General features: G+C 40.6%; 8 protein-coding genes and 1 long non-coding RNA gene across 12 annotated transcripts in view; 3 read left to right on the forward strand and 6 right to left on the reverse strand.

The window, feature by feature from the left end:
* Window positions 1-16,660, reverse strand: part of pde10a (phosphodiesterase 10A) — a 35,977-nt gene extending 19,317 nt beyond the window's left edge. For all 3 annotated transcript variants that reach the window (XM_022743951.1, XM_022743952.1, XM_022743950.1), the window contains exons 1-2: window positions 16,469-16,660; window positions 5,662-5,793 (exon numbers count right to left, since the gene is read on the reverse strand). In XM_022743951.1, coding sequence (XP_022599672.1) covers window positions 5,662-5,793; window positions 16,469-16,532 — 196 coding nt within the window. In that variant the 5' untranslated portion in view covers window positions 16,533-16,660. The remainder of the gene's footprint in view (window positions 1-5,661; window positions 5,794-16,468) is intronic.
* Window positions 16,661-42,481: 25,821 nt separating this feature from the next.
* On the reverse strand, window positions 42,482-45,068 carry t (T brachyury transcription factor). The gene is made up of 8 exons (XM_022743906.1): window positions 44,863-45,068; window positions 44,494-44,758; window positions 44,209-44,343; window positions 43,929-43,990; window positions 43,777-43,838; window positions 43,486-43,662; window positions 42,986-43,118; window positions 42,482-42,752 (listed from the first exon to the last, which is right to left on the reverse strand). The coding sequence occupies exons 1-8, from the start codon at window positions 45,066-45,068 to the stop codon at window positions 42,482-42,484; spliced, it is 1,311 nt and encodes a 436-aa protein (XP_022599627.1).
* A 2,359-nt stretch (window positions 45,069-47,427) lies between these two features.
* LOC111220742 lies at window positions 47,428-52,470 on the reverse strand. Its single transcript, XR_002665064.1, has 4 exons — window positions 52,379-52,470; window positions 52,165-52,267; window positions 49,427-49,523; window positions 47,428-47,460 (listed from the first exon to the last, which is right to left on the reverse strand). It is a non-coding gene; the product is annotated as an uncharacterized LOC111220742 (long non-coding RNA).
* Window positions 52,471-58,009: 5,539 nt separating this feature from the next.
* Window positions 58,010-60,162, reverse strand: prr18 (proline rich 18). The gene is made up of 2 exons (XM_022743815.1): window positions 58,722-60,162; window positions 58,010-58,323 (listed from the first exon to the last, which is right to left on the reverse strand). Exon 1 carries the CDS (start codon window positions 59,549-59,551, stop codon window positions 58,784-58,786), a length of 768 nt encoding a protein of 255 aa, XP_022599536.1. The 5' UTR covers window positions 59,552-60,162; the 3' UTR covers window positions 58,010-58,323; window positions 58,722-58,783.
* Window positions 60,163-61,903: 1,741 nt separating this feature from the next.
* On the reverse strand, window positions 61,904-74,557 carry sft2d1 (SFT2 domain containing 1). The gene is made up of 8 exons (XM_022743862.1): window positions 74,289-74,557; window positions 73,474-73,560; window positions 72,110-72,192; window positions 67,813-67,894; window positions 67,327-67,362; window positions 67,184-67,242; window positions 64,735-64,764; window positions 61,904-62,504 (listed from the first exon to the last, which is right to left on the reverse strand). Exons 1-8 carry the CDS (start codon window positions 74,352-74,354, stop codon window positions 62,465-62,467), a joined length of 483 nt encoding a protein of 160 aa, XP_022599583.1. The 5' UTR covers window positions 74,355-74,557; the 3' UTR covers window positions 61,904-62,464.
* Window positions 74,558-76,507: 1,950 nt separating this feature from the next.
* Window positions 76,508-82,768, forward strand: LOC111220549 (lutropin-choriogonadotropic hormone receptor-like). Its single transcript, XM_022743644.1, has 11 exons — window positions 76,508-76,797; window positions 78,051-78,122; window positions 78,494-78,568; window positions 78,664-78,738; window positions 78,950-79,024; window positions 79,133-79,210; window positions 79,323-79,391; window positions 79,488-79,562; window positions 79,794-79,979; window positions 80,262-80,330; window positions 80,574-82,768. Exons 1-11 carry the CDS (start codon window positions 76,625-76,627, stop codon window positions 81,793-81,795), a joined length of 2,169 nt encoding a protein of 722 aa, XP_022599365.1. The 5' UTR covers window positions 76,508-76,624; the 3' UTR covers window positions 81,796-82,768.
* A 256-nt stretch (window positions 82,769-83,024) lies between these two features.
* On the forward strand, window positions 83,025-98,268 carry LOC111220728 (tyrosine-protein kinase Mer-like). The gene is made up of 19 exons (XM_022743931.1): window positions 83,025-83,237; window positions 84,375-84,690; window positions 84,782-84,882; window positions 84,968-85,138; window positions 89,380-89,466; window positions 89,582-89,697; window positions 89,781-89,970; window positions 90,664-90,809; window positions 92,464-92,599; window positions 93,420-93,570; window positions 94,637-94,725; window positions 94,836-94,931; window positions 95,050-95,130; window positions 95,219-95,311; window positions 95,433-95,551; window positions 95,655-95,764; window positions 95,872-96,031; window positions 96,704-96,840; window positions 97,470-98,268. Exons 1-19 carry the CDS (start codon window positions 83,150-83,152, stop codon window positions 97,921-97,923), a joined length of 2,841 nt encoding a protein of 946 aa, XP_022599652.1. The 5' UTR covers window positions 83,025-83,149; the 3' UTR covers window positions 97,924-98,268.
* Window positions 98,269-98,678: 410 nt separating this feature from the next.
* Window positions 98,679-107,826, forward strand: tmem87b (transmembrane protein 87B). Of its 2 annotated transcripts, none has more exons than XM_022743904.1 (19): window positions 98,679-98,875; window positions 99,860-99,920; window positions 100,005-100,096; window positions 100,186-100,320; window positions 100,409-100,462; window positions 100,599-100,767; window positions 101,058-101,119; window positions 101,558-101,741; window positions 101,839-101,938; window positions 102,041-102,134; window positions 102,534-102,605; window positions 103,805-103,913; window positions 104,084-104,142; window positions 104,236-104,339; window positions 104,449-104,522; window positions 104,658-104,728; window positions 104,922-104,974; window positions 105,076-105,106; window positions 105,808-107,826. In XM_022743904.1, the coding sequence occupies exons 1-19, from the start codon at window positions 98,726-98,728 to the stop codon at window positions 105,847-105,849; spliced, it is 1,716 nt and encodes a 571-aa protein (XP_022599625.1). In that variant the 5' UTR covers window positions 98,679-98,725; the 3' UTR covers window positions 105,850-107,826. The 2 variants fall into 2 exon arrangements, with proteins under 2 accessions (XP_022599625.1, XP_022599626.1); XM_022743905.1 differs by lacking the exon at window positions 102,534-102,605 and adding an exon at window positions 102,828-102,899.
* A 2,303-nt stretch (window positions 107,827-110,129) lies between these two features.
* Window positions 110,130-121,506, reverse strand: fbln7 (fibulin 7). Its single transcript, XM_022743785.1, has 8 exons — window positions 121,232-121,506; window positions 119,787-119,949; window positions 118,023-118,199; window positions 115,508-115,633; window positions 115,232-115,369; window positions 114,494-114,631; window positions 113,925-114,063; window positions 110,130-112,119 (listed from the first exon to the last, which is right to left on the reverse strand). The coding sequence occupies exons 1-8, from the start codon at window positions 121,307-121,309 to the stop codon at window positions 111,747-111,749; spliced, it is 1,332 nt and encodes a 443-aa protein (XP_022599506.1). The 5' UTR covers window positions 121,310-121,506; the 3' UTR covers window positions 110,130-111,746.
* Between the last annotated feature and the right edge of the window lie 390 nt (window positions 121,507-121,896).

Here is a 121,896-nt window from a genome sequence, read left to right on the forward strand (position 1 = left end):
TGAGGAAATTTGTGTAAAAACTGTATCTTTTGCATAGTCACACTGCAGTTTCTACATCATAGTGGCGGGATATGGTTGCAAGAAAGAAATCTGTTGCTGTGATTATAATAATCACAATTATAATTGTGCCATTAATATAATTATAATTGTGCCATAATCCTATATATAAGTAAGGCAATAAGCCTTACTCTCTGATATTACACTCTGATGATTTTTGGAAACCAAAGAAGAGACACGTCTGACTTAACCCTGCACCTTTATCCAGGCACATACACACAGCACACAAAGCCTGCAGTTCACATACAAGCACAAAGGTCTCTGGTGAACTGTTTGATGAGATACATTGATAAATGATTTGAAGGAGCACCCAGAAGATATCAGCGGCCCCTGAGCTGAGGCCTTTCACTGAGGAAAAATCCCTCAGTCAGCTGGGTGTAATGTGCACGATACTTGATGGGCGCTTTATTGATCTGCCGCCACAGATACACAGTCTCCCACAGGACGGTCAGCTAGCAGTGACTCAGCGGTCAATATGTGTCGACCTAGTGGTCGTCCTGCATCGACCTGCTCCGTGGAGGACGTGCAGCTGCCAAAAACAGCAGTCTTCTTCTTCTCTTCACCTACATGCTCGTCCTCCACTGGCTTTTTTACTGTCAATGATCTGTGCGCAGGTCTCTCTTTAAATTGAGATTGAGATCTCAATGAAATTCCTGTTTTTTTAAAAAAAAAACATCAACTAACTATCATCAACAACTTTGAGAAAGATATTGACTTTGACTTTGATTTTTACTTTAAGAACACAAACTTTTTGTTTGGCATATACAGTCATATTAATTGCATTTCAGACTACACCAGCAACTCTGCTCTGTTTCATTTGAACCTGCACCCACTGCGCACTGCACAGGAGGCCTCCTCCTCCCCTCTGATGGAAAGCCCTGCAGGTGAGACAGCTCTCTTATCACAGTGGTTGGTTATGAGTTTCTGCTACACAAGCACATCTTTGTTTTCTTGTGACTACCGTCCAAACATATCTGACAAACAGTATCAGCTGCTTAACAGCTCAGCCCGACTCCTGCCTTACTCAAGGCCAGAAAGAGACTGGAGACTCGCTCAGACGACTTCCACAAAGTTCTTCATCTCTTATCAGACATGTAATCCCACTTGTGAGGGATATTCAACTTTGTGAGTGATGTTCTCATTATGAATACTGACAAAATTTTTGCGATTTTTTTGAGTATTCCACAGAAAAAAATGGTCATTGATCAATCACAAGTAATTAATCAACCAAAAATTCCAAATATCTTCTGTTTGCAGCCTCTCAAATGTGAGAGTAATCTAAAGCTGTGGGCTCTGGGAGCATACACTGGTTATTTTTTGCTATTTCCTCACATTTATTGATTAACTGATTAATCAGAAGAGATTATAATGTATCTGAACCGCTCATGCTTGTTAAAAAATGTAGGACATATATGATGAGAATACAAATGAAGCACAAAATGTAAAAATGCGACATTCACAAAAATAGAAAAAACAGCACTGTATGTTATTAAAAACTTTAGCATGCTGCTGACTTTATCCCGTCTTCATCCACAGCTTTATTTGACTGAGAGACACAGTTGTTACATATATATATATATATATACAGTATATATATATAATGTGTGTGTGTGTGTGTGTGCAATGCATAAGGTCCTGATAAGTAACAAGGGGCATCTGTATGGGAGCAGCAGAGGGTTTGGGATTTATTAATTACCCCATGACAGCATGTGGTGTGAAGTAAACAGTGCCAGTGGGACAGTGGCCGAGAGAGGTGTGGTGGTCAAATGACATCAGCGGGGATTCTGGGAAATCGTGTTCTGCTCGCTGCTATAAGACTGATCTGCTATATAGCTCATGACACACAGAGATCTGAAGCCTCATCTTGATACATGTAGTAAATACAACTAGTAAAGTAATAAAAAACAAACAAACAAACAAACAAAAAAACAACATTAAAAAGTATTTTTTAGTTACGATGAAAGGCACATTTTTAATATTACCACACAGTGATAAGTGCAAATGTGGCAGCTTTTTTCTGGAATTAGAGGCTGTAACACAACCTTTGCAAAAACACACACACACACACACACACACACACACTTGCGTGTATGTGTACAGAGAAACTGATTTATGTAATCCAATGTTGTCCATCACATGATAAGTGAGAACGGGACTGGCTGCAGGGACAGCTTCCAGGAAGCTGTGGTTATCTCAGTGACGATCACATGATGACAGGTCCTGCTGCTGCTGTTGCTGCTGCACTCATAAAGAATATAAGATCAATCTGATCCTCTAAAAAAAGTGTCACTGCAAAAATGGATATAGAAAAATACATCTATAGAATAAACTGGCTACATTGATTAATAGAAATACACACAGCGACAGAAATAAATGTACAAGTCAAATTCCAGCCATCATCCCATCACGGTGACCATTCAGCCGGTGTGATGAACCAGAAATTAGACAGTGCTTGTCATTTGAGTGGATAGAACCACTGAGAGGGAGACGCAGAGAGGCTTCAGAGTGGTGCCCAAGTGTCTGCTCACAGTGGTCTAACAGAGGAAGTGGACTCAGAGTGATACTACTGATGTGATATGAAGATCAACCCAGAGAGAGACACGAGGCATAATGGGAGAGCTGTCAGGCTGATTACTGATGTTTTCGCTCTGCGTCTGGTCGCCTCTCGCACAGCTCAAGAGCCCAACTGCTCCGAGCAAGTGGCTGAATATTGTTCAATACCTGCACTTTGTAATGTATTCTAACAACTTGGTTAACTCAGTAAGCCCGGTCTGAGTCTCCGGTGGCCCAGACAGAAAAAATATACAAAGTCGTTTCCACAATATTCTACATGATGGTCAAAACGGCATGGTGAAAATACAGCTTCTAAAATACGGACAGAGGAAAGAAATGAAAATATTTTTTTTTTTAGAAAGAGCAGTTTTTATAAACTAATAATAAATATAATCTTGTTTGTTTAGAAAGAAAATCCAGGGGTAAACACCCACAACGCTGTCAGACTCAGTGGACAGTTTAACATATATTTTTTATTCCACACATTCTTCTTCCTGCTGCCTACATTACCCACAATGCAACTTGACTGCTGACAGTTGTATTGAATACTCAGGTGTTATATGCTAGAAGCAGGCTCAAGCCACTAGCCAACCACAGAGACAAAGAGCGGGGGGCACTCCCAGATTTTTTGTAACTTTGTATTCTTCAGCCCCAACTGAGGCGGACTCAAGTGACATCACTTCAACTAATTTATCATATTTTGTGCCACAAAACACTTCATATAACTTTTTTTTTTCACATATGCAGTAGGACTCTCCAAGACCTATAACCACACTTCAATGTGTAAAATCAGTGGGGTTCCCCTTTGAGTTGGCACTACACACTGCATTAAAACAAACTGACGTAAGCTACATCGTAACCAGCAATGTGTGTGAAGAGACACATTTACTGCAGCATTTTCAACAATGTGCATGGCGAGATCAATTTCCAAATAAAAGTTGACACCGTTGTCAGGCAACAAGGATGACAAGAGAGAAACAAAAAAAAAAACCAACAAATCTAACACAATTAAATTCCGAGAAATAGGAACGCCCTGGTGGTCCACACGTCTCTCTGCCCCTATCATCTCTCCATCAGTGATTCACTGACAGGAATTTTTGGAGGGAAAAAGTCTAGACACTTGTAGCAGAGCAGCCTACTGCATACCTACCTGCACATGACCTACATTAATCAGTAGGTGCTGGTACTCAAAACACTGTTTGTAGCTGTTCATTTCAACACAGTAAAAGTTACAGTATGCCCCTGATATTCTCTCTATCACCACATGAAAAACATATTATTAACTGCTTAAAACAGCAATTTGTTTCTGTTTCAGTTCAGTAACTTTCTGTTGCTAACACAAACCGCGCTGTATCATTCCTTTAGTCCCTCCACTGTTTCCTCACCCAACAAACTGATGCGGGTGACCATTTTCCCAGCAGCTTGACATATAGCAGGGGATTAGTAATATTGTTTGTATTACTGCTGACCATTTATGTCAGAGCGCTCTATACAGTTTTTTCTATCTTCCAGGCTGTCGGTAGTTAGCATGCTTCTCTGCACACCATGAGAATCGACTGAAATGTGAAACTTGCCTGAGACATGTAATCCACCATAATGAATGTCATGTCCATGTTATGATACGCCTGTGCAGTAATGCAGCGCAGACGTTTCAGTGATGACTTTGTTCACTCTGATTGGCTGCATGACTCAAGCGCGTTTTCTGCAAGTTGATTTTCCTACTATACTGAAATAAATAGAAAGTGAGCTAAACAGATTTTAAACACTAAAATGTGCTTTGAAAAATTTGTAGTAAACAAAATGGTTCTTAATGTTACTGAGTTTTTGGAAGTGATGGGAACAACATGACCTTTGCACTGGGGGAATTTAGTTTCATGACTCATATGATGACTGAAAACTAATCAAAACACATCAGCCTAAAATCTTCGTGCTCCACAATTAGGTTTTTTGAATCAGCGTTCTGCTTCGCACAGGGCTCATCTGCTCTGACCTGAACTACATGGGTGAAATTAGTTATTCCCACTTGGCCCCAGCAAGAATCATTTGGGCCTCTATTTCTACCTGTCAGAGTCAACACACACACACATGCACACACACTCTGCACTGCGTACAGGAAACTGTTTCAAGTGCAGGATCAGACCTAAGAGACCAACGTCTCTGCATGGCAGCAATAAACACGACAGTCTGTAAACCTCATGTAGAAAGCAGCTCCCAAATGTGACAAATCCATCCTCCGCCAGCTTCCCCCCTTCACTTCAACACACCCACACCCTGAGCCAGCACAACCCCTCACCACCACCGCCCCCACCACCATCCCCGCCCCTCCCCTGGGCCCCCTTCAGCCGGCTGCATGTCTCTGGAGGTCGCTTCTGACGTCAGCAGCTCGACTGGGCAGAGTGCCAGCTCTGTGGGCCCTTGATGGATGCGGTTGGTCTGAGAAACAGTCCGCTGTGTGTGGAGCGCACGGCACAGACTCAACTCGGCCCGCTCAAACACATCTAATGACCCGTAAACACCCGACAAGCCCGTTCCCTCTCCCTTTCGTCTGTCTATCACACACACACATACACACACACACACACACGCACACACACACACACACACACACACACACACACACACACACACTGACGATTAAAGGAAACACGTGAAGATGAGTGATTTGTACTGCAAATGGCTGGGATAATAAATGGAACCCGCAGAGTTACACTCTGCCTGGGCTCTGGTTATCCTTTGGTCTTTAAGAGAAAAGGTTTTAGTTTTTCAGAGCAATAAAAGCAAACGACTGACGTGGCTGCAGATATTCATGGCAGCCTGTATTTGTGGTTGACTCCTCGGGAACTCGTATGGGATTATGTGAGCTAAAAAGTACAAACATTTAACCAAAGTAAAATATTACAGAAATTACAACTGTGCGTCAATATACTGAAATCCGCTGATCCAATCATTATGTCACAGTGATCCGGAGAGCCACAGCATGTGTGTGTGTGTGTGTTTCCATGTTTGTCCCTGTGTGTGTGTGTGTGTGTGTGTGTGTGGGAGTGGGTATACCTGCAGGCCTGCTGCTGGTCTTCCTCTTCAGCCATCTGTCCAACGTCTCTGCACTCACACTCTCCAACACAAAGTCGTCCAGCATCTGCGGGTGCAGCGAGAGGTAGGCCTTCACTTTCTCATCTGTCAAGCCTGAAGAGCACAGGAACAAAAATGTCTTTTAGTTCATGCACAGCATAACTTTATCCATGACTAAGCAAAGCGTAAGAATAAAAAAAAAAAAAAAAATAGAAATTAAAAATGACGCTGGGAGATGTTGCACAAAATCATGGAAATAGTAGAAAAGTGTGGAGGAGAGAAACCTAAGATATAAGAGGATGGAAATAACGTCTCAGTCTGGCCCACAGTGTTCCCGACAGCCACCCAAACAAATCCACAGGCTAGAAGCAACGGAAGGTCATCTCTCTTTTGCTTGACTGTGAGGTGAGTGCGGCAGCAGCGCCTATTTTCCGGCTAAAGCTCTCAGATAGCTGGGCTAGCTCACTTATGTTTACTGTAAAGCTGTGTCTCCAGGGATAGGAGCCCCCAACAGAGGCAGCAGGATAAAGGAGGACTCGATTGTGCTTAATAGGCAATTAGGTTCTTGAGAGCTCGCTAAGTGCTGCTGTTTACTGTCTTTGTTGTCAGGGAAAAAAGCCATTTGCCAGACCATCGTTGAGGGAAAGTTGTTTTTAATATACCCGCTGGCGTCTGAGAGGCCGTCATGATGCACTAGGAAACCATCATGTTTAGGTCACTCGCGCAAAATGGAGTGTGTGTCTAAAACAAAGACTAAATCCAGCCGTGAGACGTCATCTCACCATGGGACCGTGAACTCAACACTCACATATGACACAACCAAAAGTGATGATTCCTAAATAAGGAAAAGCAAATCCTATGGCAGTGCTGAATTTACATTTTATGATATGCTCCACAGGACTGATATCTGTTATCAGACAACAGTAGAAAAGAGGGCCGCTGTATTCAGACAGCCCCGATCATTTTACTGCTTTCTCACGAAACGTCTGGTTATCAGCAGCATCTGTGTAGACTCCCTTCAACTATGAATCACAGGAGGACATGCAGCTGGAAGGCATGTGTTCTGCTGTCAGACACACACACGGCATGAAAATATTACTAAGTGGGGCGTCTGTCTGAAATCCTCTATATCAGGGTAGAGAATGGCTGCAGACACTTGTGGACAAAAACACAAGTACATGAAGGGTGGCACAGACTGGACTGTTGTGCCAGATGACAAAATAAAACCAGCTGCAAAAGATACAAATATCCACTTCAGCTGCAGGTAACCTGATGGACGTCAATGAAACGTGTTTAAAACCTGCATTTTAGGAAGAACTTTTACTTATTTGAATTTAATTTGAGAATCAAAGTGCTCCTGACTTCGGTAAACAGTCAGCAGCTACCTACGACCTTTGATTTATTCCCCCAGAACAAATAATTTGATCTTCAGTTGCGATGGATCATCTGCTTAGTGTGCGCATATATGTGTGTGTGTGTGTGTGTGTGTGTGTGTGGCTCGAGCAGGCTTGTGGTTGCAGGCAAATAAGGCAAACAGAGGTGGGGGTAAGTTTGGGGGGTGGAGGACGCTGCGGTCTGACGCTGTCCAGACACGAGACACAGCTCTTCAGGAGCGGAACGCCTCACGAGACTCCTGGCCAGCTCTGACGCACATCGGCAGAATACGGCTTAATAAATGAGAGAAAGTTAAGGGGGGTTGAGGGGAGCTGCAGGGGACAGAAAGACACGCAGAGAGGAGTAAAATGGGAGCACTGCAAAAGACCCTTACGACTTTGTCCTATCTGACACACAAAGAAGGCACTGTGATTAGTGACACCACAAAAAAAAAGAAAACACAAGGAGGCTGTGTGAATTTATGAATACAAGTTTTGTGTCGATGGGCTCTAAAAATTATTTAGCAATCATATGTGTGCACATGAACAAAAATAGTCAAATGTCCTATTTCCATGGGGCAAAAACAAACAGCAGTGATAAGAATTTTGCAGGGGGCATATAATGGTTCATAAAACGGTGTCCTGGGTACATCCTTGTGCTTAAAATTGTGAGCCCACACCAGCAAATACTGTGGAAAAGGGGAGTTTGTGAGGCCTCATTGGCAAAGAAAGAGATCTCTGAACCCTAACTCAACGCTTAACCTAAATGAAAGTACAACTAAATTCAATGTTTTTATTCATATCATAAAGAGTGGGGAGCATAATATAATATATATCAACTAATCCGCATCAAGCTTGTAATTTCTTATAGGAAAAGGCCATTCTCTGTATTTTTCTTATTGTCAACAAGTCACATGAAAAGACCAAATGTGTTAGTCTCTCAGTACTTTCCGATTTCCCCAACCCATCTCTGGCTGTCAGCTCCGAGCTCATTTGTTCCTACTGAAAACATAAATGAAAAAACAGGTTATGAATATGTGCTATTATTATTTTTTTTTTAAAACAAAAAAAGGCTAAATAATTTCCTAAAACAGCAGGGTACTATAGTTTTATATCAAACATTACTAAAACAGATGTAAATAGTGCATTTGTTGGGGACTATTTTCAGCTGTGGATTAATACACATTTGGTGCTTTGGTGATCATTTCAGTAACTAAGAGTACTAAGTGTTTCTGGGATTGATTCAAAATAAACTGCAGTGCCCATGTTCATCATAATGAAGGAACATGTCAGCCAGTGCGGCTCTGCGATGTGTATTTATTAGTTTTTGGTCGACAATGGAGCTCTACTGCACAGAGCAATAACCTGTATCAGGCTTTGGTTAAACACACACTACTTCTTACTGGGATTACTTCATTGTTTCTTTTGGTCTTTTCGTGGTATGTGTGACTATCACCAGACTTATCCAATCGAAGCTATGTTATCTTGATGCATTAATGAAACGCTTACAGGGAAGACATATGACAATGTAATACAATAATATGATGTATTAACGGAAGGCAGTGCACATGACAGGAAAGACTTCAAGGGTCGACTTCCTCTAAATGGGAGAGCAAAGATGTTTGAAAATGTCAAATCAAAGTTACATAATTTTGACGTTTTGTTGAAATAATTTAAAAAATTTCTTTCAGTGAATGACTAATGAATCTGCTCTAAGCACCACAGTTAGTTCAGGTGAACTCCAGAGGTGGCATCTTGACCCATTAAATGCATTTATCTGTATTAGTTTAGAAAAAAAAAATGTAAATGTCGTCAATCTCTATTAAAGTGCTCTGGAAAAAGAAGCCAGAGGAATGACTGGTTTGATCTGACAGCCACTATATTACGGCATGATGGTGATTGATGGCACTTTTTTTCTGAACATTCCTGCAACTTTCTGCCGACCTTACAGGCTTTCCCTCTGATTTCCTCTGAAGTCTTTAGAGCCGCAGCTCAACCTAATGCGACCGCAGTGACACTCAGAGCTGTGGGATATGCGTCAGTGTCCCAAGCCTGCGACTACGGCGGCTAATCAAAGGTGCAGCCAGATCTGTCCCACATGCTGTGGTCCAGAATGGTTAACCCCACTGGGAACCACATGTGCTCACTCAATCAGGAGAGAGAGCGAGAAACTGCTGTGGTACAAGCAACGGCTTGGTTGCTAGTTTGACCAGGGCTTTTTGCTTTTATTTTGTAAAACCCCAGTGATATTTTCCTTCCCACTGGGGCCAACACTGCTGAAGACAATGGCGTCATCAAGATAAGATAAAATATTTTTCAGTTGTTTCTAACAGATACAATGATAAAGAAACACAAACCAAAATCTAACAGGTTGTTTTTTTTAGATTCTTTATATCAAAAAAGAAAAAACTCTTGCTTCAGTCCATGAACTTTCTGCCAGCGCAGGTCTTCAGTGTTACGACATTAAATTGACTGTATATTGTAGACTGTGCAATGACTGTGGCAGGGCATTACTGCCATTTACTCAGTGGTAAAAGAACTATTCATATCTTGTACTAAGCAAAAGCACTAGAGCCTTACTGTAAAAATACTCTGTTAAGATCATAATGAAGTGACAGTACAAAAAAACATCTACTTAAAGTATCAAAAATAAAAGTTCTCGCACTGCAGAAAAATGTCCCCCGTGACTGATATGTTATTATACATGACACTGTTAAGACTGTGAGCACCGATGCATCCATGCATGATTTCACTGTTGTTGATGGAGATGGAGCTGGTTTAGTAAAGTGATTCCCAACCTCCGGGTCAGGCCCCCTTCATAGGTTTGTAAGATAAATCTGGAGGGTAGTGAGAGGATTAATGGGGTAGGAATGAAGAAAAAATTATCTCTCATCTTTGCTCCTTTTTTTGTGAAATATTGCACCTTTGAACTCTTTTTTTTTTACATGGAGCCATCTGGGATTTTAAAGGGGAAAGCAGCTCTGTTGACGTCTGAGTCATGACTAGACACTGCTTTTTTTGGTCAAAAACTGAAATTGTTGGAAACTACTGGTTTAGCCTTTAACAACGTTTTGTATTTGATACATGTATAAAGTTTTTTTTAATATAAAATGCAGATGCAGTGGAGTAGAAATATACCTTAAAATAGAAATACTCAAGTAAAGTAAAAGTACCTTCAAATTGTACTTACATACAGTGCTTGAGTAAATGTACTTATTTACTTCCGACCTCTGTGCTGAAATGACTTTGAGTCAAATGAAGTCGCTTGTTCAGACCAATGTATAGGCGGGAAGTAGTTTGTTGTGCAGCATGTTTATGAGTGGCTGAAGCCCAGTTGGCAGAGATTTTGGTGCCTGACTCAGACTTGGGCTTCCTGTGTAAAAACTGAAGCCTGAGTTCATGCAGTGAGGTATTGTTGCATAACACTTATCTTGACTATAGCACACCACACCCTGGGACTGGGAAGGGAAGGCCAAACCAGTCTCAGTCTGGGTCTCTCAATATGAACACGCTCCCGTTTGACGGGGGAATGCGCCTACAGACAGTACGGGCCACCAGCTTGTGCTGCTAATATGGAAATTCAGGCATCAAAACCACCTGAAAAAGTGTCAAAATAGTAAACTCTCAGGAGTTACAATTCAAGTTTATGAGCATTTTTTATTAAGGAAATCAATTAGGCATGCTCTGATTTTATATGGAAAAGTAAATGGCTTGTAGAGATGCTGTAAACTGTTAAGTAATTCACTCCATCGTATAATAAAATGTGCTATGAATAAATATTTTTTTATGCTTTGTATTAGTACAATGACTTTAAAGTGTTGAAACAAGCATCACAGTTGAAACTTGACACCGAGTCAGTTGTGGTGATAGATCACATATGAGTCACGAGTCATAATAAGACACTTTTCAGGTCAACATTTATCAATGGCACACAGGAGGAAAAGCCCTAGAGTATTTCTGACTCCACATCTCTTTATGAGAAGAAAAGAAACCACCACGAAGCAAGGCCTTGTTTCTCTCTCTGTATCCACAAGTCTGTTCTTATTTTACCATTAACGTTGTGTTTGATTTACGCTTGCACAACACCGCACTTCATGTCATCCCTTCGGTCTTCATCTGATAGCCGAGGCACAGAGACGGTGATTGCAGTAGACATCTTCAACCACTGATCGGCTTCCTCTTTTACTTCTTTTTAAGTCAAAGGGTATATTAGATCTATTTTAAAATCTGAATCTCTCAACATGAGCGTCAGTGATGAGAGTAACTCCACCCACATATCACAACCTTCTTACCTAAAGCAGTGCAATCAGTACCTCACTGTCATTTAGGGGAAATTACCATTTTTATCATTAATTGTTAAATGTCAAATTCTGTTTTTGATTAACTGAATAATCATTTTGTCTGTAAAATGGCAGAAAAATGTGGAAAAAAAAACATATCATTTCCGGAAAACCGATGTGATGTCACATGGTTTGATTTTCAACCTCCAGTGTTTGAAGTTCTCATCTTGTAGCAGCGATGTACAGGTGTACACCGGGACACCGTGACATCATAGTTGGGCATGGTTACAGGTGGGACAGAGTCCACATCAGTGATGCTGGGTGAGGTCAGCCTCGTGTTAAATTTATCTTTAATATTATATCTAATAAAAGTAATCTTCTAAAGTTTTAGCGCAGAAAAATGTTTGGTATGGAAAATGTGAGCAGTTCATGAGCTAGCCACAAAGTTGAACACATTTCCGAAACTATTTGCCCTGAATTCAGGTTAACTCAGGTAAAACTCTTTGCCAAGACATTCCATAAATACTAGTTGTTGTTTTGAGGTGTGAAGGCACACATGGTTAAATTTAAGGTTGGAAATGGTTTGGCAGGTGAAGCTTGTTTGGTGCAACAGACATTACACCACCTGGGTGTACAGGCTGTTTAACAAGGCTGCTCAGCTGAGAGAACGTTGATGAGGCATTGACTCAGTTGGCAGGAAGGTGGTTACTGTAGCCGAGGGTGAGGTGTGACTTCATTTGACCAGTAGTGTACTTTTTTTTTTTTTTTACTTTTTTTTTTTTTTTTCTTTTTTTTTTTTTTTTCTATTTTTTTTTTTTTTCCTGAAATACTGCAGGAATTGGATAAAAGCGGAAGCTCTATGAAATAATATGAGGATTGGTTGAATTGTTTTATTCTTGCTATGTAGGTTTGCAAATTCCTGGAGGGACTGCAAAAGGAAAGTATTTCTTTTATCAGAAACAATAAGCTCACACGCACAGATAAAGAGATTGAAGAGCTGTTACTAAGACAACAACCAGCCCCACCCATCTCCATCATTCATTTCTATTTCCAATGAAACAGTTAGCTATCATGTGTAACAGTGCCGTAACAGAGGTGAACGTGTCTCCGGCGCTCCTGCCAGACGATGTCGAGCGGCACTGTCAACAGCAGAGGCCGACCCCGGCAGTGCCGATGTTTAGTGAGCAAGATGTTCCTCCTCTGCAACACATAGATGAAAAATGCACATGAGAGAAAAAGGGAAAAGACCACTTCTCTAGAAGCGCACTCCTTCTGGCAGAGAGTCAAGGGCAAGCTGCCAAGGTACTACTTTTCACTCTCCTGACATGAGGCTGAGGCAGGAAAGGGGGGTGTGAGGGGAGGGGAGGGGAGGGAGGGGGTTGCTGCAGGGTGCGTGCGTCAGCAGGTCCGCCTGGGACTCCCTTGCCAGGAGGTGGGAAGAGCATGTGGTTCTTATCTTATCTATGGGAGGGCTGGAGCACAGCGTCCAAGACTGACATTCAGTGAGCGGCAAAGATGGGGAAAAAGAGCGAACACTGAAGATGAAAACGCTTTGACTCCTCTCCCACTGCTCACCTCATTTATTCTTTGAGCCTGTGCCCGTGAAACTGGCTGTTTGTGTGTGTGTGTGTGTGTATGTGCGTGTGTGTGTGTATGCAGGTGAACACTACACACACATATAGGTTCATACCCTCCCCCCTCCAAATTCCACAGGAGCCATGGGTGAGGTGACCGGTGTGGCTAAATCAATACACCAGTCAGTGAAAAAGTGACAAATTAAGAAAACGCTGTTTCACCCTGGACTTTAACTGCAGTCCCATCACTTCCAGAGACACGCCCCCACATGGCAAAAACAAACACCGCTGCACAAACATGCAAGCTCACACCTCTCTCACACACACATACACGCAGTGCAAGAGAGAGGGAGCGATTTCCATGGAAATGTAATTTGCATTATTTCCACCTCCATGGTCCAGGTCATAGACGTAAAGGGTAAGGGCTATAAATGGCAAACTGAGATGTAGATAAGGCATGTCCCTTGATCCACAGCCGAATAGTGTGGTCACAGGCGAGCAGCAACGCTCTAACTGCAGTTACAGACACACTGCAGGTCAACCTTCAGCTCAAAACTTTCTTGTGCTTTCCCCTCACTGAGCGACAGCCAGAGGTGGAGGATCACGCAGCCTACAACACTGCTTACAGTAAAGCTGTAGTCGCTGCCTCAGAGTCAGCATCTTAACTGAACCGGTGATTTGATGTAGCGCTGCATCTGCCCCCCCCCCTCCCCCTCCTTTGACCCCCCCTCTTTCTTCCCCAGAGCCACATCAGTTATCAGGGGTCATGTTCCCCGCTCCACATCTGGACTGATGCTGAACTCTGCAGCCGCTCTGCAGAGGGCCCAGTTGGGACCCGGTAATGAGAACCACAGATTCCTTGCGTCTTCTCCAGTGCCGTGTTCTTTTATGAGCCCTGACACGAGGACAAGTTGTAAAGAAATCTACATGCATGTGGCCTTTTCCCATCCCCTCAGATACCAACCCACGACAAGCCGACGAGGGGTCAACGGACGCCTTGAGGAGAATGTCATCTGTTTCCCCACTCAGATCGTGCACTGTGCCCTGGCGCTGATCCAGTCCTGCACAGATCTTCATATAAAAAAATTTTAAGAAAGGGTTCAAACCGCAAACAAGCTAATTTTCTTTGGCTTGAATTTCCTGAGAGTTTAAATAAATACTGAAGACAAATCACAAAGAGAAACTATTTGGCATGTGCTCAGCCCAGTCTGGAATTATTTAGCCATTCAAATTTCAATCAGGCTTTAATTTTCATATGGCAGTCATATCAGGTGCTTTATGTATTTACATATTCTGTGACAGTGCTGAGAGAAATCCTCGCTGTGAGAAAGAAGGCATGCGGTGGGACAGGAAATGTCCAGCGTGAGCACTTCCTGCCTGACAATGCAGCCTTCTTCACTGAGTTAAGCAATTCGTCGACAACCAATTGGGTTTGAAAATGCCTGAGAGATCACATTAAGGGTGACCCAGACTGACCTCCGATACTGACCAGAACTATCCAGCAACAATGCACACAAACACGCACATGCATATTTATTTTCCCGCAACGTGGGGCTACAAACAGCGAAAATATCCCAGGACTAAGTCACTACTGAGAATTATATGAGCAACCAGGGAGTGAATGGGCCAACATGCTGTCTTGACAAACTGGAGTCTGTCTCTCTAGGGAGCAAATGGACTGTCCAGCAACCAGTCCAATTTCAGAAAGGACAAACAATGATAGGAGGATAAACATACCATCAGTTGCTAGAAAACAAAACCGCACTTTTTTTACCACAATAAAAGCCCTCCTTTACCCTCTGTTGGATACATTTAAAGTGATCTATCATATGTGTAATATTTACAGAAAGCAGTCTCAGTAAACAGAGCTGTAAAAACATACAGAGCATATAATGACGTGTATTCTAGTTGAGAAATGAATGTGTTCATGTGCTTTTATCACTGTCACAAAGCCTTGGATGAAGTATAATCAAATTATTTCCTGATCCCACACGAATCAGAGGGAAACATGCGATGAGAAGGCAAACAGTGTGTCAAGTTAATCCTATATTTAACCCAGATTAATTGACAGCTGTACAGCATTTGAAAAAAAAAAAACCCGACTGAGCAGCATAAATGTGAGCTATGATACTCACACAAACACGAAACTACACTTTGTGAATGCCTTGTTTATAATTACACTCTCAAAAAATAGTATAAAACAGATGAGTTTTCAGCTCATCCTACAGTGGATGTTACTTTAAGGCATTCGACTCTGACAGCCACCCACATCCATTGCTGTTTTGTAAATTCAAAAAGTTTGGAGGCTTTGTGAAATCTGAAATTCTTGTCCTTTTTTGGTCAGCGTGAGGGCAGGATACCTACATACTGTACCTCAATAATACATTCCATGACTGCAGTTTACTGCTATGTGCGTACTTTGGCATCACTCAGCATCCCAGGCCCCAAACTACTAACTTGTTATTACACGGTTGCCACTAAAGGTCACTTGAGGTGCCACTGAAACAACTGGAACCACTGATGGAATTATTCATGCGGCACACAGACAGAGTGAATTATGGAAACGCAGAATTGATAAAGTTTGGAGTTCCCACAGCAACATTACAAAGATACAACAGCAGATAAAATGGCAAAATATGGACTGTAAATTCACCACAGAGTTGCACTGACATGCAAAGGAAAAAAAAGTATTTTATAGGCAAATACAGGGGATATTTACTTTAGTGACTGAAAATTACAAATGCATTTCTTTTTTTTGTATACATATGAATCTTAATTTTGTTTGTATCAATTTCTTAAAATATTGAATTTTATTTTAATATGAATAATGTTAAATTGTGAGGAAATCTGCCTCTGATGTTTATTATCAAAAAGTACAAGATAAGCAAAAGAGTTGAAATAAGAGCCAAATTGAATAGGGCATTACTAGGACACTAAATATGTATCACAGCTATGGAATAAGATATACTTTTATTATATATTATATTAATAATAACATTAGTTATATGAGTTTATAGGAGAGTATAACAATATACTAATTTAGATGGGAATATTAACCTAACCTGTTCTTCAGTAATATTTCTAAGATATATTCCTCTTAAGGAATAAACTGTATTTACACTTTCTATCCTCACTCCGGCTCCTGCTGTTCAGACTTCGCTTCGCTCTCTGATGACATGTCTTGTTGCAGCACTGCTGACAGACCGGACCAGCTCAGATCCGAGACGGGTATCCACGAACCCGATCTATATTGTGTTAAAAACTGAAAAAGATTAGAGAGACGCACTCTACATTTTACGCATTGCATGTCCTGCCTGGTCCCCCACCAATGAAGTCCCCACCCATCTAGATCAGCTATCAATCGGTCATTCATAAAGTTGAGTAGACAAACGGGCAAATAACGTCCGCCTGCAGGACCAGCAGAAATAATGCATCCAAAATATGCCCATGTTTTTGCGATTTACTCCCCTGTTTCTGAAAGTCAACGCGGTCTATATTTTTGCATAAATTTCAGCTATGATTTTTCTTTTAAACTCTGTAAGTGTTATTCAAAAATACCTACTTGCACCCAGGAAACAGTCCGTTAACCTTCTGAAACAGCTTGTTGAAGACGGACCATCTTCCATGTCGGATTGTGAGCGCAAGAGGAGAGAGGAGCCACGGAGAAAAGTGCGCCTCTGCAGCTGCAACTTGGTGCGTCTGGGCAAAAAGCAAAACTATTCCAGGACGCGCTGAGGTGATGGTGTCCTCAATGCTTGAGGCTGTGCACGGTTTTAGGAAGGGCAAGAAGAGCAGTGTGCTGCCCCCACCCCCCCACCACCAGCGCTATAACCCAGCACCGCTGGCCGAGGTGTAGCTACAGTCGGTCCGCCTCCTCGGCGTGGTGGCTCCGCTGTGGATGTGCAGCAGCAGACTGGAGGAGCAGAGACGACGACGCATAGACACAGAGAAATGGGAGTAAACACACACACATACACACACGGGGAGAGAGGGTGAGACAGGAGCGCGCCAATGTCAAGTCAGACGCAACAATAAAGCAAGACTTCCTCTATAATTTTCAAAATAAAAGACCACCCAAATGGCGAAAGCAGTGTAAAATGTCTTGTAAGAATTACTGGAAAGAATATAATAATAAAAAAAAAATGTTATCAAGAAGTTAAGTAAATTAGACAACATTTTTCAAGAATTTTCTTCAGTGAATCATTCGCACAGCTCTGAGGCCCGTGGCTGACTGGCTTAAGCCATGCGTATTTGTAATGTGAGGTATTAAGCTACTACAAACATCACAGAGACACCACAAACAGTGAGAGTGCGCTTAAAATGTGCGTCATCGTCAAAGAAAACGAACTGATTATCAAAATGAATCAATAAAATTACATTCATCCAGTAATTCTTTTTTCTACAAAGCAAGACATTTATTTTAATTTGAAGGGTACTTCATCGTTGTGTCCGGTGTTTTTGCGCGTTTGACGCGTCTGGGCAGCGTACTCTTGACGCTGCTCAAGTGCTGTTCCTGTTCCTGAATTTGGCTGCGTAAAAGGGGCCGAGCCATATGCCCAGCGCTCTCCAGAGACACGCTGCCGTTTCCTGATCCACGACTCAGTGGTCAAGGAGGAGACGGCGACAACCTCCAGATTTACAGCACGGCTGGCCAAAACAATGAAGCGTGCACTTTGGCGTATACTGACTGGTAATGAACAGCACAGTGTTTTAAAGAAGCCGGTTTTAATCATCTTGCTCTTGAGCCCTTTAGCAAGGCACTGGATTCCTCCCTGCCTTTGAGGTGCCAGAGCAGACCCTGGCCACACTCTGAGCAGACAGAGAGAGTTAAAAACAGGGATCAATATGTAGAGTTAGGTTTGGTTTCACAAAGCTACATTTTTATGAATGACTTGAGCCCAACAAGCACCTTCATTCAGATCAGCCTTTCATTAAAGCCTGGCAAACAGAGGACACCTACTTGTGTCAAGCACGCAATCTATCAGGTAAAAATAAATGCCAAATATTTGAAGATGCACTTTCATTATGGTGCAGCATAAAGAAAAGATAATTTAATGAAACAGAAACAATGTGTGTATGTGTGAGAGAGAGCCAGCAAGCAGTCTCAACACTGATCACACCAAGGTCTATCAGTGTCTAATCTCACTTGAGATTTTACATTAGGTTAATTTGTGTGAAGTAAAATAAGATGTGTCTTTCTGCCTTTTTTCTGAATCACTGTTGATATTTCAGCTGCTGATTTCAAATATCTGCAGAGACATGCATTTACAAAAGGAATGTATTCAATTGATTTATTTCACCAAGCCAACTCAGTTGTACATTTACATAAATTATAATTGTAAATATCGCCTTGAATGGGCATGATAAAATAAATCAATGTAGTACATTCCTTCAGCAAAGGCCTAACTCTGCAAATCACAGCAAAGACTGCACAGCTGCAGTGCAGCTGAAATATTTAGACTAGACCTGCTCACAAGAATCATGGAGGACAGTTATAATCCTATAATGATAAAAATAATATCAAGTCCCATAGTGATAATAATAAAAATTATTGAATTAACCTCAAATTCAGGTCAACCAGAAGAACACTTTGCATTCTGCACTGACAATCTGGAGTAAAAAACAATGGAAGCTGAACACACAGATACACAATTATAAGAGTGATGAACAATCATTTGGCTTCTACAAATTAGAAAATGGCACAGTTAACACTGACAACCACAGAATCATCCCAGTTTCAGATTAGATGGTTCAAGTGTTCAAATGTCAAAGGATTTCCTGTATCAGTTTGAGTTCTCTCTGACGTCTTCAGGGCCACACTGCACAATTTCTGCGTTAAAACCAGCCAAGGAATGCATCACCACTCATGTTTATATTTCCACTAAGAATATCCATGTAGAAAAGAGGCACATCATTCATTTACAGGACACTGGTAGAGTAAAACAATCCTGACATGGAACTAATTTTGTGCCATAAACCGACAAACTACACATAATATACAGCAAACATAAAGATCTTAGTTCGGATTACTTGTACAAAATGTAAACAATTATCAACATGCATGTGAACTGTCACTGTCTAAATAACTGATCTGCTTTTTCTTTCCGTGTGAACAGTCTATGTGAAGATCCCACATCAAGTCCCAAATGAAGTGAGCTTCCCGGCGCCACAACCTTTGTAGATGTGTGCTGGTGTTATCAGCGCTCACAGGGCACCTACACAGCTCTGAGTCGGCAACATGATACAGCATAAAGTGTGCCAGACTCCCTCATGGCCACAGCATTACATACTGATCATATCGGGGGGAAGGAGAGAGAAAGAGAGAGAGAGAGGGAGAGAGAGGTGTGGGAGCTGTGGCAGGTTACGTCAGCATTTGTGCTATCAATCACTGGCATTCCTACACTCTCGAGCAGCTGGTCCATTCAGAGGTCACGTATAACATAATGGATTCTGTCTGACACACTCTGTCGCGTTTCCTCCCATTTTAGCCCCATGAGAATAACCCTTCAGTGTAGAGACTACTTGCATTTTAAGGTAACACATCAAACAGTTATTTTCAAATGCACGATGTTGATTCTTTTAAGTGTAAGAGTATTACCATAAAATATGCATCTGTTCATTTGAAACACTAATAATATTTTCTGATGCCTGGGAATTTGCTGAAGCAAGAGACAAATAAATCCAGCCATTTAGGTGAAAGTAATCTTTAGATACCATTTTCATCTGAAAAATAAAACCAACTATTTCCATGGTTTTAATATTCTGAACACTGATGAGATTTTATTCTGAATTATGAAACTGATGAGGATGTATAAAAGAATTTGTAAAAGTAACAACCGCAAATGAAAAAATAAACAATGAAAACATGAAAAAAACACATGAGAAGAAGCTCTGAGTTGATGAAGTTCAGAGAGCTCTGTCAGCTGCTCACCTCTGTGCTTCCTCCCTGCACTTCAAGTAGCTTATGCACGGAAATTTAAACAGAAAACAAACGGTTTAAAATGTTTCCTGTAAAGTTCGTGACTGGAAGTTTATGAGCTTATGTGAGACGGTTATGGATGAGGAACTTATAGAGCAATGCGGTAGATCACAAGGGATGCCACAACTGTCTGTGACCCACCAGTGAACCCTTCAGATCCATGGCTCTCCAAAGTGGCAGAGCAGTTGCAGAATTATTACATAACAGGAAGAAACTGACCAGCTTGACCTGTCAAATTAAACCGATGTCTGTGTTTAAAATTAGTCCACATGGTTCAAGACGAGGCTCAGCTCTAATATATTACTCCAACAGTGATACAAACTATTTAAAAAAAAAATTAAAGACAAGCATGAATTCTACTAGAACATGATGGTTATTTTATCTACACAGTAATCATTTGCAGTACAGTACAACAGTAATTATTTTTTGCCCTTTAGCACAATTAAAAATGATGTGTATTCTATTTTAATGTGGAGTCACAGGAGTCATACTTTAGAATAATGGCTGGAAAAAAGACACAAATGCAACAGAATGATACCAGCAAATCTTGAGCTGTCAGATGTTTCCTGTACTATTTTAAGTTCACAAAGCGAGCTGCATTTTGTGAGGGACACGTTGTTGTGTGGCATCTCTGGTGAGTACAAGTGCAAGAATAGTTTACCAAATCGCTACTAGGACACTGACATTTTAAGATTGTGTTGAATGAGTTTTTAATTTGAATCTGTAGTAAATATACAATATAGCAGTATGGCTTCTCCATTGATGTTAACACACTGCTGCTCCTGACATTAAACTTATGATAAAGATGCAGTCCTGGGCAGTGGTGGAAATAGTATTAATGTAATTTATAAAAGTAAAAGTAATAATACAATACTGTAAAATCTCTGCACAGTTGTAGTATTGGAATGTATTAACTGTTTTATTGATGCATTAATGTGACATCTGACAAATCCAAATTGCTTGTTTTCTTCAACCAATCCCCAAAATTATTTAAATCAAGAAAAGGTTAATCTGATTTACTGTTGAGCACTTCATTTCTAAGAATGCATTAGATTTTTCAAGATCATCTGATGTTTATGTGTAAAACCTTAAATTGCAAAGCAAGAAGTAACTATAGCTGTCAAATAACTGGAGTTAAATGTGCAAATCTCCCTCAAGTAGAAGTATTATGTGGAATTATATTCAAGTAAAGTAGTTAAATTTGTACCTCAGTGCAGTACTTGAGTAAATGTACTGAAACCTACATCCTGGTTTTTGTGCTGGACTGAGGATAATGTAAAAAATACATGGTTAGATCACAGGCAGACAGACAGGTCAACAGATGGATTTTGTGATTTATCTGCGTCACAGTATCTTTTTATTTGTTTGGATACAGTTGGAATAAATGAACTAAGCACCACAGGACCCCCCCACAACAAAACCTCAAAATGTCCGCCAGGGCTCTCTCTGGCTTGATCTGTATCAATTTGGACAGGCAGTGTGCACTCTTTTCTCTGTCAACATTATCCTGCCACCAAATCCCATATCCATCTGTGAATGGATCGCACGTGTGTTACAGGGAAATTTATGGAAATCAAAAAAAGTGATGATGAAAGACGCTGAAATCTCATCTGTCTTAATATGATATGTGTGTGTGTGTGTTTGTGTGTGTGTGTGTGTGTGTGTGTGTGTGTGTATGTCACATGCAGTTGGTTTCTATGGCTGTTGGTGAAAGAGTAGCTTTACTATTGTCCGCCGGGGGATCAACAGCTGACTGAAGAGTGAAGTGGTCTGCAGCCATGCTTAACTGTTCTCCCCTCTCGGCTGTTTTTAGCAAACATCCTCCTGATGACTACGGCCTCTGTCTCCCAACGTAAGAGCTGCACATCTTCAGACGTGTGTGCGCTTGTTCACACACAGCTTTACCCCCTACCCCCACATTACAGACCTCATCCACTTAAGCACATTTCTCATTCAAGGCACTGTACAAGCTTCTTGCACGCTGCGTGCACACACACACACACACACACACACACACACACACACACACACACACACACACACACACACACACACATACACACACTTACGCCCCAGATGTAAGTGAAACATTTACAGATCACATGCAAGCACACGCAAACATGAACACATGAACACACAGGAGCATACTTACATCTATGTAGGCACACACACACACACACACACACATCACATGCGGAAGACACACACCACAGAGACTTCCAGTCCCCTCCCCCCAACTGAATAGTCTGTTCTGACAATCCACAGGACAGCCGGAGCATTGACGTCAGAGGCAGGCCCATGAAAATACAGGGTCCCTGGGGGGCTGAGGGAGTTATGCACATCTTCACAGCTTGGCTTGCAACTAGTTCAACAACCAGTGAGCATATTACTGCCTCTGTTTACTCTTATTTGTTGGAAAATGCAACAATAAAAAAAAAAAAAAATGGAGCTTCACATTCACACAAAGCCTGGCATGCACAAATTTGCATGCGACTGCAATGCGGATCATCTCAAACGTGACGTCAATGGACGTCATTGCACTGTGATCCATTAGGACAAATGTGAGATAGGTGCATAATTTAGGTTAATGGAAATACAAATCACAGCACATCATTACCTGCCCTCTGTCGTCTTAATAATTGCCATTTTGAATAACTGTTGTCAGATTGTGGTATATTAGACATACCCAGAGGAAAGGTTTGTTGCTCGCTCAGACATCCTCACGCTCCCAGGAGAAAAGATGACATCTTTGTTTATCGCTCAATGTTCTGTACCTCTTTTTGTTTTTTGTTTTTTCTTCTTCTTCTTCTTCTTCTTCTTCTTCTTCTTCTTCTTCTTCTTCTTCTTCTAAGACATCATGAGGACATCAGAGCCATTAATCACATCCGCTGCTCACCTTTTCTGACATTGTCTATGGCAAATTATGTAACGTAGTTTGTTACAGACAGACAAACGTTCTGCTTGTCTATCTGTAACCAAAGAGAGTTTGTGTTGCTGTGGTGTTAATGACGAGCATATGTTATATTCGTGTGCGTGACGTGTTGGTGAGGAACAGAAAAAGTACAGCTTGAGTCTCACCTCACTCATTCACACTTGTCAGATCTACATGCTCACTATTTTTATGCTGCCAGGGATCTGAAGTACTTCAGTTGTTAGCTTGTAGCTTGCTAGCTAAATCTTCCCTTTGTCGCTGTTGACTCACATAAAATGGTGACCACGACGACAAGGGTCAATACGAGGAAGACTGAATGGAGTAGTGGAAAGGCTTTTCTCAGCATTACATGTGTGCTGAGGTTATTCCTCACTCTGCCTGTCTGGGTGCATATGAATTGGTGTGATGTCACCTCAGTGCATCAAAGTCTTGGCTTGGCATGATCTTTATCGCATGTGGGCTGTGGAAGGTGCATCAGTCAGGTTACCTGGACAGCCACTGTCCTGGTCTGTGGCTCTAATCCAGGATAAGAACATATGAGTCCCTTAAAAAGTGATCTGATCTGGGTAGAGTGGCTAAGTGTAATATCCAAGAAGTTTAGCATTTGTGATGCCTTTGACTGCAGTGAAGAGAGGAAAGTGAGCAAAGGAAGGAGAGGTTGGTCTCACTTGACTTAACCTCTGAAGCATATATGGCCCTCTTAAATCCGGAGCACTTGTTGGGACGAGGCGAAATTCATTTTCTATATAGATGGGGCGATTCTTTTGATTGCTCAACAAAAGCTTTGATGCTTTCCTCCTTGTTGCAGTCAAGTTGAATCTGGAGCAAAGTTCTCAGGAATATATTGCTGATGCGCCGTCTGTCTTCAGTGCTGCAGCTGAAATAATCCATTCTGTAGAGGCTGCTTTGTCCAGTTGCAGATGAACTGCCCTATAAGGACCATGAGGTTTAGCTGCATCTCTGACGTGCCAAGTCCTCTAGGCAGAAGTCCCATCTGAGCATCTTTTCCATGTAGTCCTAAGGCCACAGTCTGCGGCCTGCACAGATGCCATATGTAGTGACTCGGCTGTATCTTGGAGGACTTCCTTCCATGTGATAGACGTGGTGACAGGAAATTAAGAGTCCAGTGCAATGGAACCATTAAAGACAGGATGATTTTTTTTTTTTTTGTCAGCATTGTCGCATCAGTGAAAGCACTGTGTAGATTACACAGTAGGGATTACATGTTGCGTCCCCAAGGGCAAGAGTCCACTAATAAAACTTGGCTCTTCAGCTGCCTATACTGCAAGAGACGCAGCACTGGCTTGTCAACAGGAAACAGGCAGATCTGGTGAAAGTTGCCTTTTATGGACTCACTGACAGTAACAGCATGCTCAAGTAACCTGAGGAGTACGAGGGTCCTAACTTTCATTTGGGGTGGAGTTGATTAAATGAAACGCAGTCCTGTTCTGTCCATTACGGTGCATCATGTGATATAGGCTTGTGCTGTCTGCTCTGCTTCCTCTGCAGTTATCTTAGACACTTAACAATCTTGCTCCCCTTTGCAGACTGCTTCGTAGCAGGCCTCTGCACGTCCAGCATCTACAGTGTGACAAGCCTCTTGCTATGAGCTGTGTTGCTCTAACAGCACAGCATGCATGGGAGCGTGAAAACTGCAAGGGTCTCCGAAATGGCAGAGCTGGATGCCCTCCATCTCCACTACCCTCCATCTGTCAGTGGAGCTTTAAGGACAAGGTAGCTTATGATGAAATTTCACGACTAGTCATTGGTCAACATGAAGGCTGATTAGTCTGACGAAATGGTTAATGCAACCCAATTTGGTGCAGGTAATATACAGTAAATACCAGAGTCTAAGTGTCTTGGCAGTCTCATCAATACACAGTTTAATCCCTAGTAAATGAATCTGGTCAATGTTGGTGAATGATTATGTCATTTTCACTGCTCTAGCGACTCTTACTGGTTGGTCTTTGCACCCATACAGATGTGTGGCTCTGGCCATTATTTATCAACTAAAATATCAATGTAATCACCAAATTAAGTGATAACATGTTAGCATTGCTGTAGCGAAGTCTGACAGGGCAAGAGAGAAGCGGTTAGACAATCTAACAGGTTTTAGACAAGCCAGATCATCTAAACCACATATTTGGAGGTAAAACTAAGAATGAGCACAATTTAAAAGTGGTAATAATCCCTCATTACGCAGGAACCTTTGTTTCTCTTGCATATAAGTTCAGCTAAACTGGGGGTCGGTTTAAAGTCCATACTTGACTACTAATGATTGTTGTTCAATGAGACCCAGATCACAGCAATTGGGTTAGGGTTAGGGTTAGTAGGTTGCAAGTAGTACAATATTATTATTTCCAAAGAATAATAATAAAAAAAAGCAATAATCCAGAATTTTTCTTTAAGCTTTACCAGTGAAGTTTCTTGTGGTCTGATGAAAAGAAGCTGTTCCATGTGAACTGCTACACCCTCCAAGACCAACAGAGAGACTTAATGGGACTGATAGTAACAAAGACAGCAGGGCGAAGACCTCCTCGTTGAGAACTCTCCACATTGAGAGAAATGGCAAAAAAGAGGAAAGTAAATAGTAAAGAACTTGGCAATAGTTTAAAAACAAAAAGGGGACAGTTTTACAGTGTTCCACTCCATGACTGGTTGTTCAAAAATAAATAAAATTACTATCATATGGTGTAATATCTCTACCAATTCTGAAATCTCAAGCCATCTAATTTAGAACATTTTACATGTCATAATATTGATCTGTCTTAGTTACTTGAATAGAAGTTTACATGTCGTCATTCCTGCCATACATAAAATAGGATAACACGATTTAGGTCTAATTGTGATGTCATTATACATACATCTTGTATAGGTGAGAGACTATTAAGTAGCATCAATGCACATTGACTCCAAACCATAAAATCTATTCAGAAAGAGAATATTTCAATCCCAGTTGGATCTTTGTCAGGTCAAAAATTTTGAGTTAAAATTAGATTAAAAAAAATCTTTACCTGACTTAGATCCGACAGGGATGGAAACATTGTCTTTTTGAATAGATTTTGTGGCTTGGAGCCAGTTTACAGGCGTTATTTCTTTTCACTAATTGTAGTGTTAAACTATTTAATTGCCTTTTGAAAAGTAAACTGGTTAGAAAGAAATGTTCACATCACCATCATAATTTGTTGCATTTCTCATAATAATTCAAATATTCATGATAAAATTATACATACTATGTTACTACTGTAACCTGGTTATTACTGTACTGTGAGGCACCAGAAGTTTGACATCTCTGATACAGATGAATGTTTCATTTTATTAGCAGATGCTATTCTGAATAATTAATAATCTAATCCCTGCAGAGAATGTTTCATCATATCATTTCCCATTTATCTACATGGAGGTCAGAGGTCAGAGTAAACTGTAGCACCCCTGGAAGCTGATGGGTAGTCTTGTGCATCACTACAAGCTGAAGCAGGTCACTCTAGACAGTAAAAAAAAAAAAAAGGAAAAAAAAGCATCCAGACATTATAGACGTAGGTTTGTAAGGCAGCACTCAGAGCAGCAGAGCGTACTCTGACTGCAAAATGAAGCATTTGTAAATTTAGAGCACTGCCAGAATTCCTCTGCCTAAATTCAGAGCATCAGACACACTGTTAGCAGACAATGTGGAGCAGACGCCGCAAATGTACAACTGTGCTACAACTGTGGCAAATGGCGTCACGCTAAAAGGCTTGAAAAGTATGAAAGTAAAGTTCTTCTGACCTAATCTTGCTATGGCTTTTAACTCACATTATGGAGAGACTGTCCAAAAATGTGCTAGTTTTTCCTGTTTCTCTTCCCTAATTACATTTTACACCTTGAGTATAGTTTCAGTTGGATTATACGTTTGTAATGAATTATTTTTCTTTTTTTTTTAGATTATTAGTTCATTCGTCTGCAGAAACACTTTAAATGAGACATTTAACCAATAGGGATAAATTTAATCAGTTTTTTTTTTCTGGCCAAATGTGAAAAGGCAGCGTCAAAAAGTACAAAATTTTCACAGTTGCTACAAAATATACACAATCTCTCTCCAAATGTTTGTTTATTTAAAGCGTTTTTACTACATGATCGTGCTTAACAAAACTGCACTGCGGTTGATGGAGAAAATGTAATGACCCCTGATCCCTGATGAACATATTTTATTGCACATTTCAACAGTTTTAATGCAGCAGTTGACTGAAACAGTGCACGCCGTCTTCTGCTTGTCTGCCTCATGCTGACAAATTTAATGTGGCCGAATAACACCTCTAATGCTCTCAGTGGCTCACTGTGATTCAGAACCTCGAACTGTACAATTGAATTGAAAAGGAAAGAGGATTAACGTGGATAATATGGCGAGAAATAAATGAAAGAAATGTTGATAAGGTTCCTATCAGTGCATGAGAGACAAAACAGAGAAGGCACGTTCAGAGAGCTCACATTGGACAGGTGGTGCAGATATGTGATGTGTAGCTGTGTGGAGCGCTGCAGTGGAGGGAACTGCAGAAAGCACATGAATCGAAAAAAAAAACAAAAAAAAAAAACATTTAAATAGGTGAAAAAAAAAAACGTGATGAAAGAAGTGTGCAGGGGTAGGGAGGGGGGTGGTGGGTGTATCTGCGTCAGAGCTGGAGCCAATGAAGTCAGAGATGGGGCAGGCTCGAGCAGGAGATGCTGTTACTGCCACTCACAGCACCCGCCTGGGCCTCATGTCCTCTACGTCACAGAGCTGGCACAAATTATGCCTGCCTGAACGTTTGTCACACACATGCACACTCACACACACACACACACACACACACACACACACACACACACACACACACACACACGGTAAAATGTAATTTATGTGCATTACACACATATACCGCAGCATTCAATGACATTTAAATTAGCCCACCAGCAGACGTGTATTTTTATTCCCTTCAAAGTAAAACCCCAGTCAAAGATTTTACTCTGAATTCAAATTTCTGAAAATAAATTAAAAAGTAAATACATGAAATACAGTCCTGAAAATGAAGGAAGACTTTTACATTCTCTCATTAAGCAAAGGTCCATACATCATCCTTTGCGCCTTATGCAACATCAAGGTAATGCTAATGTATTTAAATGATTGCAGCATATATCCTGATGGCCAAATGTCTTTCTTCTGTCAGTATCAAAGGATGCATTACTAATAAAGCAGCTGGTCCGGAATTATATAATATGTTCTATTTATTCTATATTATTACAACATTAAATAGTGTAGGATTGGCTCTGAAGTGTACTTAAATATAATTGATTCATTAGAGATTTCCCCCCCCAAAAAATGCATATTTATTTGAGTATTCTGTGATAAAATCCTTAGAAAATAAAAAAAATAAAAAAAATAAGGGCATCGCCGATCAAAGAAACAGCCTTATTTCTTTCATTAATGCAGAAATCAATTCACAAAAACATATATTTTTAAATTTTTTGTCCCGGATTCACACGGTCCAGTGTTTACACACACGCACACACACATGCATCTCTCACACATGCAAATCCTGGTTATTTAGATTAGCGGGCAGTGTTTCTGTTGGCACCACTTCTGACCTAGATTATCACATCCGTAATTCTAGAGGATGATTATGATGATGAGCATGTGGTCAGAGGTCTGTTGAGGGGTGGGGGGTGGGGTGGGGTGGGGGGTTGGGGGGCGGGGGGAAACAAACAAACAGTGCTCATTGGCTTTGCTGACGTCACTCAGCCATGTAAAATGCTTCACTGTGCAATCTCGTAAAAACTGCAGGCAAAACGGGAGGTCAAATGTGTGCCTTCAGATGTGCTCATGAAGACATCGTGTGTTGAGCACACACATTTATAAAAACACACACACACACACACAGCTGCAATATTATATATGTAAAAATGTGAATTCTGTTGTTTCAGCTATGATCCATATTTTCTCTTTCATCAGGGAAATTTTGCTTTGCACCACAGGTCTGCCAGAGTGATGACTTTTCTCATATGATTCATATTCTGTTATTTCTTTATTTCTTCTTTTTTTTTGTGCTTGCACTGTTTCAAAAAATGAGAGCAGCAACTGCAGCTCAGCTGGCAGCGGTCACATCCTATAGGTGATGACGCAAGCAGGAGACATGAGCCATGACCTCATCAGCTCCCCATCAAACCATCACTCTGCTCTCTACCTCTCACATAAACACACACACACACACACACACACACAGCTACACACTACATCTCACACAAACACACAACAACACACACACACACACACACACACACACACCACAAAGATGAGCTACTACTGGCTTTTCAAAAGGCAAACACCCTCCTTCGGTGCTCTACACTTTGCTTGTTAAACACACATGTGCTGGTCATGCTAACACCATCCTGGTCAAACTGAGGCCCTTTAACTGCCAAACACTCATCAGTGCTTACAGTCGAGTGATGTCACACAGCCTGTCAGAGTGTATTTCTGGTGACGGTGTACAGTGTGTATACAGGGAGGCGCTGCCGACCGACTGTTTGACTCTGCTCCTTGTGCAAGCATTACACGTGGACACACCAACAGGAAATTATCTTCAACACAACAAGACTGTTTATTTTTACATTTAATGCTTGTTCCTTTTGTACCCACCATATTTGATATTTTTCATTGAACATTGTATTTTTTTCTATTTCAGTGCTATTTCAACAATATGTGTAAAACACAGTGTGACAACGGAGTTGCATTGTCATCCAAAAGATGCAAACATTGTGTTTCATGTGCGCAATGAAATGTTCTTAGGGTTAATTTCTATGACTTAATTTTGTGCCTCATGATAGAAATGTTTTTACAAAAAAAAAAGAGAGAGAGAAAGACAGACGGTGAGCTCCATATTGAGCTCAAAGAATTTGGGGAGTGGTGGGGAGAGGGGGGGTCGGTAGCTGGCGGCCTGCAGCCCTCATCAGACGCCAAACAAATTCGGTATGAATCATAGGTGAGAAATATGGGTGCTGACGTACAGGCCTGTCAATCTCTCTGCACAGCAGACATCAGAGCAGGCCAAGACGACCAAGCAGCCAGATGTCAGGTCTGCCTGTTTACTGATAATACATGGACACAATCCATACATGAACACACAGACACACTCTAGCCTCGTCGCTTACTCACACTTCAGTTTGAAACTATAACAAAATATTCATGTTCGATATTTTGCTGTAACATTTTTTACTGGTTTATTGTATTTTTTATTATAATTGTTCTATTCAAAATTGTAGTGATAAGACTTAAGGTTGTTCAGCACTGTCGTCAAACTGAAACTGTGAAACTGAAAACCAATAACATCTGTGTAATGTAACAACAAAGATTTCACAAAGGATTGGAATTATTTTTCTGCCATCTGCTAATTCACAGAAAAAAAACAGATAATGAAATCTCTATTGACATTAGAGGATCATATAAATCTATAATTTTGTGAAACGTTTCAGCTGGTATCACCAACTCTGCAAATAATGATGATCATTTAAAAAAAAAAAAAAAGAGAAAGAAATATCTTAATTCAGTGTCACTGGTTTTCTGCACAATGGTGAATTTCCCTGATGCCGCTCCCTGCATTTCATCTTTATACTTTAGCCCCACCTAGTGTCTGTCTGTCTGTCCATCCATCCGTCTGTCTGTCTGTCTGTCTGTCTGGAAGGTTTATTATTGTCAGATTAAAGAGGGGTCAAAGGTTAAAATTTTGTATTGATATAAAAAATGTGGCAAATATGATGAAGTCACGACATTTTGGATTTTTATTATCTTCTACAAATCTTTGTGTGCACTATTGTGACCTGCAATACACATTAAGACCACTAAGTGGTATTCTTGTATAAGTTGAGCTTGTTCCAGAACGTCTGTAGCAGCTCAGGCCTCAACGACTGAAGCTGTGAGCTGCTGTACAACATTGTCTTGGGGCAGAAAGTGGATGAGAGCACGTGTGAGGATATGTGAGTGTTTGAATTCGTGTGAGGTTGTATGCGGTTTACAATCTGAAGGCTCTGTGGCGTCATGAGGATGGCAAATGGCCCCTGCGAGCCTCCGTCTCTCAGCATCGCGGGCAAAAAGCCAAGCTAAAGAGACACACATGGTGCACCGCTGGAAAGCCATGCCAGCGTATGACGCTGAGCTGCTCCTCAGTTTAATCTATGAGGACAAACCAGTCCACAAGATGTGGAACTATTCTCTCAGCAGTCTGAATCCACTATGAAAGAGAAACTCTAACTGGCCTTGACTGCACTGATCTCCTGTCTCATAGGAACAGGGCCTTTTTGTTCCTGAGTGGAGGCCATTTTGTAATGTTCTTCTTGACGTATTGTTAATGAGGTGGGAGCGCCATCATTGTTACAGTGGAGAGGATATATGGCAACCATTTGCTGTAAAGGCTCTGATGCAGGAAAACAAAGTTCACAAAGTCAAATTGTCATCCTGCCTCCACCATATGAACTTCATTTAAAAAATTGGACTCTACTTTTTGTCTCTTTTGGTGAAAGTTGTATAAACCTATTATATACATACAGTAGCGTACATGATAGTACTATGCTACGGGAATCTATATTTTTATATTAACAATGGATCAAATGACTCTACGATGTGAAAGAGGTCCTTCGTATGGAGCTTCATCAGCCAACTCTGCGGTTCCCCACAGCTCTGTGAAGCATTCTAGTGTCTTTCAGCTCACTGTTTTGATTTCACAAGTCACAACTTTACTCATCAGAGTTGTTTTATTCGCAGCAGAAAGTTGTTTGTGGCAAAAAAAAAGCTATGATAAATCACTGTACACAGCAGGCAGGCCCATTTAGAGACTATCTGTTGCATGTGGTGACAAAAAGTCAAAAAATTGAATCTAAAAAAAATGAAAAAACCATTCAAATCAGCAGTGCATTCAGACATAAAGCTTCATGGCTACCTTTGCACTGGTGTCTTACTGTAATGGGACAGAGCTGGTCATTTGCACAGCTGAAGGCTGTTGACTAGCTGTAGTGGTGGTTGGTGGGTGGCTGGCTGCTTAGGAGGGCCCAGGAGTGGCCCTGTAATCGACAGGTCCAGGCTGCACACCAAGAGGCAAGACAAAAACCGCTTTGTGGTCCTGATATGAATCTCAATGCCCCTGTTTCTACACCTCCTCTCCTGGCCTCGCCGTGGATATCTGAGCGAACAAAAACGATCTCCATGAGAAAATACGAGCTCGAACACTCAGAGGCGACAGTGAATGGAGCGGCGACAGCAGCAGCACCACAGTGACTGGTGCTAATTTTCAGATTCTGTTCATGATACACAAAAACATCATGGTTTTATTGTATTTGTCTGTTTTTGTTGTAAGAGCAGCCACTTAGTTTGGACAAACGATTGTATCACAAAACTGTTGAACAGTTTGATTTCAAGATGCTTTAGTTTAAAGCATTAAAGCAAAGTATATCCTCTGGTTCGTTCACAAATCCATCTTTAACAAAAAGATGACTGTCATTAATTCTTTTTCTCTAAATCTCTAATCTCTTATTCTATAAATTTGGTTTCAAATCTGCATTTGCTTTGACAGCATATACCTGTATTTGTGTACTAGAGTGTACCGAGCCTGCACCAAAGTGTGCAGGATGGCAAAATCTTGAGTGGGAGGCGTTCAGTGGGTGTGTACCCCCTAAGTAGACACAGATGCCAGGCACAGTCGGGGAAGGAAGCGCCCGGCTCTCCTTCCGTGTTAGCCAAGGGAAACTCTCATTTGGGCGTGGGCCCAAAAAGACTTGCAGCCAAAGACTGTGATGCAAACAGGTCACATATTTCAGTGCAAACAAACAAGTCTGCAGGCCTGAGGAAGACATAATGTTTACTGCAAGTCCTGCACTGCAGCTATGAGTTTATATTGAGGTCTTGAAGGATCAGTTCACTTAAGTTAGAAAGAAAACGTACATTCAGTGGTGACCATGCAGATTGATGCGATTTTATTTGTTCAGCTTATGAGATTTCTGCCTCCATCCTAATACCACGGAGGAAATAGGAATAGTATGATGTAAATTTTTCTTTCTAGAATAAAAAGAAATAGGATGATCACAGCTAAACTAGAGAGGATGTGGATTGTTACAAAATACTTTTTTTTACCAAAGAAATAGTACTTATGAATACTGTTACTGACATGTTACTGGTAAAGAGATCTCACTGATGGATATCTCAAAACCTAGGCAAATAAAAGCCTAACCGTCCGCATACCTTGATATTACTTGAGGTAAGTGAGAAAATATATTTGGGTGAACTGATCCTTTCAAGAGTCGTATTTTGAAGGTGTTATGTGGCACAAAACAAGGGGTGGGATGAATGTGGTCTTTAAAAAGAAATAAAGAGTAAAAGACAAACAGAGATGAAATTACGTACTGTATAGTATTTTCCATGTATGTCGCTGAATTTTAAACCTGAATAACGTGATGCAACGGAAAAACCACACATGTCCAGTCCTCATGTGAGCCGTTTCCATTGCCACGGCACTATTCATGCAAGCAGGCACGACTCTCTGCTTAAAGGTGATGTTGTTCTTGGCCTTGAACTTACAACTCCTGTCATGTGTTTGCCGGCATAATAGCAGCCACACTGCCGATCGAGGTATTTCAAAAGCTGCCTCTTGAAAAGGAGGAATGCTTGAATTTCAAACGGAAGGATGAGCCGAACCAGTGTTTTCAACTACACAACCAGGGACGCAGCAGAAAACCAGACCCAGCTGTGCCCAGTGTGGCCACGTAAAATCATCAATATGCAAACTCGGGGGTCTGTTGTTAGTTTACCTGATGCAGAGAGCAGTAAGTAAGCAGCAGTATAGAATTAACCTCTTCCAATCAATCAATAAGACCAAATCAGGTGTGGGGCCAGAGGGTGGCAGGGGTCCTCCCTCTACCAGTTACATCATGGACGGATTACTGAGCAGGCCCACGTGCACTGGACTGAACCTCTCTGTGAAGTGACTGTTAACGGTTGAAAAGTCAATCAAGCGACCACAAAGAGACGCAGAACACAACACAGTGTTGTGTTTCTTTCAGTGGGTGGGAGACCTTTTAAATGTCTGTGTCCTTTGTCTCATAATCTTTCCATGACTGTAGGCTATTTGGAGTTACAAATAGGAGCTATTTGCTGATGTAGTTTCATATCACAATATTCAATGTTCTTGTTTCTCTTGTCATTCTGTCATTACAAATATGCCTCCAGAGGTCTTTCTCTGGAGCTGATCATGGCTCATCTTTTAGTTTGAGAAATTATACTTTTATTTGATTTTGTTGAATTTACCAATGGAAATGTGCACGGTGGTGGTTGCTCTGTGCTGCTGGGTTGCCATTTGCAACCACAGCATTTAGCGACAGTCTACTTTTATTTTCTCTGTGCAAACGAAAGGGCCTCTTAGTACGCGGGGCCCCTGGGTGCACACCAGGAACACAGTTATGGTAGATCCGGCCGTGACTGTTCCTCTGAACTCACACAGTGCAATAACAAATGAACTATACAGTGACAACTAAGCTCAAACTTACACAGTATACGTGGGCCACGTAAACCATCCCCTGTACTGACAGATCTACTATCAACAAAGCTGAGTTCACACACATTCTTTGCCTCTGGTGCCCCACTTTGCAATACACTACAGTACACTTCCTCTTGTGGCTGAAAATGAAAGTCTGTTCTGCAGCCAAACCTAATGTCACACAAATGTGACTCCACTGAGGACTGAAGAGAGATTATAAAAAGTAATCCGCAGCAGAACACAAGATCGCAAAAAACAAACAACTTATTTTAAAGGAGAGTTGATTGCATGGCAACATGGTCATGTCCCTGAACAGGTTCATAGAGTTAATACAGCAGCTGTGGTTGCTGTGCAGTCTGTGGGGTATTGCCAAGTACTGTGGTTCCTACTCAGATAAGCTCTGTGGGAATATCAGAAGATAAAGGAATTCATCAAACAGCACCTGAGGATGTACCACACCTGCACTCTGGCAACAGTTCAACTTTCAGCCTGTCATTTCTGACCATGACTCCTACCTTGGTCGCTGCATCCTGCAAGCGGAGATTCCTCAAAGCCCTGGTCGTCAGGACTTTTCCGTTTCTTCGACATTTGCTGCTCCCTATTCGAATGATGGATCTACCCACCGCTGAGTCGATATCTGCTGATAACGTGAGACACCTTCAACCAGCGGGATATACAACACATACAACAGTCTGTGGGAGGCGAGAAGAGAAATGCGAATAAATCTCAGTCCCATTCATTCAGATCCTTGCTGTATATGTCATCTTTCCAGCGTGCTGTGTGCGCAAAGTTACCATGTGGTGGCCAGCAGAGCATCTGGAGACGCAGCGAGGCATGGAGCTGGAGCCGGTCTGCTCCTGATTCCCGCCGTAATCGGACAAGATGTGTCTCCGCGGACAGTCCGGGGCTTATTTCTCTTGACAAATGAGAAATATTTGCAGCTGAAGTGATTTGTCGATCACGTGCGTCGCGGATTATGCTTGAACCCCGCTTAGATGGAAATTACGCACTGGAGGAAACTTGTTGATCCACGTCTTTATGAAAACAGTGGTTTTCGTCACTCCGGATGGTTGTTGAAAAAAAAAAAAAAAAAAAATCAATTTAGATTTTCAACGTTGTATGAGGTGTTTTGCTTGAATGGTGCTGGGCGACGTCAGACTAGAAGTCTAATCAGGCATGGATGACGCACAGCCGACACAACGGGAACTCTTGGGTATCTTGAAGAGTACAGTCCAATGTAAATGGAGATTATCTGGACGTGCTCCGAGTACACCAAAGCATGTGTGGCAACATTTGAGCTGCACACTAAGTTGCGGGTAGAAAATGCTCTCCGGCAACATCTGTGAAGGAAGAGAGTATTCCTCCCCAGCGTAAAACTGGAGACAGTGTACTACAGATGTGGTGTAGGGGGAGTGCGCGGCACAATACCTTCTCTTTTATAACACCATCAGTCCAGCGACGAGTAGAAAAAACTCTATTAGTCTGTGACACTTCTTGCGCAAAACCTCCAAATCCAAGTGCCAGGGTGACATAAATCGAACAAACACGCATTGTGTTATGAGGACCAGTCTTGGACGGACAGGTTTGCTTTCACTCCAGTGTGCGGGGGCCACAGAGCAACTTGAGAATATGCGGTGAATAAATGCAGCGGGAGAGTCGTGCTGTTGCGCGTACTATGGAGCAGGCAATGACGCCACCGGTCTGGCTTTTACAAATTGCTTGATGGTAGTTTTCCCCTCCGGTCGACTCAGCTCTGAATGCAAGAGAAACAGGGAGGGAGGAAGAGAGAGAGAGAAGAAAAAAATCAGCGCTCCTCTTTCAATAAAGCAACAAAAGGGCTGCGCGTGCTTGGGGAGTTTTAAGAGAGCTATCTAGTTGGATAAAAGTGCACAGACCCTCCTATAGATTAGATCAGTGACTTCTACTTTCACGCATTAATTTTCCTTTCAGGAGTCACACAGATGGGTGCCTGACACCAGTTGAGCAAAGACTCCCCCCAACCGACCACCCCTCCCTCCTCCTTCTCCTCCCCATCCCTCCTCCTCTCTTCATTCTCTCATATGCTGATTTATTTATGAACTCTCCCGGGTCAGGGGATCATATTCCATTTACTACATCTGGTTTAGATTTCCAATGCAGCACCTATACTGTTTCTTCAGAATGTGTCACTTGGATGTCAGGGCGAATAGTTTTGAAATTATAAAAAAGAAAGAAAAAAAAAAAGCTGGGGGTATTTTTTTGTGCATCCATGCGCACATCCGCGGCTGCAGTTGCATTCAAGCCCGTGACGCTGGTATTTCGTGGTATTTTCTGAAGGCAAACACGCCTGCCTCTCTGCTCTCTCTCCTCTCTCTCTCTCTCTCTCTCTCTCTCTCTTTCTCCCCGGCCCCCCCTCCCCTCCCATCCCTCATTCACTGCAGCTACTGACGTCAAGAGTTGCTTGCGTCAATGCTCCCTGCTTTGACAGAGCTTTTTTTTTCATTGGGATCATAATGGGATTATTAGGCTTAGAGAAATACCCTGCCTTCGTGGCTTTTTAGATTTTTTTTTGATAGATGTCCCGTCCTCTATTCTTGCTTTAAACATTATTTCTTATAAGAAAAAAAGGACACCAGACATATAATTGTCTAAATGCATAACATGCACTGAATGACTATATATCATTCCACTATATGATGAGGCTTTTGCCTTCGATTTTTTTATTACATCTGTAAAAAAGCTATAAAGCATTTGACATAAAAAAGAGCATATAAAGATCCTATTATATTTATTCATAAAACACAAATATGTGTGTTTATGGATATGAATCTGCACAAAAATGAAGACAGTTTTCACTATAGTTGCACGACAGGTAATCCAGCTGGGCTGTGTTGATTTATTTGACACTGATGTATTTTAATATTCATTTTTAATATCTCGGTACACACACACAAACAGCTGTTTGACTCAGACAGTCGTACACACACATGAACTGCACAGACAGAGACCTTTTCATCCACTGGGTTAGGTTGACAGTGAGATGCTCAGAGACACGAGTGAATCAGTCAGTTGTGTATTTCATTTAGATGTCTGTGCCTTCCTGTCTGTCTGTGGTTGCTGGTTGTATAAGGGAGAGGATGTCATGATGTCCGTATACGCTGACCTTGATCTTCTGGACTGAATGGGCTCTTGTGCTGTTGACTGACCTCAAGTCACTTCAGCCATAATGCCTTTCTTTACACTTTCTCAGCTGAACTGCTCTGCACTTTGTGTCACACTGCATGTCTGGATATTCAAACGCCATATGCTCTACACAGGGTAATGTTGTTGAGTTTTCTCTTCAAGTAACATTGTGTTGTGCTATTAAAGGTTTCACTTGTTGTATTAGCACATTGATGAAAATGCAAACACAAACCAAAAGAGTTAAAAGAAAAGATTAGACAAATGTCATAATTTCAGTGAGGAGGAAAAGAAAATCTCATTATGTTTACTCTCTGAGCGTAGCTGAACTTAATGGGAATGTCATTAGTTCTGCAGATATTTAGTCATAAATCAGAGTCCTGGACAGACTGAAATATTGATGTGATGATGGTGCTAGATGAAAAGTCAGTGGATCATCAGAGTTATTGTGAAATAACCATATGGCACCTGGTGGGCTTCATCATCAATAACATGGAAGGGAGACATGGGCTGCCTCATATTATGATGTTCTGTTAGGAAAGGAGCTGGATAAGCTGTAAATGACTTGATCACTTACCCTTGAGGTCACATAAGGTCCACCATCAGCAACACCACAGAGTGATACATGAATATCTCCAGCATGATGTCATTCCTGTGGCAGGGGAGACAGCACAGCAGTTTACTTCAAACCAGGAATTGTCCATAATTTATAAGTAATTATTTTGTGCATTTCGTCCTGTTTACTATAAATAGCTCTATGGTACACTGGACATACAGATGACACAGTTATTGCCTCAGTGAAAGATGCTTGATGGGTGGATCCCTGGCTGTTAGTGGATACTGAAGAATATTCACATGTTTTATGAGGGTGGAGAGAAAAGAGTTTCAGTTGATGCAAAGATGGGAAACTGTCCTGAAACATTCAGAGACTATCTTTCCCTGAATTGAGTCTTTCCATCTGAACAGTATGAGCCACCAGGCCAGCAAAGTGCAGAAGGCCAGTATGTTGTACTTATGATTATTTAGATGCACACCGTGTGGTGCAACACCAAATGAAGCAATAAGAGGTGATATATCTAATGGCTCGTTTAGTATTTTAGACAAAGTATTGAAAATTCACCGACAGAACTGGTGTCGTGGTGTAATACGCTTGCAGGGGCTTGCTTGCATCTGTCACATGTAGAATCTAAGTCTCTTCTAATTCTAAACAATCTGACCTTTGACCTGTGAAGACAGTGTACTATCTTGTAATTTTACAACAGCATACCGTTGACAAATGGATGATGAGTAGATCCTATGGATAATTCTCTGCCAAATTACATCTGGAATTATTTCATTCAAGCCGTCTTCGTATAGATTAAGAAAGTTGTATGTCCTACCTATAATCTGCTTTATATAATTTCCTAGCTTGGACATCTAACAGAGACATGGGCAGATATAGGGGGAAGCAGTCGGAACGTGAGGCTCTGAAAAAAAGTTCCTAGTTCCTCAAAAGAGGCAAAATTATTGTCTACGTAGAGGTCCTGTAATAAAAGAATCTCACTCTTAAAGGAGCTATTTGTAAGTTTTGTTATTGCTACATAACGATCGTTAACAGCTGTTTACTTACCAATCTAGAAGAAACACTGCAAGTTCAGCATCAAACTTCATTCCTTTAGTTGCCAATAGTTGTCTGCAGTGGTGGAAAGCAACAGCAATGTTATCACATCTCTATCACGTCTTCCACTGAAGTTAGCATTTTAACCAGCTAGCCCCGGCCTGTTGGCCACTCAATAATGAAACCAAAAAATTAAGGAGTACCAAAAAAAATGGAAGGCATTTGTATTATGCATTCCTGTATGCATGGGACTTTTTTGTTCCAGACAAAGGTTGATAGCTATAGACCTTAAGAACTTCTACTATGAGAAAGGGGCAGCAAGTCCTAATGATTAATGTCCTGTTTCAGACCACTTATCAGTGGCAAGGAGTTATCTTTGCAGAGGTCTTTATAGTTATGTGTAATCCAGATTCCCAGATATTTTGCCTTTTTGTGTTGATTGTTGGTTGTTTAAAAGGAGAAAGAGAATTAAAGGAGTTTTTTGCAGATATGTTGATTGGCAATAATTCTTTTTTTTGAGGGTCAATTTTTTTAGTTGGAAATTTTGTCAAATTTAATATACTTGAGAGAAGATATGAAAGGTATAATGGCAGATCATCTGCATAAAGTGATACTACTTGTCTATAAGGATACAAACTTTGGGCCAGATAATCCCACCCAACCCTAACCCAATAGAAAGCTTTCTCAGCATCACCTAAAATCTCTAGTGTGTCAGATGGATAATGATAAAAAAAGGATACTTGGAATACGTCTGATATTTAAGAATTAACACTGATTCTTGATGAAGCCTGTTTGGTCTGCTGAAATGATTGAGGGGAGAAATTTGATTTCTAAACAAATGAAACCTATACTGTTGTTCATTGGAGCCATGTCTAGACGTAAAGATTTTCTGCTTGGCAAGTCGAGAGCAGATTGAGCTCCATTTGAAGTGTCAAACATTGTTTAAGTATGTCCATCCAAGGCTGAATGTACCTTATATCTACTTTCAAAATATCATCTGTCAGCTGCTTAAGCATTTTAAGTTCTTTCACATTGTGTAATAAAAGATAACCTGCCCCATCAAGAATGCCTTCAATGATTCCCATACCATTGTGAACAACATTCCCCATTGTCTGATTATGGGTGAGAAAAAATTTGATTTCAGATTTAATGAAATTTACAAAAAGCTTCATCTGAGAGAAGCAAGAGGGTGGGGGTAAGACGATGACCGGGGACTGCACCAGGAATGCATATCCCCATAGTCAAGGGGCCATGATCACAGTTTTATGGACTGGGGTAAAAAAAGGAATAGTGCCTAGATCAAGGATTGTGGAAACAACAAATATCTGTTATTGCATGTAAATGCCTGAAGAAGAAGTTGAATTGTTTGTGCCAATTATGATATATATGCACAGTATATACATGTATATATAGAATATAAATTATGTAAAAATGTATATGATAGAAATTTCAGATCAATCAGGTAGGTCAAACACAAACAACACACTAAGGTCATTTTTCATGTCATGCCTTCACTGACATGACTTAATACATTTTTCACACCTAACTGACAAATTGCATGTCTTGGCTTGCACTATGACAGGATGGTGCTAAAAAGCGCCATGCATACTTAAAGGGGGATCGAACAGCGTGTAGTTCTGCAATTTTGATAAGTAATACATTGTTTTGAAAACACTATAAATCTTATTTATCCTTGACCAAAGGCTTCAAGTTATATTTTATTTAGTGTTTTTGAAATTCTATCCTCTAGGAGAACACTGCCCTCATGTCAGGGAGATGTGAATGGGAACAGGGTGAAAGGGTTAAAGTTGAGTGTTGATCTCTGGGGTTTCTCACCCTGACATCCACACACAGTCCATACAGTCCCAGCAGTCCAACCCCTCTTTCAGATGTACACGGATGTAATTCCTCACCCATGTGTGCAAAACACTCCGTCTCTACTGCTCTACTCTCAAAGAAGGGAGCAGGAGGATGAGCTGAGTTAGCTGACACTTCCACTGCATATTTTGAAAGTAACGTCACTGAAAAATAAAATGCATTTCATTCATTAAAGTTTTAAAGTGCATTTTTCTAATTATGTTCTATTAATTTTGCTCTTTTCAGCAGCTGTTGGGGAGGAAAGCATCAGCAGTACAGCCATTAAATCACAAACATCTCACTGAATGTGCATGACAAAGACACTGAGCACAGGAAGGAGAGGAATGGGATTTTGGGATGAGTTTTAGATGATATTTAAGAGTGGGCCTTTTAAAGTTTTGGTGGTGTAGGTTAGATATTCAACTTATTTGTTGCTGGACTTTACATTGAGTGACTTCTGTGGAAATGATGAAAATTTTATAAAGACCAATTAGACCACTGACCCAGTTTTTTCTTCCAAGGAACCAAAGAACACTCAGATCACACTGCCCTTTATGTTGCTGGGGACCCCACTTAATTTGAAGAAATCCTGGACGTCCCTGAACCTGACTTTACAAATCACTTGTGTAGATATTTTTAAACATGCCCACTGAGGAATTTCCCATGGTGGCATTGTTTCTACTATATAGAAAAAGAAAAGGGCACTGCGACCAAAGTGCAACAACTTAAAAAACAACACAAAGAGCAGTGTTAGTGAGCAACGAGCAACAGGAAGTAAAGCACATTCAAGTTTTTATTGTCATGTTCAAGGCCTCAAAAACAGCCACCTGAGAGACCTGGATATGTTTTTTTAACGACATGGAAAGTTCTGCATCATCTGCATAGCAGAATATTGCCATTTACTCCTCCTTTTCATTTCATTTTTAAAAGAATCTGGAACGTAAAGCTCAAACAGCATCACTGTAGTAAAAAAGCTTCATTTATCTATTTACATGTAAAACTTGTTTGTTTTCTCATTTACACTATAAACAATTTTCAGCTGTACAGTTTTTGCTTACTGCTGTGAATATCATGGACTTACGCTTAATATAAGCAGGTTAAAAATGATTTTTGGTGACAAACATTAAAATTTACTTTTTCCTGCTATGCTGAACAAAAGCATCTGGTGAACCTGAGGGAAAATCAACCAAACATGAAAATAAACATTAATTTTGTTGTTGTTAGAGTTATAAAACATATAGGTCATGAAGGTAATTTATAGAAACATTACATTACAAAGTAAAATTTAAAGGTTGAGTTCAAAAACTCAAAGTCTCTGTTGAATTCTATTTGTACCAAATGAAAAGTGAAAAATTCTTGGATTAATTCAAACTCCTGAGAGCAGCCAGTCTGTGAATTTTAAGATTTGCAAACAAATAAAACCTATTTAATTTGGGGTTGATTTTTCCTTTAAGTCACATCAGATCAAACATCCCGCAGACAACACTTCATGGCCGTCTCTTTCTCAGCTTGCAGAGACCCTTCCATCAGAGGGATGGAGGTGTAATAGGGGTCCAGGCTGAGGGTAGTCTCCCCTGTGGGGAGGTGTCGTACTGAGCTGTGTCATGCACCTCTGTGGCTGTGCCGCTGTCGTACATGGGAGAGCCAGAGGAGGGCGCTGTGACTGAGTGAGACAGGCCTTGGTAGTGGCTGCTGGACCCTCGAAGGAATTGGGAGCTCAGGCTGTTGTTTATCCCTCCATTCTGGGACACAGGAGTCAGGGGCGAGTTACTCACAGACCACAGGCTGGTGTACTGACTGTACAGAGAGATGGAAAGAAAACTTCTTACTCACCTCCTCTTAGGTTGTTTTAGACGTTATTTTTTGCACTGTGTTAAATCTTTAAGATATATTTATACAATACACATTACAATACTTGTATGTGAGATTAAGTACATTTTTTCTAATTTAGTACTTTTCTCTGTCTCCATCATCTTCTTCATGTTTCTGAGCAGATGTAATAAAAATAAACGAAAGGAAACAACACAAACCTAGAGTTGGTACCAGAGTTGGAATTGTGGGCCATGGGCATCATGCTGGAGTGTGTTGGCATCTGCAGACTGGACCAGTTATCGTGGTTTGATAGCATCGACAGACAGGCTGAGGAGTTATCGGAGTAACCAGCTACAAACAGAAGCACAGGGGTTGATGAGGTACACAGGTCACATGGTTTCAAATATAGTTTGTAAGAAATCAAATCCTTTATCACTTAACCTGTTGTTTTCTCACTAAACCTGTTGTTTTCTCAGTATTATTCAGGACTTGTCCCTCTGATATCAGTATGACACTTAAAGGTGTGAATCTTCTGCCCATACATTCCCCGTCTGAAACACGGCCATTTACAGCTCTGTGGCTCCACTCACACAAAAGCCAGAGGAATGCAAAACATTCCTCGCTGAACAACATTTGTTTGAGTTTCTTGTTAATAGCCGGAAAGGAAGTGGTGTAATTCCTGGATGTATGAAGGTAAAAGGTGGAGGAGGGCACTCACTGGGTGAGTTGGTCCGATGGGCGTACGGGCTGGTGTAGGGGGCAGAGCGGTGGTTCCTCAGGGTGGAGTAGCGCTCGCAGCCGTGGGAAGAAGAGAGGGTGATGGGGCTCCCAAACTGACTGTGAGGACTGGCAGGAGGGCAGAGGGAGCTTGTGCCAGGAATAAACCAGCCACCTACTGGCTCCACAGAAGAGAATAGACATGATGGGACCATTTGGGCACCATACACAGTAAATTACCAGTCTGACATGAAACTGGATAAATTAGAAATAAATACTGGCATATACTCACATTGAGAGTAAGTTGACTGTTGGTTTTCATTGGCATCTTCTCTGATGTCTTTGTTATCACTTCTGCAAGATTAAAAATTCATTACTTTCTACCAGACATACTGTTGGACTGAACTTTTTCCCATCTTGAAGACACTTTACAAGTTTTCTTACCTCTCCTTTGCATCCAGGAAGGCCTTGGCAAAGGGATTGTACTTTATTTTAAGAGAAGTTATCTAAAACCCAAAAATAAACAACAAAAAATAATTAGGATTGAGTTTTGGTAACAGTAAAATCACAGAAGATAAACCTAAGCGTGCGTAAATACCATGCGTAAATTACGCATACATTTTACGCGCATACAAGAAACATTATTAACATATAAACATTGTTAATTTTTTTATATTATTCATTTTTATTCACTTGTGTTATTTTGAAATATTTTATTTCCAACCTCTTCGTTTTGGTATGCAGTCACTGCAATGAACTGTGTCTCTGGGAAAGAGTGGCTGGTGATCATCCTCCTTGGGCCTCCCACGCGCACTATATGGATGCGTGGCTCGTATTTGTGTAAGGAATTTAACATTATCTGAAAAAAAAACACATAGTAAAGATGGTAATTTTATGTGACCAAGTTTTGATTTTATTTCAAAATTAAAGCATGAATTTGTAAGAGGAAAAAACATGAAAAATACGTTGAAAGACAAAGAAAAATACAATATCGAACATGTCTCCTTACCTGACCTCCTCCGTTGAGTTTATTGGTGAGTTTGACTTTACTAAAGGAGACTGGCGCTTTCATCCAGTGCGCTCCGAAGTTTGGAGAGTCCGGGTGGATGTACACACAGCTGGGAGTTTGAGGCTCGGGTTTTCCTCCGGGGACCCACTCCCCGTTCACATATTTCCACCTGTGGTTGTCCGCAGATACAAAGTCCAGCAAAAACGAATACATGGCGTTCGGGTCCAATCCAGACACATTCACTTTCAGCACGGGAAACATACGCCTTGATGAAAAGAATAATAAAAGAAGTACATTTATTAGCTTTAAAAGTGCGGTGTTTAATATTTCTGGCTAGTTATTAAATACTCTGTGCACAGTTAAGCTCACCTGCCATTCTTTGTCACTATCATTTCATTTGTAAGGTCCTTAAATTTTTGCCAAAGCTCGCTCTCATCCAGGGAGACTTTCAGCTCCCTCTCCGTGGGGTCGCCCTTCTCGCTGCCGGCCTGCAGCTCGCTCTCCACCGCACTGAGGAGGTGATCCACCCGGTACTGACCGGCCTTTCCGGGGCACTCGCCAGCGCCTGCGGCCATTCTGTCCAACAGCTCCAGGGCTAAATAGTTGTAATCTCAGTGCTTACTGAAAATATTAAATCTTCTCCGGAATATCTTTCTTCTTCTTGTGTCTCCACAAAGACAACGTTTATGTCAGGACGCTGAACGTCACGAACAGCTCCCGAATATATAGGCTGAAGAGACGCTCCATCTCAGGACGGGTGTTTGGAGCAGAGGTGGTTGGTTCATCTCCTCTTTGATCTTTGCGGGCTTGTCACTGATTGGCTGGGAGCGGCCATATCATTGAGGTCCACAGGATGACAGCGTTTTGAATAAAGAAGTTTAGCCTACTTTATTACATCAACCTGTAAATGTTGACACTTCAAGATCAAAGCCACACCTACAGAAATTAAACCACTGGCCGGCGGGCCGTGGCTGGTCCTCAGTCCCACAAGGCTTAGATTTGAGTCCAGATGTGTTTCTAATTTAGCTTTAACCAGCTCGTTTCTTTTTGTCCGAGCAGCTCCATTGTTTTCCAAAAATGATTAAAAACACATCTGTTAGTACAAGGTGACATGTGCCTGTTGATCAACAGCTAAAAATAGTCACCAACTAATAAACAATTTACTCCTGTTTGTGTAAGGTTTGGTAAAAACTACAGTGCCCAGCTGTTTAAAGAAATCACTGAGATTTTTTAACACAAACACATTCTTGGGTTTGGTCTCTTCATGGGATTTTTTTTTTGATAACAATAAAAAATGAAACATAAGTGTGGGGAGTCAGCCTTATGATTAAATAATTTTATTTCAAACAAACAGTTATTTAAGTGTCACTAAATAAAACAAGCTGCTGCTATAAATCATCATCACTGATTCTTATTACATCACTTTTATTTCAGAAAATCTACACATTTAATAGGTCTTTATTTCATATATGACTAAAATAAATGAAATAACTAACACATGAAAATCATTGAAAATGATTATTTAACTATAATACATTATTGTATTGTTGTTATGTAATGCTGGTGTATGACAGTATAAAAGTAAGTTAACCAATGTGACATGGACAAAACACTACACATATGCCCTGTAAAGAGTTGGTGATATCCTCAGTGATCTGTGTTTTCTGTATAATTTCTCCACAATTTAAACCCTCGGTCAATTATCTAGAGTGAGAACAGAAAATAATCTTTTAAAAGACAACACAGTCTTTAAAATAAAATGACTTCAGTCTGAGAAATAATTTTACCTGTATGTGATTTTGTTGACACACATCTTCGATGGATAAGGGCTCAGGTGTTTTACGGCAGCGCACTGCTGTGTCCAAAACCTCAGTGGTCTCAAAACACCGGTGGCTGCCAAGAAAACACCCAGTCATGAAGCATGTCAAGTGACAATCAGTCTTTTGTCTCAAACAAACAAATGAAAAAAAAAAGAAAAGAAAAAAAAGATTTTGCTTATTTGTGTTCATGCACCTGGCTGAGGTCGTTCTGCTCAGCTGTTGGGGACATGAAGGTCGGTCATTGTGGACACTTGCTGATTGGTTCAGAGAGCGGAGAGGTGGCTGGTTGGTTTGTCTTGTCTTCCCTTGTTTGGAGTTAAGGCCTGGAAGCATCTATGGAAGAACAAGAATGGAATAACATATAAACTTGATTTATATGTGCAGCAGTGTCATGTTCACAAATAACCACTGTATGCCTGTAATTCTATTCAGTGTGACCTGGTGCCATGAAGGATTCTTTATTAAAAAAAAAAAAAATAGGGAAAAAAAACCTAACAAACGTTAAAGGCAGATAGTGTGTGACAGCTACGTGTTAGCTTCCATAGAGCTCTGTGGTGTTGTGCTGTGTTGTGTTGTGGCTGGTTTGTGTTACTAACCAAATCTTGGACGCCTCGTTCCTCCTGCCAGCACAGCAAGTCTGACTCTCTATCCAACAGTCTGGACCAGAGTTCACAGCAAGCAGAGAAAAACAAACCCCTTTCAGTTTAAAGAGCAGTTAAAAGACTTCTTGAATACGCTTCTGATCTCCTGTCTCCTTACCGGGCCTGAACGTTACTTCAAAACCAAATTTGAACTCATAGAAAAAGGTCAAATTCTCAATGTCTGTGCATCATTTTCTTTGTGTTTCTGTCTGTTTACTTCATTACCAACCTTTTGGAGAACGCCACGTTGCTTAAGCAAAGATCATGCATTTGTCTCAGCCGTCTCAAGTAAATCTCTGTTTTCTTGCTCTTCTCAGGAATCTCAGGAATAATCTGGTTTGAGAAAGTAGTAAATATGAGCGTATTCTCCCGCTGTCCTGTGCTGAGGTACCACACAGTGTAACTAAAAGAGGCAACATTAATGGCTGACCTACCAAATCAGGCATCTTGCTTTGGAAGTTCCTCATAATGTTCGGCTGTAGTGTTGCAAATGCGGGGACTTTCATCTATGGGTGGCACATATTACATTCATTCATCATTTCCTTGTCCATTAATCATTTAGTAATTTAAAAAGAGACATCCCCGGCCTTGTGTATCAGCTGAGATAACCATGGTGTAAAAGTCAGAGGTGTCATAGCCAGTGTTATTTCCCACAGTCCTAGTGTCCCATTTGGCACCTTTTCTCCTCCTCCAACACCCCACCCAGCGCTAACTGTCACACTTGGCCACTTCCTGATGTGAGACTGCAGCACTGTGACTTCATGTTACTGCTCTATATGGTAGTATAGATCTCTGAGCCCATTCCTCCAACCCCCAACAATAAAATGCAGGTGCAAGTCAAATAAACACATTCAAGTATGTATTCACTTTGCTTCTTTTTAAAAGTTAAAAGGACCATAAAAGTGTTTTTGCACATTTTGACCCATTTATTACAAATCATTTGACTTTCCTGCAAACCATTTTCACAACTGGATGTTTGAAAATCAACTTTATGAGACACAAATTTGCTAAAGTTATGATGTTACTGTCAACTTGTCCTTCACTTGTATGTGTAGTTTGACACTGTTGCATGATAACGTAGTTTATTAGTGTAGATTGCTTTGAAAACTTTTTCTAGTTAACAACAAAGTACCTTTGGCTGTACCAGGGACATTTATGCTTTGTATTTATTAGGATTTATTACCTATGTATTACCTAAGAAAAACATGTTTCAAGTCCCTACTGATTTTCATAATGACCTAAAGGGAAAGCATGTGGCAACCTTCAAATTGTGAAAAAATTAAATATCTAAAGCACTTTGGGAAACAGTCGGCATAAATTGTAATAAATGGGCTCAAAGATGTGGAAACACTCATCACATAAGCATTAAATACATGAAAAACATGAATGTAATAAAACGTGACCTAAAAAAATTACCATATAAATGACCATAGCGTAGAACTAACACCTGCCTGGTGCTGTTTTGTAAGGATCAATAGGACGTTGCAGAGTTACTGAATTGTTTCCCTCCATGTAAACATTAGGGAAACAAAGGCAGACTGGTGGCCTAACACAGACAAGAACTGATAGTCTTGATCTTTGCAACACTTTCTACTTTAAATGTATTCATTCAGTGATTAAGTGAAGAGGCGACCCTGCTTCAGGACAATTAAACTATCAGTCACATAATTGAAAAATAGCCAAATTATAACACATGAAAAACAAAAATACCTTACTTATCAGATATAACCAGCTCAATACATTACGAAAGGATGGTGGTTGTGGTCTCCTAACATCAGTTCCCACGCATATATATGTCCGCACTATAGGTGCCTCACAAACACTCACAGCCTGAAGCTTGGATTGACACCCCGAGGATGTCAATATGGGGTGACAGGCCTCTCCAGCAGCGGTGCATCTGAGATGTCAACACAAAGCTGCGGTGAGTAATGCTTTGACCGGTCTTGTCTGACCACTGTTTACCTTCCCCGGCTCTCCCTCCATCCAGGCTCGTCCTCTGTTTGCTCGGGCCCAGTTCGACACAGAGGTGAGAGAAAAATGAGTCCTGCGTGCTCGTCCGTGTATGCTCATCTCAGCACCTGAGCATAACCTCATCTCCAATGTTCTTGCTTTTCTCTTTTTCTCTTCACCAGCCTCTCCCCTGATCTCTGCTATCACTGTAAAGATTTGCAGTTGTGCTCTGTATGCCTCTATCACCTCTTATTATTCTTTATTAGTCTTTATGCTAAGCTAAGATAAGCTAATTCGTATTTTCCTTGTTGAGGAAATTATGAATTATGGGAGAAAACTGAAGAACTGAAAGGAGGGCTAAAATTGACACAAAGAAAATATATTATTAATCCCACAGTCTCACTGCTGAGTGTATTCTATGGGGGTGAGTTTATGCGTGTTGGGTGATCACTGCTCCAGGTGCGTTTGCCTCTCACTGCCCTTGTTAAGTTGGATTACTGCTCCTGTGGTTTTGACACTAACCTTGGGAAACATTTCCTCTATTGCATCCTTCTCCCGGCTGCCCCTGAAGATCAGCTCTGCCGAACTCTCCCCTGAACCAGACCCTCGCTCTAATAATCTACACACACACACACACGCACACACGCACACACGCACACACGCACACACACACACACACACACACACACACACACACACACACATACACATACACATACACATACACACACACACACACATTTGAAATGAGTCAGTGTTAAAGCTGGAAGAACAAAAGGCCAACTGCAGGAAATCATACCCTAACCCAATAGATAATGATTGAAAACAAAACAAAAAACTGTCACCCCTTTACAAATGTGTAAAAACATCTTTATCAGCCTGCTTGCTGCTGTGATGTGTGACCTGAACACAAAATGTCGAGTTGTTAATATATTCCTAATGGTGTGCTACTTCTCAAGAGTAGCCATAGTGCGGTGCTGCTCACACCCGATAACACTGCGCACTCGGGTGACAACACACTTTGTCTGCTGGGTGCAAACTGGCTCCAGGGAGGACTCCTGAGCAAGGCAGCGTTTACTCACAGGACAGTGCAGCAGGTAACAGATCTATACAAACCCCACGAGCTGCACAGGACGCAGGCGGAGGAAGGAGGATGTGGACCTGTGCACTCATATATGTACAACATTAGTGATGAGGTGTTGACAGGTGACGCAGTGGAAACTTGAAAATGAAAAATTCCAATAACGCATTAAAAACTGTTGCCTAGTATGGATGCTAGAAAAATAAGAGGCAGCGGGACCGGCCCTGTCTTATGTACGTTTTCCACTCATCGAGGTCAATTTATAGCAATAGACACGGTATGTTCTGGTCAATCTAATTTTGCAGATCTGTACTGCACACTTGTGAAATTCAACATGTTGAAGAGACCATGACCAGATGGCCACAAAGATAGCAAATTACTGCCTCAACTGTCCAATAAATCAGAGCAGCTAATAACAAACATATAAATAGCCACAAAGCAGGACAGATTGGATAAATTGGCTCATTACTTAAAAAAAAAAAAAAAAACCAAGGACTTTGCCGAGTCCATATTTTGGATTCAGTTCTAATTGCTTTTATTTTGGGTATTTCTCATGGATGCGGGGAATGTGCTTATGGCACAAGGCAGGCCTGGTTTGCGGGGTGGGGGGTGGGCGCTGCTGTCTCGCCATGTTTGTCTGTGGAGCGGTGAGATTTCACACTGATGGAAGACTTGTCAGCGCAGGCCTTCACCCGCCTTCTTACCAAGCTCCTAATGTCCCCAAGCCAACGTGCTGCTTCACGGTGGCAGCTTCGTACTAACAACATACATGCTCCTACTAAACAGAGTTCAGCCCTAATTAACAACAGTATAACACTGTTCTGTTACACATTCACAACATGTAAACACAAAGGACAGTGAGGGTGATATGGACAGATGCAGTGGATCTGAGAAACAGTCCTAGGAGATTAATGTTTTTAAAAGCAAAAACAGTGGTATAGAATAAAGGAGTTTTCTAATGTAAAATATACTTAAATCAATGTTCTATGTGCTTTCAAGGTATCTAGCTTCAACTAGAAGAAGTTAAATTTGGAAAAGGTTTGTGTGCACTCACTGCTGAAATTTAGCAATTTAGCATTTGAGACATTAAAAATAGTTGAAATAGTGGAACAGTTGGAGTGGTAGTTGAAGTGGTAGCTGAAATGAAATTGTTGGAAGTTGAAATGGCAGTTTAGGCGTAAACCACTGAGTGAAGCTGAAATGTCAGACGAACTGAAAGTGCTGCGAGTTCAAGCACCGTGAGAAGTTGAAATGTTGGTGAAAAATTGAGCTAGTAGGGTCAGTTGAAGTAAGAAATTAGCGGTGGTTCAACTGTGTAAAAACTAAAAGACAAAGTTAGTTGAAGTGTCTGAAGCGAAAGTTCCCCAAAACTTACATAACTAATGATGAGCGGAACCACAATACAACTGAAAGTCTAACAGGCTCTCAGATTATCTCTGTCACTTCTGGTAAATGGAGCACTGTTTGCCTGGAAGCCCATAAAGCTTTAAAAGAGAAGAAACTCTCCAAACATTTCAACATCTGCTCGCAGCGCTGGCATGAAGTGACACCACCGGCCCAATTGCTATATCTCTTTTGTAGTGGACATAATTACGACATTTTCCCCCAGGATGATGTTTGCAGGAGTCGGAGCGGCCGTCCGAGGTGGTGAGTCTCCACAACAGAGGGGTCGGATTGTGTTTGGTCATCTCACTTCTACGTGAGTAATCAGCTCTCTCCTGCAGGAGGGTCCGCACTAAACAAGCCTGCAGTGGAGTCTGTGTTTGTTCTTGAAGGCAGTGCAAACAAAGATCCAGAGGACTCACAGCTTTAGACCAAGGGCCTCTGCCAGCTGACCACCAATACCGACTCTACCTTTTGAAACATTAAACCATAAACCTACTGTAGGTTCTCAGATATAAGCTTTTCACTCTATCTAAAAAAAAAAACATGTTGGTGGCAGGAGAACATCTAAACTGTGAACTTATAGGTTTTTATATGATGAAAGAAGCAGTGGTGGTGATTATTTCAAATATGTTTATGTTTGTTTTGGCTAAAATTATTCCGTAGAACCTACTTAGTAAAAGTTTCCACTGGAATATGTTTAACAGAAGGTAAAATTAAAGCATGTTGACGGTGGTCAATACTTAATCTGGTAAACAAATGACACATTACTTATTGGAACTTAGGTCGTCACAACCTGGAGTGGCAAACGTCATCCTCGTGTCCTCTATCTTCAGCAGTGCAGGGGTGTTTTTCTGAAGTCTTGTCCTGAAAGTCAGCTGCGGACCTGCTTTCCAGCACTGTTAACATCACATCAACATATGTACGTAGTCACATACAGTGTTTTTCCACATACTGTTGAGCAAGGACAAAGAAAACCAACAGTATAGTTTATGGATCTGAGACTTAACTCTTTCTCCTGATGTCCTGCAGACTTCTCTGTAGCTGTGATGGATGACCGTCATACTTGATGCACCTATAAAAGTCCTCCAAGTCGTGGTGGGTTTTCATATGTCCACGCTCAGCTAACTGCCTCTGGAGGTCAAAGATCTCAGAAAAGAGATGCAGTGACAGAAGATGAAACATAACAGAAGAGGGATTGAGCGTGAATCAAAAGTCAGGTGTTTTTTTTTGCTATCAGTGTTGCAACCTACCAGGTGATAACTGGTTTTGGGGAGGGACTTCAGGTATGAGTCATTGTGCTGCAGCTTGGAGAAAGCCAACTTCTTTTGTTTCTGAGTACAGAGGAAAAGAGAAAGAGGCAGACAGACAGTCAGAGACGGGAAATGTGGGAATAGAGATTTAAAGTGAGCCCTCCTTGTTTCAGGGGCTGGGAAACAGAGCACACACAACAAATGAGAAGTAAACACACAGCCACAGGAAGCCATTCAACTGCAGCAAGGACCAATTAGGCCCCAGCAGGTGTTCATGCCTTTGCCTGCTTTGGTCCTGCCTCACCTCTGTGACAGAGCCTCTCGATCTGAGCTGAGGAAACAACGGGTAGTTTCATTTGCTAAGCAATTTGAAGCAAAGGATTCCTACTAGAGGGCCTCTAAAGTCCTTTATTGTGCTCTCTTTACCCCTGCACCCCCACCACCCCTAGTGCAAGTCATTAGAGGGGGCAATTACATCCTCCTGAAGAAACTCGGCTTTTACAGGAGAGGAAGATAAGACAGGATCTCTCTCTTGTTAGACCCCCTCTATGCAGGCGCTCTCTGAAGCTTATTGCTCTTTTCACACCCAGTCACAACAGAGACAAGACAGTCAAAATCAAAGTCAATCACAGCGGCCACAGTGGGAGGAGAAAAAAATGTATGGAAGCAAAGAAAGGCTATAAAGTTTCAAATCTTATAAGCAACTGAAAACTGAAACATGAAATGTCGCCATTGCTAAACACTTGTTGATACTTATGTTATCTATGAATCACTGAAATCATAGAATTGACATACTGTACTGTTATTTTGAAAATCATCTTTCTGAATTTTTGTGGTTTCAATTCTTCTATTAAATTTTTTCAGAAATTTACCCTCAAGTGGTGCAATCGAAAAAACATGATTTTAAGTATTTTCAAGGGTTCACAAATTTAGACAGAAAATCAATATGACCATTTTTGAAAAATAAAAAATAAATAAAAACTTTCTTAAAGTTTAAATTTCAAATCAAGCCCAAAATGGATTGGTGAAACCAAGACACCAAAATCCTTAAGAAAAATTCAAACTTGAACGTCTGGGCTGCTGTGGAGAATCAGTCAACCCTGAATGGAATCTGTTAGACCTCCGTCCTATCAGATCAGGTTCTGCTAATCACCTGATCTAAGACAGACGTTAATGTTTGACTAAAGCAGGTTCATACAATAATTGCTACTGAAGGTCACATTCATCAACAGTGGTTGTCCATACTTCACACAGTGTGCAGGACATAACGACTTGCAGGGTTCAGTTCCGTGATCATGTTCATGATGCATGTGACTGCCGAGGTTAATATTAATGTGAAGGTGTCAAAACAAAGAGGCTTTGATACACAGGGTTGTTTACTTGATCAAACCACAATTGTGGCGATTTGAACAGAGCATGGTCTAATATAACTTACCAGATGAATGACACAAACTGATAATAAAAGATTTAATTTCAATGAAACAAACACCATATAAATTCCAAAGCTTTATGTCGTCTAATAACATTGTTTTTTACACAAGCAGGTGACAGTCTCACAGAAATGGCGTGCAGATGGCATTTTTTTTTTTCCAAGACATTTTCATTCAACCATAAATGAAGCAGGCCACTGTTTATTGTCTGTGTATAGTCTATAAATTAGAAATTCAATTCTCATAGTGCACACAAAACCTTTTAATAGGTTTTTATAGTGATGGTGTGATAACGCTCTGTTGGCAACCAGTAGAAACAATAAACTTGAAAAACTAATATTACTACAAACAAACAAGCTGATCGTTCATTTGAAAGTGTTAAAAGCGAATGTCAGGCAGGTTATAACCTCTACAAAACGTGACATAACAAGACATAAATAAAGACTGAGTGATTCACCTGCTTAGGTTCAGTGTGTGACTTGGGCCTGGCTGTCTCGTCTCTCTGCTGCAGCAGTAATCTCTGTGACTGGACCTTGTCTCTGAGCAGAGCAGCATAGCGGCGATAAAGAGCGTCTCTGAGACGGTGCATGTTCCTGTAGGTCTCTAGATGGCGCTGGAGGATAAACAGAGAAAATGAAGGATGCCGACTGAAGGGAAGTGAGCTAAGAGGAAGCATCACTTGAGTGTGGAGGCAGAGAACAATGTGCCAGTATTGACTACAGATAAAGATATGATGAAATTATTGATTACTGTGAAGGCATTGATCAAGGGACACTGTTCTTGCTGCATTATTGTGCCTTCTCTGTGATGACTGGCTGCAGAATAAATGTGTTAAACCTTACAGCACAAGTACAATATTTATCAACCTTCTCAAGCTGAGCCTGACGCCGGGCCTCGGCCTCTTGGTCTGGGTCTGAGCTGCTGTCTTGCATCGCCTTCCTCCTTCAGGGCTCGACTTTGACTTTATCCCCTGCCTAACAACAGTGAAAAAAAAAAAAAAAAAAAAAAAAAAAGTATGCTGTGGGAGTGAATCAGTCATCTTGCCTGAAGATTATAAAAAGAATGCATTTTTGGTAATCCCTCTCGTCTGCCAAGAGCATCCTCCCACACAACAGCCTGACATTGTGTTCTTGCAATGCCCAGCCAAAAGAAAGAAGAGATACGCAGGAGGAATATGCCCACCTCCTCTCCTATAAATCCCTCACCTTTTCTCCCTGATCTTCCTGAAAACAAATATGGGGAGGCTATGATCTGCCCCAAGCCTATTTTGGGCAACGGTGTCTTTAATCTTTAATTAGTGGATTTAATGATGATGAACAATGATGCCCAACAGACGTTGCAGAGGGAAGTGTTATTAGGGACAGATTTCACTACTACATCTCGAGGCAAATGTTGGCTTGTCCCAGCAAAGACTCCTGAGAGTATAAGGAGGAGATATAAGATGAAAAGGAATGTAAAATGTGGAGCATGTTACAAAAAGAATGCAAGGCTAATGGGAGTAACATCATGCATGCCAAAGCAGATTAACTTCGCAGAAACATATGGACCTCCATGCTTTCCTTTTATAACCCTCAAATGAAGAATAAAACCTGCTTGAGCTTTTATGGGAGGACTGTACTCTCTGATCTAAATCTTCTCTGTGAGGTCGCCCTGTCCCTGGGAAATGCCTCATTCTTAACAGGCTGCCACTGAATGACCGCATTACTAAAGTTTATGGGCAGAGACGGTTCAGGGAGTGTCTGCTTTGTCTTTTCTCACAAAAGCTGCTGGAGACGAAGGATTTATCAGTTCCGTTGCCACAGTAATGCTGTCGCGGAAGAGCAAAGGGACCTGCGGCTCTTTGCTCTCACTTGCTGTGTGCAAAGTGTCAGTGACGGGCTGAAGGCAGCATCCGTCTGCGCTGCCTGCCACTACAAATCAGTGGAGGATAATGCAGCTGTCCTGCTCTACCGCGTCACTCCTCAAGACATCATGTCACCGCAGTGAGGTGGACGGAAGCCTGCAGCCATTTCCTTTTTACTCCTGATCCAAAACGAGAAGATTAGATGGGAATGACTCATTAGAGGCTCAGACTTTAGACGCTGTAGGTGTAAACAGAAACAGTTTTGTAGCAGAGGATGAGAACACAGAGCTGAGACCTGCAGCATGGGTTGGAGCTATTAACTCCAAATGAAAAAGACCTTAAGAGGCGCTTTGGAGAAAAGTGTTTCCACTTTGTAACCAAGCCGACCGTCTCAACTGTTGCCAGCTCCTGCTTCTTTAAATTCTACTTTTGCTATTGAGCACAAGTATTTGAGCAGCTTCAGACATAATAATGCAGTTCTCACCCCCAGGACAGTCATGAATAGCTCAGCTTCAGGCCTGAATCAGACAGCAATGAATACCACAGGGAGGCACATAAACAAGGCCACAATTGAAATGACACAATAGACGAGGATTACACAACTTTCAGACACCGAGCCAGTAGATAATATCATCACAGGAGTCATGGAGAACCAAACGGGTCCTGGTACAAACTGTACTGGCTCAGCCATGATCTCAGTCTGCCACATACAACAATAAAACCACTTTATGACGCTGAATGGGGACATCTATTCAGGACAAGACGCTGTGTTCTGGCAACTTGTTTGTTTACTCACATGATGAGTACATCTGTAATGGCATGTACTGTCCTACAGAGTTATACTGGGACACATATTTGACAACAGATTTATTACTCTGGTGTTTATCTGTGCCTGAATGAAACGCCATTTCACAGGATAACAGGACATCAAAAATGTGAAACTCTCAACTGCTGATGAGTGGGTTATTTAAAAAATACCTTTCTGACATCAACAGGTAACAAGTGTACATCCAAAACAGAGGGAATAATGATTGACTGATGAAGGTCTTTGCACTCTGATCTCATGGCAAATCCACTATTGAGGCCTTTAGAGAAAACAGGCTGCCACACTGCTCATGGGAAAAATGATTTGGCATCAAACTACAAAATAATATGGAATGACAATGTTACCTGAGGATTTAAATTTCATTTACTTATTTATTTATCAAAAAACAGCTTACCAGTCGTTGGTGTGTGAGCTTTTCAAATGCACTCTACCGTCTTAAACGTTACACTCCTCTGTCCAAGCTGTAATTGAGCTTTTAAAGTGAACCACACTCTGAGTAAAACTCGGGTTACCAAGTTACAGAGAACAATACAAAAGAGTTTAAAACTTATTGCAGGGAACCGCCACACGATACACACATTTAACTATGTTTGCGACCCTGCATGAACTTTTCATTTGCGCCCAAGGTTTGCATGCGATCGCTGTTTCCTTCAAAGTTTCCTTTTGAGTGGTTTAATGATTAGTGCAATAAAATGAAGGCCGCTGAGGTGAAGCAACAAAGAAGCCAGAAGTGTCTTTATGGCTCCGTTTCTCTGTTTGGTTTAGTGTATTTTGCTGAAAACTGTCACTTACTGGTTTGTTTCTAGGCCCTTAACTGGGCCTGCTCTTTCTCCCTAGGTTGCACAAGTTCATTGCTACCTATACAATACAAAAATGGTGCTTTGTTGGTCGGTGAGGACCACATGAGTATGGAATTGTCAGGATTAAGCTCTAAATTCATAGTGGGAACATCTTTCTGGCACTTTGAGAATATGGGCCAGATTTTTGTACCAATGACATTTATCTCTTGTAGCTGCCAGCATTGTGTTGTTTGATGTGACAAAAGAAAAGCAGACTGGGGGTAATGTCCTGATGGGATCATGCACCTGGGCCTTACAGTACACTGATCAACCCTGCTTAACAGGAAATCTAAGAAGCTTAGGACACTAATGCCCAAATGGCCTCAGGTAGCAACAGTGGCAACAAAGAGCCTTTAAAAAAAACAGTCTGGGAACCGGCCATGAAGTGTGAAAGAAATCTAAATGATTGCAAACCAGCATCATGTAACAGAATTATAGAGGCACAACACAAACCAGCAGATTTAAAAGGGTCAGAGACACTTGTATAATTAAAAAAAAAACGTTTTACTTCAAATGGCATAAAATCATCAGCTGAGAAAACGTTTGACAGTACAAATATTTAGTAAATATTAAATACTGTACAACACTGATAAATCCCTACAAAGGATATAACCCTCTCATTAGAGGAAAAATAAACAGTCCAGTTTGGTTTCTGCAGCAGGCGCAAATAAAGCCCTGTTGTTGACAGTTTATTGTTCTCCAGCACAAAGGAACGGTTTCGCGTCCCTTTAGGCAAAGCTCTCTGCCAATCCACAGGCGCCCCGCTGAAAACAAAAACCATGTGCAAAGGACAAGAATATTAAGGTATTAAAATCAAACTTCAACAAAACATTGAATAGGCATTAAACTCGCAAAGCAACGTCCCTGTGAACCATAACAAGCACTGTTGGATGAGTTAGGCTGCAAATAGCTAAGCTTTAAAATCTGATTCTTGTTAAGAAGTGAATGTCAGATTTAATCTTATTCCAATGCAATTTATGCATCTATTTCTGTTTTCGTGAGTAAATGTCTTTTTTTTTTTTTTTTAAGGTCGTAACGTCTATTCTAGGAAATGATTATTAAGACAAATTGACATTCCTCTGGAGACAAGTGTGTTCTCCTCTCATTTACAAACGTTCAATTTGCAAGACTCGAATTTCGGATGCCACCGCAGCAGGCCTACATCAGTGCGAGTCCATCGTCTCTTCACTGGAAGTTTAGAAGTAAGAGATCAGGCGTAAGGTGTCAGCAGCCTTTAAGGTGCGGGAGTGCAGAAAGTTTGTCCACTTTTCCCAAAGCAGCGGCGTTTTCGACCCCTTTCAGCCACTCTTTACATTTCCTTACAACAGTCTCATCCACATCCGCATCCTCTTCCTCATACTCCACATCATCGTACTTGTATTGATCATTCAACAGAGATATTTTAACGATGGCGGTGATGTCCTGTTCGGCGCTCTCCACTTTGGCGACAGGAGCGCAGCCCTTGGACCCTCCGTGCGTCTTTTTGGATGGAAAAACTCGCCGGTGCCGAAAGTCCGCGGAGGCGCAACACTTCTGCTGCTTCGCCATCATCTGTTTTTCTAAATTACGTTTTTGGATGACGAGAATGGCCTCGGGGGTGAGGCTGAGGGTAAACTGAATCTCCTTCTTTCCTTCGTCTTTCCCGTGGAGATGTCTGGTAGAGTCCATGGAGCTGGAGCGCCTGACTCCCTCCGATGAGTCCTGAGGTTTGGGCACCGACAGCCAGGAGCACTTTCCCTGAGACTCCTGAGCGGGCCCCGGCTTCTGAGCTGGGCTTTTACGCTTCTCTTGCAGGGCTTTTCGCCCCAAATTCCTTAAATTCGCCGAGGTCCAAGAAGAGGACTGCTTCTCCTTGTCGGACCCCCCTTTCTCTCCACCGGATTTGCTGGTGAGCTCAGATTGAGGAGGCACTCCGTTGGCTTTCTTTTTCCCGAATAGTTCCCTGCCAGGAGAGGAGATCCGCTGGTGGAGGCTGATGGGCGGAAAAGGCATTTTTTTTTCTGTATCTGGAAGCGATCAGGATATAAAAGCGTGCAAATGTTCAAAGTGCAGATGAGGAAGCCCGGCGCAAAGCGACGAGGAGCGCTCTGTGGGCATTATCCAACGGCGAGGTGGAGGGAGGCTGTAGTGCACCTGTTGTCTGCGCCGACTGGAGTTCAACTGGTGCACGCACTCACACAGCCTGGCTGCTTTATGATCGCGGTGGCAGGAAGGCGTGGTCAGGAGACGCACCGAACAAAGCCATGAAAAAACTGGTGATGTCATTTCATAATTTCCAATAACTTCCTCAGGCGACGAGCCACATCCACCTCATATTCCCCTCATCGTTTCTCACAGCGCCGCTCTGCTGTTCTCCGGTCACTGGACTATGTCACACATTCATACTCCAACATCTGTTTCATAGATAATCTGAAGATCCATAATTGTATTTAAAAAATTGCGGTATAGTGACTGGGCTTATTCTTAAGAAATAAATTATTTCAAACGGGCAAATTAACTGAAAATGAAGCAGATATTCTCCCCTGCCTTATATGGACATGATCACAAACCAACTGTTTGGTCCTTGGTGCTTAGAGCTAACTGTAAGCATGTCACTGGCACAATAAAATGCAGCTTGCTTTTTTTCCTTTCAGTCAGTCAATACAGTCTCAAATGTCAATAAACTGATGTGTATAGATGGTCCATTGTTGTTCTTTCAGCCACACAGCCTATGAAAGACATCGAGGGAATATACAAATAGTCTACAATATTGATTTCTCTCCCCTTCTGCTGTTGTCTGCGCTTTCACCCGGACAGTTCCACAATTGATTCAATGTGATTTTGTTTCCCTCAGTGTAGGGTATAAGAAACAATCAATACTTCCTTCCAAATGTATAGTTTTTAGACTGTTTATTTGATATTGCCTGAGGATGCTCATATTTCACAATTTGTTTAACATTTTTCCACGGAGTCATGAACTGATATGTTGTTGCTCGTATGATTACCATATCACATGACATTTAAGAGTAATTTCATATCTTCAGATTGACCTAATCCTATATGTAACAAGTAGAAAATGGAACAGGATATTACACTGCAAAACCAGCAGGACAGTTCTTTTGACCAGAATTATGTTGATTATTTTAAATTCACTCCTCACTCTACGTTAGGCCAACCATACAACTTGTTGTGTTAATAAATGGCATAGAAATTACCCATACCAAAACAGGCCAGGTTATTTATTCATCTGTACCAGATGAGCTGGATCATGAGGCTGAACAGGGGACACAGACTTGTTTAATTTCAGTGGCTGTTGTGGCGTGGGAGCCCTCTTCTCTCTGACATAAGAATGGATTAGATGTAATGAAGAGGAAGCAGTTGGGACACTAACAGATTGCCAAGGTCAGGGTATTTCCCCTTCATCCTTTAACTTTGGCGTAATCCAAAAATGGCGGGTAAAGAAAACGGATCACAAAAACAACCACAGTCCCTTCATTCGATGGAATGATTTTATCCCTAAGATTACTTTGAGAGGGATTTACACGGTCTCCACCAAGTTAGTTGAACAAGTAGTACTGAAGGGAGATTGTGTCTGTGTTAATCCACCACAACATTATACAAGCCTCTAAAGAAACCGTGTGGGGGCTGCACAACAGGAAGTAAAAAGCAGTTATTTAGTCACATCAAGTACAAAGAAAACCCTGAGGCACGTTTCTGGTCAAATTCTGCAGTTGATGCATGGGATAATAAGAGGCACTAGAGTTTGGTATGCTGAGACTTATATACATATATATATATATATATATATATATATATATATTCCCAGTGTAAACCAAAATCTGGTGATATATTCCTCACTGACTGCCAGTCCAACGTGCGTCATGAAATAAAACACACCTTCTCATCAGGATAATGTACACATCTGCACCACAGATGGGGGTAGGCAGAGGTTGTGAATCTTCCCAGAGGCGGTTGTCATGACAACCACATTCTCAAAGGCTACGCCACGATGCCGAAGCAATATAGGGAACCGAATGCAAGCTATACTGGGTTATTAGGTCACGTCAAAATCACAATGCTCAGAAGGGCGTAATTAACTGCTTCACTGCTACATCTGGCAGGAAATCACTTTTTCTTTTTTTCTTTTTTTTAAGAGTAATTTTAATGTAATTTGTTGAGCTGGCGGGGTGGGTGGGGGTGTTCAAATACATATTGAAGACTAATAGGACTTGTTTTTTGTTTTTAATCTCTTTAGCTTAGCTGGAGAAACCTCAAAAGAGCAGTGGATATCATACATCCCAGTGCACCATCGGTGAAGCAGTGCCTCAACTGCCTCAGGGAAAATGATCATATATAAACATGGAATAACATCCGAGAGCCTCTCTATACATCAGTGCCTCATACACACACTGAAAACAGGAAGACCATGTGTTTTAATTATGTTTGTGTGTAAGAAGTAAGAACACCATTTACAAATCCAGAAGAAAATAGAATTTCACACTGTTAAAGCTGTAAATATGTATGGTTGGTCAATGTGTAAACAGATCTCTTTATATATATATATACATAATATATATATATATATATATATGTGTATATTATATATATTATATAATAATACAATGTTAAGGCACTTTCCCTGCATTTAAACTGTATAAAATCCTTGGAAAACATCGGAATATCTTAAATATATTAAGCACTCATTTCTCTCATCAAAAGCAAAAGACTGATGAGTGTTACAATCTGATTATTGTTACAGACCTTGTGCTAGACCTAATAAGCGAAAATTCACAGTAGGAAAAAGCCACAGTAAAAATTTGGAGATATAGTGTATAAACAACATAGGATTTATATTTTACAGAGCCACTGTTCTTGCAGTTTGCATTTCAGGACCAGTCTTCACATTGAATTGTGGACTCCAGAGTCCTAACTCAGACAGGTTGTGAAGCATTTCATCACAGCATCCCTGTGAGACAACAAAATGGGGAGAAAGTGTCAAAACAAATTATAAGCAGCATTATAAAAAAATAAAATCAAAAAAAGAAATACAAGAAAAAAGGAATGACGGTGTGCGGCTTGAGTGTTGTCCTAAAATTGTTGAGGAATAAATGAATCCAGTGGAGGCAAAATTCTGTCATGCGTGTAGAATTAAAAGTGACAAAAAAAGCAACTTGCACCCTTTGTTGCGATGATTAGGGTGGGGCTCGTCATGAATAAGTGAGTGTGTTTTGGCGGGGAAGCACCACATGTTCAGAGTGATGGGGGCTCCCGCTATCCAGGTAGTCTGTGTTGAAGGATGATGCAATGCGAGCGATCACCATGGCAACCGCAGACCCTTGCCTACACTGTTTCCCTTCACACCGCTTGCTCTTGCCATCAGTGTGTTGCTATGCAGACTTCGCCTGCAGCCACAGTCAAATTTCGGTGGAGGAGGTGTGAAACCCGTCAAGGTTAAAAGGAGAAGGGGGGATCATAAGCAGCCCAAGAGGGAGGAGGAGGGGAGGTCGTGGACAGACAGGAGACTCGCGCCTTCAAATGCCTCGGTTAGTCCCTCCAGTGTTTAAACCAAAATCTTTCAACACCAGAGTCCTCATATTATCCTCCAATACAGCATGCAGGTTGTTTTTTTTTTATTCACTGGAGGCTTGATACTATTTAAAACTGCATGAATAAATGATCAGTCTCAGAGACTTTCCCTCACTTCTGATTAAATATCAGAGCAACAGTAGCCTTAAAGCACTGTGGGAAGTGCACATGCAGCAGGTTTTAGTACCTTGGTCTACAGGAATGAGAGGTTATAAATAGGCAACAAGGTAAAATGCATTAAAGGATCAAGTCCACTGGCCATGTGGTGTTGTGGCTAGCCAGGTATCACAGTTTCTTTGACCACAGACAGGAATAGGAAAGGCAAAGACTAATGCTTTTTTATGTGTCACCCAGAGTGAGAGAGGCCTGATATCAACAGATGCAGCTGCTCTAACAACATGGCAAACAACAGAGAGCTCAATAATGAAATCTAAATTGAATGAAAAATGGATTAAAGTAAGAAGCTTAAGGAGGATGTGTTGACAAAAATGGAAGAAATATAAAAACAAAGGACCAACACATAAACAAGTGATCACTGGGACTTCAATAATCAGCCCTAAAACTAGCAGTCAAATTTGTATTTCTCCATTGGAATTTGGTTTTTGGAAGAGTGGCACGGGAAAAAAGGCCTTTGTCTCAGCTTTGTGTTGTTGTTAGCATTTGGGTTGGGGGAGGGGAAGCCATAGTAGTCTCTCAGCTGTCAGAATGGATTACGGGGTCGCCCAAATACACAAGGCACTTAGTCAGGGGGCTGCATGGGGGGCTCTGGACCTCTCACCAAAATGAGACAACCCTGCTTACAGCTGGACTGACAAAACATCTTTACACCTCATGCTTGGCTCGTGGCTCTGAGGTGGTACACCATATGGGACAATTTAAGAAGTAAATACCTGAGTATATGGGACTATTTTCTTTCAATGCTATTAGGATCTATATTGTATATGATCTACAATAAAAAAAAATAACCCGTGAGAACGGCTGGCATCTTTATCCTTGTTTTGGGTTTTTCTGTTTTTGATTTGGGTGTAGATATAATTAAAATTTTGTATTGTGCTTCCGCCCTAGAGAGCTTAACATAAGCTCATCAACAACCAGTGTAAAAGCTACATGAAGGAGAAATACCTTTGGTAAATCTGGCTGAAAGAGCATTATTCCACAAAAAATTATTTAATTTAGATATTATGGATAAAGCAAATAACGTCACAGGGCAACAGCACAGTGTGAAACAACAAGCTGCCATTTGTTTGACACTGAGAGACTGCACCAGTTGTAGTAGGGGATTACAGCCATATGGTGGAGGCAAACAGTGTCTAGAGGTAAATAAAAACATGTTTTCATTGCAGTGTCGCTCCTCGTTTTCCCTCCAGTTTGTTGTGTATGGCAGTGCAGCGCATTACCAAGATATTTAAATGGCAGATGAAAATGTATTCAAGGTCTCATTTGGCAGTAAGTTCTCCTAAGTGGCTGAAGTGAGAGGCCTACTCTTATATAGATGTATAGAGACTTAGTCAGAAAGCAACACATACAAATTAACATAACATTAAAGGACATATGCATCACCTTAAGGTCAATGCAGATGAAACATAAATCATATAATCATCTTGTCTTACCTGGCAAATGGGATGTAAGAGATGCTATACCTGAAAGAGAAAAACAGAAAACATCAGGATGAGGAGACACTGTTTATATTAAACACAAGTTAATGTCTGTAAATGTAAAAGACACTAATTAGACAGAAGAAAGTATGAATATACTGTATTGAGCATGTCAAGCTCATGAAATATTTTTTAAATACACTACCATTAGTATTCATTTCGTGCTCATATGTAATGAATATGAAATCTCCCTTAGATTCGCCTAAGAGATGACTTCAAAGTTGAAATTTATCTTTACATTCTGTTCAGCTACTTTAGTGAAATATTTACAGGCAAGTTTCCATTATTTAGCTGCACCAGATAGTTCAGTATGTCTTTAAAATCACTGCACTTCATACATCTTCCTGTAATTCAACATGACATATTTGGTATCATTAGAAATCCAAGGATCTTTACTCTAGTTTAAGTTTCAGTCTGTTTTTATAATGATGATGTATGATGTAATGTCCTTGAGATTTAAGATTAAACGCAGAGAAAAAAATCCAAAAAGAATGCTCAAAGTGATTACAACTTAAGTTTAGCTAAAAAAGCACCTGATCAGAAAACTAATATATGAAAAATATGTGAGGAATCTGGTACAGCAGTTAGATTATTAACTACAGCCCAAGCCTGAGCATGACTGCCATCTTATTTGACCACCAGTTAGCAGGAAACCTTCATCTGTCCCATCTGAGCTGTAACAACTGTTTAAGTACTATGAACATTTTTCAAGCTAATGTTCTAAATGTCCAAACTAAATAAGCAAACTAAGCGAATAAGTCAAGTGAAATGTTACTACTTCCTTCAGTCGGCCAGTAAAGCTTCAGTGTCATATAGTCACTTCACAGAATTCAGCCTGAGGACTGGACTTTGCCCACCTCTGTGTGTGGGTCGGTGGCGACGTCTTATGACAGAACCACCTTCACACAGACCTCTGAATGCCTGTGTGGGAGTGCACTTTGCCCCCCAGTCTGTTGTGAATGAGTCCGGGATGTGTGATTTGTGGTTGCCATGGCGATGCCTCTGAGAATGCAGGCAGAGCGGAAGTGAATGTATTACATGTAGGTGCGAAAGTAGTGTCGTCATGAGGCTGACACAGTCCTGCTCAGTGATGCACTGAAACTGTCCATTCCTGGTGTTTGTTTCCATGCACATTCACACACTGAAACTCTTTTGTTGCTTCTGTGCAAATATGCACAAACTGATGACCATACAAGTGCTGACATGCCAATACACATCACTGACAGCTCTTATTATTCACTGCTGTGCGGTAACTTAACCTCAATGACCCTTACTACATGTTCTCATTTCTCAGTCAGCTAGTCTGATTTATCTGCAGGGTTCAGAATACCAAATGCAAGATGATGAATTTAAAAGTAGTATGAAAACTAGGACTGAACCTTATTCACATTTTTAATATTTTACTTTTAATCATTAATTTCAAAAAATGTCAGACAAAAAAGGCAACTGCAATTTTCCAGAGCAAAAGGTGACGTCTACTCCAAAAACCAAAGATATCCTACTTGAAATTTTATAAAATGACATAAGCATCAAATCCTCACACTTTGAGAAGCAGGGAAAAGAGAATGTTTGGCATTAATCATCTAAGTTCTTCACCATCAGTTTGCTATAAAAAAAAAAACATAACTTTCACACTAGGTTGTGTAAAAAACAGAAACATGAATATGATTTTGTAAAGCAGATGAAATGACAAAAGACGTGGCACGCGGTTTTGTGTACTGCAATAAAACCTTGTGAGTAGAACTTAAGAAGAAGTCATGACCCCAGAGACAGCTGGCACTGACTTTGTCTTGTGTGGAAATACCTGTCCATCTCTACTTGCCAGGGTGACACGAGTCAAAACAAGTAGGTCCACACTGATCCTGGCACTACCTTTTCCTCTACAGGCCAAAAACACACTGACCGCCTAAAACACTTGGCATGACCTACCTATCAGCCTTATTACAACACCACTGACTCAACCTTAATGTCAAGCAGATAACAATGCTCAGGCCAACTAGGGCAAATTGGTTTAATCAAATATTTCATGCTACATTAAATGTGCTTCTTATTACCATTAGATGACTTATGTGGTATAATATTTACTCTAGATACTGCTAGTTGAAAAAATTTGAACTCTCTTGAGATATGTTGCTCTGAAACATTGGAAAAATTCAGGTATAGCGTGGTGTGAATGTACAGTGTGACAAGTAGATAATGCACATGCTGACAGCAGTAAGTCAGCTTAAAGGCTTCAGCAGCGTGATTATCAACTCACGGACATTTAATGCAAGCCGAAGCAGCTGGAGCAAAGTTCTCCATCATGGAGAGATGGCTTCATCTGCGTAGGTGTGAGTGATGAGTAGATGAATGTGCCAACTGTACCACAGAGGAGAGATGGCTTAGAGTCTCAAGTCACACTTACCATGTCATTGCCAAAAACTGCAGAATACAGAAGATGATAGCCAGTCCCCTTTTATGCCACTGTAAAATAAAAGAATGGTTATAACTCTGCATTAAAATAATAAAAACTATATACAGGCTTGAAAACTAACATTATTTACTTACCCAAAACACTGCACAAAGTGTTAAGAGAAGGCAGAGCTGGTGGAAGAAGAAAGGAACGATTACAGTATCTTCTTGTTTGTTTGCAGAATAATGTCTGCTATCTGACAACTCATTTCTCTCAACATTTTATAAGAAGCACAATTCTAACTCAAAGAAAACCACTGAATCTCAGAGAAAATAACAACGGTGTCAAGTTGAAATATGTTGTCAGTCACTTTATCTTCTCAACCTCTTAAGGCTGCCGAGTATCAGACCTTTAATTGAATGTGGCCTTCTAATCCAAAGTCAGAAAGACCTTTCAAGGGTAGGTGAAAGCAGACAAATAAAATTTTGCCTCATGTCAAGGAAGATTTATTAAGAAAACTGTTTCTAACACATTAAAAAGGTAAAGCCCTCAGATACTCTCCAATTTAAACTGGAAGATATATAAATGTCCAGTGAAGCATAATAAGAGCTCAAAGTAACAGTAAAATACAAAGTATTTACCAGCATAACAATGGTGGCTATCAGTCTTGTCGGTTCAAACATGCGTTTCAGCTGTTTTAATGGTCCCATTAGGAAGCAGGTGCTTTAGAAGAACAAAAAAGAAACAGACAAGTGACAGTTTTTCAAACTTCAGTAAACAGTACAGTAACCTTTTGTTTAAAATGTTAATCCCAGGAACTGAAGAAGCCTTTTGGATGAGAGGTGAAACGTCCTCAAGTATCTACAACCAAATCCAGTTGCCCTTGATTCAACCTTTCTCACATTTACATTTACTCATCTGGCAGACACTTTTATCCAAAGCGACTTACAAGTGAGGGACTTTTCTTGGATAACCATGGCGTGGATGACTGAGAATCTTCATAGAAATCCAGGAAACTATTATTATCATGTTTTGTCGTTATGTCTGGTGCTAACGTTTCATCACTGTGGTATAATTTCATTGTGCTTTTTAGAGATTGCCCATTAAACAAAACAGCCAAGACTGTAAACATGTGTTTATTAATTTTCCGTTTCTGTGGGGGCCACTCTTTTCTTTGTCTGTTCAGCATGCTAATATTGTAATGCTAATGACAAAGGTTTGACAAACAGAACAAATATCATCATCATGGTCAGCTAAAGCAGATATGTCACACAAACCTCTGTATGTACTCAATATTTCAGGGGAAAAAAATTGTCTATTCATTGTCTAGGCGAATTTCAGAATCAGAATTTCAGAAGTCTTCATATATGTGTACATAAACACAAACAAATCTCTTCTGAGAGACAGAACTGTCTGGCCACCACAATCAAATTGACACATGTGGCAATCATTAGGGGGCTAAATATTTCATGCCCAACACCACGATGACACATTTAAAACCTCCTACATGATGCATGTGTGACGTCAGTAAATGTAACGAGACAAAGGCTTTCCCCGCTGACGAGGCACGCAGCTCTGGGCTCAGCAGAGCTGTGTGGGTAGAGGGAGTCTGTGGAGCGTCACATCTGTTAGATGAGACACCAGAGTAGTCAGTGTTGACGCAGGCTCTTTCTACTGGTCTGGAGAGAGGGATGGATGTTTTTTTTTTTTTCAACTGCTCAATGTGACAGAAACAATAATGATACCCACACAAACACACTGCTGCTGCCGACTAGAGAGGGAAATCAGTCATCTGTCTACAGCGCATTCAGAGAGTATTGAAATCTTTTCAAATGTTTTCACTTTTTGTTATGATGCAGCCTCACACTCAAATTGTTTAAATTCATTTTTTCCATCACCAATCTAAGTAATACCGTATAATGACAAAGCGAAAACAGAATTTTTGCAACACAATGGTCACTTTGGCTGAGCTCCGGAGCTCCTGTGTGGAGATGGGAGAAACTTCCAGAAGGACAACCATAACTGCAGCACTCCACAAATCTGGTGATTTATGGCAGAGTGACCAGACAGAAGCCTCTCCCCTAGCTGCTTCAAGTTTGCAAAAAAGCAGCTAAAAGACTCTTAGACTGAGATCTGATCTGATGAAACCAAGATTGAACTGTTTTGCCTCAATTCTCCATGTCTTGTCTGGAGGAATCCAGGCACTGCTCATCACCTGCCCAATACCATCCCAATGGTGAAGCATGGTGGTGCAGCATCATGCTGTGGGTTTTTTTTCAGCAGCAGGAAAAAGGAGATTGGTCAGGGTTGAGGAAAAGCTGAGCAGATCAAAGTACAGAAATATCCTTAATGAATACCTGATTCAGAGCATTCAGGACTTCAGACTGGGCCGAAGGTTGAACTTCCAACATGACAATGACCCTAGGCACACAGCCAAGACAATGCAGGAGTGACTTAGGGACAAGTCTGTGAATGTCCTACAGTGGCCTAGCCACAGTTCTGACTTGAACCCAATCCAATATCTCTGAGGAGACCTGAAAATGGCTGTCCATGGACGTCCCCATCCACCATGACAGAGCTTGAGAGGATCTGCTGAGAAGAATGGCAGAAAATCCCCAAATCCAGGTGTAAAAGCTTGTGGAATCATACCCAAGAAGACTCGAGGCTGTAATCGCTGACAAAGGTGCTTCAACTAAGTAATGAGTAAAGAGTCTCAATACTTGTGTCAATGTGATATTTCAGTTTTTCCTTTTTTATATAAATTTGCTAAAATTTCATAATTCTGTTTTTGCTGTCATCATGGGATATTGATCTCAGATTGATGAGGGAAAAATGAATTTTAAGGATTTTAGCATAAGGCTGCAACATAACAAAGTGTGAAAAAAGTCAGGTTCTGAATGCTTTCTGAATGCTCTATATGGTTGACCGGGACTGGGATTTTAAATTTAATTTGAAAAAAGACAAAATGACACACTGAGATTGGATGACAGCAAGGTTACACAGAAAAAAAGACAAGAAACCCATCACCAGAATAAAATGTATCAAACTGAAGTGACTTTTCTGAAGCTAAACACTTAGACTGCTAGTCAAAACGGATTTTATTATTATTGATAATAAAAACAAACAAACAAAATAATACATGTTAAAGATTAGTTTTAATTTAAGGGTGTTTGTCATTACAACATGACTACTGTGGGTGAAATGATGAAACCACTGGTCTCTGTCTTGTCAAAGTCACATACAGGTGAAAAGCGGTTTAAGCTTTTTAAAATATGACACTCACTTGCTTTGGATCAGTAACCTAGGCTATGAGAGCAGAAGGTGACCCAGTTTATTGATGCATCTAAACCTTCTGGACATATGATACCTGAAAATAGAGACTGTCCTGTCTGAAAACAAACCCCTCATCAATGAGCCACTGTCTGTCAAACAAGTCAAAGACATTATTATTGGGTTTAGACCTCAGCTTATCTACATTAAATCATACATGATGTTGTAAAATCCAGGAGGCCGCTGATATCTAGTGTAGATAAAATTCTAATCTTACTGGACCATTCAATTAAGACAGACAAAACTGTTACCAACAAGGATAAGAAAGTGTCTAATGTCAGTGTAGCACACACTCAGATCCTAGGAATACTGGTTAAATCAATGTCACACAACAAAAAGGAAACTTTTAGACTAGTTTTAGACTTAAAATTCAAATTACTGTGCTCAGTTACACATTTGGTTTTGTGTAAATTAGAATTATATAAACCATAAAGATTAGATATTGCCTGTGTAAGGGCACTGTAATGACAGATTTATTAGTATGACGCCCTGTCACCATGAAGGAATTATCCTTGTATGCTTCTATAAAGAGGTCCTGTCATTTACTTGGTGTAATACCACAGAGCAAGCAGACACTAATGTCTTCTCTTCTCACAGAGTCAGATGGCAAAACAAACAGTTAGGAGGCACAGACAGCTTACCTGTTCACACCAACCACTGTCTCTTTATCCCCAATCATTACTTACTGACTTTCAAGCAACATATAATTAAGCAGAATTAAGCGCATAATAATAATCAAGATCACAAAAATAAATTTAATTAGGAGCAATAATAATCTTTTGCAATTGGAGTGCCTTCTGTGTTAAATCAGAATTGTGCAATCCCTATTCACAGGTAAGCCTGCCTAACTTATTTCTCTTATTCATGTAGTAATTAACAGTCTCTGCTTCTAAAACAAATGTGCAGCTGCAGGCTAGTGCATTCTCTCTACACAGGTAACCGTCTAGCATAATGTAAGTGCATTTTCTATGTAGGTTTAAACAGTCTCTATATGGCTGCATGCTGCAGTGGCATTATTGGGAGGCCTAATTTTACTTACATTTAGATAGTTTGACACCCTTTATTATGTGACCTTTTCATGAAACATACTTTATGTTTAGTGATGCAATGTGATTGTGATTCTGTTCATTTAAACTGTAGCAACGCTAATAATTAATAATAATACTAATCTGATTAAATCATGGAGATTGTCGTTTCAGTTGTAATCCTACAGTCCTGAGCTGAACCAGTAGCTGCCACTGTTTATCATTAATATCAGAATGTCAATATCAATAAATCAGAATGAAAAAAATCGCATGGTTCCTCAGGCACTGTGCTCCACGAGTTGGACAACAGGTGCTGAGTGCACACATGGGAATGGTGGTAAATTAAAGGCATGACTAATTGATGTGTCTTCTTTATATAGAGCTTAGAAGCAAACTTTTAAGAAATGTGTAGCTTTGTCAAGGATGACTGTTACAGGGTGTGGCAGCTATCAAGACAAAATTATATCAGAGTGTACAAGTCTGCAGCTCATTACTTGTTGCATTCCTGGCAGTGCACCACACTGGTGAGGAAAATACAACATCAAGTTAATACTCAGACCAGCCAGACCTCGACTGGACTTACCTGGCAAGAGCAGCGATATTCCCTAGTGTGTAGAAGACAGCGAAAAGCTTGACTCCGCCTGGAAGGAACAACAATGCTGAGCCCTGTTAAAACAACAAAACAGCCTGTCAGCTACACAGAATAATGTCACCACACTTTACTTGAGGAGGACAAAAGGCAGTAGTTTTACCAAGTAGCTAAATGATTTCTGGACCTTAAGACTGAAGGCTTACATCTTGTTATTTATTGTTGTTAAAATAAATTTAAAAAAACAAGGGATTGTGTGGGCTGTTCTATGATTATACTGAAACATAATGACATAATAGGCTTCCCCTAATGCTAAAATACCACAAGGCCTGCTAGGCTTTGTTAAAGAATCACTGCCAAAACTTAATTGAAACCCATATCATATGGGGTGGGGTGGGGGTTTGGACATTGATTATTTCTACACCATAATACGCCAACCATGAACCTGTTTTGAGTCTCGCTGGCAGCGTCTTTTTTGCATCTCTCTCCCCTCATTGCTTGTCATCTCTTTCTGTGTGTGACTTCATGCACATTACACATTCTTATGATCCACAGTTCTTGCTCACATTTAATGTGTCTAGTGGTGATCAAACCAAAACCGTCTATTCATGGTTTTGCGAATGTGTCTGTACAATTACTGTGGTCAGGACAGTGATAGAAAGTGGTTAGCTAAGAGGGAATCAAGTCATTTGTCAATAATGCTTTAGTAGACAGTGATCTGATGTTTAGGAAACCAATTTTGAGGGGCTTCTTGAGGCTGGAACTGTCATCAGTAGGCCAATCAGTAAGTCTACTGGCAGACATCTTGTATTTTTTTGGGGAAATTTAGATGGCCTGCGCACGTGACGAAGGGAAGTGTTTAAAAATGCATGAATGGAAGAGACATTAAGAAATGTTGTTTAGTTGACAGATGTGCAGAAATATCCTGACTGCGAATTTCACCAACAGGCCTCCACAGAGAGGTTTTGTCAGGGCTTTCTCAGTGTGAATTAGCATTATGAGGTGGCTTCAAAGTGTTATCAGCAAGTGCTGTCCGTGACAAGACTTCCTAAACTGAAACTTTCAGTGAGATAAAGCAATCTCTATGTGCTAATTAAGTATAGGTGATGTGCTATTCACTTTAATCTGCAAGTGCAAGAGAAAAAGAATGTGTATTGACGGCAATGGTGCTGAATCATGTTCACAACTTGACAGTTTAGAGTGTCCACAAACCAAACAGCACACAAGACAGAGATGAAGAGAAAAGATTAACTTGGACTTTGCTAACAGTGTTATGTACGCTCTGCATTCTCTACATTGCATATGTCAGACAGAACGTAAAAGCTGCCTTTTTCAATTTTAAAGGCCAAGACACTCACAAGTATTGAACACAGGATGCCTCCAGCAAAGCATATGACGAACCACTTCACCCTGGTGCTGTAGCTGAGAGTGCTGGCATCAAGGACCTGGTGAGAACAATGGGAGGATGTCACAAGACAAACCTAATGACCTGCACAAAAACCCACAGGCTTCCTTCTCATGATTTAACTATGTTGGCTGGAGCATAGCAAATAACAACCAGCTACAGTATTATCTTAAAACACAAACACACACACAGTGCTGGTCTAAGTTACTATTACTCAGCAAACTGAACTTAGGCAAATGAACCAATAAAATCAAGATTTTATTGGAAAAGGGGTTTAATTGGAAAGAGTACAATCTGCAAAGATAAGCAGGAGTTCGAGCACTGAAGACGCTAGTGAAACATTAACTTTGTAACAAGTTAAAAAAAATAAAAAAAACATCACGAAAAACAGTCTTGAAATCAGCACCTTACCTCATTTCCTTCTCATCGTGAAAGCGTGTAAAAAGTATAAATAAACAAAACAAATACAGTTCATTAAATGCCAACAGAATAACATGATAGCTAGCTCAGCATGAGACGGAAAGATAAACAAATATAAACATGCTAGTGGCACTGTTTTGTTGGCTAACGTTAGCCAACTGTCAAACTGCCATGCATCGACGTTTTTACTTACAGCTACCAACTTACTCTACGAAAACCACATTAACATTAACAGCAGGTATCCGAACATTGACGCAGAGTCTCAGACAACACAATGCTATTTTTTATACATTTTATCCATTGACATGACGTTAGCATTAGCAGCGTATACTGTCATACAGTAGCTACCTGTGCAGTGAGACCCAGCTCCTCATTTTCCTCCTGGCCGCTTAGCACACGACGAAGCTTGTCCATCGCTAGAAGCTAGCTAGCAAACTGGTTAAAAACAGAGTAGTCCAATTTTTATAGATATGTCTTACTGTACGTCTACTGTTTAACTATGTCGACAAGTTTTTTTGTCGCAGTAGCGACTTTGACTTCCTGAGCGATACTTCCTGTCAGTACCGGCTTGGAATCGGTTTGTCAGCGCTCCGTGTTGCTGCGGAGGCATGCCAAACACTGACCGCAGATCAGCGTATGAAGACAACTTCACCAACCCCACTACCTCGGAAATGTTGCTGCCTTTAGGTGCTGTCGGAAATAAGCGTATTACGAATGTACTTGCGTACACAAAAGAAAGAACAAAACGAAAATGTGCAGCCTTGCATTGAATGCACAAATTTACGGCATTTCAGGTGTGACTGACTGTTGGTACCTTACAATGTTTAAATCAATTCAAAACAACAATAACAACAAAACCTATTTATTTAAACATAACAGTTAGGCAGCCATTAATTTAAATTATTTTAGGCAAAATCTTTAAAATCTTGAACAGGAAAATAGGTGTAGCCTACATCAGTGGTAGCGTTCTCTTGCTTGTTTTATCATATTAACCATTTTCACATAGTTTAGATTGCTCCTACTCATGAAATGGTTTATGCTTCCTTCTTTTCTTTTGCTTTGTCGCCACCTAGTGGAGATATAGCGACATGGTAAGAAACAGTTGGCACAGTCAGTATAGGAGGTTTCTTGATTATTCGTCCTCTTGATATGACCATGCTTGGTAGTTTCACTCGCTTATCTTGTGCAGTGTTTTGACTAATTCCGTACATAACTTCACCTTTAGCTACCCAGTGCAAAAGATAGACAACTATGTGTTATACACAATTATATTAATGATTTTTAGAGGTGGGAAAAGCAGAACATTTATTTTACAAGTAAATTAATAAAAGCAAATTTCACAGAAATATGTTGCATAATTCCTCAAAGAGTTTGTGCATGTCCTGTTTTACCTGAGGCATTCATCAGTCCTGTAGATCTAAGTGCCATGATTTCATAATGCCAGCATGACATGTGTATAAAATTTTGTGTGCCAAGGTTATAAAATGTTGCCTTGCCTTTATCAACAATATAACTGGCGCCAACCAAGATACAGCTATGGGAGTTTTTTGACTTTGGGTCACACTGTCCTCCTGAGGGACATAGTCATTGACTTGGCTTTTTATGTGTATGGCAGCAGAAATCTTCATTTTAATGAGCCTTAAATACACAGCACTTACTGACACAAGAGTGAGCAAACACAATCAAAAGGAAATGGTGGCAGTGAAAACACACCCGATCACAACCATATACTTGCCAACAGAAGAAGGATGCTGACAGTGTTACTGTACATCATCCCTGAAGGTTTTCTGTCTATATGCAGACATAAACTATCAGAATTCAGCTATAAATGATCAAGGTGAACCAGTGCATTCACACTAAACAGGAGGCAGAACACAGACACAACAGTGTATACAGTGTACATCATGGATACTGCAGTCATTTCCTTGATAATAACTAATGGTAATGGAAGGTGGAAGCTATCATCTAAATATTTAGAAGTTATCAAGGAACATTTTAGGGATCACAGTCAAAATACTGAAATGAAAGGAAGATACCAGCACAGTGGAACATGCAAGTATTATGCCCTGGGATGTTGTCTTTATTCAACATTTAGCCTATTTCAAGCTGCCAATACAGAGGAATGTACATCTCTAAAACAATGTCTCTCTAGTAAAATTGAATAAAACTATTAAGGATTATCTACATTTAGAGGCTAAATGTTCCCTCACCACACAAGCAAATGACCCTCACTCAGATTCAGGAGAGTGGGGGGCATTATTTCACCTCACCTTAAGGTCAGTCAACTTCAGTGCACCTTTAGTAAATCATGTATGGAAACCGTCCCGTAATGCACAACCACCCTCAAGATGCCACATTCAAGTGGGGATGAGCGTGTTCAGTTGATTAAGGAATGGAAATGTAGGAATACCATCAGGTTATTCCCACTTTAACAACCCTCTACACTGAATTAATGTGACTTGTCAACTTCACATCAGTATGATAACATAAAGCTCAGCCGACTCTTTGCCACCCACTTGATATGAAACTGAGCAACAGGTGGCTGAGGGTCCCCTCTGTGCGTCAACGATCTGCCACAGCTACAGCGAAAGAGACTTTGAGGAAGAGCCAAATATTAACATGCGCAGCACTTAGTGGGAACCGCGGCTCCGGAGAGTTCGGACGTTTTCCAGACAGCAACAACAATGTGGACGTCGCTGTCAGTGTTCTTGTTCCTGTCCGTTTTATTCCTGTATGGATGGCAGTGCGCTTCGGGTTTCGTGTGCCCGAGGATCTGCCGCTGTATCTCCAACACCATCAGATGCAACAATGTGACAGAGGGCTCTGCACTGATGCTGGGTCACAGACATAAAAGGCTGTAAGTTCACACCACTGTCATGGTTTTACCAATCTAGCAAAGTGAGTGAGTGAAGCTGTGAATTGATCATCTTAACTGATAACTGATCAGTCGGTCTGTGTTTGTTAATGCATGATAGTATGGATAACAGATAGCATTCGTTTCTGTCTGTTTCTTTATGCGACGATCTCCTCTGTTAAAACCACCACCAAGACTACTCCGTGCGCATTTACGCATGGAGCGAGAATCCATTCAAACTCACTCGCTTGGTTACACGTAGAAATGCGTTTAAATGCAAAAGTGGTTAACTGTTAAGTAAAATTTTTTGAATTTTAAACATTTTTGTCATGTTTGATTCGAGTATATTTGAACTGTGTCGTGAGGCATTCGTTTTGGCGCACTGACAGCACAAGTTATTTGGGGGTGAAACACTCGTCCATTCAACAGCCTACTTACCTAAGTACAAGTACTGACTGTACTTGGCAAATTTGTTGGAACATTGTCCGTGTGCTTCCTCCAAGTTTAAATTGAAAGAGTTTGTCAACTCAGCCTGACATTTCGGCACTACTTAAAAAAGATAATCTGCCACATATAAAGCACCAAAAAGTCAACAAAAATCTTATCAGTTTGTCTCTAGACATTAAACCATCTAGGAAGCTCTTCCTACAAATTAGAACCAGTGTTGAGACATTATTTGTCTGTTCTGGTTTATTTACATAATTACATCATTTAAATTCATTATTCTTTTCACATTTAAAAATATTGATAAACCCATCATACAGACTGAAAGTCATCTGCTTCCGAGTAATGTTTATATATTTTAATTTCTTCATTTATCAAAAGTAAGACAGCACACCACGCTCTCCTGAGGGCCCTGCATGGGTGCTGCTTAATTACCTGTGAAGAAAATGTCAAGTTGTGCTCATACAGTCAAGTACACAGTGCATCCTCTCAGTCTATAGGGGGTCTGGGCATCAGAGCTCACAGTTTGAGTTCAGCAGACTGTCATACGCCTTGAAGGTGGGGAATCTTGACCTCTCCTCTGGTAAATCACAGAACCTTGAGTCTCTCCTGATAAGTATTCGTGAACATCCAAGGCTAACAGCCTCATGCATATATCAAACTATTGTACCTCCAACACCAATGCACACACGCACACATTCCAAGAACTTCCTTCAGTAAATTCATATTTCTTTACTTACTTAAATGTCTTAAATTATCCATGAGATAATATATTTCTGTAATTTTTCATTTCCATATCCTTTCTTTTTCAGGTTTCTCTATCACTTGTCTTTGCGCACTATTTCAAGCCATTCCTTTGAGGGTTTGAGAGGAGTCCAGAGGATGTAGGTATCAGTTTTCTTCCAGTGTCTAATTCTGACTTAACCAATCTTACATAATCATATAACTGCAATGAAAGGTGGTAATCTAAGTTTTCAGGTTGTCTTTTTTTTCCTTTATTACCTGCTTAACTGAACCCTGGGTTATCATGTAAAAAATGTTTGAAACTCAAAATACAATTTCACTTCTTAAGATTGCTATGCCTTGAGGTCAGAGCAAGTTTATATACCATAGAATAGAGTCAAAGATTAGGTTTCAGTGCACGTCCATTGTTTGATGACCCTGTCTGCAATCTGTCTTTTACCATCAGTGTTAAAGTTTAAAGGTGAATGTTCTTTGTATGAACTTGATTGCTTTTTCTCTGCTGTATATTCAGTGAGATTGCTCAGAGTGTGACCCTGGAAACCATTGAGACATTAGCATTTAATAACCTCTTCAACCTCTCTGAAATGTAAGTTTTTTTCTGTGCTTATATGAAATAACTAACATAATGATGATAATGTAGTGCACTGCTGTATTGACTGATGTTTTGATATTTCTTTGCAGCTCAATCCAGAACACAAGGAATCTGATGCACATTGGCAGAAGGACATTTAACAACCTTCCCAAACTACATTACCTGTGAGAGACCTGAAAACAGTTTTGTTTTAAAATCACATTTATTTGGGAAATAACCAAATCTCAATGTAAATCCAACATCAGACACACATTTACTTATATTTCTCTCACAATAACACCAAATAATAACTTAGATTAGATTAGACACTGCTGAAGCAAACCATTTACAAAGTAACAAGACATATAATTTCCCTTGTTTCCCTTTGCATGACAGGAGCATCTCAAATACTGGGATAACAGTTTTCCCTGACATTACATCTATCAATTCTCTGGAATCAGAGTTTATCTTGTGAGTACACCTGTTGCTAAACTCTTGGAGACTCATGACGAATACAAAACAAAAGGCTCATCGCCATCACATTACGTTGCATCATTATGAATTGTCATGTTATTGCAGGGATATCTGTGATAACCTGTATCTACTGGAAATACCTCCAAATGCTTTCAATGGACTGACAAATGAATATGTTACAATGTAAGTGGTGCAAGAAAAAAGTTTTCAACTGTCAGTTGGTTAGAAATAAATGTTAGTCAATGAGATAGTGATTCCTCACCTTTAATCATAACGATGTTGTGACTGATTGCAGGAACCTGTACAACAATGGCATCAGAGAAATACACGACCATGCCTTCAATGGGACAAAGATAGATAAGCTGTACTTTCCCACATTTAGTTTTTTTTCTAATTAAAAGATTTCAGTTTCTTGCAACATTAAAGTTTGTTCCCTTACTCTTAATTCTATTATTTTTAGGCTGTTAAAGAATAACCGAAACCTCAGAGTGATCCATGGAGACGCTTTCAAAGGAGCCACAGGCCCTGGAGTCTTGTAAGTGATACTTGGAAAGCCTCTTGGGATCCACTTAATGTAACATTTATCTGCTTAGATTTATTTGGGAGAGGGAAAAGGATGTTTGTCATCAAGCTTGATGGGTGGGTCGGGTGATGCTGACAGACTTTATGCTCTAAGGCAGTGTACAAGCAGCACAATGCTCACAAAAAGGCGTTCACAACCCTGTGCAGTTATATTCTTGTACGTGCACTCTGTTTATTTTCACAGGGACGTATCTGCGACAGCTCTCACAAAACTACCACCACAGGGACTGGAGTCAGTTCGGGTGCTGTTAGCTCAGTCAGCGTACGCCTTGAAGAGTCTACCTCCTCTGCAGGGACTGTGGAGCCTGCGAGAGGCTCATCTCACCTACAACAGTCACTGCTGTGCACTGCTGACCTGGAACACACACAGGTGACTCACACTGTGCATTTTACAGGTTAATTGATGATAGATTTGTTCACGGATAATCTCTGTAAGCCCCATCACGGTTGCAGTTTTCACTCACTACTTTAAGCAGAATATTATTCAGAGATCTTACTAACTTGCTAATTCCTTAAAACAAACGACACTGGACTACAATAAAAGCTCAGTATATAAACTATACAATATAAGTATTGGTATTTCACAAATGCGTTTGTGTCTCTGACATATTTTTGCAGTGAGTCTTTACATTATTTCTTTCCGCTTCTCCAGGGACTTTCCGATTAATCCTGCATGGCCTAATGGCTCCACATATTGTGATGACAGTGATCCATCAGCAAGGTAAAAACACTGTTGTGCTCATGTTTTCCCATCTTAAACCTGCTTCAAGTTAAACTGAACTCAGAGCCTCTCATCTTAGTAGTTCATCAAAACTGAAAAGAGGTGTTTCCATTGGAACAGTTTGACCCCTGTTTACTTGAGGTCTGTGTTGCTCATTTTATCCACTCTTTACTCTGGATCCCTCAGCTTAAGACGAACTAACCAGAACAATTTCCTCTCCTTTGTCCTCTCCTTTAAAAACAGGGTTCAGCGTGTGATTGGAGGCTCAGCAGATACAACTCTGGCTATGAATGTGCCCTTTTTCTCAGACGTTGACTTGTTTGTCAAGGATGAAGGTTTCGGAGATGTAAATTTCCACTATCCAGAACTGGACTTCTGTCCGACCCGACCAACCTTGCTTTGCATACCTGAAGCAGATGCTTTCAATCCCTGTGAGGACATCGCAGGGTTCAGTTTCCTCAGAGTGGCCATTTGGTTTATCAACATACTAGCTATCGCAGGAAACCTGACTGTGCTCCTGGTCTTCTTCACCAGCCGGAACAAGCTGATGGTGCCTCGCTTCCTCATGTGCCACCTGGCCTTTGCTGACCTCTGCATTGGGATCTACCTTATGATGATAGCGACTGTAGACCTGCGCACACGTGGCTTCTACAGCCAACATGCAATTGAATGGCAGACAGGACCAGGCTGTAGCGCCGCAGGCTTCCTGTCTGTGTTTGGCGGGGAGCTGTCAGTCTACACACTTTCCACCATCACCCTGGAGCGCTGGCACACCATCACCAACGCCCTGCAGGTAGAACGGCGTCTGGTTCTTACACAGGCAGCGAGTATAATGGCAGCTGGTTGGCTCATCTGTCTGGGGATGGGGATGCTGCCCCTGGTTGGTGTGAGCAGTTACACCAAAGTCAGCATGTGCTTACCCATGGACATAGAGACTCCTCTGGCTCAGGCCTTCATCATAATTATCCTGCTCTTCAATGTGGGCGCCTTCATTGTTGTGTGTGTTTGTTATGCACTGATCTACCTGGCTGTGAAGAACCCCGAATTCCCAAGAAGAAGTGCTGACACCAAGATTGCAAAGCGTATGGCTGTGCTGATCTTCACAGATTTCCTCTGCATGGCACCCATCTCCTTCTTTGCCATCTCTGCTGCCTTCAAGGTTCCCCTCATCACAGTTACAAACTCCAAGATTCTGCTGGTCCTCTTCTTCCCCATCAATTCCTGTGCAAATCCTTTCCTTTATGCTATCTTCACCAAGGCTTTCAGAAAGGACGCATATCAGCTCATGAGTGCCATGGGCTGCTGTAAAAGCAAGGCCAGTGTTTATCGTATGAAGGCCCACTGTTCAGAGAATACACTCAAGAGCAATCTGAAATCCAAAAATAATGGATCCCAGATGGGAATGAGACTGTCTGCCAAGCCACAGCAGAGCCATCACCTGAAAGAGGAGGGAGAGCTCACTTGAAATTTATAAGAGATGACACTACAATACAACTGTTTGAGACTGACTGGGATTTGTTGGATTTGGTCATGTTTTTCTTTTTTATTTTATTAGAAAATGTATTATTAGCCTATTTAGTAAACTTTCAGGTAACTCTGCTATGGGAGTGAGAGCCCTATCAAGTCTGATATCAGTTCAACCTAGTCAACAGGTCTAACAGGAAAAGCACAGGTCTAAATAACAATATTGATGATGGCTCTGTTCAGTTAAGTGTCCCAGTGAGCCCTGGAGAACCTAAATGGAATGCAGCCATCATCAAAGGCCTTATAGTCCCAGGCTTAGTTTTCCTGCTCATCACATGTCAACATGTGTGCAGTGACAAAAAACACCTGTGGAAAGGTGGACATCAATAAACATAAATCTTCAGAAGACATCACCAGATATATATTCATAGACCTTAATGCTCAAAAAAAATTGAAAATTTGAACATCTACAATTCCATGATAACTGGGCACAGACCATTTGCTGAAAGCAATCATGTCATATAATTAAAAGCTCCAGAACAGCTACTAGCTTGTGGTCAGATTGTTTAATCAAACAGAAATCACCTCAAACATGAGTCATCACCTCCATCTCCAAGAGGCTGTTACTATGTAAACCAAAATTTAATCTGAATCCACTTACCAATTTATGTCAAATAAAATGTGTTATTCTGAGGCTGGTTAAACGTATTTTAATTGACAATATGTCAATTAAAACACAATAGGCATGATTCATCTGGAAAGCTCAGTAGCCAGAGTTGACCACGTGGTGGAGGAGTTGCACAGACACTTTAACTACTGCCATGCTTTTGTTTTTCTACTAAAGGGGTTTGTTGTTGTTATTGAGAATTAAATAAATCACCTGCTGTGCTACTGTACGTGTTGGTGGGGAATATACATGTGCATAATGCTTATTGGATCATAATTGTAAGGCCATATTTTTCTGTTTCAAAAAATAAATAAAAAAAAGATATAATAGGAAAAATAAAAATAAAAATCCATAAACTCACGTAAAGGTTTTGTTGAGTGTCTGATCTGTTGTTTTACTGCAGTATTTGGCTGTTTTCAGTATTTCGGGAGAATTTCCACACTCAGTCGGTCCCGCCTTCATGGGATCCCTCTTGTGACGTCGGGAAAGGTAAACTTTTTTTTTTTCCCTTTCTAGCTAAATGTGATCGAGGGTCAACAACTCTCCGCACAAGCTGTGTCGAGGCCACCGCAGTGGCTGATGTGGGTTATTGTCGGAGTTGAAGCTCAGTCCGCTCGGAATCAGAGACGTGGACGCTTGCAGGCTGTAGCGGGACACAGAGCAGCAGAGAGGAGAGCTCACACCGGTCATGGCAAAGAAGTCAAATCCAGGCTGGTTTGCAGTTTTTCTCTCTTCATCGACCATAGTCGTTCTTCTTGTGGGGAGTACGGGCAGCGGTGAGTGCTTTTTTTTTTTTTTTTTTTTTTGGGGGGGGTTTTTTTTTTTTTTTTTTTTTGGTGTGGGTTTTTTTTTCTCTCTGTACTAACTTCATGTGGGATTTCAGGCTAAAGTCGACAAAGCACAGCAGGGACCTGGGACTATCTGCGTGATAGGCTGGAACAGACTTAAATACCTATTTAATAGCTTTATATTTTTATGTAGGCCGGGGAACTTAAAGGGTTTCTTCATAGATTTTGAGAGAGTTCCTGAAATACTCTTAAAAAAAAAAAAAGTCCTGATTTCATAGCTCCAAACGAGTTTATCTGACGGTAGGCCTAACTTCTTTTTAATGATAGTAATAAAATGTGGCATCCGTGACAGCAATAGTCAAGTGGCAGTAAAAACACGCCATAAATAGTGAACAGTATTTAAAAACATCAGTGGAAAGACTGTCTTTGTTTTGGTAGCCTAAGTTCACTATTCATGCTTCTATGAATCTAGGAAAAGGTTTAATTTATAAAGTTAGGTCTAAGTGTTCTTTTTTTATCATTGAAACTGGTAAGTACTCAGACATTTTGTTAATTTATTGAGTAGTCAATCACAGAAAATGAATCCCCAACTATTTTGATCATCATCATCATGTTTTTAAGCATATAAAGCCAAAATCAACTGGGTCCAGGTTCTTAAATGTGAGGATGTGCTGCTTTTCTCTGTTTTGTCTCACTGTAAATCAATAAATAACAAAAAAAAGAAATTGAATTTGATGGCCATTTTCGCTATTGTCTGACTTTCAATTGATCGACTAGTTGACTGATTGATTGATTAATGAAAATAATCTTTAGTCTTAGCTCTGAACCTTACACATACTCATATGATCTTTGAAAACTTCTTTATGGTGGTTTGTGAATATGAAGATGTGAACACATGGCTAGTCACTTTTGATATAAAGTCTTTGATTCTTATTTTTATATTGTTTACTCTCTCTCTCTCTCTCTCTCTCTCTATATATATATATATGTGTGTGTGTGTGTGTGTGTGCATTTGTTTTTTGTTTTTTGTTTTGTTTTGTTTTTTTATATAAAGCAGAAAACCTATTTTTCTTTCAGCATGCTGGTGTCAGTATAACATACTCTAACATCTCCCCCTATAAACAGCCCAGCATTCTAGGCGCCAGTTTCACCGACCAACCAGGACCTCAGAGCCTCTTGTGATATCTGGCCGTGTTCCAAGGGTTTATCTGACTCCAGATCAGCTCAGACAGCTGCACTTCAAGCCCACCATAGGCTCCATCCAGCTATCAGAGGGCCATGAGACTAAGTTCAACTGCTCAATCAATATCCCAGATACCAGGGTGGAGCCCACCATCACCTGGGTGAAGAACGGCCAGGACCTGTCGAGGAAGGATCAGGTGTTGATCAACGAGCTCCATACCGTCACAGACGGGGTCACCACTCTCCTCTCCACTGTCAGGTGTGTAAAACATGATGGTGAAATGTGAAAAAGTGTGAATAGGACGGGCTGAACGCACAGAATGATGTGTCCTCATGTTACTGTATTACAGCATTAAGTATGTGCTGAGACTGGATGCCGGGGAATATCGCTGCAGACTGAGTATCGGCCCCACGACGGTAGAGTCTCAGCCAATCACAGTCGAGGTGGATGGTGAGTTTTCACCTGTTACAAGCATTGTGAGCTTCCTCTTCCTAATTTTTCCAGATACTCTCACACTTCTTTGATCCGTCCGTAGGTCTACCAGCATTTATCCACCAACCTGAGGACTGGAACGTAACAAGAGACACACCTTTTACGCTGTTATGTGAGGCGGTTGGACCTCCGGACCCTGTTAAAATCCGCTGGCTCCGTGATGGATTACCTGTTAGCGACTCTCATCTCTCTCCCAGCAGCTACTTTGTGTCAGGTGAGACACAAACCACACAGTCTAGTCGTCTTTCTCTCTCTCTCTCTCTCTCTCTCTCTCTCTCTCTCTCTCTCTCTCTCTCTCTCTCTCTCTCACACATAATAACAAATATACTCCCTCCATCTTGAGTTGGTGAAAGCCTCTAAAGAGAAGTGTAATTTCTCGCTGTTCTCCTCACGCATTGTTCAACAGATGGTCAGAACACGACTCTGTATAAGTCTGAATGACACCTTGAATTAGACGGAAAGAAGCAGATGATGTGCTTCACGGTTTATCACGGTCATATGAAATTTACACTTAGTTCCTTTATCATTTTTGAGATGCGTTAGTGGAGCTGAGGAAGTCATTTCCTCTGGTAGAAAGACTTGGTTTCATGTAGAAGTGCTCCTTTAAAGTCTGAACAATCTGTGGAGATTCTTTCTTTCAAAGTCTTTTCAAGTTTTTGATCTAGCTCTGTATTTGTGGGTTGTTTTTTTTGTTTGTTTTTTTTTTAAGTAAGAAGAAACTTTTTTACTAGAAGAACTTCTAGTATAAAAAACATTGTAAAAGTAGCGTACCGGAAACAACACAGTGCTGCAGCTTATTAAACAATTAACTGCTTTCACTTTGGTTGACATCCTCAGTGATTAATTGTGGAAACATTCGTCAGCAGAGTTTAAGGGATGTTTGGTTCTTGCGCACAGGTGGTCTTACTCAGCTTGCATCACTTTGTCGATGGTTTCTAGTCTGCCTCGTCTCTGCTGCCTCAGCATCTGGACCCTGCTTACTGCTGTGAGATTTACCACCACGCTCAGTGTCACTGGGGCCTCCTGCTCCTTTGCTGAATGGTTAACAGTGGTCATTCACGCATGGACAGTGCTTTTTGTTACACAGCTCTGCTAGCTGTATACTGAATACAATGTGATACGGCTGTATGTCTGATTAAAGCAATAGTTTGACATTTTGGGAAACACGTTTATTCACTTTTTTGCTGACAGTCAGATGGGAAGATTGATACCACTATATCTAGCAGTTGGTTAGCTTAAATAATGCAAATGTGCTACTTACCAACATTTTGAACTGTTGCTTTTAAAATAGGGCTGCACCTAACAATTATTTACATTATTTGTTCCTTAAAGTATCAGAAATAGTTTTAAAAAATGTCTGTCACAGTTTCCCAAAGGATCAGTTTACATATTCAAGTATCTTGCTCTCAAACATCTTTGGGTTTTGCAGTTTAAAACCTGAAGATATGTAGTTTAATAAACCAACACGTATTCACATTTTAAAAGCTGGAACCGATGAATTTTAGGCATTTTAGCTTAAAAAATTACTTGGCAATAAATCAGTTATCAATTGTTAGCAATTGATTGTCTGTCAGTCGACTTATATCTTAGTCAGCTCTACATTAAAGCTCCCATCAAAGTAAGAGTGATTTGTTTTCCTGAATACTCTGTAAGTAAAGACTAATTGTAAGAAAATCAGTTCAGGTTTTATTTCCATGTTATACTACTTTATAAATTATAAATAGCAATTATATAGTATTAACCCTTGAGGAACTAGAGAAATTGTTGCCAAAATGTTTTTTTTTTTTTTTTTGAAGTGGACTTTCCTTTTATGGCCTCAACTGCCCTCTCCTTGAAAGCAAACATTTGTTATTAGAAGCATAACCGCTCTGCTCTGAATGCTCTAACCCTTCATCTTCAGCTCGCCGCAGGCTGAGCTCTCCTGCTGCGGCCAGTGAGTGGTGATACGGCCCGAAGCTGAGGGGGTTAAAGGTTCAGAGCTGTGCTTTGGTGCAGCATGTGCAAGGGCCTGGGCCTGGCCTGGGGATGGAAGGCTGCACAGGGAGTCTGTTCGGGGGTTGACCTCGGAGACAAAGAACTCATTGACAGAACGGCCCACTACCCAGCAGGGAGGGGCTGGACACAGAGGCTGGCCGGCTGCAAGCTACCAGGGCTCTGTGCAGGATCAAATATTGGCACAATAAAACAGTGTAAACCCACTCTTCTGCATACTCACCTCATGCATACCAAGAGTCTAAGGCCCCTTTCTCGCCGAAGGCTGCACTCCATGATATTATTAGAGTGCTTTTGTCATGTGAAGTGGTAAATGATTGTAGGTTTTATTTAAGGAATGTCACTGGTATGCATTTATCCTTGAGGGCATTGCATGTTTATTAAAGAGAAGCAGAAGTAGTAAAGTGAGTTTAATTTGGGTTATGGGTTATCTGCACGTCATTATTTACTTTGTCTCGGGACAGCAGCAGAAGATCTGGGTTAATGTGAACACAAGTTTGGCATTTCAGCCTTGAAAATACAGAAGAAATGACTGGAGCAAAGTGAAAAGGCATTGGCTTAGTTGTAGTAGTAGTTTGAGGCTATATTTGCTGGCTACATATAAAAATGGAAAAATAACATAGACATCTCAGGCAGCTCAGTAAGCTGGAGCGCTCCCAAACCTGATAATTACAGGCTGCTGGATCTACACTGCATTTACTGAATCCCTCCCATCTTTTCTCATGTTTCCATTGGAGAGGCCAACCCATCTATTTATTTATTTTTCTTCATTGTTGTTGTTGCGTTTTGTTGTTAATATACTTGCCAAACACAGCGAAAACAGAAATGGTGCTTGACTTTTGTTCATTTCCCTTTTTCCAAAAATGATATGACATCAAAAGAATGTGCGTCTTAAATAGATTGAGACACACTGGGAGTAATCTCTGTGTTTGACCTCAGATTGATACTCTACTGTAGGTGTTGGGTCAGAGGATCAGTTTGCATCGAAATCCACTTCTCTGTTTAATAAACATTTATTTTAACAAAAAACTGCTGAGTACATGCAAACACATGTTGCATCTTAGTCCTTGAAGCTCTGTTACCATATTTTAACAGGATTATGAGTGGAACATATTGTTCATGTGTTTAGACAGCAGAGAAGCGGATTATGCTGCAGGTGGAATCGGAGATTATGTGGACATTATGCTACTTTTTCCACAATGAAAACTTGTCACCATAGGAATCCGTAGTGCCTGGCCTCATTTTAACGTGACCGTAGCCAGAGAAAGGAAACAACAAACTATATGTAGCAACGTCTCCACCTGACAGGGGCTGAGTTTTCCAAACTCAAAAGACAGATTTTGGGGAATTTCACTCTAACATAAAGCTGCCAGTGGTGTTGTGACATTTACGAACTTTTTCCTCTTGTCCCTTTGCTCTTTGGTCAAATTATAAGGGTGACCAGTTTCATTTGGGACAACAGTCAAACCTGCTCAGTTCCCACCGTGCCCCAACTCTCTGTTTGCCATGCAGTTTGAAATGAGGCATGCGGTAATTACATTTGCACAGCTTGGCAGCAAATGTGCAGATGTGTTTGCACATTTCTGCCGCAATCCTAAACATAAGTTTTATTGAGCGATTTTGATCTGTGTGATCCAACATTTATTTTAGATGTTTCTTTCAGATGTGAGCATAACTTACACAAATGATTAAATCAGACCTATTTTAAGTAGGGATCTATCTCTGTGCAAACAAATGGACTGTGAGCAGTGTTTGAGTGAAAAGTGAAACTCTCGTTACCCTGGTGCCCTGGAGCAGTGGAAGGCGAACTCATGAGGTCGTGATATTCTGCAGAACGTAAACAAAACATCCCAAGTTGGTTCCAGTCATCTCGCACAGGCTGCTCTGTGATTGGCTTTGTGGAAAGGTTTCCGAGATAGAGACACTGGAAAACAGAGGACAAAAGGGACATTATTTAGCAGCTGTCCCAGTCCCATTCTAACTGGGCAGATCTGGGGCTGTTGAAAGACGGGAATTGTGTGTCCAGGGAAAGAGACCAAGCAAAAGGTTTGTTACCACAGTACATCACACTGGAGAGGCTCAATTTGAGCTTAGTGCATGAGGCACTGTTGAGAGAACTTTGGAGGTTGTACTAAAAAAGTGAGTCATCCCTATCTGCTTCTTGTATCAACGTCAGTCTTCCTTCTCCATTGAGGCTGACATTGCACTTTTGCCCCAGATTCCCCTTCGACACAGAGAGAAATCAGTTAGTCTGTACAAAATGTACATCCTCATGACGAGAATGTGTCTTGCTGACTTCCTATTAGGGTTTTTCTTCCCAGCATGAAGTAAAGTAAGACCTGATGAACTGCTGACCTTAATTTTCCTGAAATATTTTGCGCTATCACGGCCTTGAGGATTGGTTGTTTTGAATTCATGCAACATTGCAGTGCTACATTGTGCCCTCCAATGTGTCAATTGCAGGTGTGGACAAGTACACTCAGTTCAGCTGCGAAGCTCACAACTCGAAGGGTGTCGCCACCTCCAGAGAAGCAAATATCAACATCAAAGGTAAAACTGCATCCCTGTGGGGCTGTTAGACATTCCAACAAGTTTCAGTGCTCTGCATGCTGAACATTTGCCTCCATATTAGGGAGTTAATAAGGGTTTTTATGATGTTTTTTAGTGCTTCCTAGTCCTGTGTCTGATGTTACTGTGATGGAAAGTCGGCCCAATAAGTTGATACTGAGCTGGAGCCCTGGTCACGATGGCTTCTCTCCAGTCACCAAATGCCACATCAGGGTAAGCCTGGCATCTGCACACACAGTGCTGTTGTTTAATGTCCTCAGATTGATCCTCACACTTTCTTCACTTTTCCCTCTAAGGTTAAAGAGGTGAGTCGGCGGAAGGGGGAGGTGATGACCACTAGGTTCATCAATGTCACAGTGCCGCCTTTCCAGTATGAAGTCCCCGGGCTGCAGGCCATGACGTCGTACAACATGAGTGTGTCCTGCAGCAATGAGGTGGGAGCCTCTCCTGTCACCATGTGGATCCAGAGCAACACCACAGAGGGAGGTGCGTGGGAACTTGAATTGAATTTTGTTGGCAGTTGATGATGCACCAGCAGATTGAGTGAAATTGCAGCAGATTTTGTAGCAAGAGCAAATAAAAACCCATCCCAGCACATACACATGCCGGCTGTTTGATTTCAGGAGGTTTAAAAACCATCAACCACATCTTATGTAGTTACTTTAACGAAGCCTCCTTCTTGTTGTTGCAGAATCCTGTTTAGGTTTAGGAAGGTAGCCTACCACATTCCCATGCAAAATGTGCTTATTGTAAGCTTTCTTCAGTTGCAGCATGTAATAACTGGATTTTACGGAAGTTGCGCAACTATCTACTCTACTTGTGGCAAGTTCCCTTCAGAAATCGTATCCACTAAACCTCTGTTGTTTTCCTGAGGGGTCACATAGGAAAAAGGAGTGGTCTCTCTGAGAAAACACAAAATTCTTACTGGGTGGAGCTGCTTTCAATTTCCTTCCTAAAGCCATCACAGGGGATATTTTAGTTGAGAGATTGAATATACTGTGCCAGGAAGTGACTACATTTCAAACTGTAATCAAAGAATTCAATGGAGGGACAGTTTTAGTTTCTCTTTTCTAATTTTTGTTTTTATAGGTTGGCATTCCTTATGAAGTATTTTGAGTTTGTTATAACTCCCAATGATATCTCAATCCACCTGTTTCCTATTTCTTGTCACATTCTCAGTGCCGTCGGTTTATCCCCGAAACGTCACCTTACAGCTGAACGGGTCGTCGCTTGTGATCAGGTGGAAGCCTCCGCCGGATGATAAGATAAATGGCATCCTGCGCGGTTATGATGTTATTGTCAGATATGGCTCACAAGAGAAAAAGGTGAGTTTGTCAGCAATGCCATAATTTAAGATAGATAATCTTAGTATAGTGTACACTCAGTTGGATAGCTCAATCTAACACAGTCTAATACAATAAACCCTCCTTCATGAAGGTTATAATGTTCAGTTTTTGTTCAAATTGTTTCATTTGAACTTTAGGGTCATTTTGGAGGATTTAGTTTGTGATGCTGTTAAACTTTATTACTCTATTATACAGAGAGATGTTTCCGTTATTTAGTCTACCTCATTGATATAAATACACACACACAGAAAAATTAAACACATGCATTTATACTGATTATATGTATATTAGTATATTCTCCCTCATATACAGTGTATTATATATCAGGTAAAGTATGCAATTACTCATACTCATGTTCATGGTGTTGTCTTTGAGGTGTGTTTGAGATTTTTTATTTTTTTTATTTCCCATAACAATTACTAATGTATGACAAATATGAAAGGAATGAGTCTCGTATGTTGGGAATATGTGACCCTCCCTTTGTGCGGCCCACTGAAGCAGAAGGTCAGCTTCCCTATTATCTGAGAACAACAGTTTTTCCACTGCGCTCAAGAATCGACAAGGCAGGGAAAGTCATTTACAGCAAGTGGCTTTTTTTTAATTTAGACACACTTTCTAAGAAATGGCACTGTTTAATTTAATAACTGCCTTTCTTGTTTATATCAAATGTCCGGTGCATTATTCCATGATGCTGTTTGTGCGTAGTTGTACTTCTGTGACTGCATTAGTGCTCTCTAGTACAATAGTGTGTTTCCTGGCCTTCCTGTCTGTGTCAAAGGAACCTGATGTTGTGAAAACTGTTATTCAGTGTTTTTATTCATTCGGCACGTGGCCATGAGTCATCACAGACTGAATGGGATATGAATACAATGGGATGCGTACAATAGTCCCAAATATCCATATGTGTTTTCCAGTCAGATGGTGATGTCATTACAAACAAAGACTTTGTAATAGTAGCAGACTCTGGAAATGACTCCTCAGGCTCACCTGCTGCTAAGAAAAATCCTTTTTGTGAAAAAGTCACAGTAAATTCTGATAAAGATGAATTAGGGGAATAAAGGAATTAGAAGAATAAATAGTACTATCAGTTGCTCATAATTTTCTATGTTTCATGGTAGAAGTCGTAATGCCATCATCTGCTTTTGAATTTGAGGTTGATTCCCAAAATTTGTTGAGAATTTGCTGTTGTGAGAGCATACAACCACATGTAGCCTTTTGTTTGGGGCCACAGACGTGCCAGACCGTTAATCATGGGTTCAGCATTCCCCATCAGACTGTCAGCACATTAGCAAAGCAGAGGAACCCCAGATGCTACCGTGTGGTGTTGTGAAATACAGGACTGTGTCTGTCACATGTTCCCTCCCATTGCAGCACATGAACTTATCCAGAAAGTTAGTCTCCTTCCCTTTTTCATTATATACAATAAATGCAGATCACCGGGATTTTCCAGAAAGGTTTCATACTCTAAGTGACTACATGAAAATAGCTTTAAGGAACTTTTCAATTTACTTTCTGTTGTGGTACAGATGTGTGACTAAGTGGAAATGTTTTGTTTTTGTCTTTAGAGAAATCCAACCATGACACTATGCACAATCCACATTTAAATGATCTCTGTTTTTGTGTGTCATTTCAGACCCACAGTTACACCACCGATGTCGTTGTACCTGTACAGGAATTCAACACAACCTACAGCGTGGAGGTGGCTGCATGCACGCAGGCAGGGAGCGGCATGGTCAGCCCACGAGTCTGGCTGTTTGTGCCAGAGCACAGTAAGCTGCTCTGTTGATTTATCTGTTCATCTTGGAATTGTCAACTTTATAAACTCGCCAACGTAGTTCAACTGATTTATTGTACTATTATACTGCCCCATGAACAGAACCAGTAACTATTTACTTGCTTTATTTAGCCATATTGCTAGCGGCGTGGCTGTAGGGATGGTAGCGTCCGTGGAAAGGACACTCAGGACAAATTGCACTTATCTGGTGCTAATTAGCAAATATCAGCATGCTAACATTCTACCGCTACATTATAATTGATTTTAGTTAACAAAATATATTAAAGGATCTATCTGTAAGTTTTGCTATTGCTACATAGCATTAGCATTAACAGCTGTTTACTTACCAGTCTTAAACAAATGTTGCAAGTTCGGCATCAAACTTCATTCCTTTACTCACCAAGAGCTGTGTCCAGTGGTGGAAAGAAACACCAATGTTAACTATTGACTCGATCATGTCTTTTGTTCTGCTGAAGTTAGCACGCTAACCAGCGAGCCCTGGCCCGTTTTGTCATTTTCTGGTGGCAACTCTGTGGTGTATTAAGGTGTATTATAACTCCTGTCTTGTAAACGAAAGAAAGGCCAAAGCTCTTGTCAAGTGACAATCACCATCACCCAACCAAGAAAGTAGAGAAAAATAACAAACAGCCCCTTTAATGCAAAACGACAGAACGTTACTGCAATTAAATATTCCATTTTCGGTTGTAATGTAACTCAGATATGTAATCTTCAGTTTTGGGGTTTTGATATCTCATTTGGTGGATATTGTTTTTCTTCACTTTGACCATGTTCGTCATTTCCTCTCTCTGTCTCAGAATCACCTGTGTCCCCATCTTCCAGCCCTGACACCAGGGCTCCAGACTCTGTCAATGTTGTGCTAGGTGTGGTGTGTGGCATCTGTCTTCTGCTGATTGTCCTCTGGGCGGGTATCTGTGTACACCACAGGACTTCTGAATCTTGGTTTGGGTATGCTGACTTCAATCTTTTCTATTATGTGCAAACACAGTGTTGATTTAAACGCACAATATGTATTTTTCTGCCACAAGGAGTCTCACAAACAAAGAGATAACAAAAGATGGAGTTTGGTGACGTCATGATGTAGTGTGGGATCATGGGCGTTATTGTCTTCACCACAACTATTGTGATTACAGTCAGCTTCTCCCGGTTAGGATTCCTTCAGTGTCAATAGGTCAGACTTTTACCAGGAGCTGCAGTATCAGCAGAGGTGTCCTCCTCTCCAAATAAACAGACCAGTTCATCAAAATTGGTTTATTATATACCAGTTATTAAAACACAGAATAAACCAGTTTCACGTTAAAAATCTGGAGGATCTGACGCCACTAACAGGCGACCAAATGAAACGGGCCATTACGATGATTTGAACATTGATGTCAAAAATTGGGATAATGTAAGTACACAACTGGACAAAATATATAACATAGGTCTACTTGCATGTAGAGTTTTTAATGCAGAAAAGTTACATAGTATACCTTTAATTACCAATGTTGCTTCAAGTTTGATTGCTTTATCTTTGAAGTATTTGTGACCCATTTTTCTGCATGGTTCACCTTTCACTCAGTCTCTACTCTGATTTTAAAAACACAAAAGATTTGATGTTGTTATTCATTTGGGATTGACACCTGGGGGTGTTGAGTAATCTTCTAGATTATGTTAATAAACTGCCTTTCCTTCCTCTTAATCACCATTGTCACCAGTAATAACTGTGCAGCTGCAGAAAAAGACAACAGCCACATGTTAATCCTCTGGAATTCATTACTATGAAGTCTGTGACTCAGTCTTGCCACTCAGGATATGGACAGGAATGTGTCACAGGCTCCTGCTCAGATAGGAAAACAGTATCTGATCCCATCCAGGAAAGAAACAACTCAGAGGGCTGCCTCACTATGACCACCTCTGCAGCTGAATGTCAGCTTGTGTGTGTGTGTGTGATTACAGAGCTAGGAAGACTTCAGTGAAAGGATTAGTTCACCGCTCAGCAATTCTTTTTTTTTTTTTTTTTTCTTTTTTGCAGGCGGGTGTTTGGAGGTGGAGAAAAGCCGCAGCCTGTTGTGGAGTACAAACCCCAGAGATCCTACAATCGATCAGCCATAGGAGTCACACGTATGTTCTCGAATGTAACTGTGGTGGAAATATTCATGCAGACATTTATGTTATCCTGTTTAAGGCACACTTTTATCATGCACAATGACTTGAGTGAGTCCTGTCTACAGTTGGGAACCTTGGTGTTAGTGATGAACTCCAGGCCAAACTTCAGGACGTGATGGTCATGAGGACCTTGCTCTCGATAGGAAAGATCCTGGGAGAGGGTGAGTGAACATTCATTTTTGAGGGTGCAGAGGAAGTGTTATCATATCTAGATTGATACAGATAATAACACACACTGTGCAGACTATCAAGTATTTATGATCTGTTGTAATTCATCAGGTGAATTTGGCTCCGTGGTGGAAGGACATATAAGACAACCAGATGGAACATCAGAAAAAGTTGCTGTGAAGACAATGAAATGTGAGCTTAAATACATCCTTTGATCATCTTTAAACTATAAAACAAGTACACTTGCAAACATTTAACTCTTGTGTCTTTCTTCAAACAGTGGAGAGCTTCTCTCAAAGGGAGATTGAGGAGTTCCTGAATGAGGCGGCCTGCATGAAAGATTTCAACCATCCTAATGTGATCAGACTGCTCGGTAGGAGTGATGCATTACCTCTTTAAAGTATTGTAGAATCCCGCTCCTCTGCTCTGTTCCCTGGTCCATCTTCATTTGCACATCCTTACATTATTTGTGTGCACTGACTTGTCCTCTTTAGGTGTCTGCTTGGAAGTAGGCTCAGGAAATTTTCCCAAGCCCATGGTCATTCTGCCATTCATGAAATATGGAGATCTGCATAGCTTCCTGCTGCGCTCACGCCTCGGAGAGAGTCCAATGGCAAGATTTCAGCCAACACTGAAATGCATATATAATATATAATCATTGTTATTATTATGAGACTGTATAATATTAACTGAAATTTGTTTTTTTTTTTACACAGTTCTTGCCCACTCAGACACTCCTGAAGTTCATGGTTGACATTGCTTTTGGTATGGAGTATCTCAGTGGGCGTAACTTTCTTCATCGTGACCTGGCAGCTCGCAACTGCATGTAGGTTGCAGATACAAAAACATTTGTATTAGTCACTTTTAGTTGAAAGGCAAAACTTATCTAGGACTATTTATGTGATTTTCCTTTCCTGTTTTTTTTCCTCACAGGCTGCGTGATGACATGACAGTGTGTGTAGCAGACTTCGGGTTATCTAAGAAGATCTATAGTGGAGATTATTACAGGCAGGGCAGAATAGCCAAAATGCCTGTAAAATGGATTGCAGTAGAGAGTCTGGCAGACAGAGTTTTTACTGTGAAAAGCGACGTGGTAAGCACCTTCATCTGCTCCTGTCTGTTCTCTATTGTCAGTCTTTGGTCATGATGCAAATATGTGAATGTGTCAGGTAAAAAAAAAAAAACACACTTTTTCTCTTCCAGAAACAATAGTCACTGTGAAACGATGTGCACTCACTGAAAGAAGAACTTGACCCTTCGTCTGCGCTTTCCCTTTCATTCGTCGCTTTCAGTTGTACTATAATGAATTTCAAAACCTTTTTTCCGAGATTTACACAGAGCAGTCACACTGAATTTACTCAGCACCCAGTTTTTCTTTTAGGGTGTGGCAAAGATTTCGTTTTGACAGTCTTGCTCGCATCATTTGTCAGTGTGTGGTATTTTTAGGTCAGGTTATCCAGCGTCAGGTGAAAAAAAACTTAAGCCATCTGTTGTGTTGTTGACAAAAATGCACCTGATATGTTTATTCCCACTTCTGTAACATAAAAAATGAAAACTGGAAATGAAATCTGACAGAGAGGCTGAGGAGATTCACAGTTCTCACATGTTTTAGTGCATTTCAGGTCAGTGCACTTTAAAGGTAAGGGATTTATTCAGGGAAGTAAATGTATTTCTAAATAGCAGAGAAAGTGACAGTTCATGGCATGCACTATAAGTTATTCGCATGATGTAATGGCATCTGAAGTTAATGTTCTTTGTGTTCTAGTGGGCATTTGGCATTACCATGTGGGAGATTGCTACACGAGGCATGACGCCCTACCCTGGCATCCCAAACCATGAGATTTACGACTACCTTGTTGAAGGAAACAGACTGAAGCAACCAACAGACTGTTTGGATGATCTGTGAGTGTTATCTCTTCGAAACACAAATCTTGAATTTGGGCTGGATTTTTTAGGAGGTAACTGAGTCAAGATAGACTACGAAAGTAAAGCGGGGCCTCGTTTGTCTGAATGGGTGTGATTTTAAAAATTAGAAATTGGAGCTTAATATATTGACAGTTTTAAAAAATAAAATTCAAGCTTTTTACGAACAGTTTATATAATTGTTTGTGGTTAAATTGCTGTTTGCATGTATTGGAGCTTTTGGAGCTTAAGTTCCATTATATAACCCCCTGGTATGCAGTGCTCTCTTTTTTTCCTTTGTGTTGCAGCAAAGTACATGATAAACTTGAGCACCTGGAAGACGTTTTCCATTTGAACTTGTGATAAACAAGAGATAATGTTTTGACTTTCATCTAGTCCAGGAAACAACTTCAGCCTCAAAAACCTTCACTTTTTTAAAAGTTTATGGCTTTGCTCATCACTGCCATCTGCAGTGAAAGTAAAAAAACTGAATACACAACTTACAAAAGTGGAGATTTTCCTGAAATGAATGCCTCTAGTTGTGTCAGCTGCATCCCAAAACAAGGCTTTTAAGCATCAAGATTTATTCAATTATTCATCTTATTAAATTTGTTATTTATTTTTTTCAGGTATGAGATCATGTACAGCTGCTGGAGGGCTGATCCACTGGACCGACCCTTCTTTCCACAACTGCGAGAAATGTTGGAAAAGCTCACGGAAAAGCTCCCAGAGTCTTTCAGCAGGGACGATATCATCTATATTAACACCAGCTTTCCTGAAGAGGACCCAGATGGGGAAACACTTCCTGCAGAACATCCTGTTTTCAGCTCATCCCCTTCCTGCAGCCAACGGGCAGCAGAAAATTCAATAGTCACTGCGGACATTCACGGGAGCCTGGAGGACGAGGATGATGAGAACGATGATCGTTATGTGGTGGTGATCTCCTCTGATCCTTCCCTGAGATCTCCTGCAGTGGACACTCCTCTTTTGTCGAGTGATGCTTTAAGTCAAGCAAACGGAGACATGGTTACTGATGTGACTGGCATGGATCACAGCTCAAGTGACACTTCTTTCCTGCTGTAACAATTGGTACCCATCAGATTAAAACTGTAATAAAACTGTCACTTTGATTCATCAGTACTAAATATTTTTGCCTCATTGCACTGGGAGCACCTTGAAGTTTCCTTTTTTGTTATATGCTTTACATGGACAGCCAAGATCAGTGTTAGGAATGTTGTCTATGTGTGTGAACATCAAACATGTTCATGCACATGTTCCCATAAGCTTAAGATACACTGAACTGTGAAAGTGTTTACTGTATTGAATTCTTTGTCGCAATGTAAATATAGAAATGTACAAAACATTTATAAAGTGATCTTGTATACTGTAAAAAATAAATGCTTTATTGACTCATCTGAGACTTGATAATTAAACTGGGAAAGATTTTGCTAAGATTTCCTCACATTTCATCACACTGATAATTATAGAACTGAAAAAAAAGCTCAAATTATTCACATGTAAAAAAAAAAAAAAGTAGAAGAATTTAGAGCTGAGTAGGTGCCTTGTGCAATTTTATTTTTCAGGAACACTCAGTTAAGGTAACAAGAAGAGAGTCACTTAAGCAGGTTTAAACATACCTGAGTTGCCTGTTTAACGTCACTTCTGTTTGCAAGTTAAAACCACACTTGAATGCATGCCGTTGAACAAGTCTGATAGTAAATCTGGAGATCTGCCCTTCATGTCAGATTAAGACATTGTTCAGAGAGCAGTCTGACACTGCTGGGACAGCAGGTGACACCACAGGTACAGTCTTGACTGAGGCTCCTCCTCCAGCTGTTGCGTTCACGGCGCCTCCTGCAGGGAAGTGTCCGATCTCACTACGAACATGGCTGCTGCAGTAAGGATGAGGACGTGGAGCTGTCCGACCAGAGGAGTTTTCTGTCCATGGGGAGTCCTTCTTGTATTTTTACTCGGTACCATAAATGCGGTTGTTGCAGCTCCAGAGACAGGACTGTGGAGAATCACAGTTGTAAATGTGAGTATCTGATTAACTACAGTACCGGGTAGCTAACGTCAGCTACATCAGCCTTGTTATGCTAGCTCGCTAGCAGCTGTGAGAAAGGTTGCAGTCGTATAACCTCCCCTACATGAATAGAATCGTGTTATCCACTCTTGACTGCGACGTTATATCCCCGATAGACTTTGATAAAGTGTGCCAAACAGAAACAGTAAAAATATGTTGCTAAGCTAGCTAATTAGCAGTCAGCCCTGAGAAGAAAAGCTGATGAGCACTTGAAGGTTAGCTGTCGGCTAACTAGTCGGCTTCAGCTGAAGTTAAGACAGCTGTCCAAAGGGTTTCTGCTATTTAGCTGAGTTCTCGAGAGAAACCCTAATACGGCCATCTGTCGACTAACACTTGAGAATCCACATCCCTGTTTGAACTCTGTGTTCAGGTTTTCTTAATCTACATGCTTGTGTCTTCGATCACAAACTTGCATCACAACATTGTTGTACTAGACATGAAAACACACCTTGAAAGTTGATCTACAGTCAAATTACGCACTCCTGTTTAGTAAGATCGTTCCTCTTGTTCACCTGTATTAAGACACAGATCATAGACTCAGTCCAAGGAGAACTGGAAGGCCTTGATCAATAATTTAAGTGATAAGAAGTTTCAGTTTCCATCTAGTTGCAGTATTAGGTGTGCTGACAGTCAGGGTGCAACCCAAAGAAGTCATTAGTCTGTCATTGAACTCATACAGACAGACACACATACACACTCATACCTGTTCACAGTATTAAAGTTTCCACTTCACCTAATCCACATATCTTTTTCCCTCCACACAAGCACAGAAAGAGCCCAGCCTGATTGAGTTTGAACCCCAGACAGTACTAACCACTGACCACCTATCCCATCTAACCGATTAATCAGTTCACCAATCTACTCATATCTTGTTTGATAAGAAAAAATCATCATTGGTTGCACTCCAGCTCACAAACTTTGTTTACCACTCTGCAGACATCAAGGCCACTGCTGTTAAAGAAATCCATGTATAAAGACACTGACATTGAATTGGAAGGTAAGGCATGGGAAATGTGCTCATGGCCTATCATAGAATTTTTTGTCCCTTGTGTTTATCCTCACTTGCATCTCAATCTTGCAGTTGTGTCTTTTGGCTGTCCTGAGGAGGTGACCTTCACTATTCACTGGTATTTAAAATACAACCCCTGTCACAATGAATTCAACAATATTGAAGTAAGTACAGAAGCTTAATGTCACACTATCAGACAGTCTGTCTGTCTAGACTTAATTGTTTATGAATGCTTACATGTAACTGTCTGTAGGAAATGTATGAGAGAACAGCCCTGAGTCGTGGGGAGAGCCTGGATCCAAATCCCCTCGGACAAGGAGAGTACATTGAACACAAACCCAGTCCCATGACATGTAACAACGGACTGCGCTCTTTTCCAATGCTCAAAGTATGTTTGTTACAAAATGCTTTTATTGTCTATTATTTATTATTTATTTTCTGCATTATAGCATCCAGTAACAGCCATGTTTTTCCAGAAAGCCAAGGCAGATCCACGTCCAGTCACTCCACCAGTGGAGGGCAGAGTTCTAGTAAGAAAACATAAATGCTCTTTGATTTTATGATGTAATGAAATGTGTTTTGTTTAGCGTGTTGTTTCCTCATACATAGTATTGAAATATTTTTTTAAAAAGTGACGAACGCTGTGTTATTTTTGTAACACTGCAGGATGAAAATGACACCAGGTGGCTTACTGAGGAATATGACAGCAGCACCTTGAAGAACGGCAGTGTAAATATCAAAGACAACATCATAGCCACCACATGGAAGGACGGGCCTTATCTGCTGGTTGTTAAGATTGTGTCCAGTAAACAGGATGCCAACTGGAATTTAACAGGTGAGATTTTTTTTTGCAGAGGTAACCACATCATTGCAACTTATATACTGCGTGATTGGTATAGAGGAACATTATCACCCTGTATTATTTTACTTCCCATGGAATTCAGTTGAAAGCATGGTTTGACTGAAAATGCAGAAATGAATTCCCTAATCAGAAGCTGGACTGTTTTGCAGTCAGCAGTGAAGAGTCAGATTGCAGAACATGTCACGACCACAAACAAAATTCTTAATGTGTTAGTAATCACTTTCAGACTTCATTTGTTTAATGTCGGGGTTTTGTTTTTCCAGTCAATGTGGTGATGAAAGGCAGCCATGGTTACATTTCTATCACAGAATGGCCTCTCATGATTGTAAGTACATGATGCGAGGAATTAATTTTTGTGATTTATGTCAAAACATTAATTACCCATTTGTAAAATATATGTACATTGATATTAAATGTCCATGATTCTTTCCTGGCTCTAAAGGAGGATTGTATTTTACTGTTTATGTAATGCATGGTATAAATGAACTGGTTATTTACAGTACTTTCAACAATACAAAGTCATCAAAAGATTTGTCAACTGCTTTAAAGAGACAGTAATATATACAACCTTTGAGCCTCACTCTATTGAAGCAAGCTTCAGCTGACAGAGCCGAACCTTACCAAATCTCACTGAAGCTGAATGAATAGTCGCTACTGTGAGGATCTTTTTGGATGAACTGTTCATTTTTGTGGAATTTAGCTAATGAAGACCAACTGCTCCCATATGTGTTTTTAGACTAATCCCCTCACTGTGTGTTTGTAGTTCTACATGGTGATGTGCATAATGTACATCCTGTACGCCCTGCTGTGGTTTGCCTGGGCAGCCTGCTACTGGAAGGATCTGCTGCGGATCCAGTTCTGGATAGCAGGGGTCATATTTCTCGGGATGGTGGAGAAGGCCGTCTTCTGCGCTGAATATGAAAACACCAATGCTGTCGGCTCTGCTTGTGAGCATCGCAAAAATATTTTTACCATTTTAATGTGAGATAGTAAGATGTCTGGTTTTAAAATTCTTTTTCTTTTCACCGTTACCGTTGCCTTCAGCTTCAGGCTTACTGATCTTTGCCGAGCTGGTCTCTGCCCTTAAGAGGACTTTGGCTCGATTGCTTGTCATCATCGTCAGTCTTGGCTACGGCATTGTAAAGTATGTCAGCATACATCTGTACACAGAGATACGTACATTCTGATTGTTTATTGAAAATCAGGCAACAAACTTTTTTTTTTCTCTCTCTCTCATTCGTTTTAGGCCTCGACTGGGGACAGTGATGCACAGAGTCGTGGGGCTCGGCATCCTCTACTTTTCCTTTGCTAGCATTGAAGGTGTCCTGAGGATTACTGGGGTGAGTAATGTATGCAAAATGTCAGCAACAAAAAAATTCCCATCAGAAGTTAAACATTCAAATTGCTTATATAATCTGACAAACAGTCAGAAACCCAAAGATATTTAATAACAACAGTTTGAATCAAAGGAAAGCAAACACATCCTCAAATCAGAGAAGCTGTAACCAGCTTGTGCTAGTTGACAAATTACAAACGACTATTCGATGATCAGAACTGAACTTGATTAAGTTTCTGATGATCACTGAGTTGTCTCATTGTGTCATCACTGTTTGATTTTTAAAAAAAAGAATTAGAATTAGCAGTACTACAGCTCTGTCGTTTGTTGTCAGAATTTGTTTTGAAGTAAAACTAACTTCACAAATTGTCTTATTGTCTTTATTTGCTGCTGGCCTAAAAAGGGGCGAGACAATGGCCCCGCTCTCATTACAGAAATTGTGCTGGCAGTGTGTGACTCCTGTGCCATCTGGTTCATATCCTTCCAGTGTGTATGAAGTGGATGTTAATTAATCAAGTAATCTCAAGTATTCTTGTCTTCCGGGTGGGATGATTGGTTATTTTCCTCTTTGCACTGGTGAATGGTTCTATATTTTGCTTTCTCTGCTTCCTTTTTTTTAATCTCCCATCCTATCTGTGATTTTTTTTTTTCACCTCTTTCCTTGTGTCCTCTGGTCCTGCTCTGTCCTCCATTCCAGGCGAAAGACTCTGATTTGGCCCTGCTGGCCAACATTCCCCTGGCTCTGCTTGATTCCTCTCTATGCTGGTGGATATCCTTTTGTGCACCCACAACCTTTCCCTGTGTGGTTCCCCTCTGCTCCTCCTCTCCTTTACATTAGCCCAAATTAGACCAAGATAGTTTGATCTGCAGCTGTCTCATTCCTTTCCCAGATAATTAGCAGTGAAAGACCACTTCAAGTACAAGTTTGCAGAATGATGTGCTGCATCTCTGAAGAAACACGTTAATCATACATCTTCTACTGAAATTTGTAACAACTATTTTTTTCTGGTGGGTGATTGAACTGCTCTTGAAATTCCCCATAATCACTGTTTATTTTCTTGCACAATCAATGACATTTTCGTTGCCATTAATGGACTGTCTTGGCCTGAGTGGGCAACAGTGACTGATTTGCATGTCCGACCACCAGCTTTTACAGGTGGTCCTGTTTAAAGATTACATAGATAATGGTGCTGCTCGGGTGGATGGATGAAATGCTCTATTATGATAAATGTCATTTACATTTTAATACTCTACATTTTCTGAAACAACAATTGGGAAATTGTTACTATGAATTAGCCAATAAAATCAAATAAAAAAATACATGCAAGATCAAAACATATACATATATTTAATTTGTCCGCATATTTAGGTACACCTAGACACTGTAGTCTGGATAGCATAATATTTATGCCGTTAATATCTGGTTCCACCTCATTGTGAAGACTGTTACAAAGCTGAGTCACCAGAGGGCCACATTTTACAGGATTGGTTATTTCAACCACATCCACAACCACATAAACAGGCAGATGTACCTAATAATTTTAATGTATAAATGTGTATGAGTGGAAAGAAATATAAAGCACGGATCTACAGTATATATTCACACATAGAGGTCATAATGTCATATGGTGTCTGTGTAATGTCTGCCATATGTTTACCTTGACTGCCACTAACATCTTTGTCAGTTTGGCACAAACCATCAAGACTCTGAAGCTGAGGAGAAACCCTGTCAAGTTGTCTCTCTACAGGCACTTTACAAACACACTCATATTTGCTGTGATTGGTAAGTGGTACGATTATAATGGAATGTACTACACTCTCTGCTAGAGCTCAGAATTTCTAGTTATTTTATTTTCATCCATATAAAACATGTAAGAACACACATATACAGCAGACCATCTCCAGAGTTGTATCTTAAACTGTGTATCTCACTTTGCCCTTTTCTTCCCTCAGCTTCTATCATTTTCATGGGTTGGACAGCAAAGAAATTTCGGCTAGCAGATTGCCAATCTGTGAGTATGGTTTGGCATGTTCATCATAAAAAGAAAAAAAATAGAATTTTAGGTTTGTGTTTTGTTGATAATAGAACCTGTTTTTGAGTAAAGGATTGGATTGAGCTGTGGGTGGAAGACGCTTTCTGGAGGTTCTTGTTCTCCATCATTCTGCTCGTCATAATGTTTTTGTGGAGACCGTCTGCAAACAACCAAAGGCAAGAAGTACATTAGGGCTGTTAAGTTCAATTGCGTAAACTGAATTGGGCGCTTTCATCTTTTCCCTCCTGGTAATTTATTATTAATCACTTAATTGAATGTCCACAGGTATGCTTTCACACCTCTGATCGATGACTCTGACGATGAGGAGATCGAGGAGTTCATCGCCGCTTCAAACATTGGTACGGTAACATCATAGAAGTGTTACTTTCACTCAGTGTCTTAAAGTCTTACTATATTTATTTCTCTTTTTCTTTCCTGTGTTTTTATTAAATTTGAAATGTATTTATTAAATGCATTTTAATTTTAATTCACAGCTGATGGCATTAAGTTGAGAGCAACTAAAAATGAGACAAATGGCATAGTGAAGCCTGCAGAAACAAACCCAGTAAGTAACACAACTTCACACTTGATGTGTAATAGTTCTGTGCCGATGAGTTTAATTTGATGTGGTGTATTAAACTGTTAGCATTTATGATGAGAGGATCTGTCTAAGTTGAAGAAATGCAACTGTTCAAGAGTCCCGTGTTTCAGCAGATGGCAGTATTTACTTTTTTCATCCTCCGTTTCTACTTGTCCAGGATGAAGACTTGAAGTGGGTGGAGGATAACATTCCTAGCTCTCTTACTGATGTGTAAGCATCATATCATGGTTATCTTTATTAATTCAGCATGGTGTTTTCACAAGGCATGTGTGATTCTAACAGTCTGTCTTTGGTCCTGTTTGTCACTGCAGAGCTCTACCAGTCCTGCTCGACTCAGATGAGGTACGGATTACAGTATTTTTTTAATGTACAAAACGTGATTCACACGCAACATCTTACTTCTTTAACTAGAGAAAGTTAAAGTCTAGATATGTGGAGGTGAGTAACATTGTTCAAAAACAGCAAGACAGAAAGCCTTGTTTGATGGTGTTTGGGATTAATCTGATTGCTGTATTAGTGGCAATATGGAGACTGACCTCAGGACGTAGGGACACAACCCATGGGGAATTTTCTTGAGTTTTTTCCTTTCATACTATCTCTACACTGCAATACAAGAAAAAAAGTATTTTCTTTATTTCTGTATATCAGCTGGTGAGCATGCCAAGTCTTTTGGCATTGCATCATGTATGTAGCCATAAAATGCATTTAAGACAACGTTTACAAGATTATCCCTTTAAAGTAAGTCTGTTAAAGTCAGCCAGAGACAGCGCTTTCAGTCGACTTGCAAGCTGTAGTGATAAAATCACTGCCTGCTTTGACCATCTCTTTGTGAAATTAATGACCAGTTGTTTCAAATATTACAAAGTGCTGTGCGAGAATGAAAAGTTTGACCAGGCATATCTAAGGGGGGGACAGGGCTGTGCATCGTTGTATCGCGTCCTCCAAAGTCTAAATAGTAACAGGATTTCTGTCTGAGAGTGAAAACTTGATTGCCTGTGCAAAAATATAAAATGTATAGCTTATATTTGCATATTATTTCCCAGGAAATCATGACAACAAAGTATGAGATGTCTAAGCTAGAGTGAGGCAAAACACTTCTAGCCTTGAGCTGACATGGAGGGAGAACACAGCAGCTGTCCCCTGACTCTGCAGCTGGGTTTCCTCCAGGATTTCCAGTCGGATGGTGGTGGAGTGCCATTAAGTTTTTCAGGGGATCCTTCTCAATGGCTGCTGCTTCGCAGGGTGGTGCAGGTCACAATTTAGGAGGACCTCTGCTCATTTCCTCAACTTTTCAAGAACACAGAACTCTGCCAGAGTAAGACTGTCTTTTCACCGACCAACTGGTTCACCTTTTCCCTGATATGATCAGTTTTGAGCCTTTCTTTCCAAAGAGAATGTTTCATTTTATATTAAGTGCTGTATTTATTTCTGTTATGTCGATGTGAATTTATTTTATCAGAGAATTAGGAACAGTGGGCCTCATGCATGAACATACTTTCAAATATACATTATGTGTCTTTTTGAGGGTATTGGTTGTACTAAAATTAGATGCTTATTTATGGTGGAGAAAAATCATTAAAAGGCTTTTTTTTTCTCGGTTAATGTCAAGCAAGTGAGTAAGAATGATTTATCTAAGCTATTTTTCAGCCAGAAGAGAAACAGAGAGTTTGACTTCCGTGTGTTTGATTAATTTCAAGCAGGATCTTTTTTTATATATATAAATATATAATTGTCAAGTTTGCAAAAGTTAAGGTATTCACTAAACGTTCTGTATTTTTCATGAGACCATGCACACTTTTTCGTTGTTGCCAGCATTTCAAATCGGAGAAAAATTCAAATATTGTAACTTTGAATAGGATTTGCTCATATGCACTTTGAAGATCAAAGCTGTGCCTACATGTAGTTTTTGTATGAGGCCTAATCTGTTCAGGAAACTGAGAGTAACATGTATAAAAGTGTTGTTCATGTCTCGGATTGAAACTACCCAGCATCCTCATTATTGATGTGTGAGTGATGGTGAGAGGAATGGTGCGTCAACAAGTGATATGTGTAATTTGAAGTGTTACTGGGTTCAGTAGTGTAGAGCTGGGGTTTGCAGTCGTGTTTTAAATCTACTGTATGTGTGTGGGTGGCCCAGAGTTTGTGTCCTCTGAAATAAGGAGCAATATACTGTATGTATGTTGATATGGAGTTGGAGTATGGAAATTGTCATTATTTATTTGTGTTTCAAGTGTACTTATAAGTTGTTAAAGTGTGTGTTCATCCACGTTTACTCTATAAGTGTGTTTACATGTGTGCTTCCATTTTTTTAATGACTTGGATCCTGAACAATCTTTCGATGTATTAGGCAAAATGGCAAAACTGCAGCTTGCGTCGTGTTTCTTTGCAGTGTTTGTGTTTGTTTCACAGACACCTTAGTAACATTCATCTTTCAGAGAAGTCTTAATATGTTTATTTTTTATGTGCATTTCTGAAAATGGATGGCATGGTGTTTTTGTCGGTGTAGTTTTGGAGTCAAAACACTGTCGTCATCTTCATGTTTGTTCTCTTGAGTAAATGTAACAGCGGGATTTGTATTCTTGTCTGTCTAAGCCATCCCATAATATGACGCACTAGATAAGTTATGTGGTTAGCACAAGCACAAGCTGATCATCTGAATGGGTTTATAACGTCACTGTTCTGTTTTTTGTTTTGTTTTTTTTGGTTGGAAACATGGAATAATTGTGCTTATGATGGCAAGCTGTCCTTCTGTTATATAAAACTGCAGACACCTGCAGTGGACCTTGATTATTTGTACAGATGGGTCGTGGCTCATTCCTTGTTATTTCATAATTCCACAGGTGCAGAGGTGTCTGGATAATATGACTCGACTGTTTTTTTGTTTTTTTTTAACGAGTGTCATGAGGAACTGGGCTTAAACTTTTCATACCAGCTGTTTTCTTTCTCTCTTCCTTCTCAGGAAGTGTGTACACTCAGATTAAATATGAAAAGAACACAAGAGAATGTTTGTTTCCTGATCTATGATTTTCAGTGTTAATTTGGCAATAAAAACACATATTTTACTACGGAGTTAAAAATCTGTTCTTAAAGCTGTCTCAAGAATATCAGATTCAAGAGGAAAACAGAAGAAACTGTGGCATGAATGGGCTATTGTGAGGGAAATTAGGATGAATGATAACATGATAATGAAATGCAGAGGCTGAAAGGCTGAGAGGAACATTTGAATGAAGCCCAGTTGCTGTAAATATAAACACTGATTATTTTTTTTTCCTCAAGCCATTGGCTCCTTATACCCTTGTGACTAAGAAGACTGAAACAACATACACTCCACAAACAAACCAACCTATTTGTCATGACAACATTACATGTTTTGTGAAGGCCATACTGGTTTAACCTTTAAATTAACTTTAAACCAGGTACTCAAACACCGGTTTCAGAATTTGTACCCTTCTCCATTTAAGAAGACAGACTTTGAAATGAGCTGTTCCTCTGCTACAGTACCTGGTTTAAAAGCTCAAACAACAGGGGCCATACACTGACTTCACAAATAAAACCAACACAATCTCTTTGTGCAGACAAACAGTAAAACGTTCTTCTTGATAAAAGCTGTGGAGAACCTGGGTCAGAGAGGCTTCCTCTTTGACAGTTTTACATCTGAGCAACCTGCTACACTAATTTATTACTTTTTCACAACTGTTTTCTTGTCTTCTAATGAGACTGCATCAAATAGTATGTTTTTGGCATCAAACATAAATATGTCATTATTATGGCCTGTAATGGGAGATTATAGGCCACTTCAAAGTCAGAGACCAAAGCAAAGGGACCTTCATTCTGCTTTTCTATTACTCTCACATATTTCTGGACTTCCTTCAAACATTTATCCCACATGAAAGATGATCCACAGACGACCTCTCCCCTCTCCAGCATTAGAAAAGTAGAACAAAATTCCTCCACACTGCCTTTCATTCAGGGCTAATCCACCAGCAACACACGTGTCTCTTTTCTGTTCAGATGGAGATCCATAGATAAAAAATATTTCTGTAGTTTCACTTGACTATGATTTATGCTTTCGTGCTTGCGGGGGCAAAGTTAAGAGATGTTTTAGGAAACTGTACTGTAGCTCACCATTTTTACTGCCTCTGGAATTTCAAGAATTCTTGATGTGGAGATTGTTTCCTCCTTTTTGTGGAAAGGTGCATGTGCTTTTTGTGGGTGGCATGTGACCAGGAGCTTTAAAGTCCAGCTACACGGGAAGGACAAACACACACCGTAGCCCTGCAGCTAAATACCAGACTTTAGCTGTATTTGTGCCCATTTCAACCAGCAGTTCAGCACTGACAGCTAACAAGGCACAGGAAACTTTACACTGGTAAAGGGGAGCGGTGGTTCAAGAACAAATAATAAGCTTCATTGTACTGTTATTTACTGCACTGTGCGTACCGACTGAATGTGTGTTTCTCGTATTCTGTCCAGCCTCAGTGGATGGTGCACTAAAGTCACAGTGAGCACAGAGAGGAAGACCAGAGAGAGTCTAGTCATCGTGTTTCTATGACTCCGACATAAAACGCGTGTAAACCACACTACACTGGCTTTGCCTCAAGGCCCTCACTGTATATTTTTATCATTACTCTCCAGCAAATGGCTTGTGTTATGTAGCTCAGTGCTCTCCAATTGTCTCTGGCAATATCCTTCTGCCTGAGAATGGATGAAACATGTGAACATCAAACAGCCTGAGCACAAGCCTGAAACAAAGGATGCAATGTGAGTGCTTCTGGTCTGGTTACTGAAGGAAATTAGGCCCGCCATTAAGGCATGTTGTCATTTTCAAAGCAATGTGTGCCGTCAGGGCATGTGTTTTGATTCTCACCATCCACTCCCTCCTGAAAGCATCCAGCTCTTCTGGCCCCTTTTATTGCAATGTAAACCCCTGGATGGAGACGGGAGAGGAGTGAAGGAAGTTAAGAGAACACATGTGGTGAACATTAGTCTCTTCTTTCTGTAACACATAGACACACTGAGATATGTTTTCGAATAGTTCCTTGTATTCAAGTCAAGTAGAAATACTGTGAAACTCCTTTTGTTTCCAAGACATGTGGGAAATGCTACTTTGACTTGTATTGCCTGTGAACTTGGTAATATTATAAAGCACACATTCTTCCTCTCTAACCTTTTAGCCATTCATTCAGGGAACCTTTTATAGCAATCCAGCATTCATTTATCAACTGTGTTGGTTTGCATTTCGCTCATTAAAATTCACTCTTAATGGATGTAGAATGAGAACAAGCAATGCCACAGGAACATTTACAGGAACACACTGTTCAGTATCAAGTGAGGTAGTCCTAACAAATACTGAAATGTTGGACTGACTTTATTTCAGTTATGCAGAGACAATTAAAATTCCAGATAAATTATGTAGTGCATTGGCAAGCTAGCCAAATCATCTATGATTTCGAGTATAATGAGACTATTTCTGGGTAACATACAGAATATGAGTAATAGAAGAAATATGCCCAGGTACAGAACTGCATCTACTGTTTTAAAAAAACTCCCTTAGTATAATGACTGGTGCCTTAAACAAAGCAAGCTAGTACAAAAAAAACAAATATACAGTATATGATGGAAGATAAACATGTTGCGCACAGTATGTTACAATGTAAAAACCAGCAACAATATTTCCAATAAATTAGAGCCACAGGAGCACTAATGTCTTACAGGGATTTATCATCAATAAAGCGAGGGCAGTGCATCAGCCCCAGGGCCTGACCCTGAGCTGCTCAGACATGATCTATGATGGACATAAAAATACAAACGTAGAGCAACAGTAATGACAAAAATAGTTATCCATCCCTCCCCTTTGTTTAGCTCGTCTCCATGCATTGAGACGTACTCAGTCAAACATCATCAGTCATAGATCATACTGACACTACTTAAAGAAGCATCTGTGATGTGTTTTGGCATATATTGTTATATATTGTTATATTCATAACTGTTAAAGTGAAAATACAACTTTTTTTATTTTAACTTATCATTATGAAGTTGATGTTGATTGCACAATATAATAGCTACAGAATAATGACATCATCAGCATTTAGATTGTTTTCCTATATGCTTTGCTTTCTCTATTGCAATTTTGTCTGAGAATGAAATTTTGTGGAAAAATGAAGACTTGATTTACAGCAAGAAAGTGCGTCTGCCACTGCGTAACAAAAAAAGTAAGAGGATAGTGCTTTTGTTTTACCCAGTAGCTATTGGTAGCTTTCTTCGGGTAGTGGAAATGGAATGGAATGGACTGTGGAAGAACCAGAGCAACTGTGGAAACTCTACACAAGCCCCGTTGTAAGAGGAGGCAAAGGAGGCGTAGAGGGAGAAAGATGGAAACCAAGATAAAACAGGAGTGAACCTCAGATGGACATTCACTTAATTGGGAGATCCATGGTCAGATTGGGACAGAAATTCAGCCCTGGACTCATCCGCTGAGATTGGACAGAAGGCCGGTAAAGAGACTGACTGGGCCATTAAAAACTTTATGGATTTTTTTTAAGGTCCACTGGCCCACCAGGATTTGTCCCAGTAGTCCTGATGGACAGTCCAACTATGGAAAGAACTGACATTGAGTTGGCCTTATTTCTACTGAATTCATTAATAACAACACCTGCCTACTTATTAATGCAACCGGATGTTTTACTCTGCCTTAATCATAGGACTGAGATCAAATTGGAATTCTTACTTGTTTTGGACAGTAGCAAGGCTGATAGCTGAACAGTTGAAATGTTGTCTATTGTCACTTTAAATACTGTCACTCTCTCTCTCTTTTGGTAATTTGGCCACTGAACAAATGTTGGCCTGCGACTGCCTGCTCAGACAAATGAATTTCTGATTGGGGATGAAGAAACAGTATCAGTAAAATCAGTGCCCACTACGCACTCTTTCCTGTTCCTCTTCACCTTTCTGTTTCTCGTCTTCCTCCTTTCAAACCTTGCTCTCAGAAGTTGTAAGGTGAAACCATAACGTGAACCCTGGCCACATGCTTGGCCTGGAAGGTGCGGTCGCTGTACTCAGACATGTCCACATCAATGCTGATCTCCTGTGGTCCACGCAGCTGCTGGACCAGTATTAGCTCGCCAGTTTGTCTGTCTGAACGCTGCATGACAAAGATGCCTCGGGAGTTTCCACCCACTATGCCGAAGCGCAGGCTGTCTGGACCGGTGCGCCCGGGGGCTGCTGCAGTCGCCATACGGAAGAGCGTGGCAGGAGTCTGCAGTTTGGAGGGCAGAGACAGGTAGTGGAAGGACACGGTCTTAGGAGCCTGGTGGCAGGAACGGCTGTCCATGGGGCAGGGGTTTCTCTCACACTGACTGCAAGACAGAAATGCAGCTATTTTAAGCCGGGGCCATTACAGGACAAAGTGGTAAATGGTTTCCATTCTCCATGTGTTTAACAGTTGTCATGGAGAAATGGTTACATAATTAATCTATCCCTGTGAGAGTGTTCAAAACGGTTTCTTTTTGACTAAAGAGAAATGACACACATACACACAGCACATTTGAGGGTCAAGTTCTCTAAAGTATTAAATCATGACTGTCAATCTTTTTTTTATTGTGGGCAGAACTTGTTGCAACAATAAGAAAGAGAGTAGACAACATTTCTGCCTGCATATAAACCCTGCAGGTCCCCATCTTACTTCTCATCTCACTAACACTAGGCTTGTCTAGCTCTCTGCATAATAATACATAATGTATAAGAATACATAATGTACCAATGTATATACAAATTTACATATAATTCGATTTTGGGAGTTTTTTTTGCCACTGCCAATCATACTAGAAAGACAGAGAACTGTTTTTCCGAAGATATAATTTTGAATAGTTTTATTTGCTGAGATCTTCCTTCATCACACCATCATCTGCAATTTGTTTTAATTTCTTGCAGCTATGAGTAGTTATTTCCTTTAAGCACTGCTTTGTGGGACATACCACAAGGATTTAATATGCATACTGACACCTGTAAATATATTTCATTCAGTCACTCACTTTTTCATTGTGAATGAACTAAAAATTCAGAACCTGCTCCACATATGTAGTACAGAATTGGGACATAGCTAACGGCTTACTCGATTTCCTTCTTTCTTCCTTGTTGCAAGTTTTTTTTCCTAAACATTTATCCATGCCCTTTGCTGGCAGTGGAGTAGTATTTCACCACATTGATGGTTCACTAGAAGCAGACAGAGCTTTGTTTCATACTTTTAAATAAGGCAGCTTGCTGATGACTGGCAAACAGTGAGATGGGAGTTGTAATGTCTCCTAACCTTTGCACAGACGTTCTAAGTGGTTTTAAAGAACAAAAAATGACGTAATTCAGTCAAGTTCTGCTGAGCATGCACGTTCTTTGTCAGGAAAGATTTGTATCACCATAATACACCAATAACCGCAACTCTTTTTTTTATTGTCATCATTTCTGTTAGTCATGGTCACACTGTATTGACTAAAGTAAGATCCGGGAACATGGAGGCATCACTACAATGATTGGGCAAGACACTGGAGCAGACAGGGTTTTATCTAAAGCACTTTTCTTTGAGAGTAAAACTGAAAGTGAGTGCACCCAAAATGTCCCTCATTGCACTGTAATACCAGGAACACACAACTACAGCAGGTACAGCCAGTCAAAGTTGAACCAAGAGGTTGGTGGGGAAACTGTGATGGATGTTTATAACAGTTTTAGTTATGGTTTCAGTGGCCGCCTTCGATTCCTCCTCCAAAAAAAAGTTTGGTTAACTTGGCTGTTAGTGGTGTTGTTTCGTTGTTAGATCTCAGCAGTTGCCATGGTGACTTCAATATTATTTCTATGAAATGTTATACCAATGATGGTCAGAACTACCAAAAATAGGTCCACACTTGTATGAAAGTGGTTTAGCTGGAGAACCTGAGGCTGTAGCACCTTGCTCAAATGCACCTCTTCCATGACAGATCTTTCTCACCACCACGCCCATTAGTATCTCACAGTTGAATCTGATTTAGTATGCATAGGGTCATTTGAAAGTTGATGACAATTTCCTGCTGAAACAGGGAAGATGTGGTCCTGGTTTATATTTTTCTGCATGTATTCACTGACAGAACAAATGATAAAGAAGACAAACAGGTCACCCTGTGCTGTATCCACTTACAAGGGAGATGTCTTGACGTAGCTGATGTTGCCATGAGAACGGGGACACTCGGGGTTTACACACTGAAAGCCTCCACCCGTGTTGATACAAGTTGTCCCTCGGCTACAGTTGTGCTGCTGGCTTAAACATTCGTCCACATCTGGAAGACAAAACAGCAGAGGCATGTAAGAATGAGAAGCGGGGAGAGAGAGACTTGCCAGACTGACTCCCTGCTTCCTGGTTACCACAGTCTGAGCAGGGGGTGCTGTGCTGTGATTGTTTATTTGGTTTTTTAGTTTAGTCTCCCACAAACGCCTCATGTCCTAAAGATCCCTTCTGCTGGGAAAGGGTGAGGTCATTCATTCCACTGGCAAGCACTGTAAGCTTCAGAGGTGCTAATGAAAGTGGTACCAAGGTTTGCAAAGACCAACAGACACCCCTGCAGAAACTAAAAACTCTGCTGCTAAAAGGCTCCTCGTTTTTCTAAATCACAGGTAGGCTATTCCTCTCTGGAGCTACATACCCAGCCAGATCTGTGGCCAGGATCCCTGTGAATGAGCCTTTGTCCTCTGTTGCTTCTTGTCACTCACCCTCACAGCTCCGCCCATCTGGGAGCAACTTGTAGCCGGTGGGGCAAGAGCAGTGGTACGATCCGGGTACATTCACACACTCGTGGACACACAGCTTCCCTCCTTGGTCCAGCCGGTACACTTCACACTCATTTACATCTGTCAAGAAACAGAAAAAGAAATGCATGTACAGTACATGTGCGTCTTAACCATGCATCACATGACCAGGCCAAGGCATTGTGCAGAAAGAAGTGACTTGGAGGGAGGAGGTATTTGGGATATAGGTAATCATACATGTCAATCAGTTTACAACAGGAACCAAGGTATGTTGTCGTCATCAGTATTAAGTCCCTCAGTTTTGCACTTTGCACTTTCTTGGACATAAACACATTTGGAGCAACTGCATGAAAACTCTCATTTCAAAATGTTACTCAACCAATTACATCTTAAAAACAACTGAACTGTGACCTAAATGAATGCTAATCAGCTTGTGACCTCTCGAGAGGATTATTTTGTTTGTCACAGACTGGTTCTACAGATTACACCCATTTGAAACCATATTAATCTCTGGAGGAGTAAAAGATTCAGGTATTCAAGGATCTAACATCTGCTGTTTGCCCTGCGGCGATGTCGTTGAGCAGGGCGGCCAGCTTGAGGGGAACTGCTCTGTAGCTGACCCTGCCTCCCCGTGAGGAGGAGCAGCAAAAGGGGAGAACGTCCCTACAGGGATCAGTTAAGTAACACCTTATTACAGCTCACCCTGACAAATACTGTTGTCAGAGGTGCCACTCATGTGAAAGCCTGCATCACAGCTGCAGTGTTGGGCTCGGTTCACTTGGGCACAGCGAGGTCTCCGGCTGAACGCTGGATCGTTCATAACACTCCACTCAGGTGGTGCTGCATTAGGGGAAGAAAATATGAAAGTATGAAAGTTAAAACTACTATTGGACCCAGAGCAGAACACATTGTACACACACAAACTCACAGTGGTAGATCTCAGTTTGAGTCTGAGGCATTCATTTTTGTGGTACTGACCTGTCTGGGTATGGTGCTGACAGTGAGAACCACTCCAGTTCTGGGGGCAGGTGCATTTGTACTGGTTAACACCTTCCACACAGGTACCTCCATTTTGGCAGGGATTACTTGCACACTCGCTTATATCTGAGAGAGATATTTGGAGAGAATAATCTTAACTTGTCAAGAAACTTGCAGCTTTCTTCAGCGATCTCCAGTCATTTTTAATCTGAACCCCATATACTCATTTTATCACCATACTGACACATATATTTTAGCCAGTCATATTAGAGCTACTTCCTTCTGAAAAACATATTTGTGAGATGAAAATGAAAAAAACCTGGCTGAAGAAATGTCTGCAGTTCTATTTATCAAACAACATAATGAAAAAAGATCTGTTTGAAACACTTTTCAAAGAATATGAAGAAAAGAGAACTACAGGAGAATTTTCTTCAGGTTTAACTGAAAAGCAAAAGACTGAGTGTGTAAAAAAAATACAGAAGAAACAAATGAAAGAGCCTCTGTAAGTCTTTCCTGTCTACCATTCATCCATAGAGCGGGAATGAGAGTCCACCCAATTTGATAACTGATACTTCAGAATGAGAAACTGGTACTGTAATTATGGACACAGTATGTCAACTGCAAGTCAGCGATGCCCTTTTATTTATTCCATTTGCGGAAAAGTAGCAGTTCTATTCATGAAATCTAATGACTATCATTATTAAAGTGTAATTCAAGAAAATCCATCTGCATCTTCAAAGTTAAAAATCGAAGTTGTTGCTGTTAGTCTATATGGACTTGTGCTACATTTTACTCATAACTTTCTACCTTTGCAAAACATATAAGACAAAAATAATAAAATCCTTTGTTTTTTTTAAGATTTAAAGGCTTTTCTTTTCAGCAAAACAAACAGGTGTGAAGTAGGTTGCTGTCAACACCTTCTCAAAAAGTTCCCATAAATATTTCTCAGGTTTACAGCAGTTCTACTTGTTTTCATGCAAACTTCATATATACTTCTTTACAAGCTTTTTATGGTCTCCACTTTAACATGAGCAAATTAGTATTGCTGTAAATGCCTTTGACTGTGAGTAAGAGCACAGCAGTGTTGGAAATGTTGTGATACTTGTAGCTACTGAATACATACTGTATGTACGGTGTAAAGTGTAGATCCATTCAATCACTCACTAATGTTAAGTGTGTTGACTTAAAAATAAATAAAACATAATAATAAATAAAAAAGAGGCCGACAAGATGATAGGTATATGTATAAAATAAACTTTCACTGAATAAAGAAATACTACAAACTGCAAAGTGTTGACAACATCAGAAGGTAAGACGACCCTGATGGGTGACCTCCTGGCAGCTCTAAAGCAAGTTCTGTGAAAATTAGGAAACCAATGGATAAATAGTACATCATGCCTCATGATCTTTGCTTCTGTAGCCAGCTCTAAGAGTTGTGCAGATGGCCTCTGCTGCTCTTTAAGCTCCAGCGCTGAAGCCATAGTATGCTGGATGACAACCAATCCCTTTAATGTTTATTTGGCTTGCCCCAGGGGCCACCGCTGGGCCATAACATGAAAAGACCCACTTCAATCTCCTAATTATTTTTAAACCTTTTTTTTAACTTTAAAGTTTTCAGACTCTGTCAATGCTGCTTTTTAAGCATGACTAAATTTAGACCTCTTGTGCTGGGCTGAAAAACAACACGAACAGGGATAATACTGTGTAGAGTCGAGCCTTCTCGTGTTGGTTTAACCATGAATGTCAATAAACGTATGCACATGTTTGACTGAGTGTGCCACTTGGAATTTTTGGAAGAGTGCCATCAGCAGAGGCTGAAGAGGCTATCAATTGCATGCTTAGCATACTTCTGTGCTATCAGACCATGGTGTGGGTATAATGTCTGGACCTAACCCCGTCCAGTGGGACTGCTGTCAAAGAACTGGGGAAACATGAGCAAGAGAGGAGGGGGGACGGGGAGGGGGTGGACAGTAGTCCAACCACTGCTGTTCATGAGGAGTAGAAACCTGGAGGGGAAGGCACCCCACAGTGGAATGCAGTACAGGTGTTTTTCTGTGTTCAGAGACATTTAATGCCATTTTAACGAGGGCTTCATTCAGTATGCTGAGGAGCTCCAGCCCTTCCAAAGAATGGCTCTTTTCTCTGCATGTTATCTGTGTGGATGTGTGTGAGGAGCTCAGTTTGGCTTCTGGGCTGCTGTCCCTTTCTGCCTGGCTTTCAGACACTGCTGAGCCAAGTTCGCCCTAAATGAGTGTGGGGATTTTTGCTCAGCAGTGAATAATGCACAGATATAGCAGCCCTGGCACAAAACATTCCACCAAATCATACATACATTACAATAGGTGGTAGTGGATGTGTGTTTGTATGTGGAGAAAATATTGGGGGTGAAAAGCACCTAATCCTGTGATGAAAACATATTGTAGCTGAAATGAAATTTCACCTTGTCTCACACATGGTCAGAAATGAGGATTTGAGGCACGTTAACTATAAACTGTAAACTCCCAGTGAGACTCACCTTTACAGATGGCACTGATGCCAGTCCAGGTGCCATTGTCCCGGCAAACACGTGTGGCAGAACCGACAAGATGGTAGCCCTGGGAACAAGTGAAATGGACCTCATGTCCAACAAAATACTTTGAGCCAAACTTGGTTCCATGAGCTGGGGCTTCCAGGGAGGGGCAGGTGGTGGGAGCTGTGGGAGAGACACAGACAGCACGAGAGGAAGGCTGGTCAGATGTGGAGTAAGCCTCCTGACATCCTCTGGCATTCTCTGCCTGGGGATATACACGTGTCACTGGGCAGTGGAGAGCCTTCATGGGAAAGAATGGTTCAAATGCCTCATTTACAGTCAATCAGCAGAGGACCGGCCATTCCACTGAGTCAGAATCACATCAGCAGCCAAATGCTATACCATGTTGCATGTTCTGGAACGCTCAGTGCTTGTATAATATATAATGTGATTACATTACATAACATTGTGAATGGATTACATTTTTGACTTTTATGAGACGTTTGTGCTTCCTCCAACTTGGAAGATTGTGAGAAAATGTTTCCTACCCTTTCAACCTCAAGTGAAAACAGTACATTTCAGATAAGTCTCGCATTGCCAGACCTCAATCATGTCCAGCTCATGTTTGTAGTACAACAGCCAATTCTGTCTCATTGTGCCTTTTTCTGACCAATTTTTGTGTCAGATGTTTTGCAGCCTTGTGGATGGGGTCAGGCTACACAAGAGAACAGTGTGTGCAATATGTATGAACATCACTTGAAAAAAGGGAAAGAATACATCAATATAACAATAATTAAATCCAAATACTATTGGAATTGATCCTGATATAAGCACTTAAAGCAGGTGGTGCATTAATTCAACTCATTTTATTGACCCTTTATTGCTGCAAATGTAAAATATCAGCTTCTTCCTGTCTTGCCAAGTACTCTCCACAGAGTTATGGACTGCACTCGTCCATCACTAACAAATTGGCCTGACTGTCTGCTGCCAAACAACACAATTCCACAAATCCACTTCCCCAGTCAAGTACCCAGCTCTGTAACTGAGATGGCCTCGTGCTGTTGGATGAATCTGTAATCCCTTAACACAAGATCTTTATTGTCACTTGTTGACACAAAAAAAAATTGTTGAAGCTTCAAACAATTGAGTGTTCCTAGAATGTTGTAAATTTAATACTTGGAATTTTTTTATTGTCTTCAACTTCTTTCTTTAACGTCTTTCACTGAATTACTGACCAAAAACTTCAGTATGTGTATGAAACATTATACAGCATGGACTGCAAATTAAATGACTAATCATTTGGTAAAAACAAATGGTAAAAAGAAACTAAATGCATAAAATAATCCAAAGTACAGATTAAATGATGCCCTACTTATAGTTTTACATCCAACTTTACTGTGTGGAGCAAATCTAGATATTGATTCTGTATGTTGATTTATGTAGAAATATTTCTACTTACAATATCTATGCCAAATGGTCAAATAAATAGATTATGGTAGAATATATAGAGTATATGAAAAAAAACATGCTTCTTTGACATCCTTTAAACAAACAATAGTTTCTAACTTCTATAAATAATATTCATTTATTTACCTGAGCTTCAGCTTTGCTGTGTTAAAATCAATTTATGCATACATGATGTAGGAAATATTATGGTGACATTATGTACACCCCTGTATAGTGAAAACACCTGTGCTTTTCCCACTATCATTAGTAAAGATGACAAATACAAATGAGTTTGACAACTGTTGTTATCGGTTTATTGCTCACCAGCTGACTGGTCTGCTTGAGGTAACTTGGAGACAGAGTTCTGAAGCGCTGCCAGCTTTGACTTCATGATCCTGAGACCCTCGGTAAATCGCATCTCCTGGCCTTTCAGAAACTTCTCCATTTGACGGAGCACCCCAACCACCTGGTGCTTATCCATGCACGTCTGTGAAGAAAGCGTGAGCAGTATGAGCAGAATTAAGAGCTGTAAAAGAGTCCCAGTGAAATCTTTCTAAATGCAATGACTTTCCAACAAGAAAAAACAAGCACAGTAATAAATGTTCTCTCAGTTAAATGGTCATAAAATGTAAAACATGAGCGATGAATAAACATTAATTTGCAGCTGTGGAGCATGATGTCATTGAAACTAAATCCATCTTATTCGTAGGCACATGGTCGTTAAGGTTTTCATTGAGTTTTCATTGATATTAAAATACATTATGTAACACTGACAGAGCATATTAGTGACAGGTTTTTTTTTATTTTGCCTGCATGATACAGTAACTCATCATGACTTCTTTTACTTAAAACGATTTCAGCTTTCCACTGTTTTCCATTAGACCTCATTGCTCTCAAGTTGAGATATTCAAGGCCTACCATCTCTCTTCTTCTCTCCCTCACCCCTTTTCCACTTACTACCACAACTCCAGTGGCAGACACAGCTGGACAAAAGCTGTCTGGCAGATGTCAGTGGGACCTAAGTCCAAAATGCTGTTCCTCTGTATATTTTGCATGGTGGTAGGAAGGCATATGCTCATTGGATAATCCTGAATGGGCAGACTGAAAACAGCATGGGTGCCACTAGCAGTTACTTGAGGGAGAAAGCTTGTCAAGCCATTACAAAGTTCCTCAGAGAAAGTGCCTCTAATCCTTTCAGGAGGGTTTATTAATCACATGCTCATTGGAACAATTTCTCTGTGCGGCATGCTTTAAATTCCTGCGCTGGCATTTTTAGGGCTTTGTACTACAACAACTAATTTCAATACATTAAAATTCACATTGTGCACTTAGTTTGGACCTGTGCAGTAGTTAGATAGTTCTCTGCTCCTTTTACCTGCCCCAGGCAAAGGGGAAATGCCACCAGCTGACAAGACATGAGAGGATTCAAATCCAGATGCTACAATGAATTTTCTTTTTTTTGAAATTCAAAAAGTATGAAGTCATTTCTCCAGTGGAAATTGCAGACTGTGATCACAAAACCCTGCAAAACTTAAAATTCCACATAATGGATTGAAGCCAGTATTAAAAAACAATGTTATTACTTGTTGGGAGTTAAAATGCAAGATTAGGATATCATGAATTACTTATCATCAAATAGGCCTGTATGCATATTTCCAGAATAAGATTTGATATAGTCACACACTTTATTGACTCAGTTTTCCAGGCGGCAGATCTTATTGGACAAGTGAGTTGTTTACATGAACTAGTGTAAAGTAAATTACTCTTACCTGGACGGCAGCATGGCCACTCTGGATAGCTGTCAAACACAGCAAAAGCAAACACCTGCGTCGAAAAGACAGTGCCATCCTTTAATGTCCCGTAATAATACTTTCCCCTGGTGATGTTCTTCAAGATTTAGTCGGCTTGTTGTTGTTTTTTTGTTTGTTTTGTTTTTTCGGTGATTCGATTAAATCAGTTATCGCTTGTAAAATTAGGTTAAAGAGTTAAATAGTTTGGATGATGCTCATCAGGTGTCTGAGACAGAGATGCGCTCCTATCTCTGGAGCTGTGCTCTTGGAGAGTTCAGCCTCTGAGCTCTGCGCGCCACCTAAATTTCCTGCAGCAAGAATCCCTCCCACCGAGATACTCCCAAACACTCACAAGTTTTTCTTTTTACATCTATCTCTGTGTCTGCTGACAAGGAAAGTTTTTCACAGTATAAAGTCAAGTAAAAGTATAGTAGGACATATATGTTTGTTTACAGTGCCATTAAAGGTAAAAACAATTGTTTTCCTTGCAAATTGAATGACTGGATTTCTTCAAAATAAAACTACATCCCTCAAAATATTGTTAAGTTCATTCCGGAACAGGTCGATGACTGAATCACCTAAAATGACCAAGGTATCTGTAATACAGCTACATAGTTCACTGTTATGATGTGAAGTTCACTGTT

Source organism: Seriola dumerili, unplaced genomic scaffold (assembly GCF_002260705.1).
Source record: "Seriola dumerili isolate Sdu_G_001 unplaced genomic scaffold, Sdu_1.0 BDQW01000073.1, whole genome shotgun sequence".
In the NCBI taxonomy this organism is placed as follows: domain Eukaryota; kingdom Metazoa; phylum Chordata; class Actinopteri; order Carangiformes; family Carangidae; genus Seriola; species Seriola dumerili.

What these genes read in the sequence shown, in the direction of transcription:
- fbln7 (XM_022743785.1), bottom strand. Translation starts at nt 121,309, where the DNA reads ATGGCACTGTCTTTTCGACGCAGGTGTTTGCTTTTGCTGTGTTTGACA. An exon ending in GTGGCCATGCTGCCGTCCAG is followed by an intron (nt 119,950 to 121,231) that starts GTAAGAGTAATT and finishes CTTTCTTCACAG; the next exon opens with ACGTGCATGGATAAGCACCA. An exon ending in TCAGCACCATACCCAGACAG is followed by an intron (nt 115,370 to 115,507) that starts GTCAGTACCACA and finishes CCCCTAATGCAG; the next exon opens with CACCACCTGAGTGGAGTGTT.
- tmem87b (XM_022743904.1), top strand. Translation starts at nt 98,726, where the DNA reads ATGGCTGCTGCAGTAAGGATGAGGACGTGGAGCTGTCCGACCAGAGGA. An exon ending in TGCCAACTGGAATTTAACAG is followed by an intron (nt 100,768 to 101,057) that starts GTGAGATTTTTT and finishes TTGTTTTTCCAG; the next exon opens with TCAATGTGGTGATGAAAGGC. An exon ending in CAATGCTGTCGGCTCTGCTT is followed by an intron (nt 101,742 to 101,838) that starts GTGAGCATCGCA and finishes CGTTGCCTTCAG; the next exon opens with CTTCAGGCTTACTGATCTTT.
- t (XM_022743906.1), bottom strand. Translation starts at nt 45,068, where the DNA reads ATGGCCGCAGGCGCTGGCGAGTGCCCCGGAAAGGCCGGTCAGTACCGG. An exon ending in ACAGTCAACTTACTCTCAAT is followed by an intron (nt 43,663 to 43,776) that starts GTGAGTATATGC and finishes CTGTGGAGCCAG; the next exon opens with TAGGTGGCTGGTTTATTCCT. An exon ending in CCATCGGACCAACTCACCCA is followed by an intron (nt 43,119 to 43,485) that starts GTGAGTGCCCTC and finishes TTCTGTTTGTAG; the next exon opens with CTGGTTACTCCGATAACTCC.
- prr18 (XM_022743815.1), bottom strand. Translation starts at nt 59,551, where the DNA reads ATGCCTTTTCCGCCCATCAGCCTCCACCAGCGGATCTCCTCTCCTGGC.
- LOC111220549 (XM_022743644.1), top strand. Translation starts at nt 76,625, where the DNA reads ATGTGGACGTCGCTGTCAGTGTTCTTGTTCCTGTCCGTTTTATTCCTG. An exon ending in TTGAGAGGAGTCCAGAGGAT is followed by an intron (nt 78,123 to 78,493) that starts GTAGGTATCAGT and finishes CTGTATATTCAG; the next exon opens with TGAGATTGCTCAGAGTGTGA. An exon ending in CTCTTCAACCTCTCTGAAAT is followed by an intron (nt 78,569 to 78,663) that starts GTAAGTTTTTTT and finishes ATTTCTTTGCAG; the next exon opens with CTCAATCCAGAACACAAGGA.
- LOC111220728 (XM_022743931.1), top strand. Translation starts at nt 83,150, where the DNA reads ATGGCAAAGAAGTCAAATCCAGGCTGGTTTGCAGTTTTTCTCTCTTCA. An exon ending in ATCAGCCATAGGAGTCACAC is followed by an intron (nt 94,726 to 94,835) that starts GTATGTTCTCGA and finishes TCCTGTCTACAG; the next exon opens with TTGGGAACCTTGGTGTTAGT. An exon ending in TGCTGTGAAGACAATGAAAT is followed by an intron (nt 95,131 to 95,218) that starts GTGAGCTTAAAT and finishes TTCTTCAAACAG; the next exon opens with TGGAGAGCTTCTCTCAAAGG.
- sft2d1 (XM_022743862.1), bottom strand. Translation starts at nt 74,354, where the DNA reads ATGGACAAGCTTCGTCGTGTGCTAAGCGGCCAGGAGGAAAATGAGGAG. An exon ending in AGCTGGGTCTCACTGCACAG is followed by an intron (nt 73,561 to 74,288) that starts GTAGCTACTGTA and finishes TGTTCTCACCAG; the next exon opens with GTCCTTGATGCCAGCACTCT. An exon ending in AATATCGCTGCTCTTGCCAG is followed by an intron (nt 67,895 to 72,109) that starts GTAAGTCCAGTC and finishes GTTCTTCTAAAG; the next exon opens with CACCTGCTTCCTAATGGGAC.